Source organism: Puma concolor, chromosome A1 (genome assembly GCF_028749965.1).
Source record: "Puma concolor isolate L17-30 chromosome A1, mPumCon1.1.hap2, whole genome shotgun sequence".
Classification (NCBI taxonomy): Eukaryota; Metazoa; Chordata; class Mammalia; order Carnivora; family Felidae; genus Puma; species Puma concolor.
In genome coordinates, this window is record NC_141667.1 from 147,092,566 (window position 1) to 147,236,744 (window position 144,179).

At 41.3% G+C, this 144,179-nt stretch overlaps 2 protein-coding genes across 2 annotated transcripts; both read left to right on the plus strand.

The window, feature by feature from the left end:
• Positions 1-13,686: 13,686 nt before the first annotated feature.
• On the plus strand, positions 13,687-44,921 carry CCDC112 (coiled-coil domain containing 112). The gene is made up of 10 exons (XM_086705932.1): positions 13,687-13,982; positions 25,100-25,221; positions 29,748-29,869; positions 33,241-33,330; positions 35,741-35,816; positions 36,234-36,624; positions 41,134-41,547; positions 42,271-42,366; positions 43,846-43,964; positions 44,171-44,921. Exons 1-10 carry the CDS (start codon positions 13,866-13,868, stop codon positions 44,211-44,213), a joined length of 1,590 nt encoding a protein of 529 aa, XP_086562058.1. The 5' UTR covers positions 13,687-13,865; the 3' UTR covers positions 44,214-44,921.
• A 3,573-nt stretch (positions 44,922-48,494) lies between these two features.
• Positions 48,495-111,412, plus strand: PGGT1B (protein geranylgeranyltransferase type I subunit beta). Its single transcript, XM_025923676.2, has 9 exons — positions 48,495-48,657; positions 57,539-57,657; positions 75,283-75,350; positions 79,526-79,677; positions 81,488-81,620; positions 87,944-87,989; positions 96,958-97,142; positions 103,459-103,567; positions 109,971-111,412. Exons 1-9 carry the CDS (start codon positions 48,518-48,520, stop codon positions 110,150-110,152), a joined length of 1,134 nt encoding a protein of 377 aa, XP_025779461.1. The 5' UTR covers positions 48,495-48,517; the 3' UTR covers positions 110,153-111,412.
• The last annotated feature ends 32,767 nt before the right edge of the window (positions 111,413-144,179 follow it).

Consider the following 144,179-nt stretch of genomic DNA (forward strand, 5'->3'; position numbering starts at 1 on the left):
GTTCAAGGATCCATTTAACAACATTGATGCCTACAGTGGGCCTCTTCTAGGCATAGGGTTGCAAGAGTGGACAGAACAAAGATCATCCTCCATGAAGATTGCATTCTAATGGGAGATGTGCACAAACATTGTAACCTGTATTCAATAATTCTTTCAACAAATATTTATTAAGTGCTATTGAGTAAACTCTACTGTGGCCTAGATAAACTAAAAAAAACACACTTTACAAAAAAAAATTGAGGTGTCTCAGTGGCTCAGTCGGCCGAGCGTCCAACTCCTGGTTTCCTCTCAGGTCATGATCTGGAGGTTTGTGAGGTCAAGCCCTGAGTCGGACTCTGCACTGACAGCACAGGACCTACTTGGGATTTTCTCTCCCTCCCTCTTTCTCTCCCCTTCCCCCACTCAGGCTTGCACGCTCTCTCTCAAAATAAATAAACTAGAAAAAAAATTGAAACTCTACTGTGGCCTAGATGGCAGAGATACAAGGGTGCCCCATGGAGGTGGTTCTCATCTAGATCAAATCACCACACAAGTAGATAATAACAGATGGTGTCAACTATTATGAAGGAAAAGCAGATTGGAAGGAATCCAAATCTAGACAGCACTGACCGTGGCCAAGAAAGGCTTCCTTGGGAGCTGGCATTCAAACTATGTCCTGGAGGCTCATGACTCATAAGTTAAAAGAGGGTTGGAGGCTCATTCCAGACAGAACCCCTAACATATGCAAAGGGACACTGCCACATTCCTGGATTTGTAAGAAGCCCAGGAAAGCTGGGGAGAGCCAGGAAGGCAGGAGAGGGAAGCAGGAAAGGTGGTCGGTGCCAGATCATGCAGGGTTTTATAGGTCATTGAAGGAGTCTGGTCACACACATAAGAAAATAATAGATTACAGAAGAGGGAATGGGGTTGTTGATAAAAATTAGTTCATGAACTTCAAAGTTACTCATCTCTATTATTTTGGTTTACCTTCTGGTGTAAGTAAGTACGTTTTGGGTTTTTTTTTTTCATACCAATAGATATTAGAAATTGGTAGCATTAAAAACTATTCCAATGACTTCCGCTAAAAAGAGCTCTTAGTGTTAGTATAACATTTGGAAAACTGATATCGTCAGTTGACTCTATTTGAGAATCTAAATACACGTAAATATTTTTATTTATCTGCCACATTTCAACTAGTATGCACCTTCCTACCCCTCTTGCTGATATATCCTACCAAGAACATTCTAATTTTCATGCATAAAAGATAACGATATTTTTCTTCTGCGAAGATTCAAATATAGACTCTTGCTTACTGTTTCTCAGGTGACATCTGGTGGTTAAAAACTGAAATGCAGTTTTATGTAGTTGGAAAGGTGAGGTGGTCAAATTCTTTGAGTAGGAAATCATCGAAGAATTTGAGCTGAATTGGTTGAAGACTGATTTTGCTTAGATTTTTGGCATTGTGTGATCCACAGCAAGTAGGCGTTGTGGTAGGGGATGTGGTGGAGAGAACGGTAATGTTGTACTGGATGTGGCAGGCTTTCAGCCCTGCTCAACCCTCTGGCAATTAATAGCTAGAAGATTTGCTTTTGTGTTTGCTTTTCAAAAGAGCTTCCTGGAGTGCCTGGTTGGCTCAGTGGGTGGAGCAAATGACTCTTGATTTGGGGGTTGTGAGTTCCAGCCCCATGCTGGGTACAGAGATTACTTAAAAATAAAACCCTGGGTGGGGGGGGGGAACCCAAAACAACAGCAACAACAACAACACAAAACCACTTCCAAACTGAAGGAGCAGATCAGCTGCAGGCAGACAAGAATCAGATTAATATTGGGCTCCGCAGTGGCAGTACTGGATAGAAGAGACAACAGAATAGTTTCTTCAGCATTCTGAGGGAACTTTACTTTTATCTAGAGTTCTCAGCTAAGCCGACTCTCCTTCAGATGTGAGCAAAACAAAAGCATTTAAAATATCGTCTTTATCAGTTTGTTTTTAGGGATTTTATTTTTTGCTATTGTAATTTGGGTCTTTATTTCCACTGGGTCTTTATTTGGTCTTTATTTCCTTCCTTCCTTTCATTCTTTTTTTCTTCTTTCTTCACTGAGGTATAACTGATATGTATCCCTTATGTTTGCTAACTGGTTGTTACTGTTTGTATAGGTGAAATCAGTTGATTTTCATACATGAATTTTATATCCTTGCAGGTCATAAGTTTTCATATGGTTTATAATAGATTTATAATTGAGTTTCTTGAGTTTTCTAGGTATACAGTTATCTCTAAATAGTAATAAATGTATCTCTCTTCTAATGGTTATACCCCCTGTGCCTTTGTCTTGTCTGATTGTGTTGGTTAAATGTCCAGAACGATGCTGAATAATAATGGAGACTGTAGACATAATTGTCTTGCTGTTTTCTTTTTTTAACATTAAACATCTTTTCCACTTTATTTTGTTTTTCTAAGTAGGCTCCATGCCCCATGTGGGGCTTGAACTCACGACCCCAGGAACAAGAGTTACGTGCTCTACCAACTGAGCCAGCAAGATGCCCCTTGCTGTTGATTTTCACAGGAATGCTTCAGTGTTTCCTCATTAGACATATTGCTGGCTTTTAAAAAGATTCATCTTGGGGCGCCTGGGTGGCGCAGTCGGTTGAGCGTCCGACTTCAGCCAGGTCACGATCCCGCGGTCCGTGAGTTCGAGCCCCACGTCGAGCTCTGGGCTGATGGCTCAGAGCCTGGAGCCTGCTTCCCATTCTGTGTCTCCCTCTCTCTCTGCCCCTTCCCTGTTCATGCTCTGTCTCTCTCTGTCCCAAAAATAAATAAAAAACGTTGAAAAAAAAATTAAAAAAAAAAGATTCATTTTCATATTTTAAGAAGTTTTTTTTAAGTTTATTTAATTATTTTGAGAGAGAGAGAACGCGTGTGTGTGGGAGGGGAAGGGAGAGAGGGAGAGCAAGAGAATTCCAAGCAGGCTCCGCACTGCCAGCACAGAGCCCAATGTGGGCTTTGAACTCACAAACCGTGAGATCATGAACGGAACCAACATCAAGAGTTGTATGCTAACTGAGCCACCTGGGTGCCCGGGAAGATTTTTAAAAATCAAATGTGGATGTTGAAATCTATCAACTGCATCATCTTTGCAGAAAATCATGCAATTCTTTTTTCTCTTTTAATCTATTTTATCAGCCTGAGTTCAGTTGCGGGAAATAGAAAGGGATTTAATACAGGGAATCAAGTGCTCACAAATCGGGAGGGTGGGGGGAGCAGGTTCTAAGAATAATTCCCAAAGCCATGCCAAGAGATGGGCTCCCTCCACCATGGTCAGGAAGCCATGCTCCCATCCATTAGCTCCAGGAGCACACCGTCTTTTTTTTAATATAATTAAAAAAATTTTTATTTATTTATTTATTTATTTATTTATTTGAGAGACAGAGAGCACAAGTGGGGAGGGGCAGAGAGAGGAGACAGATTCCAAAGCAGGCTCCAGGCTCTGAGCTGTCAGCACAGAGCCCGACGCGGGGCTCGAACTCACAAACTGTGAGATCATGACCTGAGCTGAAGTTGGACACTTAACCAACTGAGCCATCCAGGCACCCCCAGGAGCACACTGTCTTAATGTAATCTGGGAATGAGGCGTTGCCGCCAGAATTATCTGTCGCCTCTGGATCTCAAAACTGATGAACTGATGCTGGACCGTTAGCTCCACTGTTTCACCACGTCTGCTACAATCAACTCCAGCAAAACGGGTGCCTAAGGCACCACCTCTTTCCTTGAGTTCTGAAATCGAGTTTCACACAAGTACCTCTGATGGGCGAACATAACATACATTGAGGACCCTAGCTGCAAGGGACTCTGGGAAATGAGGATTCCCGAGCTTACCAGCCTCTGCAGTATGGGATGGCATGCCAAAAAGAGACTAAAATAGATGTTGAGTGAGCCAACCAAATAAACCCAACTGCTTCCTAACATAGCGAGTGATCCTGAATTATTCTTGCAATCCCGGGGAGGAGGGGGGGAGCTGTTTTCCCTTTAATTCTTCTAAGGTGCCCCTGGATTCAGTTTCTGAAACTGCTGAACGTTTTTTGCGTTCAATGTTCATCATTGATTTTTGTCAGTAATTTTCTTTATGCTACCTGTCAGTTTTTGGTAAGCATATGTCACTTTGACTACCAGAATTGTGAAGCTTTTCTCTTTTGTCTCTGTTCTGGAATAATTTGAAAAGCATTAGAGCCTATTTAGTTCCTAAGATTTGGTTAAGATCAGCCTGTGAAGTCCTCTGGAATAAGGAGGACTCTCCTTAAGGATCCAGTCCTCTGGATCAGCCTGTGAGGTCCTCTGGGCCTGGTGTTCTTTGGGAGTCTACCATTGTAACAATTTTTATCCTTTTTCTTAGGTTTTTAATAGGTAATTTTTAGATTTTTATTTTACCAATTTTATTAAATTGTATTTTCTTAATTTTTTAAATGTTTATTTTTGAGAGAGAGAGACAGAGCGTGAGCGGGGGAGGGGCAGAGAGAGAGGGAGACACAGAATCCGAAGCAGGCTCCAGGTTCTGAGCTGTCAGCACAGAGCCTGATGTGGGGCTCGAACTCATCAACTGTGAGATCATGACCTGAGCTGAAGTCAGACGCTTAACCAACTAAGCCACCCAGGTGCCCCTATCAATTGTATTTTCTTAGAAAAATTATTCATTTCATCTGGATTTTCAAATTTATTTGCAGACAATTAAGCAAAATAGTCATCTATGATTTTTTTTTTTAATTTTCCTTTGCATTTTATAGTATGTATATTTGTGCTTTTTTAAATCAGGTTAGCTAGTAGTTTAGTTTACCCTTTTTTTTTAAAGTTCATTCATTCATTCATTCCTTCTTTCATTCTGCGTTGCCAGCACAGAGCCCAACTCGGGGCTTGATCTCACGAACCATCAAAAGTTGGACACTTAACTGACTGAGCCATCGGGTGCCCCTACCCTTCTTAATTGATAAATTTATTCACTGAGATCATTTCTCTGATTTTAATTTTATTGTTTTCTGCTTTCACATTTCTCAGTTCATTTTTCCTTCTTTCCTTTTGGTTGTTGATCTTGCCTCTGTCTTCCTGAGTCAGGTGGTTAATTAATTTACTTTTATTCTTTCTTATTTACTAATATAATGTTTAGCTCCACAAATTTGCTTCTGAGGATTGCTTTAGCTGTAATCCCTGGGTACTAATATGTAGCATTACCAGTGTTTTTTTGTAATTAAATGGCAAATTTAGTTTTGATATCTTTGTTGACTCTAGACTTTTCTGAGAGTTTTTTAAATTATTTTTAAATTTTTTTTTTTTAAGTAGGTTCCATGCCCAACATGGGGCTTGAGCTCATGACCCTGACTGAGCCAGCATGCTCTACGGACTGAGCCAGCCAGGCACCCCTGGACTTCTTTTAGAGTTTTAAAGTTTCAGGTCACAGGGTCTTTTTGTCTTCTCAGTTGATTTGCTTTCTGATCAGAGAATTATGTTTGTGTTATTTCTTTTTTTTTTTCAATGTTTATTTATTTATTTGAGAGAGAGAGCCTGCATGCAAGCAGGGGGAGGGGCAGGGAGAGGAAAAGGAGTTCTAAACAGGTTCTCCACTGTCAGGGCAGAGCCCAACGTGGGGCTTGAACCATGAGATCATGATCTGAGCTGAAATCAAGAGCTGGATGCTTAACCAACTGAGGCCACCCCGGCGCCCCAGGTCTGTGTTATTTCTGCTTTCTGGTATTTATTGAGGTTTTTGTGGCCTACATATATGGTCAATTTTTGTGAATGTTCCATGAGTGTTAAAAAAAGAAGTATTATTTCTTTTCAGTGAACAGAGTTCAATATGTGTCAGATCTAGCTTATAAAATAGATCATTTAGTCTACTCTGCACTGAAGGCTCCAGGCTCCAGGTTGTCTCCCCATGGCTTGGCAGCCTTAAATGAAAAGAGTGGTTTTGCTATAGGAGTCTGACAGCTATGATCCTAAGAGAGTGAACATCCCTGCCTCCCAAGCTAAAAACCAGTCCTTACAGAAATATTGATAGGCGGAGGAAACAGACCTACACAAGCAGTCATTCACTTATACTGACCAGCAGCCAGGTCAAGCACACGCTTGGACATACATATTTGTACAAAACCAAAACCTTTCTGTTTCCCTTATTTTATCCTTGATTCTACCAAGATTGCCACCAGGTACTTCGCGCATAGTGATCTATAACAGCCTGGGAGCAGTCTCTCGATACCACCTACTTTCATGCCCAGATTGGGGTGGGACATCCACTTCTGCGTATATCCCTGTCCTTGGCACCTTGGCTTGGTATCTACAGTCTTTCCTTCACCACAGCCCTAACGTTTATAGATCTTCCTTCCAGTGTGAGCAAGCCGTAAAATGTTTCTGTGCACGTCACTAGACATTTATTTTGTGTTATGTTTTACAGGCACCAGTAAATGTTAAACTGGCATTATCAGGATTATCTCTGCCTATGTGTAATAAAAATCCAAAAAAAGGAGTGGTTTTAAAAATAGACGATTATTTTTCTCACATAAAAAGAAGCGCAGGAGGGCACCTGTTGGGATAAGCACTGGGTGTTGTATGGAAACGAATTTGACAATAAATTCCATATTAAAAAGAAAGAAAGAAAGAAAGAAAGAAAGAAAGAGCACAGAGAGAGCCAGCATACCTGTTCAAATTAATACATGATAATTATTAAAAATTTCCAACATTATGGAAGTCCCAAACATTACTTGGTATTTTCTTTTTTATTTTCTTGATGTACAATTGTTTAACTTCCACACTTACGTCTAGGGCTATGCTTTTTGTTGAAAATTCTCAAGCAAGAGTAAATACTTATCGAAAAGTTATTTCATTCCTATGAGCTAGAAGTTTCTGAAAACTTTCCTAGAAACCCAAGGAAATACAGAGATGACATATGAGTTTAATTTTCTATCGACCTGCAAAAGAATGACCCTACAATAACTTTTTCTGAAATTCATTTTTTCAGAAATGATGGATTTATGCTCATCACATAGGTTGAAATTCGCAGGGAAAAGTGTTCTTTGGGGACTAAGTGGTGTAGTCATAAAACTACCAAATGGAGATTTTTCATTTCCCTGAGGTTGATGTGAGGGTTGCCAACCTAGGACTGCCTGCAAAAGAATAAAAAACACCCATTCAGGGGTGCCTGGGTGGTTCAGTTGGTTAAACATCTGGCTTCAGCTCAGAGCATGATCTCGCGGTTTGTGGGTTCAAGCCCCGCATCGGGCCCTACGCTGACAGCCCAGAGCCTGGAGCCTGCTTCGGATTCTGGGTCTCCCTCTCTCTCTCTCTCTGCCTCTCTCCCACTCACACTCTGTATCCCTCTCTCTCTCAAAAATACATAAGCATTAAAAATTAAAAAAAAAAACACCCATTCAAACACAATTGATTATCTTCTTTATTTTCCACTGGCCTTTAGAAAAAAATAGTCTGCAAAACAGACCTGGAGGTTATTGTGGTTTAGGAAAGTAAGTATTAATTATTAAGTCAGATCCAGGCTCTGTAGTTGGCTCTGTCATATTCAAGCCATATTATCTATAAAAGTTTGTTAGGGGCGCCTTGGGTGGCTCAGTCAGTTAAGCGTCTGATTTTTTGATTCCAGCTCAGGTCATGATCTCACAGTTCATGAGTTTGCACATGAGATTGCACTGTCAGTGCAATCCAAGCCTGCTTGGGATTCTCTCCCTGCCTCTCTCTCTGCCCCTCCCCACTTGTGCTCTCTCTCACTCTCAAAATAAAGAAATAAATGTATTTTTTTAAAGTTTATTCATTTATTATTTATGAGAGAGAGAGATAGACAGAGCACAAGCAGGGGAGAGGCAGAGAGAGAGGGAGACACAGAATCCAAAGCAGGCTCCAGTCTCTGAGCTGTCAGCACAGAGCCCTACACAGGGCTTGAACTCACAAACTGTGAGATCATGACTTGAGCTGAAGTCGGACGCTTGACTGAGCCACCCACTCCAACTTTATTTACACCAAGGGGTAGTTATGAGATTAATGAGAGTGTTTGGTACACAACAGGCAATCAAATGTAAGGATTATTATTTTCTAATACATGCTCACACTTTTTTCTTTTATCCAGACCTGCCCTCACTCTTCCTTAACAGCTATATCTTTTTTTTTTTTTAATGTTTATTATTTTTGAGAGAGAGAGACAGAGAGAGAGAGAGAGAGAACAGGGGAGGGGCAGAGAGAGAGGGAGACACAGAATCGGAAGCAGGCTCCAGGCTCTGAGCTATCAGCACAGAGCCCAATGTGGGGCTCGAACTCACAAGACAGCGAGATCATATCCTGAGCCAAAGTCAGACGCTCAACCGACTGAGCCATCCAGGTGCCCCTTAACAGGCATATCTTAATTGGATACCTCAGCTTCTCCATCCCTTGGTGGAGCTATTCTAAGGATTGTTCTGTGACCTTCGTTAGGAGATCTAGGTAGAGTTAGTCCAACTGTCCACAGCAATAACTAATAAAGCCTCTTTTTAGGGTTTTCTCCCTTCCTTCACTTGGCTTCCTGGGACCACAGCCCAAATAAGGTCCCTCCCTTTGCTCACGTCCTTGACTCATGATCTGATTTCAGGGAAACTCAAACTTGCAGTCCTCTTCCTTCTTTCTAGTTGGAATATAAATATGAGAATTGGAAGGGAAGCTCTGACATGATCTCTGTTTGCAGATAATATCGTAGCATAAATGGAAACCCTAAAAGAATCACTCTAAAAATAAGACCAAAATTAAGAGAATTGATTCAAGCAGCAATATAAAAATTTAACAAAAATCTATTATCTTCACATACTCAAATTCAAAGAATAACTAGTGAGATGATATGAAAGAAAGGAAAATCACACTTATAGTTGCAATAAAAAACACAGGAATAGGGGCTCCTGGGTGGCTCAGTAGGTTAAGCATTTGACTTCAGCTCAGGTCATGATCTCACAGATTGTGGGTTTGAGCCTCATGTCAGCTGAGCTGACAGCACAGAGCCCGGATACTGCTTTGGATTCTGTGTCTCCTTTTCTCTCTGCCCTTCCCCTGCTTGTGCTCTCTCTCTGTCTCTCAAAAATAAATAAATTTTTCTTTAAAAAGCTTCGGAATAAATTTAAAGGAAAATCTTCACTCTTCAAAGATGCAAACGTAGGGGCGCCTGGGTGGCTCAGTTGAGCATCTGACTCTTGGTTTCAGCTCAGGTCATGATCTCACAGTTCATGAGTTTGAGCCCCACATGGGGCTCTGTGCTGATAGGGTGGGGCTTGCTTGGGATTCTCTTTCTCTCCCTCCTTCTCTCACCCCTCCTGTTCTCTCTCTCTCTCTCTCTCTCTCTCAAAATAAACAAACTTAAAAAAAAAGAGGAAGATTTCTGTGAAGTGATACCAAGTGAGTTCCCAGAGATATTATTAGGTGAAAAACGTAACATGTAGAGGATTATATACAGTATGTGTTATGAGTTGAATTGTGTCTTCCCAAGAGATGCTGAAGTCCGAACGCCCAGTATCTGTGAACTTAGTTGGAGATGGGATCTTTGCAGCTGTAGTCAAGTTAAGATAAGGTTATACTGGATTAGGATGGACCCTAATCCAATGACTGGTGCCCTTATAAGAAGAGGAAAATTTGGACACAGAGAGCCATCATGCTGGGAGAGCCCATGGAAAGATGGGAGCAGACACTGGAGTAATGCTTCCACAAGCCAGGGAGCACCGCAGCTTGCCAGTGACCGTCAGAAGTTGGAGAGCACCATCGGACAGATATCTCCTCTGAGCCACAAGAAGGGGCTTCTAGCTTCTTGAACTGTGAGAGAATAAGTTTCTTTTTTTTTTTTTTATTTAAAAAAAAATTTTTTTTACATTTATTTATTTTTGAGACAGAGAGAGACAGAGCATGAACGGGGGAGGGGCAGAGAGAGAGGGAGACGCAGAATCGGAAGTAGGCTCCAGGCTCTGAGCCATCAGCCCAGAGCCGGACGCGGGGCTCGAACTCACGGACCGCGAGATTGTGGCCTGAGCCGAAGTCGGATGCTCAACCGACTGAGCCACCCAGGCGCCCCGAGAATAAGTTTCTATTGTTATAAACCACTGAGTTTGCAATACTTTGTCACAGCAGCTCTAAGACAATACAATATGCTACATGTTTTTGTAAGAGAAAGGAAATAAATATATATATATATATAAGATTATACATATGCCTACATAAGTAACACATATGTTATATATGACACACATATGACACATGTAAGATATATAGCACATAATATATATGTTATATATGTAGGCATAGGTATAAGTGTGTGTGTGTGTGTGTGTATACACTCATTTTTGCAGGAAGAAATGTGAAAGGCAAGCCAGAAATTAATAAAAATGTTTACATGTCGAGGATCATTTGAAATGGCACGGAGAGGATGTGTTAGCAAGACTTCTTTAAATAGACCTTGTCAGATCATTTTGACTTTACATATGTCACATATGTTTTACATCTCTTTAAAAAAGTAAACCAGAAAGAAAATAAAAAAGAGGAAGCACTGAAACTGAACACAAATATAATCGAAAGAACCCAGCTATAAACAAATTGATTCCATAACCATAGAGAGAAAAGACAGATTTCAGTAAACCGTCTCTGTGCGGACAGCTCAGAGCCTGGAGCCTGCTTCCAATTCTGTGTCTCTCTCTCTCTGCCCCTTCCCCACTTGTGCTCTGTCTCTCTGGTCTCTCGAAAATAAATAAACATTAAAAAAATAAATACTCTGATGGGATAGCCAGTGCAGGACATAGTCTAAGGACAAAAGAACCGCAAAAATTTCACTCGGTGGGTTGACTATTAGTGGAGATAGTGGAACTGTAATTTGAGAGTATGCAATTTTTGCGAGAAAAAGCAATTAAGTAATATGTTCGTGGCCTAAGGAACCAAGATTTTCGGTATGCGAGAAAGGCAAATCCAAAAGAGGTTAAGGAAAGACAAACCTCTGATGTTAAATTAGAATTAGTGCAAAATGCAAGACAATGACACCGTGTAATAACAATATATTTTGTAGCTCTGATCACTGAAAGGGGCCTGGAAGTGAGGACCCAGGCAGCTGCCTAATCTCACTGCAAAAGCCTGCTCTGGTTTTCTGTTTATGAGATTCTTAATCATTTCTTGGAATTCTCCGTCCTGATAAACCACTGAAAGCCTTCAACATAGCCGGCATCTTAATTGTTGCATGTATATTCCCTTAGAGTGTCCACCCATTCCTGTGTTGCCCCTTGCAGAGACCACTGAATTGAAATTGTTGATTGACTGTTTTTCCCCTGAGGCTGCCAGATTTTTCTAGACTAACAGCAACAGGAGCTCAGGCGGTGCTATAGCAACAGACCTCATTTGGGACAAAATGTAAGTATATAAATGACACATAATTTATATACTTAACAGGGAAAGGAGAGAAGATCCTCTGGTCTCCCCACATCTACCAACCACGTTGTGCTGAAACACTCCAGTCAGGAAGAGTCCACACCCCAGGGCACCTGGGTGGCTCAGTTGGTTAAGTGTGTGACTTTGGCCTAGGTCATGATCTCATGGTCCGTGGGTTCGAGCCCTGGGTCGGGCTCTGTGCTGACAGCTCAGGGCCTAGAGCCTGCTTCAGATTCTGTGTCTCCTTCTCTCTCTGCCCCTCCCCTGCTCACACTCTGTCTCTCTCTCAAAAATAAATAAACATTAAAAAAATGTTTTGTTTTGTTTTTAAATAAAAAAAGGTCAAACACCAGCCTTTTCACTTGTGCCCTGGGCTCCAGGGTACAAACACCCTCTATGAGTCCTCACCCTGGGAACACAACACAGCAAAGATCACACATCTTCTCTGGTCACACATTTTCCAGCTAGCACCTCATTTATCTGGTCACCTGCATCACACAATCTGTGAAATACCTGTCATTTCTATTCCTCGCCTTCGATATCTCCTCATCCCTCTCAGTGAGGCTTTGGTCCTCACCATCCCGCTGGTGGTGCTCTTGTCCAGTGGCCATGGCCTCCCCGTTGCCAAATCCAACCATTATTCCCTGTTTTCATCTCACTCACCTCCCGGGGAGCAAACCGCACAGTTGATCATTCTCTCCTTCTCAAAACATGTTTTTCTTCCAAAGACTTGTGGTTTTTCTCCCTTCTCTCCTTCTGAGTCTCCCTTCTCCTCCTGTCCATGGTCACCTATGTTGGAGGGCCCTAGGACTCAGTTGTCAGACTTCAACCTATACACTCCCTGTGTGAGCTCATTCAGAGTTATTTAAAATATTTTCTACATGCAGATGAAGGCCAAAGTCACATCTTTAGCTCCAGTCTGTCTCTTGGGGTCCAGAAGCATTTATCCACCTACCCGTGTAATTTCTCTATCAGGATCGTCTCTGGTCAGGATGCCTAGGTTTGTATCCTTATCTGTGAAATGGAGATGATAATACTTAACTGGGTTACTTAGAACAGTGCGGACACAAAGTAAGTACTCAAAAAATACCCTATTTGTTTACTTGTTTAAATTGCCGACTAAAAGTTAGAAGGAACCGTGTGTGTGTGTGTGTGTGTGTGTGTGTGTGTGTGTTTGTGTGTGTGTCTAAGTCTACACTGTCTAAGTCTACGATGAATTCCAAAGGCCTAGAACAGCCCTTGGCATCTAAAAGGAGCTGGATGTTGATTAAGTGAAGGGATGAATGAATGAATCCATTTCTTCAAACAGGCGGTGCATTCCGCTATGCTTTGACTGGAGGGATCATCTGTGGCCTTTTTCCACCCCCCTGATACAGTATCTTTGGAATCTCTTTTCTTATTGACCAAGTGTGGCATTTTTGCCTCTGGTATCCGACAGTGTGCAGAATGCCCTGTTTCGTTTCTTTTAAAGTGTGAAATAGAGTTTATTGTTCAAGCCCATAAATAAGTGCTTTTTCATTTTCACTCGGTTTTACCAGTGGTTTGTAGAAACCTAGAAGGAAGTTCTATTATGTAAAATATCTCTGTACATCTATAGGTGGAGCTGTATCTATATATGACACGAATAGATTTGACAGTAAAAGGGGTTCCGGAATCGGAGGTGAATAAGGGGATTAGCAAGATTTTGCTGAACGAGTGTAGACAAGTGCTGGGTCAAAGTTTACACAAACCCGCAGTAGCATAGTGAGGCTCTGGCCTGTAGCCCCGCCCCGCACTCAGGCCCCGCCCCTTTCCTCCACCCCGCCCCTTGCTCCGCCCACACCTGTAATCCGGCCGCGCCCTGAAGATACCCAGGTCCCTCCCTGCCTGCACTCTGGCCCAGCTCAGTCCGCATTCTGGCCCCGCCCCGCATCCCGCCCAGTCTCCACCTCCACCCTGCCCCACACGGCTGCTAGGGGCGCCTCGGTCCCGCGCTCTGGCCCTGCCCCACACCTTGACCCGGCCCCTGCCTGACCCACCCTGCGCACTGGCCCTACCCCATCTCTCAACCCCGTCTGCGCTCCCGCCAGGCCAGAGCTCCTACCCAACCCTGTGATCCAGCCCCGCCCAGCTCGGCCCTTCCTTGCATCCCGGCCCAGCCCAGTCCAGGCCCTGCCCCACATCTCGGCCCTGCCCAGCCCTTGGCCCCGCCCCATGCTCCCCTTCCCCACCCTGCTCCTCGGCACCGCCCGCACCCTGGCCCCGCCCCATGCCCCAGCCCCGCCCTGCCCTCGGTCCCGCCCTGCCCTCAGTACCCACCCCCTGCCTACCCCGTGCTCCGGCTCCGCCCCACATCTCGGCCCCTCCCTGCGTCCCGGCTAGGTCTTGCTCTGCTTCCAGAAGAGCTCCGTTGCACGGGGAACGGTCTGCAGGACCAGGAGCTCCCGTGGCCCGAACCCTCTGGCCCGGGTGGCCGCTGCGGCCCGAACAGCTTGGCGAGGAAAGATGGCCGCCCTGACGACGGTCGTGGTGGCCGCGGCGGCCACCGCGGTAGCCGGGGCTGTGGCGGGGGCGGGCGCGGCCACCGGGAGCGGCATGGGAGCAGCGGCGGTGCCGCAACAGGTAAATCGAGGAGGGCCGGAAGCCTCTCTGGCGGCGAGCGTGGGCCCGAGGGGATGTGGGTGCCGGGGGCGGGACGGGGACCCGGCCCTCGCCGAACAGGTGTCCTAGGCGGCACGGTCCCCGAGGCGGGAGGCGCGGTGTTAGCCTCCTTTTGCTCGCGGTCTGGCCCACGCCGGGCGTTGTGCGCTTTTGGCGTGTGCGTTTATCTGCTTTTACAGAGCTACCTCCATGTGGTTTCGGAGTCGAGGGAAGATCTGGGTGGAAGCCCTGGCTCTGCCTCTTCTTAGCCCTGTGAGGGGAACATATTCTCTCCGCGACTCAGTGCCTTCTCGAAAAACTGGATCTGGTCATTGCATCTTACCGAGCAGTGGTCCTTATGTGTGGGAAGGCCCTCGCACAGTGCTTGGTTTGAGAGAGATTCGGTGCCAAGTAATTGGTGGCTGCTTTGTTATTGTACCTGCGCCGGGAATACAAGGAGGAATAAATATGGGGTGGTCCGAGGCAGATGTGTTTCCAGAGATCTGCATATAGGACCCCTTTCTCTGCAGTGAGGACCAGAGGGTCCTCGGGAATTATTGGATCCAGTTGCTTAAGCCAAAGCCCTTAACTGCGCTCGTTCTCTCACAGCCCACACCCAAAAGCATGGGCAGTTCCTCCATGTTCTAGCTACGGAATAAATCCAGAATCCCACTCTTAACACCTCCAGTGCCACTGCCCTTGTCCCCACCATCATTTCTCCCTGGCTGAAATACTTTCCTAATTGGTTTGTGTTCTAACAGCCTTGCCTTCCTAAAGTATTTTCAACAGCCAGGGCGATTCAGGCCAATAATGACATTCTTCTGCTCAGAACCCTCATAGTAAAAGCCAAGGTCCTTATCATTATCTACAGGGCCCATGAGTTACCCCCACCATCTCCCTTCTTCTCTTCTTCTCTGGACTTCTTCTCCAGTCCCCTGCTGTGAGTTGGCTGCAGCCATCCTGGCCTCCTGGTTGTCCCTCAGACATTCCTAGCACTCTCCTACTTTATAACCTTTGTAATTGCTATTCCCTCTGTTTGGAATGCTGTTCCCGGTCTGTTCTATGGCTAACTGTGTTCCTTCCAGGTAACTCTGTTCAGATGCCATCAGCTCAGTGATTCTTTTCATAACCTCCCGAAACCGAATCTCTTTAGTTAGCATATGCCCTATTCCCTTTCCTGGTTTTATTTTGCTCCATAGCCCTTATTACTGTATGCTACCTTACATATTTTCATTTTTCTCCACACGTCCGCCCCCACCATGGGAACGTAAGCTGTATGAGGGCAGAAACTTTTGGAAGTTTTATTCACTATTGTGTTCCCAGGTCCACTATCGTGTGTAGTCCTGGAACATAGTAGGCACTCCCTAAATATTTGAGGATCGATCCAAAACTGAGGGAAGGCTGTTGTGAGCTGAGGACAGGTACCATCATTTTATTCCTCTAAGGAAATACAGCTATTATCTGTCTTTACTTGTATAAGCTCAGGAAATTCCAACTCAGGCAAATGTTTTCACACAGCAATTCTGTTTATTATTCTAACTCTGGCCCAGAGATCTCAGGGGTGGGGGGGGATGTAAAATTTATAAAAATACATAACACAGGAAATATTTATTGAACAATGTTTAAAAATTTGTTTCATGCGTGATCCTAGTAGTGTAGCCATCTTGCTGGCTTTTTCCATGAAATCTTTCTGGCTCATTCTAGTTCAAAGTGATTTGTTCTCTAAATTCTTATAACCATGTTTTGCCTCCTGATTTGCATTTCTCACAAGTTGCCTAATACTGTTAATTGATGAGCCTTTTTATCACGCTACCATGATGATCCCCAGAGATTTGCCTTTCCAGGGGTTGGATCAGAGTCACCTGTCGAGCTGTTTCAGGTGTTTTATCTGTTCCCGACATTTAGCGATGTCTTAAGACATTTTTGGTTGTCACACCGGGGTGGGTGCTGTGTGTACTACTAGTGGGCAGAGGCCAAAGGACAGCCCCCCCCCCGCCCAAACGAAAAATTATCTAGTCCAAAATGTCAGAGTGTTGAGGTTGAGACACCCTGCTTTATATGCTCTCATCACTTGGGGGAAGGGTAGAGCCTCACAGTTGATGATGACAGCACTGATAGAGTAGAATCCAAGGGTGTTTGGACTTTTAAAAAGGAATTACGGTCACTGCCGTACCAAATTGTGAGGTTTTGGAGGATTTTAATTATGTGTTACCCATCTTCGTACTTCCTTCAGTATACCACACACGTACGTATGCACGCAGATTCTCAGCCTAACACTGAACTTGAATATTTGTCATATGATTAAGTGAATATTTCTAGTGACTCTAATAGTAAAACCAACTAATGCTTTCTTGAAGAGACATAATTTTCCTAATGACAACCTCATCATGTAGGAGAGGTTCACTTAAATATCTAAAATTCCTCTCTGGGTCCGTTAGGGCTGCTGTGGCAAAATACCACAGACTGCGTGGTTTCAACAACAGAAATTACTTTCCTCACAATTCTGGAGGCCAGAAGTCCGAGATCAAGGTACCACCAGTATTGGTTTCTGGTGTGAGCTCTTTTCTTGGCTTGTAGACAGCTGCCTTCTCATGTGTCCTTACATGGCCTTTCCTCTGTGCACATGCAGTGACAGAGAGAGATCACCAATGTCTCTTCCTCTTTCTTTTTTTTTTTTTTAATATTTTTAAATGTTTATTTTTGAGACACAGAGCATGAGCGGGGGTAGGGGCAGAGAGAGAGAGAGAGTGAGAGAGACGGAATGTGAAGCAGGCTCCAGGCTGTGAACTGTCAGCACAGAGCCCGATGCAATGCTCGAACCCACGAACCACGAGATCATGACCTGAGCTGAAGTCAAACACTCAACCAACTAAGACACCCAGGCTCCCGGTCTCTTCCTCTTCTTATAAGGACACTAGTCCTTTTGGAATAGGACCCCACCCTTATGATCTCATTTGACTTTAATTACCTCCTCAAAGGCCTTATCTCCAAATACAGTCACAAAGGGGGTTAGGGCTCCACTATATGAATTTAGGAGGGACATAAGTCAGTCCATAATGGTTCCTTTACGTTATTTTGGAGAAATTCTCTTTGAAGTTTTAGAAACGGTTTGTATCGTACTTTATTCTACAACCTCCTTAGGGTGTGGAACCCTATAAATTTCTTACCCGTAACAAAAAGTAATAATGTCACCTGTCTATCCTTTCTAATATCTGTATATTATTTCTTGATAATCCTCACCGATGCCTTTCAGCACTGAATACCACAAATCCGTCTACCCTCCTCTCAAATGCCGTTTCCCTCTTAATCAGTTTAATAGACGAATGATGAGTTTTTAAAGGTATCTGTAACGGTATCACACTAGCGTATGTCTCTGCTTTTACCAGGAAAGGGCTGTGTCTTCTGTTTTGTTTTGTTTCTTCAGTGAACTTCCCTCTGATGGCCTAAACATTATGGCCTTTGGCTGCTTGGAGTAGTCCTTTGGTAAGAAGCACATTCCTTCTGTGACTTTTTTTTTTTTTTTTAATTTTTTTTTTTCAACGTTTATTTATTTTTGGGACAGAGAGAGACAGAGCATGAACGGGGGAGGGGCAGAGAGAGAGGGAGACACAGAATCGGAAACAGGCTCCAGGCTCCAAGCCATCAGCCCGGAGCCCGACGCGGGGCTCGAACTCACGGACCGCGAGATCGTGACCTGGCTGAAGTCGGACGCTTAACCGACTGCGCCACCCAGGCGCCCCCCTTCTGTGACTTTAAATGATTACTCAAAAGGGATTTCCTCTAGACAATCACACACATGCTGGGCACCCGGGTAGCTCAGTCTGTTGAGCTTCTGACTCTTGATCTCGGCTCAGGTCATGATCTCACTGTTCGTGCAATGAAGCCCACCACCAACCCCCCCCACCCCCCCCCACTCCATTGGGTTCTGTGCTGGCAGTGCCGAGCCTGCTTGAGATTCTCATTCTGTTTCTGCCCCTCCCCTGTTCGCATTTGCACACTCTGTTTCTCAAAATAAATAAATAAACTTTTTAAAAAAATTTTTTTAATGTTTATTTACTTTTGAGAGAGACAGAGACAGAGATGAGTCAGGGAGGGAGAGAGGGAGACACAGAATCCAAAGCAGGCTCCAGGCTCTGAGCTGTCAGCACAGAGCCCAACATGGGGCTCTAACTCACGGAACGCAAGATCATGACCTCAGCTGAAGTTGGATGCTTAACCGACTGAGCCACCCAGGCGCCCTAAATAAATAAACTTAAAAAAAAAAAAACAATAAAACCTTAAAAAGGAGCACCTGAGTGGCTCAGTTGGTTAAGTGTCTGACTTCAGCTGAGGTCATGATCTTGTGGTTTATGAGTTTGAGCCCCACATCGGGCTCTGTGCTGACAGCTCAGAGCCTGGAGCCTGCTTAGGATTCTGTGTCTCCCTCTCTCTTTACCCCTCCCTTTGCTCGCCCTCTTTTTCTCTTTCTCTCAAAAATAAATAAACGTTAAAAAAAATCTTAAGAAAAAAAAGAAGAGAAAATCACACACATGCATAGGGTAATGTCCGTGTTCAGGTGTGGTAGGCTGAATCTTGGCTCTCCAAGGACATTCACATTCTAATCTCCAGTACTTGTGACTACGTGACCTTACATGGTAAAAGGGACTTGGCAGATGTGATTGAATTACTGATTTTAAAATGGGGAGATTATCCTGGATTAAATGGTTGAGCCTAATGTGTTCACCAGGGTCCTCATAACAGGAATGTAGAAGGACCAGAGCCAGCAGTAGGAGATGTGACAGTGGAAGCAAGAGGAAGAAGTGACGTGAGAAAGTGGCATGAGCCAAGGCTGAAGGTAGCTTTTAAGAACCTATAGGAAGCATGGAAGTAGATTTTCCTCTGAAGCCTTCCAGGAGGAACACAAACTTGTCCACACCTTAATATACACTTGCCTCCAGAAATGGAGGAGAATAAATTTGTGTTAAGCCAGGGAGGTTGTGTGAAAGTGATTCGTGGTGAGCTGTTACAGTAGCAGTAGGAAACTAATACACCAGGGAAGGGCGTGAGAAGGCCCTACGCTTTCATGGTTGGCCAACCTTGAAGCTCCGTGCAGGTGATGAGTGAAGACTAAGGTTGACTTGTAAACTCTCCGTCTGAGGGGTGACAGTATGTCCTGCCACGCACACAGACCACGTCAGCAAAGGCTGGGAGGCAAACTGGTTCATGGCATCTAGGAAACATTCTGACCAGCCAACCGTCAGGTGACAGCTGAGCTAACTGCCTCACAGAGTACAGACTTCACAGGATTAGTTCAGGAAGGTGACTAAACAAAGGGCAACAACAACACATGTTGGGCATGGAAGAAAATCTCATATTCAGAGCTACCAAATAATACATTTTTTAAAAGTCAAGGGGTTTTGTGTTTTGTTTTGTTTTGTTTTACCAAAATGACATTTTTAGTGGAATGAAAAGAAATTGATAAGTATTTGGAATGAAAAGGAATTGACAGGGGCGCCTGGGTGGCGCAGTCGGTTAAGCGTCCGACTTCAGCCAGGTCACGATCTCGCGGTCCGTGAGTTCGAGCCCCGCGTCAGGCTTTGGGCTGATGGCTCAGAGCCTGGAGCCTGTTTCCGATTCTGTGTCTCCCTCTCTCTCTGCCCCTCCCCCGTTCATGCTGTGTCTCTCTCTGTCCCAAAAATAAATAAACATTAAAAAAAAAAAATTTAAAAAAAAAGAAAAGGAATTGACAAATATTTGGAATGAGAAGAAATTGACAAATATTTCATGAAGAAAACACGTTTAAAAATATTTAGGCTTCTCATTCATAAATATGGTAGCTTTTTTTTCATTTCCTAAAAAAAATCTACTTTTAATTTTAAGTATATTTTAACATCCTTTTATAGTTTTCTTCATATAGATTTTATATATTTTTATTAAGTTAATTCCCAATGTTTTGTTCTTGCTGTTAATAGGATATTTATATCCCATTCTCTCCAAAGTTACTCTTTTCTTTTTTTTCTTTTTCTTTCTTTCTTTCTTTCCTTCTTCCTTTCTTTCTTTCTTTCTTTCTTTCTTTCTTTCTTTCTTTCTTAAAAAAAATTACATCCAAGGTAGTTTTCATATGGTGCAACAATGATTTCAGGAGCAGATTCCTTAATGCCTCTTACCCATTTAGCCTATCCCTCTCCCACAACCCCTCCATTAACCCTCTGTTTGTCTCCATATTTAAGAGTCTCTTATGTTTTTGTCCCTCTCCCTGTTTTTATATATTTTTTGCTTCCCTTTCCCTGTGTTCATCTGTTCTGTGTCATAAAGTCCTCATCTGAGTGAAGTCATATGATATTTGTCTTTCTCTGACTAATTTCGCCTAGCATGATACCCTCTAGTTCCATCCACATAGTTGCAAATGGAAAGTGAAGGTTTTTTTTAATGTTTATTTATTTTGAGAGAGAGAGAATGTATGCAAGTGGGGGAGGGGCAATGAGAGAGGGAGAGAGAGAATCCCAAGCAGGATCCAGTTCAGTGAGGAGCCCATAGCAGGACTCGATCTCTTGACTGTGAGATCACCACCCGAGCCCATATCAAGAGTTGGGATGCTCAGCTGACTGAGCCACCCAGGTACCCCTAAATGTCAAGTTTTTAACAAAAAAAATTATGAGACATGCAAAGGAAAACTAGATAAAATAATAGACAAAGACTTTTAAATAAGCAGTTTCATTTATTTCTTTTTTATTTTTAAGTATAATTTATTGTCAAATTGGCTTCCATACAATACCTAGTGCTCATCCCAACAAGTGCCCTCCTCAATGCCCATCACCCACTTTCCCCTCTCCCCCACCCTCCCATCAACCCTCAGTTTTTTTCTCTGTATTTAAGAGTTTCTTATGGTTTGCCTCCCTCCCTCTCTGTTTGTAACTTTTTTCCCTCTTCCCTTTCCCCATGGTTTTCTGTTAATTAAATAAGCAGTTTTAAATTGTTCAAAAAACTAAAGGAAACCATGGCTATAGAACTAAAAGAAAGTATGAGGATGATATCTCACCAAATTAAAAATACCTGTAAAGAGATTTAAATTGTTTAAAAAAATTAAATAGAAATTCTGGAGTTAAAAAGTATAAGAGCTCAAATGAAAAGTTCACCGAAGGGGCTGAACATCATATTTGAACTGGCAGAAGAAAGAGGAAATGTGAAGATAGGTCAATTCAGATTATCCAGACTAAGGAACAGAAGGAAAAAAGAAGAAAAGTGAAAGAGCTTCAGAGCCCCATGAAACACCATGAAGGTTGGACTGAGAGTCTCAGAAGGAGAAGAGAGAAATGGGGAGGGGCAGAATATTTGAAGAAATAATGGCTGAAAACTCCCCAAATTTGATGAAAAATATTCTACATATTTTAGAGCTTGATGAACTCTGAGTACATAATGAAATAATCAAAGAGATCATACCTAGACACATCATAATCAAACTGTTGAAAAACACAGACAAAAAGAAAAAAATCTTGAAAGCACCAAAGGAGAAGCAACTGAACACATACAAGGAATCTTCAATAAGATTAACAGCTGACTTCTCATCAGAAACCTTGGATTCCAGAAGGCAGTAGCATGATGCAAAGTGCTGAAAGAAAAGGACTATTAGTCAAGAAATCTATGTCCACCAAAAGTATTCTCTAAAATGGAGAAATTGAGACATTCCCAGATAAACAAACTAACAGACTTCATTTCCAGCATATATGCCTTACAAGAAATATTAAAGGAAGTCTTTCAGACTGAAATAAAAAGACTACATAGAAATTCAAATCTACTTGAGGAAGATTATGAATAAAGAGTACTGGTGAAGTAAGTGGAGAGGTAAATATAGAAGTCAATATAAACATTTTTTTGTTTGTAACAAACTTTTTTCAGAAAATACAGGAGAGAGCATTTTTCAACTCATTGTGTGGGACCATTATGATTACCCTGATACACAATCAGGCAAAGACATTACAAGGAAGAAAATAACAGACTAGTATTTCTTAATACAGATGTGAATTCCCCAACAAAATATTATCGACCTAAATCTAACAACATACAAAAAGGATTATGCACCATGGTCAAATGAGATTTGTTCCAGACTTGCAAGGTTGGTTCAACATATAAAAATCAATCAGTGTGATAGAGTATATTAATAGAATAAAGGACAAGCCACATGATCATTTCAGTAGATTTAGAAAGAGCAACTGACAAGATCTGACACTTTTTCATGATAAAAAATATTCAACAAACTAGCAATAAAAGGGAACTCCTCAATCTGGTAAGGCATCTATAAAATGCCCACAGCTCACATAATACTTAATGACAAAGTATTAAAAGCTTCCCCCATAAGATCAGGAACAAGACAAGAATGTACATTCTCACCACTAATTCACTGGAGATTCTAGCAAGGGCAATTAGGCAAGAAAAACAAACTGGAAAGGAAGATGTGAAACTATTCGTATTTGCAGGTGACATGATTTTGTATATAAAAATTTTTAAAGAATTCATGTAAAGACTACTAGAGCAAATAAACAAATTCAGCAAGATTGAAGGATTAAAAAGCAGTCAACAAAAATCAGTTGTAATTCTATATGCTAGCAATGGACAGTTCAAAAATGCAAGTAAGAAAATAATTCCATTTACAGTAGTATCACAAGAAGAAAATACATAGGAATGAATTTAACAAAAGAAGTGCAAAACTTATACTCTGAAAACTGAAAAACATCGTTGAAAGAAAGTAAGGAAGACCTACATCCTTGGCCATTTCAGGTTCATGAATATGAAGACTCAATATTGTTAAAATGGCAATACTCCCCAGATTGATTTACACAGTCAGTGCAATTCCTATGAAAATCTCTGTTGCCTTTTTATGCATAAGTTGATAAACTGATCCTAAAATTCATATGGGAAATGCAAGGGATGCAAAATAGCCAAGACAGTCTTGAAGAACAAATTTGGAGGACTCCCTACTTTTGATTTCAAAACTTATTATGAAGCTTCAGTAATCAACAGAAAGAGAAGTCATACAGATCAAAAAGAGTTAAGAGGTAAACTCTATGTTCATGGGCAATTGATTTTCAACAAGGGTGTCAAGATAATTCAATAAGGAAAGAAGATGTTTTTCAGCAAGTGGTGTTGGGACAACTGGATATCCACATACACCATATGCAAAAATTAACTCAAAATAGATGGAGACTGAAATGTTAAGAGATAAAACTATACAACTCTTTAAAAAGGTGTAGGTGTGAGTCTTCATGACCTTTGATTGTTTCTTCTATATGATATTGAATACACAAGCAAATACATTATCAAAATTGACAGCATTTGTGCTTTGAAGGATGTTATCAAGAAAATGGGGGGAAAATGTGCAAGTCTTTTATCTGATAAGGATATATCCAGAATATATAAAGAATGTTTCCAACTCAACAATGAAAAGACAATCCAATTTTTAAAATGAGAAAGTAAAACATAGAGTTACCATATGATCCAAAAATTCCCTTGCAAGGTGTATGCCCAGGAGAGTTGAAACATATTCATACTAAAACTTGTATACAAATGTTCATAGTAGCATTATTCATGTTGGCCAAATAGTGGAAGTAGCCCGTTACCCATCAACTGATGAGTAGATAAACAAAATATGGTAGATCCATATAATAGAATATTATTCAGCCATAAAAAGGAATACAGTACAGATATATGGTACAGTGTGGGTAAATATTGAAAAGATGCTGTGTGAAAGAAGCCAGACACGAGAGGTTGCACATTGTATGATCCCATTTATATTAATTGTCCAGAACAGACAAATCCATGGAGTCAAAAATAGATTGAATGGTGGCCAGGGGCTTGTGGGGAAGGCAGGTGGGCAGTGACTCCTAACGGGTATGGGGTTTCTTTTTGGTATGATGGAAATTTTCTGCACTTAGATAGTAGTGATGTTTGCACACATTTGTGAATATACTAAAAACCCTGAATTGTACACTTTAGATCGGTACACTGTATGGTAATTTGAACTGTATCTCCACGAAAAAAATATTTCCTAAATTCTTTACTTTTGTTTTGTCTGCTGCTAGAAATGTAAAGGCTTGTTTCCTTTCTCTCTCATCTCCTACATCAATCTGTCAGCAATTCCTCTTGTTTATAGACCCAAAATGTATTTAGTTTTCTTCCTTTTATATCCGCCACCGCAGTGGTCCTAGACACCGCGGTTCCTCATCTGTATTGCTGCACCAGCTACCACCTCGATCCTTCTGCTTCCAGTCTTGCTTTACCTCCACCCCCACCTCCCACCAGTTTATTCTCCAAAAATGGCCAGAAAGAGTTTCTTAAAAAATTAAATGTATCATGGTATTCTCCTGCTCAAAACCCTCCAGTAAACTCCAGAATCCCCCCCCCACCCCCACCAAGTCACTTAAAATGCCAATGTGATATACCTGCCCGTCTACCTTCATCTTGTACCAAGCTCTCCATCTTTTCTGATATCATGTTGCCCTTTCTCTGCTGAAACCAGCCGAGGTCTTTTCTTGCCCTGGGGCTTTTTCACATTCTGGGCCTCGCCCTGGGACCTCTTTCCCTACTGGCTGATTCCAGTCTTCAATGTCATCCCCCCAAATAGAACTTCTGTGGCCATTCTAATTCTAACTGAAAAAACAACCTTTTGACCCATTATCTCTATCTCAGTACTTTTTATTTCCTTAGTAGCACTTATTGCAATTGGTGATTTTTTTTTTAATTATGGCTTGTTTACTCTTTTCTTTTTAAATTTGTTTCCCTCACTAGACTTTAAGGCTGGGGCCATATTCATGTGGGTCATCATTGTTTCCCTGGTGTCTCGTGCACCACAGGTCACATCGTTAAGTGTTCAATATATATTGCTAAATGGCTGAATGGAAGAATTAGATCTTTCTGTAGGAATCCCTGGAGACTTAACATTTGCTACTCAGTAATTCAGCATTTTAAGGTAAGATATTCCTTCTTCCACAAAATATATTTCTAAAAATTAAATAAGATCAGCCCCCAAGTTATCCCCTGAGAGAAACTTCATTATTGACGTTATGTCTCTGAAAGAAACTCTGCCTTCACCTCTTACCCTAAATTTGGTTTTGTTCTCCACGTAGAATGATAGCTGTCTTGGTACTTCAGGTGGGATTCGTCCTTTTCAGCTTCAAAACTGGAAGCAGAAAGTTAATCGGACAAAAAAAGCGGAGTTTATACGCACAGCAGAAAAACTAAAAAATCAGTAAGTATAAGAATGTTATCTTCAGTTAACATAACAAGCCATTTTATTGTGGACAGTCTAAAGTTAATTCTACTCCACCCAATCCCGTCCCACATTAAATTACAAAATTCGAGGCACCAGCTTTTTCAAAGATGAACAAGAAAAAGGCAGGATGTATGAAGTACACAAATTGTTACAGACTGTTTAATATAAAGTTTAAGTAGAGCTATTTCAATTTCATCTACTATTTTGAATATGTGTATTTCAAGGGAAACAAAACATTTATTTCTTTAGATTGCACATATCAGGGGCACCTGGGTGGCTCAGTCGGTGAAGCATCTGACTTCTGCTCAGGTCATGATCTCGCAGTTCATGAGTTCGAGCCCCGTGTCAGGCTCTGTGCTGACAGCTTGGAGCCTGGAGCCTGCTTCGGATTCTGTGTCTCCACCTCTCCCTACCCCTTGCCTGCTCACACTCTGTCTCTCTCTCTCTCAAAAATAAACATTAACAAAAATTTTAGATTGCATATATCAATGCATTTTCATTTACCAATGTAAGCACTTGTTAAATAACTTGGAGGGAATCAATAATTTTAATGAAGAGTCTATACCCTGGAGTTACTTTTCTGGAAATGGCCTTTTAATTGGTCTCCCTCCCTCAGTCTCCCCTTTCAGATCCGTCCTGCACATCATGAGTAGGGTCCTTGACAAGTTGCCATTTATTTTAATTTTTAGTGTATGTATAGTATTTCTTTAAATGGCCAGTGACATATGTTGAATGGTCAACATTGTCAGCAGCTCCACGATATGATAAATATTGCGAAGAATGATCAAAAGAATTAGAACTCATAATGCCCGGCTCTACCCTGCAGTTGAGAGCTTTATATAAACCCTGCTTTGAATTTGTATAGTATCGATTTGGTAAGGAATCAGGAGATACAGAGCCTGTTGTACAGAATGGTCTTTGGACCAGAATTAGTGGCAGTTCTCTGTTTAGAAATTCTGCCAGCAAAAAAGTATACTGTTTGAATTTTGAAACGTTATACCATATGTAGCTTTGGAAGTTTGAATTCACCCTGCGTTTATGTAGTACTTCTATTTTTAATACTCAGAATTTGAGAAAATACAATTTCATTTTATTTTTTATTTTATTTCTAAAATGCATGACTTTATTTTATTTTATTTTTTTACTTTATTTTGAGAAGGGGGTGGGGATCCCAAGCAGGCTCCAAGCTGACAGTGCAGAGCCCGATGTGGGTTCGATCTCAACGAACCGTAAGATCATGACCTGAGCTGAAACCAAGAGTTGGATGCTTAACAGACTGAACCACCCAGGTACCCCTAAAATGCATGAATTTAGATACAACCGGACTGTAGGATAGGAGTCTGGCTTATGTTTCCCTCTAGATACAGGATAAACCATCAAGTGGTTAAGGGCCCTATCTATAGCAAACCAGTGTAGATAAATGCCAGTGTAGATACCTCGTTTATGAGTATGTGTTGGTTTTACAGCTCCACTTCGGCTTTCTTCATTTTGTTGTAAGGTTTGGGAAAAAGTCACGGAAAGGGTATTAGAAAAATCCATTGGTAGAGTGTCTCTAGCCAACAATTTTCACTGAATACAAAAAAAACAAAGACAGTTTATCATAATACAGATCTGTTCTGTTTTTGGCACAGGTAATGCATTCACATGGTTCACAAATGAACGTATATCAAAGGGTACACAGTGGAAAGTCTCCGTTTCACCCTGGACCCCAGCCACCTACTTCTTCCTTCAGACAGCCACTAGTTTTAGTTTCTTGTGTATCCTTCCACAGAAAGTTTTATATGCTAGAAGGAAATAAAAATACATATTCAGATGTTTCCTTTTTTATGTAAATGGTAGCATAATGCACACACTAGTCTGCATCTTGTTTTGCTTTTTTTTTTTTAAGACTGCATCTAAGATACCTAGGAATTGTTGATTTTTATCAGACATGATAATGGCGTTATAGTGAAGTCTAATATTCACAATCTCCTGAGAGGCACGCTGAAGTATGCTGGGGTGAGATTACATAATGTAGTGGATTTACTTCAGAAGGCTTAAGTAAAAAAAAAGAGAGAGGAGCGGGGAGGGAGAGAGAGAGAGATTGCAAGGAAAAAGAGCCAGGTGAACCAAGAAAGGTAACATCGTCCAATCAGAGTGATGTGAGGGAATGCGAAGGGAGACATTCCAGCCTCTCTACTTTGGGACATGTCTAACATTTGGCTGTAAAAACCTTTGATGGAAGAAGAGTGGATCTTGGAGTTCTTTCCCTATCAGCATACAGAACACAGTACTGCTTCGTGGTATTCCTGGGCAAGGCTCCCCCCCGCCCCCCCATAATTGATTTAACTTGCCCCATAGCAGTGGACATTTAGGTTATATTCAGTCTTCCTTCGTCATAACCAATCACCGTAGCTGCATGGGTCCACGCTGTTTTGCATATGAGTGAGTGTATCTTTAGGAAAAAGTCCTAGAGGTAGAAATGCTGAGTCAAAGGCACATGGGTTTGCAGATGTAATAAATACTGCTAAATTGCCCTCCGTAGCAATTTGCAATTCCACCAATAATGTGTGAGAGGACCTATTTCCCCACAGTTTTAGCAACAGAGTATATTACTTACACCCGTGATTTTTTGCCAATCTGATAGGTGTACGCTGTTACTGTGTTATAGTTTTTTTTTTTTTAATGTTTATTTATTTTTGAGACAGAGAGAGACAGAGAGAGACAGAGCATGAATGGGGGAGGAGCAGAGAGAGAGGGAGACACAGAATCGGAAGCAGGCTCCAGGCTCTGAGCCATCAGCCCAGAGCCTGACACGGGGCTCGAACTCACGAACCGTGAGATCGTGACCTGAGCTGAAGTCGGACGCCCAACCAACTGAGCCACCCAGGCACCCCAACCGTGTTATAGTTTAAGTTTGTGTTTCTCCTACTGTGAGTGAGGTTGAGCATCTTTTCATGTGTCTAGCTATTTGTCTCCATTAGTACATTTTGAATGTCTTTGTAGGTGAATATTTTTAATCCAGGAATGGCAAAACATAACTTACTATCATAGCGTATCCTGTGTCCGTGCAGACATTTCTAGATGATCGTATAATTTCCCCCCCCTGCAACCAGAGCCGAGGTGGGCTTCTCAGCACAAGACTCCAGTAACCACCCTCAGTCCTTTAGAGTTCATGTGTAGACCGAGATCCATCTGACATCTCCCTTCTACCTGTTACTTCCTCTCCCATACCCACATACTACGGTGTGATCTTCTCAGCCGTGGGGGCAGCCGGGTAGGGCCCAGGTCAGTCTCATCTGTTTACCCCGCTGCACCTTATAAATATTTAACTTTTTTTTAATGGATGGCAAAATGGAGAATCTTGGGAAGCTCTCCCTTAAATAGTTGCCCCTCACGTTGTATGAAATTAAGTCAACGGCCAGAGACCTTCCACCATTCATTCGATACAGGATTACTGAAGAAGAGTTTGTGTTAATTTCTGGGAGAAAGAAAACAGGTGTTGAGAAAATAAATGTCTATCTAACCAGAAAATCTTCTTGCTAGTATTTGTTTTGTCTTACGCCGGAGTTCAAACTAATACTAGATTTGCTTACTTACTGGTAGATGGGCTAAATCCAAGGACCAAAGATGACACAGAAGAACCTTTGAAGTCAACGTAGACAATATCCCTAAATATACTAAAATTCCTATCTATGTAGATGGTTTGCCTCCTGAAATTTTATTTTTATTAATTATATTGTCTTCCATTTCCATGTTATATTTCTACTGCCTGCCCTCGTGTAATATAATCACAGCCCTATTTAGGTAGTAGAGAGCTGTCATGATTCACATTTTAGTGATAAGGAGGTTCACCTCAGGTGAGGTTAAAGGTATTGATTCAGTTTACAAAAGCTAACTGTATCTCCCTATTGAAAGCAGCCATCAGCAATGGTGGTCATTTTCAGGTTACAATGAGATTGAGTTGGAATCAAGAGCCAAATAGCTATTATATTTTTATATTTATTTATTAATTTAATTTATTTATTTACTTATTTTTTAAAATGTTTATTCATTTTTAAGAGAGCGAGTGGGGGAGGGAAAGAGAGAGAAAGAGGGACACAGAATCTGAGGTAGGCTCCAGGCTCTGATCTGTCAGCAAAGAGCCCAACATTTGGCTCGAGCTCACGAACCGTGAGATCATGACCTGAGCCACAGTGGGACGCTCAACCGACTGAGCCACCCAGGCGCCCTGCTACTTCGTTTTTATACTTGATCTTAGCCAAAAGGCCGAAAAGCGATGCCCTGCTATTGTATCTTTAAAACAAGTCCATGACTGCCTTTTCTTAAACTCACATTTTATAATTTAAATAACAATTCAGATTACTTATGGTTATGATTGAACTTGACTCTTTTCTAACTACTATTTTGACTCCTTAGACGAATTAATCTGTCTGTAAGTACTGATTATGAGTGTCTTCATATTTTAAACAATTTAAAAGATATTTCAATCATATTTATGCCATTTATTTCTTTTCTTAAAGAGTTATTAACATAGAAAAAGATAAACGCAGTCATTTCTACAACCAAAAATGTGACTTCAGAAGCGAGCAGAATATGCTGGAAGAATTGGAAAATAAACTGATCAACAGCAGGAAAACAGAAAGTAAGTTGAGCTCATGATGAACTACAACCTGTTGAGTAACATCAAGCTGTAGTTGTTTTACTTTGCCTTTGTGCATTGACTGTGTTACATTCTCTACGAAAGTACTTTCTAGTTGGTAATGTCTGTCTTTTAGGGATGTGTATTTATTTTCTCAGGTCACTATTTGGTCATTCGAACTAGATTGTTTTCTGTGTGCGTTTCTTTCTATGTAATAGGAAAAAGAGGGTTTTGGTTTTGGGTGGCCAAACCAGTTAAACACCATTAAAATATCTTAAAATGAAGGGAAATGGGTTCCTTGGCTCTGATCTTTGCTCATCGCTCTGATACTGTCAACTGAGTAAGTAAACAGCAGCAGCCGCAGAAGCTGTTTGTAGCAGCGGTGTGCAGTGGGCAAGTTACACAGTTGCTTAAACCTGAGTTTACTTGTCTGTGGCAGAAAACCTACCATTTTGGCCTCAGGGAGCTGCCTGTGCGTCCAATAAGACAATATATGAGAAAGTGCACGGTAAATATATTCTGCTGTTTGTTATGAATATTAATCATTGTTAACTGTGTACTAAGTGTCCCCCTTAAAAGATTTTACAGGGGCGTCTGGGTGCTTCAGTTGGTTAAGTGTGCGACTTCAGCTCAGGTCATGATCTCACGGTTTGTGAGTTTGAGCCCCACGTCGGGCTCTGCTGACAGCTCAGAGCCTAGAGCCTGCTTCGCATTCTGTGTCTCCCTCCTTCTCTGCCCCTCCCCTGCTCTTACTCTGTCTCTGTCTCTCCCAAAAATAAACATTAAAAAAAAAAAAAAAAGGAATTCTACAAAAATATCTTTTGTTGTAGACTTTATATGTTGCAAAATCCTTACGTTCTAATAAAAAAAAAACTGCTTAGCATTGCATAAAGGAAAAAATGGTTATCAACTAAGCTTTATAAAATATTAACACTTATATGAAGAGTAGACTGCTTATGGTATTCCTTTACAGTCAATTAGAAGAAATTCTTAATAAATTTTTTCTTGCAGAATATAAGATTGCAGTGTTGTAAAAAGTCATCTTCTATCAGGTAGTAGCAAAAATCATTCTTCCTCCTCTGTTGGAATGACGGCAGGACCTAAGATAATTACCAAATGTTCAGTTCTCCTCTTTGATTCGTGGAGAAATCTAAGCATCCCTAATTTAATATTTCTTACTTTCTCTCTCAGTTCTTTTATAGACTGAGAGACTGATATTTTTGTGTCTTTTTTTTTTCAATTTTTTTTAATGTTTATTTATTTTTGAGAGAGACAGAGACAGAATGCGAGTGGGTTAGGGGCAGAGGGAGAGGGAGACACAGAATCTGGAGCAGGCTCCAGGCTCTGTGCTGTCAGCACAGAGCCCGATGCGGGGCTCAAACTCACGAACTGGGAGATCATGACTTGAGCTGAAGTCGGACGCTCAACTGACTGAGCCACCCAGGCGCCCCTGATATTTCTGTCTCTTAATCATACCATTACTAGAGTGTCTCCATACTGTGCGTTTCCTTTTTTTTTTTTGGGGGGGGGGTAGGTTTCACATGTGGAGCCCAATGTGGGGCTTGAACTCACAGCCCTGAGATTAAGACCTGACCTGATATCAAGAGTCAGACGCTTAACTGACTAAGCCACCCAGGCACCCCTATGTGCATTCCGATTTTTAAGGCAACTTTATTTGTATATTTTCATTTCCCATTGTTATACCATTTTTCCCTTCTTTATTTGCACTTTGGGCTTATCTAAGAGAGGAAGGAATGCATTACTTCAGTATAAGCATGTAGAAGTTTCTTCTTCCAATATTACAACTTAAAATACCTTTTCCTTGCCTGAGATATCACACCACAATTTTGGCCTGCATTTATATACTATTGTAATTAATGGTTTGCCCATACATAGTGTCAATTCCATAGTGAATAATTAAAAGATCATTTGCCCTGTGACAGTGTCATTGTAGTTGATCCAACTATGGCAAAAACAAAACAACTGAATGCTTTCCTAGTACCTACACTTTGATGGAAAAGTTACCCGACCTAGAGCTGCAACCATAAATGAATGAGACCCTATAAAATACACTGGATAAGTTTCTGATTTTATGGAACTCTTGGATTTTAGCAAAAAGTAGAAGAAACCAAAGTCACATATACACATGGTTTGTTTTAAACATTAGCACTGGCTCTGGTCCTATGGGTAAACTTTTAAAAAACTAATTGGGGGGCACCTGGATGGCTCAGTCGGTTAAGCAGCCGCTTTCGGCTCAGGTCATGTCTCACGGTTTGTGAGTTCAAGCCCCGCGTTGGGCTTTGTGCTGACTGAGTGGAGCCTGCTTGTGATTCTCTCTCTCCCTCTCTCTCTGCCCCTCCCCAACTTGTGCTTTCTCTCAAAATAAATAAATAAAGTATAAGTAAATAAATACATAAAAACCTAATTGGTTCTGAGGACTTTTGGACAGAGCTGTTTGATGGTTCATGCTCATTTGTGGGAAAGTTGCAAGAAAGTAAAGGGGAAGCACATAAAATACCCAAAGATGATAAACAATAAATAATAATATCAATTATATGAACATATGTCTGTGAATATATATTAGCCTAATAATTTAAATAAACATTAAAGTAAGGTTATTACTTCAGAGCGAAAATACAAAAGATGAATCCAGTCTTTCTGCTGCTGCTACAGAACATCTAAAAATGTCTGTGAGACCTTCATCTGCTTCCCAGGCTTTTTTTGTGGGCCTAGTGAGTGACTCCAGGCTAGTCCTGTGGTTGAGGTGGGCAACAGTAGCGTAAGTACCACTCCTTGGCTACTGGGCATCTCCTCAAGGTCATGGCTGGTGTCACTGTTACATCACATGTCTTATCAGCCCCTGTCTTGGAGGATGTGATTAGATGAAATTAATTCCCATTAGGAAGTTTGTCAGTGTTCGTAGAATTAATACTGGTTAGGCAGTTTTAATATGCCAACGATAGAGTTGAGATCAAATTCTATTTCCGTAAATTATAACAAATTCAAAAAGAAAGAAAAAACTTTTTAAAAACAAAACATGACCACATCTAAGCTACTGTTCTCTGTGTTCATGTGTTCAGAGCAGTGTCCAATCACTCAATCCCCAAAGAGTTAAAAAAAGAGAGAGAAGGAACACTTCCTTTTATGGTAAGATTTAACCCATGGTGCTTTTAAATACTGGAGGAGATTGGGAGATGCTTTATTTATTTGTTTGTTTATTTATTTGTTTAGAGTACTTAAAATGTTCAGGCTGTTTTGACACAAATAACCTCTTTTTGTCCATTATGTAATTGCTCTTGGCTGTCTTTTACTAAGTGATGGTGATCAGTCTTACAACCACCTCTGTCGGTAAAGTACATACTTCTTCCTTATAGGAGCAAAAATCCAGCAACAATTGGCCAAAATACATAACAATGTAAAGAAACTTCAGCATCAGTTAAAAGATGTGAAGCCTACACCTGACTGTAAGTAAATTTAGATTTTATGTTCTGTCTTTTGTATTAGTATTGCCTGATGCTTGTTAGAATTGTTTATACTTTCCTAATAAGCAGGTTTTCTGTTTGGCCTTAATGGAACTCAGCCCTACTTTATTGGTTAGGGATTAATAAAGATATATTAGGTCATTACTTCTAATATCTGCTGCTGATGTAATTGCTTTAAAATGCTATCACACCCTGGGGCGCCTGGTTGGCTCACTTGGTTAAGCGCTGGACTCTTGATTTCGGCTCAGGTCATGATCTCATACTTGCGGGATCGAACCCCGCATCGGGCTCTGCGCTGACAGTGTGGAGCCTACTTGAAATTCTCTCTCCCTCTCTTTCTGCCCCCTCCTGCTTTCTGTCTGTGTGTCTCAAAATAAATAAATAAACATTTTAAAAATGCTATCATATCCTTAAAAATTATGAAGCAGATAGAACAGGTAATGTTGTCACCTACAGGATGAAACTTTTGGTTTGGAGGAGTTCAGACTCAGCTGACAAAGAGGAAAAAGACTAATTTCCTGATTTCTAAACCCAGTGCTTTTCCCATCATTTGCTTTTCGAAATAATTACCTTTCAAATAATTGCATTTAGAATACATAAGGAAGAGGTTAAGTAGTATTGGGGCAAATGTCAGCCATTTGGAAAAAATGAAACAGCGTCTTTACCTCCCTGCATACACCGACATTCATTCCTGAAGGATCAAATCCCTTATTCATTATGTGATTTTGGGCAGATTGCTTGATCTCTCTGAGCTTTCATTTCCTTGCTGTAAAGCGGAGATAGTCATAGGACCTGACTCAGGAGTCTTTGGGAGATAGACTGACAGTGCATGTAAAACATTTGTTCAGTGTTTATAATCTAGGAAGCACTAATAAAAAAAAAAAGTAACTGTGACTCTCCTAATTATTATTTATTAAATTCATACATGAAGCCATAAAAATCCTAGAAGAGAATATGAGTTAATATTTTTATCATTGTATTCTAGTTTATAAGAATGACAATGAGAAGCCATAAAGACAAGAGTGGACGTACCTGACTACTTTACAAAAAAGCCCCAAACCATAAAGTTGAAAAACAAATTAGGAAAGTATCAGCAATACATATGTAACTTATAAAAAAACTAATTTCTGTAACATATAAAGAGTGCCGACAGGGGCACCTTGGTGGCTCAATTGGTTAAGTATCCAACTCTTGATTTTGGCTCAGGTCATGATCTCACAGTTGTGATATCGAGCCTCGTGTCTGGCTTCACGTTGAGCATGGAGACTGCTGAAGGTTCTCTCTCCTTCTCCCTCTGCCCCTCTCCCCTCCTTGAGCTCTCTCTTGCAAAGAAAAAAAAAAGAGTGCCCACAAATTGGAGCAACAAAGGTAAATAACCAAATAGAGTAGGGGGTAAAGATTATCAGGTGCTCGTTTATAACAAGAGAAATACAAAACACATGTGAAAATACTGCTCAGGCTCATTAATAATCACAACAATGTCACTGAAATCAGTCACGATTGGTTTGGCCTCCCGTTTTGGAAACGGTTTGAGGTGCGCAGGAGGGGGCACTCAGGAACAGTAAGTCGGTAGAGCCTCCCAAGAGGACAGTGCGCCAGCGTCCTCCACACCATGAGGTGCGTATGCTGTTTTATTTGGCATTTCAGATTTCTCTGTTATCTGAAAACATCCAAGCATGCAAAATCAGTACACAAAAAAATATTTAGCATGGCATTGCATCTATCGAAAAGTTCATCGCTTGGAGAATTAATTAAATGAATTAGGGTAGATGTAGACAATGAAAGACTATGTAGCCATGAAAAGAATGAGGGGGACATATATATATACTGATATGGAAAGTTAGCCACATGTGTTTAAGCACATTTTGTTAAATAAAAACCGGTTGTCACAAGACAGCATGTGTAGTGTAAAACATTTCTATGGGAAAAATAATGATATTAAGGTTTAATAATATGTGTGTATAGGAATAAATTTATAGTCAGAAAAAAATTGCAGTCATAAACATTAGCTTCATAAAAGCGCAATTGTCTTATCCTTTAGGTTACAAAGCATTTTTAAGTTAAGGTGTGACATTCCCTTTTCTCCTAACATTTAATTCTTAGTCATATTAAAATATGACATAACAGGAGTGCCTGGGTGGCTCAGTCGGTTAAGCGTCCAACTTTGGCTCAGGTCATGTTCTCGCGGCTTGTGGGTTCGAGCCCCACATCAGGCTCTGTGCTGACAGCTCAGAGCCTGGAGCCTGTTTTGGATTCTGTGTCTCCGTGTCTCCATGCCCCTCCCCTGCTTGCGCTCTGTCTCTGTCTCCTTCAAAATAAATAAACATTAAAAAAATTTTTTTTTCAAAGATATGACATAACAGTTTTTTCATATTTTTTTGTTTTTTTACAGTTGTTGAAAAGCTCAGAGAAATGATGGAAGAAATTGAAAATGCAATTAATACTTTCAAGGAAGAGCAGAGATTGATGTATGTTTCAAATTCATTTTAATATAAAATGATTGACGTTTATGTTTCACTGCCTCTCAATAGGTTGTTCACAAATCATTTTATTGTTCTGTATTTAATATTGGTCTTACACAAAAGCAGTATAACACCTCTCTTCTTTTGTTTTAGGTTTCAGACTGCTTTTTATGTTTAAACTGAATTTTCATTTATGTTCGGACAAGATAATGTCCCAAATAAGAATTTGAATGATGTTTTTTTGTTTTGTTTTGTTTTGTTTTATTCTGAGGAAACTCTTTTGAGGCTTATAATGTTAATAATTCTAAGTGGAGACGATGACACGGAAAGAGTCAGGAATAATGAAATTTGAGGGCGGAAAAGGAAAGGTTCATATGGATTGGTTTGTATCTTATTATTGACAATTTACCTTTAAAATTGTAGGTATGAAGAGCTTATTAAAGAAGAGAAAACAACCAATAATGAGCTGAGTGCCATATCAAGAAAAATCGACACCTGGGCTTTGGGTCATTCAGGAACAGAACGTGCTTGCAGAGCAGCGTCAGGCAAGGTTCCTGTAGACAAAATGACGCCAGGCACCCTTCCGGAAGAAGTGGTAGATTTTGAAAACTTCCTTCAGCAGACAGGAGGGCGACAGGGGGGCTGGGACGACTATGACCACCAGAACTTTGTAAAGGTGAGAAACAAACATAAAGGGAAGCCGGCGTTTATGGGAGAGGTTCTCGAAAACCTTCCTGCAAGAACACAGGATGAAGTTCAGCAGCATGAGAAATGGTATCAAACCTTTCTGGCCCTGGAAGAAAGAAAAAAAGAGGTAAGAATCATTACAAGAGCTGTCATCTGTTGTATGTTTCTGTCTTCTAGGCACTGTGCTACGTAAACTCTTTGACACTGTCTAGTCGTTAATGTTACAGCCTTTCCGGGAAGTGTGTTTAGAGTCCCCTCCCCCCACTCTTTTCAAAGAGAAACGGAGGCCGCGAGAAGGTAAACATTTTACCCCTCCAGTGAAGTACAGTTGTATTTCCTCAAGGCCAGACACTTCTACCCCAAGAAATAAAACAGCGGTCCAGAAAACTTCTGACTGTGGGCAGAACCCTCTGTGTGCACCTGAAATGTGGGAAATCCAGAGCTCTTTTAGGCTTTTGGTAGAAGTCATCTTACCACCAAGGCCAGATTGTTGTCAATAGAAAATAAAGAGGCAGTAGGAAAAAAAAGTGTCTTTGATTCTTAAGTTTCTTTGAGTTTTGGAGCTTAAGCCTCATTGCCTATTTTATTTTACTTTACTTTACTTTACTTTACTTTACTTTACTTTACTTTACTTTACTTTACTTTACTTTACTTTATTTTACTGTTTTAGATAGAGAATATGAGCAGGGGAGAGGGGCAGAGAGAGGGAAAGAGAGAGAGAGAATCCTAAGCTGCCTTCCACACTCAGTGCAGGGCCCAACGTGGGGTCAGTCTCCTAAACCATGAAATCATGACCTGAGCTGAAATCAAGACTTGGACGAGCCACCCAGGCGTCCCCTCATTGCTTATTTTAAAAGACTCAAAAGTTTGGCTACCCAGAGGAAAGGGTAACTCTTAATGGTAGCAAATACCTGACAAGTTGCATTTTCACAATAATATTATTTTGGCTTTGGTTTAAATCAGGACTTCTCAATCTTGGCACTGTTACTATTTGGGCTGGAGAATTCGTTGTCCTGTGCGTTGTAGATTGTTGGCAGAATCCGTGGCCTCCACCCTCAAGGTGCCATTAACACTCCCTTAGTTGTGATCATCAAAAATGTCTCCAGACATTGCCAAATGCCCACTGGAGGGCAAAAATTGCCCCTGGTTGATGGTCGAGGTCTGAGTCACTTTTTTGTGGACTTCAGCTATAATAAACATCATCTAGGTTGGTTGGACAGCAAAGGTATGACTGTTCAACAGATGACATACCTAAGGAGCATTAAAGAAATGTTGATTCCATGTTTAAAGTTGTTTTTTTTTTTAATGTTTATTCTTGAGAGAAAGAGAGAGAGAGAGAGTGAGAGCAGGGGAGGGGCAGAGAGACAGAGGGAGACACAGAATCTGAAGCAGGTTCCAGGCTCCCAGCTGTCAGCACAGAGCCCGACGTGGGGCCTTTGGGGTCGAACCCAGGAACTGGGAGATCATGACCTGAGCCTAAGTCAGATGTGCTTAATGGACTTAGCCACCCAGGCGCCCCTACATGCTGTTAATTTAAAATCTTAAAAGGGGCTTGGGTGGTTCATTCGGTTAAGCATCTGACTTCGGCTCAGGTCATGATCTCAAGGTTTATGAGTTCGAGCCCTGCATTGAGCTCTCTGCTATCAGCATGGAGCTCTCTTCAGATCCTCTGTCCCCCTCTCTCTGCTCCTCCCGTTCTTCCTGTCTTTCTCTCTCTCTCTCAAAAATAGATAAACATAAAAAAAATAGCTTTTAAAAATAAAACCCTAGGGAAAATAACTGGGGTTCATTGTTGTGTTTTTTTCCTTCAAAATAAGTTGAATGTAGGAAAATTGATATTTGGGACTTTAAGAAAATTTTTTTGAAACCAGTCTTTTTTAAAAATTTGTTTTAAGAGAGAGAGCACATGTGCAAACATGGGAGAGGAGCAAAGAGGGAGAGAGAGAATCCCCAAGCAGGCTCTGTGCTGTCAGCACAGAGCCCAATGAAGGGCTCAATCTCACAAACTGAGATCCTGACCTAAACCGAGATCAGGAGACTCTTAACCGACTGAGACACCCAGGCGCCCCTGAAACAAGCCATTTTAAAAACCTCAAAATAACAAGCTATTAAAAATTATTTGGGCCTTTTTCCCAGGATACTGAAAACATGGGGTCCCTGGACCAGCAAAATGGTCCATGGACCAGCAAAGTCAGCGTTACCTGGGGACTTGTTAGAACTCATAGGGCCCCAACCCCAGACCTAATCTGAACTCGGGGTGTGGGACCAGCAGTCTGTGTTGTCACAAGGCCACTTGGCTGTGCTGTTACGAGCTAACGTTTGAGAGCCATCTCTCCAGGGAAGGGAGCAGACACAGTGCTTCTTGTCATAAAGGTAAACCACCTGGATTCTAGCTGGCTCTTCTTCCCAGCCGCTCTGTATCCTGGTGTTTGGTGACAGCCTGAATGTAGGAGTGAGGCGGGTGGAGTATGCAAGTTGAGGGGCCATTTACTGAAGTAGGACATGGTGGAGGAGAAGAGAGAAGCTTGGGGGAGAGCGTCAGGAATATAGTTTAAACTCTGCTGAGTTTAAGATGATCCATTTGTTTCTCCCACGTCCCTTCACATGTCCCGTGTTTTGCCCCAATGAAGATACTTACTTTCAGACGTGCCCTGAACCTTCTGGCCTGAGTACCCTTGTTTGTCCTATTCTCTCTTTCTAGACCCTCCCTTCTTTGTTTTCCCCTCCACCGCCAGCCTCTCAAAACCCGCCCAGATCAGGTGTTACTTCCCGCTTGCCCACTCACACACAGGAGGCCCCCTCAGGATCCACAGACACCTCGTGTATACCTCTTTTAGGATGTGCAAGGGCACGTTCTGTGTTCTGGTGTGTTTGCACCTACCTCATCTAGAGCAGTGCTTGATCCAGGGACTGGCTGCGTTTGTAAAGCGTTAACTGGTTTCCAGTAGGATAAAGCGATTGCACTAGAACCGTCTACTCAGTAAGCATACTGTTTGGTTCAGTTCCCTTTTTTTCCAAAGAAAACTTTCTTGTTGAAGAAAGCAATGCATTGATCTACATTCTGGCATGAATTCCCGATACGTTTGTGGGCCTGCACTTTGAGTAACTATGTACAAAGTGGCATTTGCTATTGTTTTAATCGTCCATGGCTCTGATCACTTTGCCTCGCGTATGGTACATATACCACAGGGATTTATTTAATGAATGAGTGATACACCATGAGAAAAGATGAAGAAATGGTTTCCTGACTTGAGGGCAAAAAATTCAGTAGATGTATCTTTTATGGCTGCCAGAAGGCCGCTAGAATTTTCAATAATATTTATGTACCCATATGTAATGCAGTGAAGCGATTTTACTTTTTTTCTTCACACCTCTGAATCATTATGTGCCAGGCACTGACTCACTTCATCTTCATGACAACCCTATTTACAACAGGAGCAACACGAGGACAGAGAAGTTTAGTGACTCATCCAAGTTCACACCTACTAAATGGCAGAACCAGGGTTTGGTCCCAAATAGCCTGGCTTCAGACCTCATGCTCTCAACCAGCCCATTTTTATTTTTATTTTTTTTATAAAGTTTATTAATTTATTACTTGTGAGAGACAGGGAGACACAGAATCCAAAGCAGGCTCCAGGCTCTGAGGTGTCAGCACAGAGCCTGATGCAGGTTCGAACCCATGAACCATGAGATCATGACCTGAGCCGAAGTCAGATGCTCAACCAACTGAGCCACCAGGTGCCCCTCAACCAGCCCTTTTTTAATTCCTCTTCTGATATTTGACCAGAGAAAGGTCACTCAGAAAGTATTCCAAGCCTAGAAAGAGGATTTGGAAACAGAGCAAGATAATTGGAGGAAACAGATGTTCCCCATGAACACACAAGCAAAGGAGGTAAAGGAGAGAAGGATACCTGATGAGGTACAGTCCATGTGAACCTGGGGATTCAGACAGGAGGAGGAAGGCCAAAAGGATAAACCACTATTCACTGTTCAAAAGATACATTCATTTTTTATAAAACATAAGTAGAAAATTGCATTTGCACAGGGGAAAAAAAAAAGCTTTAAAACCTAAGGAAACGGCATTCTGCAATCAATATTATTTCTAGAAAGATGGATTTGACGTTGCATTTTTTTTTAAGTTTATTTATTTATTTTGAGAGAGAGAGCCAGCATGAGCAGGGAAGGGGCAGAGAGAGAGGGAGAGAGAGAATGCCAAGCAGGCTCCGCTGTGTCAGCACAGAGCCCGATGTGGGGCTCAATCTCACAACCGTGAGATCATGACCTGAGTTCAAATCAAGAGTTGGACGCTTAACTGACTGAGCCACCCAGGCTCCCTGAGGTTGCATTTTAAAGTGCTCTTGGTTAGAGGTGCCTGGGTGGCTCAGTCGGTTAAGCATCCACCTTCGGCTCAGGTCATGATCTCGCAGTTGGTGAGCTTGAGACCCACATCAGGCTCTGTGCTGACAGCTCGAATCCTGGAGTCTACTCCAGAATCTGCCTGTCTCTCTCTCTCTCTCTCTTTCTCTCTCTCTTTGCTCCTGCTCTCTCAAAAATAAATGTTAAAAAAATTTTTTTTAAAGAGTGCTCTTGGTTATTAAAAAAGTTTTTCTCTTGCTATCTTTTTTAAATCACTTAGTCTATTCAGAACTGGAAAACCAAAAAGCAGCAAAAGAAGGAGGAAATTTTTAAGTTAAAGGAAAAGGCAGAGAACATATCTCTGCTCTTTCACAATAAAAAAGATAATCAAAAGCGAAAAGAGGAACAAAGAAAGAAGCAGAAATTGGCAGTCGAAGCTTGGAAAAAGCAGAAAAGTATAGAAATGTCAGTGAGACGTGCCTCCCAGGTGAAAGAAGAAGAGGAAGAGAAAGAGAAGAAGCGACAGAAAGAGCACCAGCGCCAGTTTAAACTAAAATTACTACTGGAAAGTTACACCCAGCAGAAGAAGGAACAGGAAGAATTTCTGAGACTGGAAAAGGAGATTAGGGAAAAGACGGAAAAGGCAGAAAAAAGGAAAATGGCTGCTGAGGAGATTTCCAGGTTTCAAGAGAGAGTAAGTAAATAGGGTTCCTGAATCCGGTTTCTTTTTTTTTTTTTTTTTTAAGTGTATTTATTTATTTTGAGGGGCAGAGGGAGAGGGAGAGAGAACACATGCGTGAGAGCAGGGGAGTGGCAGAGAGAGGAGGAGAGAGAATCCTAAGCAGGCTCCACGCCCCGCACGGAGCTCTACACAGGGCTCGATCCCACGAACCGTGGGATCACGACCTGAGCCGAAATCAAGAGTCGGACGATCAACCGACTGAGCCACCCAGGTGGCCCCCTGGATCTTTGATGCTGCACGTAGAGGTGTTACTTCCAGATTGAGGTCAGCGAATATTGAGTGCTTCTCGTGTGCCAGGCCCGTACCCAGCATTCACATAAGCCAAATGAGAAAGCCGTGCTCCCTAATTTGTAGCAATTATAGTCTCGTGGGAAAGGGAGACGTTCAAGTGGGAGGCTGCAGCGGAAGGGGGTTAATTCCAATACGTGGGGTTTATTAGGAGAGAGCAGAGTGCGGTGCTGGAGGTGTGGCCTGGGCACTTGAGGCGTTAGATAGGCAGCAAGGGAAGCATTCGTAGCTGTGTCAGACCAAAGGTGATGCTGCAGTGGAGTCTTGAAAGAGAAGAAAGGGGGGATCCTTCCTGGTAGAGGGAACAGCATCAATGCTGCTTTGAAACAAATTCCGATCAACTTTTGTTTTCTTAATGTTATCCTTTTGTTGGTGTGTATTTTTTAGGATTTACATAAACTTGAACTGAAAATTCTAGACAGACAGTCAAAGGAAGAGGAAAAGGCAGAAAAACAAAGAAGACTGGCAAAATTAAAAGAAAAGGTACTGCCTGCTGAGATTTCTTTATTTTTATTGTTACTGTCCTGATTGCTTGATTGGTAAGGATACAAGCATAAAATCTATTTCCTTTAAAAACAATTATTTATTTTGAGAGAAAAAGAGATAGAGTGTGAGTGGGGGAGGGGCAGGGGGAGAGAGAATCCCAAGCACGTTCTGCGCTGTCAGTGCAGAGCCTGACATGGGGCTCGATCCCACGAACTGTAACATTCTGACCTGAGCTGAATCGAGAGTCAGATGCTCAACCGACTGAGCCACCCAGTGACCCTAAAATCCATTTTCTTTATATTCAGTGCTCCATTTCTGTATCATTTCCTCTAAATTTCATACTTATGTATTTACATGTTACAAAGCACAGCTTAGCACAACTTAGGCAACTGTTTGAATTCTGCCATTTCACATTATAAGCACCTTCTTTTATTTTTTTTTAATTTTTAAAAAAAAATTTTATTTATGTTTTAGAGAGAGGGAGACAAAGTGTGAGCAGGGGAGGAGCAGAGAGAGAGGGCACAGAATCCAAAGCAGGCTCCAGGCTCTGAGCTGTCAGCACAGAGCCCGACACAGGGCTCGAACTCACGAACCATGAGATCATGACCTGAGCTAAAGTCGGACGCTTAACTGACTGAGCCACCCAGGCACCCCAGAAGCATGTTATTTTCTTTACCCTGAATTAGTTCTCTCTTCCTACTCTTCATTCTGTTTTTCTTATTTTCTGTATATGCCTCTATTTTAGACCAAGTGAGCTAGGCGCATGGCTTAATCTCCCTGGTAGGACTCAGAACCACACACAGATGTTGGTGACTCTCATGGGTAAAATCAAGAACTTCTGGTGGTTATTTGTCCTAAAGTTACTGTCTGCCTATCCCACTATCACACTTGGCTACCTTACATTTCCCTCAGGTTACAAACAGAAAAACTAGAACAACAATGGAAACAGAATAAAATCATTGAATTAGAAAAAAATAAACTAAATTAACAGTTTATTAATAGATTGATGTAGTCCAGATTTTGTGTTAGCTCTAGAAGCACAATGAGAAGTTTACTGAAAAGGGGGTGCCTGGGTGGCTCGGTTTGTTAAGCTTCCGACTCTTGATTTCGGCTCAGGGTCATGATCTCATGGTTTCATGAATTCAAGTCCCGCATTGGGCTTGTGCTGACAGCTCGGAGCCTGCTTATGATTCTCTTTCTCTCTCTTTCTCTCTCTCTGTCTCTCTCTCTCACTGTGCACCCCCCATCCTGTTTCTGTCTCACAAATAAATAAATAAGCTTTAAAAAAAATAAATAAAATTTTAAAAACAAGTTTATGGTGAAAAGGTTACTAACAGTTTTATTTCTGTTTGGCTAATATTGAGGATGCTTCTTAAAACTGCTTACTGTTACTAGGGATCTCATCCACTAGTCCAAACTAGTTTGTATAAATAGTTTATATAAATCAACTGGCATTCATTTTATTTCTGATTATAGGTTGAAAACAACGTTAGTAGAGATCCCTCTAGGCTTTACAGACCTACCAAAGGTTGGGAGGAAAGGACCAAAAAGACAGGACCCACAGGCTCTGGGCCGCTTCTGCAGATTCCACACAGGTAAAAAAGGAGTGAGAGTGGCTGTCCCCTTTATAATAATTTGATAACTACATGTTTATATTTTATGCAATTTCTGTATGCTACATTTTACAGCAAAAAGTTGATCAAGTAAATCCTTATACTTTTTTTAAGTTAGTATTTAATTAGTTAGGATTTTTTTTTTTTTTAATTTCCTTTGTGTTTATAATTGCCCTTCTTCTTTTTAGGGCCATCCCAACCTGGAGACAAGGAATTGAGAAAAGAATATGAGATAATGAAGTTGATACTCAGTTGATGAGAATGTCAACATACTCAGTCATACCAGGAGAGAGTCACTAACCATGTTCTTTCAATAGCCCTAAACCCAGTCAGAGTGATAATTGTGTTGTATGTGAACCGATAGGTATTGAGTTTCATGCGGCGTTGTCGTATTTCCTGTTTATACTAAGAGGGTATTTCATGGGTATGCTGGCCTGTTACTGATGTAAAAGTTTCCCCGAATAAGTTGATGTTACAAACATTGCTTCATTTTAATACTCGGAACATTTCAAAGATTCTTTGTTTTTGTCATGGCATAGCAAAATAAACTGGGACAATCATAGGGGAACATTTTTTTTTAAACAAAAATTTTGTAACATTTATAACTTGGAGATGAATCAGCTTAAGTAAGAAAAATGTAAAGGTTTTCCTTTTTTTTTTTTTTTTTTGGAAATAAGTTGGTACTTTTCTAAGTTTAACAAATTGGCCGTTTGTTCAGTTACTACATTTTTGTGTAATAAACATTTTGTATTTGTTTGAAGCATGCTTTGTTTTATAGAGAATATTTATTTAAAAAAAATATGCCTCCCCTCATATATAACCCGTTATTTGTATTCTCAATATCTTTTTGGTTTCCTTTAGCTATTCCAAATTTGCCTAAAGGGGAAAAAAGCCTTTCTGGACTTCACACATTTATAAAACCTTTGTGTCTTTCACATCTTCCTGGCTGGTGCAGTTTTTTTTACTGCTTCTGTTTGGCTCAAAATATTTGGTGAAAAGATTGAATTTTAACATTTCCAAATTTATGTGCATGAAAACACAACTTAGTTTGACTCAACTTTTCATATTATAAAATCTTAGTTCCTACTTTTAATCAGTTCCTATCATATAGGAATGGTACCATGTCCATGGTAAATGTAGGAAACTCATTGCTTTTAATTTTTCTCTTCGAATATCTTTTTTTTTTAAGTTTATTTATTTATTTTGAGGGAGACAGAGCGTGAGTAGGGGAGGGGCAGAGAGAGGGGGATAGAGAATCTCAAGTAGGCTCTGCGCTGTACTGTGCAGAGCCCAATGCTGGGCTCGAACACACGAAACCGAGAGATCATGACCTGAGCTGAAATCAAGAGTCAGCCACTCAACCGACTGAGCCACCCAGGCGCTCCTCTTAGAATATCTTTAATTGTAATTTGACATATCTAGGTCATTTGACCTAGAAATTTACTATTAATAGTGGCCAAAACCTTGTCTTATCTCACAGTTAATAGTCAAAGTAGATGACATCCAAATTTTGGAGACTGAATTCTGATTACACAATTATTGCTGCAAAATGAGAGAAATAACATAAAATATCCTTAATCAGGAATGCCTGTTTTATTTGTAGTCTTTGTTCTCTAGAACTCTTTTTATTAAATGATTGGAGGCAGTTTAGAAATAAAATATAGACGTGGACAACCGATTTTAAAAACAGAATGGAACTACTACAAGATACCCAAAAGGAAGGTTTCTTATGTATGGTTTTTGAACATGTTGCTTTTTGTTGCACACAAAGGCAGCTCTCCATTTCCTGCATCTAAGGGAAGCATACCAGGTCCTGTGATTCTTATGGCTTTTTGTCTGTTTTTTGGTTTGTTTCTTAATAAAAATATGGGATTTTCTTTGACAAAACCAGTGCTTCTGAGTCTAAAATAAGTGATGGATTTATTATATGGTTCCTTTATATAAAGGATGTAGAATAAACAATATCTCAGTTACAGGCTCATAGAAGGGCAAAATAAACATTTCTTATACTGGTTTAAAAAAGATAGGAATAAGAAATTTAGAAAAAACCCTAAAGGGAAAATATTAATAAAGCACCCATAATTCTACCACTCCAGGGTAACTTTTTCCAAAAATATACCTGCATATCTTAAAGTAGCTACAAAGAGGGGCACCTGGGTGGTTCAGTCAGTTAAGTGTCCGACTCTTGATTTGGGCTCAGGTCGTGATCTCACACTTTCTGAGCTTGAGCCCCGCATCAGGGTCTGCACTGGCAGCATGGAGCCTGCTTGGGATTCTCTCTCTCCCTCTCTCTCTGCCTTTCTGCTGTGTGCACTCTTTCTCTCTCCTCAAAATAAACTCTAAAGTAAAATAACTAGAGTACATTTTATTTACTATACTAAATTACTTAACATTATGTTACACATACTTTTCTGTTTCTATATATTTCCAACATTATTATTTAATGGCTGAACAATGTTCCATTATATAGATGTTGTATCATTCCTATACTTTGAAAACTTGAGCTAATTATACTTCTTACCTAATCATGTAAAGTGGCATTTTACATGGGGGTTAGATTCTGTCATGCATGTGTCAGCAACTTGTGTGGTCAAAATCACCCCTCAAAAGCCCTTTCCGTACCTAGTAGGCATATGATATTATTCTCAGTGAGTCCGCCCTCTCTGAATTGGATGAGATTGCTGGTTCTTGAGCTGAGAATCAAATGAAATATTTGGGTTCCCATTAAGGGCCCGGTTGAGTAGGATCATCTTTCAGAGCATTTATAGACTGCATTGTTTGTTCTAGTTAAATGTGTGTGATATGACTCCATTTTGAACATCTTCAGACATGTTTGTAAGTGTGAGAAAAAGATCTCAACTGTAATCACCAAATGAAAACTCCTCTCTGCTGGGCATACCTGGAAACCAAGCAACGTGGCCTATTTGTAAGGAGGCACCCAGAACAGCCCTCTGCCCATACCCAGCCCTTTGTTAATGCAGTTTGTCAGTGAATAAGTAATTACTAGGGCCTAAAATTAGGTGCTTTGGGTTATTGAGTAAGTAGAAGACAATTCCTGCCCACGCAGTACTTATTTTAAGTAGTAGATTTTCTAAGAAAGTGAACAATCAAAATTATATTCAAACTTCTCTTGCTTAGTTGACTGTAAAGAACCTGGGTTCAGGCCTGTCCTTTGGGTGGATTTTTTTTCCCCCAAAGACTGCCTCATGAACTTTTTTTTTTTATTATTTTTTTTTAATATTTATTTTTGAGACAGAGAGAGAGAGCATGAATGGGGGAGGGTCAGAGAGAAGGAGACACAGAATCTGAAGCAGGCTCCAGGCTCTGAGCTGTCAGCACAGAGCCTGAGACGGGGCTGGAACTCGCTGGAACTCACAGACCGCGAGACGCGGGTCTAGAATTCACAGAGCATGAGATCATGACCTGAGCCGAAGTCGGAAGCTCAACCGACTAAGCCACCCAGGCGCCCCTTGCCTCATGAACTTTTAAAGGGAATAATATATGATAGAAGCAAATTAAGATCCTCTTTAAAAAAAAAAAAAAATAGCATCTTATTTCATTTTGTAACATACGGGTAGTTGAACATTTTGTGCTATGGCAAATGGACGAAACATTGCTACTAGATGACACACTGACTCAAGCATGAAGAGTAAAATCTTTTTAAGACTTGCAAAAGAGAGGCATCTGGATGGCTCAGTCCGTTAAGCCTCAGACTTTGGTTCAAGTCATGATCTCACCGTTTGTGAGTTTGAGCCCTGCTTGGGGGCTCAGTGCTGACAGCTCAGAGCCTGGAGCCTGCTTCAGATTCTGTGTCTCCCTCTCTCTCTGCCCCTCCCTTCCTTGTGCTCTCCCTTTCTTTCTCAAAAATAAACATTTAAAAAAAAAAAAAGACTTGAAGCACACACTTAGGAATATGTATCTTCTGTGTATATTGCATTTGTGTGTGTGTGTGTGTGTGTGTGTGTGTGTGTGTGTGTGTGTGTATTTTAAAGTGATTCCTGGTATTCTAGAGAGGACTAGGAACGTCTCTGAACCTTTGAAGCGTCTATGTTTAAAACACATTTATCTCCACAGATGGATTTGAAGGTTTAGTTTACCTACGCATTCAGCTTAAAACTGACCTTCCAAAAAGGTGTGTTGGCAAATTTATTCTGATCCATCCGTTTTCATATATACCACCCTTTAGGGCCGTGATTTTCTCAAAGCAAACTAGGAGCTTTGGATCTTGCACTTCCTCCCAATTATCGAGGATACAAGTTCTGGAAGGATTTGTGGGCTGAATTTTACAAGGCTTAAGAGGGGTCCCCAATCCTGTAGGGCTCGGAAGAGAAAAGGTCGAGTCTAGAGAGAAATCAGGGATTAAAGTGCTGCGAAAGACCGTCAACAGCGAGGAAGTTCAACCACAGACCGAGTCAGCTCCCCGCCCCCGGCGCTCGCCCCATCCCCACGCTCCAGCCGCGAGTCGCCCCTCGGGTTTCCTTCACGGCGCTCGCCAACTGCTTCCGGGTCGCGGCGGACGTCGCTTCCGCAGCAGCATGGCGGCCACGGAGGACGAGCGTCCGGCGGGGAGCGGTGAGGGAGAGCGGCTGGATTTCCTGCGAGACCGGCACGTGCGGTTCTTCCAGCGCTGCCTCCAGGTCTTGCCTGAGCGTTATTCTTCGCTCGAGACCAGCAGGTGATTGGTGGCCGTGGTCATCGGCGTGGGGACGGAGCCCGGCCGCAGCGGAAAGGCGCCGCGGAGCCTGCGCCGCCGCCCACCCGGCACTGCCCGGTGCCTCTCCTCTCGGGCGGGTGTGCCGTGGCTCTCCTCCCGCGAGCTACGGCGGGGGGACTGGGGGAGCTGTAAGGCCAGGCCTTGTGGGATCTCCATTTTCCGCCTTTTTTCACTTCCCAACCATTTTTCCGGTCAACTCTGAGCTTCCTTTTTTACTTCCTCTCGTAGGCTGTGAATCGCTTGGCCTCATTACTTCCGAGTGTAAAAGGGAAAAGACAAACCATTTTGTCTCCGTATTTTAGATAGCCTGTCCTGTGCTCCCCTTTCCTGCAAAACGTTATTAACTCTGCACTGAACATCTGTATGGTGTTTGAGGTGTAGGAGCGGCGCAAAGCCTGTAAAGGTTTGAGGAGAAATGAACTTTCCAGGAATTGTAAATAGAAAGATAGGAGAAGGTTGGCGGAAGAGGTGCAGGTTCCGTAAAGCAGGCTGTGAAAAGTGTATCTGCTGTAGCCTTGTGAGTTGGAGTTGGCTGAGGAGTGTGATTTGGCTGCGGCTAAGAAGCTGTGAATTAGTCATTCAGAGTAAAAGTCTGGGGACGAGGAGAAGGAGGCGGTTTTGCTCTGCACTGCTGGGTTTTGAAGCGAGCCTCCAAAGCTGCCTGGGACGGGCTAAGACGAGAGCAGATTGGTTCTGCTCTCATCTCTCCATATGTTCTGAATTCTGATTCCCTGGTGTATTTTGAACTCTGCATGACTGGGTCAGTTTTGGAAGGTTTACAGATTCCTTCTGCCTACGTGGTCTACAAATTTATTATGATAGGTACTGGAGTACAGCTGAGCAAGACATACAGTTTCGTATAAGAGGCACTGAGTAAGTATCTGTTGAGTTGTGCGAGATGAGCCCTGAAGGACGAACACATTCTTGCTAAAGAAAGAGTGAAGCCTTACGTATATTCCTTTATTCATACATAGGTGTTGATTGGCTAGCAGAGCACATCCCTGGACCTAAATTAAGGTTTTCAGAACGGACTCCATTGACTGAATGATATGGGATGAAACAAATGATATTAATAAATCACATTTTAGGGGGATTAATTTGACGTGAAATTGGGGGTCGCCTGCCTGGCTCAGTCCGTTAAGTGTCCGCTTTCGGTTCAGGTCATAATCTCATGATTCATGGGTTCAAACACCACGTTGGGCTCTACGCTGACAGTCGAGAGCCTGGAGCCTGCTTCTGATTCTGTGTCTCCTCTCTCTGCCCCTCCCCCAGTACCGCTCTGTCTCTCAAAAATAAACAAACATTTAAAAAGTAAAAAAAAAAAAAAAAATATGTGAATTTGAAGCATTTGGATAAAAAAACCTCTATTGTGACTGTTAAAGTTGTAGCTATCATTTTAGGTCTGTGGTTGCATTTTCTTTAATTTTTTTTTTTCAACGTTTATTTATTTTTGGGACAGAGAGAGACAGAGCATGAACGGGGGAGGGGCAGAGAGAGAGGGAGACACAGAATCGGAAACAGGCTCCAGGCTCTGAGCCATCAGCCCAGAGCCTGACGCGGGGCTCCAACTCACGGACCGCGAGATCGTGACCTGGCTGAAGTCGGACGCTTAACCGACTGTGCCACCCAGGCGCCCCTGTGGTTGCATTTTCTAAATGCCAGTGTTTGCTCTATTTAAAATTCCACCATGGACAAAACCATATATATATACTAGTGCATGTTGGTAAACTGTGTAATGGTGCTCATAGAATAAGTAAAGCTGCAAAAACTGATTAAACTGATTTAACAACTTTAATACAATCTTAAAATCTATGCCAGGCATCATATATTAGATAATCATGTATAACGTCCTGGCGCATTAGTTAATATATCTAATGTTTATCATTTGAGTAGAGTATCATTTCTTGTTTTGTTACAGCACACTTAGTAGCCACATTGAAGATCATCTGTACGTAGAAGTTTTTGTATTAATTTTTTAACAGTTTTTCAGTTTTTCTCTTTGCTGATTCACACTCCTGGTTTAGCATTAAGTTCTTCTGTGGTAGGTGTGTGTGATTCATGATTGACTTGAAGATGCTTGTGAAGGGTCTCTGACCTCTTAAGCAAAGGTGACTGGTCACAAAATTTCTACTGATACCAGAGTTTTCAGGTAAAACAATGTGTTGGCTAGGTCACAGTTCTTACTCAGTATTGCTATTGTACAATTATTGAGTGCCTGCTGTGTGTCTGGGTACAGGCATACAGTCCGAAACCAGTGCTTGTGGTGGTCCTGTGTTCCTTCTTACTGATAGGTATGAAACGGGACTCTTTGGAAGGCTCCGAACAGGCTAGACATTTAGACACTTATTTTCTGACCCACCATTTTGGCAAAATTCCTTCATTTCCCTGTTTCTTTTAGTCTTAGAAATAGGACTACGTTTTAATTTTTCTAATAGCTGTGCCTTTATGAAAATAAAGTACTTGTAGTTTTACCTGTGGCTTTTTTTCATACGAATTTCTGAAAGGTGGTAGTTATTAGTTAACTCAGCTGAATATTTAACCTTGGATGGTGAGCTTTGTGCATTAACAGGTTTCTTTTTTGTAAGTGGTTTAGAAAGTTGTTTGGTTGGGAGTTGCTGTTGCCAATTGTATTTGGCTAACGGAAGTTAGGGTAGGGTAGGTTTGTTTTGTTTTGTTTTTTTTAATCAAAGGACTAAATACTGACCATTTTTTGTGTATGTTGTTTTTATGGACCCAGCTGCTCTCCAGGAAGGGTTTAGTCATTTGGTTTTTATTTTAGGAGACCCCACAATCAACCTAGTCTTTCCGTTCACGGGTCCTTCCATATTCCCCTACGTAGCCTGTGATGTAGCTGACTACCATGTAGCAACCACTCTGCCTTCTCCTTCCCTCCCTTATCTGAAATAAATCACAGTCCAGCAGCCTATCTCTCAGTGTGATGACCGTGGCAGAAGGCTCTGCATTAGTGACATCATAAAATGCTTATAGGGGCGCCTGGGTGGCTCAGTCGGTTAAGCGTCCGACTATGGCTCAGGTCATGATCTCACAGTCTGTGGGTTCGAGCCCCGCATCGGGCTCTGTGCTGACAGCTCAGAGCCTGGAGCCTGCTTCCGATTCTGTGTCTCCCTCCCTCTCTGCCCCTCCCTGCTCATGCTCTGTCTCTGTCGCAAAAATAAATAAAAACATTATAAAAAAAAATTTTTTTTTAATAAAAATAAAAAAAAATAAAATAAAATGCTTATAAAAATACACATACCTGGGCCCCTCCCCAGTTCTGCATGGAACTCTGTGTGGGCCCGAGAGTGTGCATTACGACAAGCATCCCTGCACGCTAAAGTTGGAGACTGTTCACTTGATAGGAGAAACAGATCTACAAACGGATTCTTGTAACAGTGCCTCCCAACCCTTTTGTGCATATAGATCACCTGGGGATCTTGTTAAAATGCAGATTCTGATTGCGGAGGTGTGGGAAGGGTCTAAGTTACTGTGTTCTGACAAGATCCCAGATGATGCTGATCTTGCTGATCGCCTCACCACACTTGAGTTTGGTTGCCAGTGATTGTGGTATTTGCAGGGTGTTACGGAAGCCCCTTAGCCCAACCTGAAGAGACACACATCTCAGAGATGGCTTCTTGGAAGAAGTAACCCTGGAGCTAAATAAATATTCAGTTTGGGGGAAGTCTGGGATCCGTTATAGGCAAGTGGACAAAAAAGGCGGATAAGTGAGTGTTGAGCGGAGAAACTTCAATCATTTGTCTAATAGTGTAAGGCAGGTGTGGTAGGAATTTAGCCTGGGGGATAGACAGGGGCCAGATCACAGAGGGCTTTGTGTGCCAGGTCAGGAAAGCTGAATTTGATGTCACATAAGTGATGTGAAGTCGCAAGCAGTGCATCTTCCTGATTAGATAATGCGTTTTAGAGTGGTTGTTGAATTTGAAATTGGTTGTTGTAGTCAGTGGGACAAGATCACAGCCAGAAAGACCAGTTAGCTGTCGCAGTAGTCCGGAGGCCAGATGCTGGGGCAGTGGAAGGAGGGATAGCAAGGAGGAGTGGAGGAAAAAGGAGTTCCAGGATTCTGGGACTGGAACTGCCATCTGGTCTCGGGAGCATGAGGCCAAAGGAGCAGGTTTAGAGAGGAAGAAGATGATTTCTGTGACAGCACTTTTCCTATAGGTACTGAGTTGTTTCCCCTCATAATTTAACCTGGTTCAGGTTAGGAGGCTTGTTTTATTTGTTTTTGTCATGAAATCCAGCATGTAGTAGATGTTTAGTAAACATTTCTTCTTGAAAAATTATTTTGCATGTAAAATAATTCCAGAGATGAGCGGTTATACTTAAAAATATTTACCAGTCGGGCCAGCTATTTAAGAATATTACAGATCAAGAGTAAGGCTTAAAATTGTGGCATTTCTGCAGTGTTGCAGTAGGTCATTCCAGAGTATTTATTGGGACCTCTGTGTGCTGTGTATTTAACTTTATGATTAATTTTCACGTGTTCTCTAAGGCTCTCATTTCCACTGTTAGCAATTTTATCAAGCAACTGTGTTCCTATTTCTAAATATAGCTGCTTGTTTATAATTTTAGAACTCTTTGCAGTATGATTTAGTTATAGCCCCACCTGAGATCTAGGCAGGAATGCAGTCACTTGTTAAAGACACTTGGAGATGCCAGGAAAGAGACTGTATTAGAAAGGGGGCAGAGTAGGTGATCCAAAGTTTAGGAATCTAGTCAGTGCCCATGAACCAATGTTTCCAGTATATTCCCAAATGGTCACCTAATCTGCTCCAGCCTAACAGTACACTCCTCATTCTCATTTAGTGGCACAAGAAAATCGTACTACTGTGGTTGTTTTTTTTTTCCCCCACACTCAGATTGTTTTTATTTATTTTTTCCTGTTTAATCCATGGGGCGTTTTTTGGGCTGTTTTTTTAAGACCTGAAAATTTTGTTGTTAAGCCTGAAAAATTTGGCATCTTTTGGAGATCTCATTCAGTTGATGCCTCCCATTTGTGAATCAATCCCCTGGTGCAGCAGCTTGATTTAGAGGGGACAAATGTTACTTCTTCATCCATGCAAGATACCCTTTGCACAAGTATTGTTCAGAGGGAACAAAGGGCAGGAAGGTGCAGCTGGCCTACTTTGCTTTTTCAGCATATAGTTTCAGAGTTCAATTCTAGGGAAAGAAGAAAGAACACAAATGCTGTCCCAAGTAACAACGTTCTAATACCTACACTGGCCTGATTTTAGGCACATGTCTTGGCATGATTCCCCCCCGCCCCAGCCACGTGCCCAAGGTAGGTTGCCCAACAGTCCATACATACCCCAAGTAGGACTCACTGGGGCACCTTAAGACGCCCCCCCCCCCTTAGTTCTCTCAGAGGCCCACATCCCCAAATCGTTTTTTATTATGGCTGCTTATTCTCTCCGTCTCACAGTTGTAGGACTGCTTGAGAACTCAGGTGTGGTCAGAAAGGACTATCTTCCTAGCCTGTCTCAGAGGGAGGCCAGACATTGCTCCCAGTGGACTTCTTGGTTCTGCCAGCCGCTGCTGGGTGCCTCTCTTTATCAACATAAGCTTTTCACTGTGGCTGTGTTAATCCTATAAACCTTAGTCTCAACTGCTGGGAGTTGCAAATACTGGACTCTCTGAAGTAAAGTAGTTTACCAGCAGCTGACTAATTTTCAGTGTTCGCATCCATCTTCAGAAGCAAGTAAAATGAAAAGCAGATCAGATAACACAGGAACAGTGTGACTTTGGAGCAGGGTTACTTAACCTCAGCACTGTTGACATTTTGTTGAATGGCACTGTCCTGCGCGTCGTAGAAGGGATGTTTAGCGGCATTCCTGGCGTTTACCAGCTAGATGCCAGTGGTACCCTCCTCCCATGACAACCCAAAATATCTTTACAGTGTCCCCTGGGGGCATTATTGCCCCAGTGGGGATTACTGCTCTAGAGCTGGGCTCCTGATCCTGGCTGCATATTACACTCACCTGGGAAGTTCCCCACACCTGTGCCCCTGGCCCCCAAATTCAAGTTACCCAGACCCCACTTTCCACCCGGAATTTCGGTTTCATTGTCGTGGAATAAGGCCTAGACCTCTCTGTGTTATATCAGTGTTTTAGTTTTTTGTTTTGTTTTTAAGTTTATTTATCTTGAGGGAGATAGTGTGAATAGGGGAGGGGCAGATAGAGAATATCCTAAGCAGGCTCCACACTGCCAGCGCAGAGCCCTATGCAGGGTCAAACCCACAAAGCCATGGATCATGACCTGAGCTGAAACCTAGAGCCAGATGCTTAACTGAGCCACCCAGGTGCCCCTAGTTTTGTTTTTTAAGCTGATTTGAATGTGCAGGCAGGTTTGAGAAACACCCCTGAAGAGAATACCACCGTGTGACTCAGTGTCCCTAAATAGTTTAATTGGTTATCTAGCAGTGAAATCTGAAGCAAATTACTTGACTTCTTTGGACTTCATGATCTTGAGCTAAAAAATTTAAGAGAGTACTTAACTTAGAAAAGAATACCAGTTTATTTTTATAGACTTTTAGTTTTTTTCTTCTTTTATTTTTTTTTTTAAGCAACCTTCATGCCTAGTGTGGAGCCCATCTTGGGACTTGAACTCATGACCCTGAGATCAAGACCTGAGTCAAGATCAAGAATTGGACGCTTAACCGATTGAGCCACGCAGGCGCCCCTAGATGTTTTCTTATTACATACTTTTCATTAACAGGAATATTTTTGATTTATCCAGCCTTAGTAGGCTGTGTTATCAACAATCTCATGTTGTCCCCCATTTCCACCTCTGTCCTCCTTTTTTTTTTCTATAATACCTTAATAAACTAGATTATTAGATAATTTCATTGTATCTGACTGATCATTTACACCAACACTGAAAACCCCTGGGAGAGTGCTCCAGGTTGGTTAGATGAAATATTACAGGTCTTTCATTTGTTAGTTAATTCAATAAGTGAGTACATATCCTGCACAAGGCAGACCTTATCTCATGAGACATAATTATCATGAACAGTGATTCTCAAACTTGGCTGCTGTTAGCTTGAGGTCTTTCCCATATCTAAAGTATCATTTTGTTTTGGGGAAGGGCAGGGCTCTCTGTGGGGAGGAAGGTTGCCAACCAGGGACCTGGAGATAAGGCCTATAGTATAACAGTGTGATTAGATTCTGAGGTCACTAACTCATGTCAAATCAGGGAAAATACCAGTAATGATAGCCTCCTTGGGTGAGTGCTTGCGTGTGGGCAGGTAGTGAATACCTGTGTGAGGTGTGATGAGGATTTATAGATAAGCAGACTTAGAAAAGGCAGAAAAGATCCTGCCCAGGTTATGAATGGCTGTAAATCAGCCAACATATGATTTGAACCTAGCTCATTTGACAGCAGAATCTGAACTCTGAACTGTAGGCTCCCACATAAAGGGGTTCCACCGTCCTTAATTTAATCCTGATCTTGCTCAGATAAATCACCTGCGTAATTCTGGTGGCTCTCGGTGGTTTGTTAGAATTAAATTGAGATACAGCATATGAGAAATTTTCTAGCTCCCTGTCTAATACACAGTAATAGTCTCTCAATAATGTAACTTTCCCAAAATCTTTGTTCTTAAGTGTAAAAATATCTTATCAGTTTTAGGTTTTGCCCTTAAGCTTTGGTTGGAATTACTCTTTGGTGTGTTTCCTCCTGTTATCTAATGTATGCTAGCCTTTTTCAACCAGGGGTCAGAGAGAGAATTACATGGTTAAAAAAAAATTTAAAGAAAGAGTGACTGTTTTCTCATTTTTCTTAAGTTGGTAATATTTTTTTAGATGCATGAGAAAGAAGTTAATTTATTGTACACAATGAGGGCATTAGGACTTATTTCTCTTGGAATCTTTTTTGAAAAGGTTGCAGAATGTGTCAAGTGGCTTTGCTGTAAGATTTTGGACCAGATGATTTAAAGTATTAATTGTTTAGTATTAGTCATAGGAACTGTTAGAATATAGAAATGTGATAACCATGTTCAGGGGTGCCTGGCTGGCTCAGTCAATATAGAGCATGCAACTCTTGATCCCAGGGCTGTGAGTTCAAGCCCCATGTGGGGTGTAGAGATTACTTAAATTAAAAAAAAAGATAACCATGTTCAGAAAACACTATAGAATGTATCTCAGCCTGAAAAGAATTATATATAACAAACTCTTTATGTAAAAAGTAATCACTTAAGTTCTAGTTTTAAATGAAAACACAGAGTTTACATTTCTCATTTAGTATGCAATCTTGGAAGGGAATGTGTTGCCTTACAGTTTTTCATTCCATTGAAGAATCCTCTCTGGGAAAATGAAGTTGAAATGCATATGTATTTTTTAAAGTGTTCCTTATTTCCCAAAATTCAGTTTAAGTTTTGTCCAGTTACATTATTTGTCAACAAATTTGAATACAGATGGGTTTATTCTAACCTTCCTTAAGAATTAAGCACCCACTATAAGTGTAGCTGTTCTTGGCAAGTAAGTGGAAATTGGTATTCTCTATGTTTTCCAGCCTTTGGGACTTACTTGTACTAATTGGGTGCAGGGAATTCCTTTTTTAACCTACATTAGCCTTCAGGTTGCTGATGAGTTTCAAATGTGTATGACTGGTTTTTTTACCCCCAAACGCTCCTTTTTACAAATGAAACAAAGATTTGATTGATATTTTTAAATTATAAGAATAAATATGACTTTTTGGCTTTTGCAGAATGAGAGTACTGTTTGAATTAATTTTAAAATTAGAAAGACTTTATTTTTCTGAACAAGAAAAACTTCAGTGTTTAGACAGTTATGATGTAATTTTACGTTTGTTTCTTTGTTTTTTTTTCTTTTAGGTTGACAATTGCATTTTTTGCTCTCTCCGGGCTGGATATGTTGGACTCCTTAGATGTGGTGAACAAAGATGATATAATAGAGTGGATTTACTCCCTGCAGGTCCTTCCCACAGAAGACAGTGAGTGAGTTTTTAGCATTTTATTTTTAGTATGACTAGCTAGTTGTACTCGGCATAACATGTGTTGGACTAGCAAATCGCAGTATTTATTCGTAAACTCTTACCACGTTTTGTTCAGCCATGTTTTTGCTTGCAATGCTGCCCTCCTATTCTGTTCCAGCACAGAACTTGAGAGGTCTAGTCATGGGGGCACCTGGCTGGCAGTAGGTGGATCGTGCGACTCTGGATCCTTGGGTCATGAGTTTGAGCCCCATGGTGGGGGTAGAGATTACTTAAAAAAATGAAATAAAAAGTAGCCTGATCATTAATCTCTCGAGAGAACAGTTGGCGGTTGTCTGGGATTAGAGATTGGCAGTTATAGCCGCATATTGTGTTCTGCGCCTCCACGTTGATGACTGCCTGTGGATTCTTTGTATGTGGTGTTTATGTTTGGTTAGTTTGGTAGCGTTTGCTCTATTTTTCATTCCCAGCCATTTCTTTTTTTCTTCTTAGTGAACTCTCTTCCGTCACAAAGTTTCATTTCAGTCTTCCTGTGGTTTTCCCTCTTAACGTTCCATGTTTCATGAGCCTTTCCTTAACGGTTTCTTAGACCTCTTACTAGCACTCCAGTCCTTTTTATGATGCTTCTTAAGCTTGATCAATTCTGGCCAGTTACATTAATTTTCAAAATTTATATATTACCCGATCAACTAAATGCACACAAGTTTTATATACCCTATTGTTTACTCTGTTCATACCTAACATTGATATAAGTTATAAATGGTAGAGATTTGAACCTTGAAAAGAGAAGCAGATAAGCTCCCAGGAAATGACACAGTTTTTTTTTTTTTTTTTAGCACGGTCATCACTCAGTTGGCTCTTAAGAGTCAACATTTATAAATTAACCATGTGTTTCATTGGTTGGAGTAAATGTGTACGAAGGTCCCAACCTAGATAAACTCTAAGGAAATAATAAACTGAAAGTTTGTTTAGAAAGAGGTTTGCTCTGTTAGCAGATGCTCTTAGGCATAGTTTATGTCTTTCTACTTTATTGTTCTTGAATTTTGTAGTGCTTGTGTTTATACAATTACTAAAATCTGTGCCTGTTTACAGATTGTTGTTTAAAAATGATTAAGCGTTTTGAACTAGGTTTGTCTTATGGAAACACCCAATCACTTTTCACCAGCTGCGAAGCAGCATATATGCTATACTGGTCAGTGGTTACACATTCAAGCATGTTGGTGAATTGAGTAGGATTTATTGAATGTCCTGCTGAGCCTGTGGACAGAGGCTGTGATAAATTACAGGATGTGCTGCTCACCCTCTAGGAGCTTGGGGACTGATGTGAGGTCACGGTGCTAGACACCTGAAAAATTGAAGTAATTTGTTTTGGTTTTTTTACTAGTTTGAGTCTGGGATTTTTTAAAAAAACCTTTAAAGTTAAGTATTAGGGACGTCTGGGTGGCTCAGTTCAGCATCTGACTCGATTTCGGCTTGGGTCATGATCTCCTGGTTTGTGGGATTGAGCTCCATTTCAGACTCCACACTGACAGCACGGAGCCTGCTTGGGATTCTCTCTCACCTCTCTCTCTCTCTACCTCACCCCTGCTCATGTTCAGTCTTTCTCAAAGTAAATAAACTTAAAAAAATTGTTTTAATAAAAATAAATAAGTATTAGATGTAGTATTATTATAGATTCTGATGTTTTATTGTTTACTGAAAATACCTGTCCTGATTAAATTTTATGCTGTAGTTTCTTAAGGGGATGTATCTCACATAGTGCACATGTGAAATTGTACAGAGTGAGTCACAGAAAAGCTGTTCTGTACATTTTTGCTGAACATTTTATATTATTTTTATAAAACATTTACTGATATTCATTTTCCTGAAATAGCCATTGCTTCTATACTATAGAAAAGTATGGATCTTAAGATTTTAGTGAGAGAACTCTTTTGTACAGGTTTTAGTCACCAGAACGTTTATTCACCTTGTCTTCTACTTTCTGTCTTGTCTTCATATTTCTCCCCACTCTTGAGCACTCTTTGCTGGCTCCGTGATGGTCTTCTCTTAAAATACGTGTACTGTCTTCTACCATTTTGTTGTAAGTTTTTTTACAACAGCCTAATACCCATTAATACCCATATTCTTTTCTTTTTTTAATGCACTTTATAGAGTGGTTAAAATAACTGGTTAATTCGTCTCCCAGTGGAAGAGCAGTGGCCATAGAATAATTGACTGCTGCTTTTATGTTCTTTTTTTTTTTTTTTTTAAACATTTGTTTATTTTGAGAAAGATCATGAGCCAAGGAGGGGTAGAGAAGGGAGGCAGACACAGAATCCGAAGCAGGCTCGGCACAGAGCCCGACATGGGGCTTGAATTCACAAACTGCAAGATCATGAACTCAGCCGAAGTCGGACACTTAACCGACTGAGCCACCCAGGTGCCCCACTTTTACACTCTTAAACGTGGACTTTACATGTATCATTTTGTTATCCCTTGGGTATGTGACTGAGCAAGTCAGTGTACTCTTTTTTTGTGTGCAGTTAGTTTAATTAAAACCTGCATTCTTTCTAAAGTCTGCTCTGTTGTGAGGGATTTGCTATTATCTGAACTCTCATATCATTCGTAATAATTGCATTTGCTGCAGATTCACTAGAATGGCTAACGTGGAAGAGGCGGTGAATAGCAGTTGTCGGGAAAGTGCAGCGCACCTGGAGCTCCCACACAGTGCTGGAGGGGTTGTGCCCATCCTTTGGAAACTGTTGGGTGGTTCTTAATAGCGCTGCACATCTGTGTGGTCCCTGACACAGGGCTTGTGTTCCCTAGTACACAGCCCACAGAAGTGAAAACGTGTTCACCACAGGATGCACATGAGAATGTTCATAGCAGTGTTTCACAAGAGTCCAGATGTAGGCACCACAGAAACTACCCATCACTGGTATAATCGATAAGTGGTGTATTAAAATATTCACACAATGGAATACCTTATGGTAACGGAAAAGAACAGTCTCTAACTATATGCAAAACTTTTGATGAATGTCACAGACAGGTTTTTTTGGGGGAAAAAAAGTACCTAGTGTCTTATTCTCTTTACACAAAGTACAAAATTAGACAAAACCAGTCTGACCTTTTGGGGAGTGAAGGAAGGAAGTGCGAAAGGAAAGTAGGAGCGAAGTAGGAGGGGCTTCTAGGGTGCCATCGCGGACTTATGAGTGCTGGTTATGTGGATGACTTTACTTGCCACAGTTGATTGAGTTGTTTGATTATGATAGTGCACTTATGTTTATTTTAGTTTGGTAAATGTTTAAAAATTTTTTTTTGAATCCTGATTGGTACTCACCATCTGAGACCCATCAGAATTCTTATTTCCCTTCGTATTGTCAACTACACGGATTTCATTGGTTTGCTAATTTTTTTTTTCATTTGTAGTTGCTCAACCACTGCTTAAAAGGTTTTTGCTTGTGTCCAAATTGTAAACTTCTGGAGGGCAGAGAATGTGTCTGTCTTACATTTCTTCTCTTTCAGTGCCTAAGGCATTGTTGTGCATCAGGAGTTGTTGGACTATTAATGAAATCACCCATACCTCCTCCAACTTTGCTGTTCCTCTTCTCCGTATTTTCACGTTGGGTCTACAGCATTGTGATATTGTGATTTATGAGACGTGTATGTTTTGTCTTCATCCACAGCCCCCCTCTCACGCTTCCAAAACCCTTAGCATTTCTTAAGCCTTTGGAGGGGGATAAAGTTGTCTTTTGTTATGTTAATGAGGTTCTGGGAAGCACCTAAGGATGGGGGCTGCTGGCCTCTAAGCAGTGATTAGAGGGTTGGCACTTTTAGTCCCACCCCTGACCTCCAGGGAGGTTGAAGCAATTGCCAGCTTCAATTTAATAGTTCTTGTCCAAAAAACGTAGCCTACATAAAAACTCAAAAGGACGGGGTTCAGAGAGCTTCCTGGTTGTTGAACACGTGGAGATGCTGGGAGGGTGGCGCTCCTAGAGAGGGCAGAGGCAGGGAAACTCTGCGGCCCATCCCCATACCTTGCCCTCTGCACCTCATCCATTTGGCTGTTTGTGAGTTACATCCTTTTACTGTTAATAACGTGTTTCGTTTGAGTTCTGTGAGCTGGCACAATAATTGTACCTAAGGAGAGGGGCTCGTGGGAACCTCCAGTGCATAGCCAGTGGGTCAGAAGCACAGCCAACTGGGCTGACGGTGTCCGAAGTTGGGGGTGGGTTCGGGGCGGTTTGCAGTCCAGTAGGACTGAGCCCTCAGCCTGTGGAATCTGATGCTGTGTCTGAGTAGTGTCAGAGTTGATTATATTGAGCTATATTCAGTTGCGTTGAATGAATGGCTGGCGTTCTGAGAATTGCTTGTTGGAAATTGCGTCTTAGAACACCTAATTTAAGCCTCCTCTGGCTCCTCAAATATTTTCTCATTCATAAGGCATTTATTTGCAGACAGAGTAGAATGTGCTGTCCGTTACTCATCTGTCTGTATTTGTCCTGCTTAAAAATCTAAAAATGTTAAAAGCCCAGGACCGTAAAAGAATAACTTGGTAAATTTGATTAAATAAATACTTTTAAATGTTATGCAGTAAAAGATGAGGTTGAATAAGTGACAGGCTTGGAAATTGTGGCAACATATATTATAAAATATTAATATCCAGGCTGTGAAGAATTCTTAAAAGATTGAGAAGAAAATGACACATCAGCGCGTAGAAAATGACAAAATTTAAGAATAGGAGGTTCTCAAAAGAAGACAGTAAATACAGGATTAACCTTACTAGAAAAGTCAGGGAGATGCAGTAGAAACAGTATTGCATTATTTTTTTTATCTAACACATAGATTTAGCCCGAAGTTTTAAAAGTTGGCAAGAATCAGGGGAAAGAGCACTTTAGTATCATTTTGGTGGAAATGAAAATCATTGTAACCTTTTGAGAGGTATTTTAGCAGTATAATTTTTTATACAACTGACATATTCTCGTGTGTGTGGTCCTGGGTTGATTAATGGCCCCAAAAGTTATGTCCGATCAGAACCTCAGAATATGACCTTAGTTGGAATAGGGGCCTTCACAGGTGTAATTAAGATAAAGATCTCCAGATTGGTGAGTGGTGTCCTTATAGGAGAAGGGAAGAGGGAGATTGAAGACGCAGGGAGAAGGTGGCGCCAGGGCGGAGGCGGAGATTAGAGTGCTGGTTAGTACGCGGGACTGCTGGGATTGCCCAGAGCTGCCAGAAGCTAAGAGAGAAGCCAGAATGGACTTTCCCTCAGAGCCTCCAGAAGGAACCAGCCCTACCAACACCTTGATTTTGGACTTCTGGGTTCCAGAGCTGTGAGAGAATACTTTTTGTTCTTGAAAGCCTCTAGATTGGTGGCAATTTGTTGTTACTAACCTCAGAAAACTAATATGTGTGCGCAGAAACCTCTGTGGAATATTTTTCGGCATTGTTCATCTCACTGACAAATTAGAAGGGGAATCAGTGTTAACAAAAGTGAATCAGTTAAGGGGTGCCTGGGTGGCTTAGTTGGGTAAGTGTTCGACTTTGGCTCAGGTCACTGATGGTGGCAGTTCAGGAGTTCAGGAGCTTGAGCCCTGTGTCGGGCTCTGTGCTGACAGCTCAGACCCTGAAGCCTGCTTAGCATTCTGTTGTCTCCCTTTCTCTCTGCCCTTCCCCCACTCATGCTCGATCTTCAAACTAAATACAAAAACATTAAAAAAAAAAAAGTGGAACAGTTAAAACAACTATGGTCTACCAAGAATAGTACACAGTAGCCAAGTGATTGAGGTAGATCTAGGTATATACATACTGATTTGAAAATGTTCTTCTGTGGTTAAATTATATATGCCAACATGTACTCAGATGTTTTAATAAAAGTCTTTGATTAAAAATGTATAGGAAGAACTCTGTAAGGGTATATAGAAAATCTTTGTAGAGGGGGAGGTAGATGGAAACAGACGTGGGAGGATGGCAGGATTAGGTAGTACTTTCATTTTATTCTATATATCTGCACTGTTTAAGTGTTTATCATGTTTCTATATTTAAAAATTCAAGTTAGGAAAAGCTTTAACCTCTTCAAAACACAACAAAAATAAAAAACTAAACTTAAGGTTGTATGGTTATGTACGGATATTGATATTTTGCTATTGCAGAAATAATGCTATATGTTAATTAAAATTTTATAATGGAAAATGAGAAGCAGAGTGATGAGGAGACCTGCCCGAGGCCACACAGAGATATTAAGTGATAGAGTCAGACTGAAATCCCAGGCTTCTGACTCCCAAGTCCCCATGCTGCTCTGCTAGTGAAGTATGTAGGTCCCTAGTGGAGACCATCATGTGTGGCCCTTAAGTGCATTGTGAATATTTAATCAGAATTAACCCTGGCTTTCCACTTAACTCTGGGGTTGTAAAGACCCTAATGGTATGTCAGTCTACGTGTGTGGTCACACCATTGGAGATTTGGAGCCCTTCTCATCAACCTCCAGAAGTGTTTAAGAAACACAAGGGAGGGGTGTCTCACTGGCTCAGTCAGTTAAGCATCCAACTTGGGCTCAGGTCATGATCTTACAGTTTGTAAGTTCAAACCCTGGGTCGGGCTCTGTGCTTACAGCTCAGAGCGTGTAGCCTGCTTTGGATTCTATTTCTCTCTCTCTCTCTCTCTCTCTTTCTCTCATTCTCTCTCTAAAATAAATAAACAATAAAAAAAAAAAATTAAAGGGGCACCTGGGTAGCTCAGTTGCTTGAGCATCTGACTTCAGCTCAGGTCATGATCTCATGGTTTGTGAGTTTGAGCCCCACATTGGGCACACTGGTGTCAGCCTGTCAACGCAGAGCTTACTTTGGATCCTCTGTCCCCCTCTGTCTGCCCCTCCCCAGCTTGCGCTCTCCCCAAAATAAGTAAATTATTTTTTTAATTTAAAAAAGGATTAGTCTGGCTGTTGTGTATTCCCTTTTCTCATTAAGGGCACAGCTAGAACAAAGTAAAGAATATTATAGTCTGTCATTTTACAAATGAGGATGTTAAGATCCAAAGGCATTAATAATTTGTCCACAATAATGTATAACTAGTTAATGCTAGAGGAAGATTTAGAGCACAGTTTTCTGTTTTGCAGTCCTTTGATATTCCCATTACTGTATATTTCCAGTACTGATTCCGTACAGTAGATGCTCTGTGTATTGTGTGTGTGTTTTTCTGTTGAGAATTTTGTTCAGATTTTTCAATCCATTGCTGCCTTTGTTTGATAACATGCTCACAAGTGTAAGTATAGTTCTCATGTGGCTCAACTGAGCATATTGTACATTGAAAAAATTATATAGAATGTCTGTTTTGGAAGCATTGTAGGTCAAGAATTTTTTGCAAAGATTGGGACACCTGGGTGGCTCAATAAGTTAAGTGTCTACCTGGTTTTAACTCATCTCATGATCTCATGGTTTGCGAGTTGGAGCCCTGCATTGGGCTCCACGCTACCAGTGCAGAGCCTGCTTCGGATTATCTGTGTCCTTCTCTCTCTGCCACTTCCCTGCTGGTGTTCTGTCTCTGTCTGTCTCTGTCTCTGTTTATCTCTCTGTATCAAAATACATAAACCTTAAAAAAAGTATATTTTTGCAAAGATAGCCCTGCAGTGGTGATGTGCCCAAATGTCCAGTGTTCCTCACTGTGTGTCTGGTAGGCCACACCACACATCTGTTCACAATCCAGCTGCAAGTCTGAATTCTCCATTTACTGTTTGGTTGGATGAAACATCCATTTGTTGGATGCCTTTTCTGTAGTTGGCCTACGTCTGACTCTGAAACTTACCTGTGAAATTTAGAGAATAGATCTACAAACCCATTTGGTAGGCTCTAGAATGTTTTGTTCACCTTGCACATGTTTCTTGAGACCTCTGAGGAATTATTTCTGTGCTAATAAAATGTACACATCCATTTGTACATAAAAAAATTGCTACGTTCCTCACTTGAGTTGTTAGCTTAGTGCAAAAACCTAGTGGTTAAAATGGGAATTAGAGGGGTTCCTGGGTGGCTCGGTTAAGCATCTACCCTTGGCCCAGATCATGATCTCATGGTTCCTGAGTTCGAGCCCAACATCAGGCTCTTTGCTGAGGGTGCAGAGCCTGCATGGGTTTCTCTGTCTCCCTCTCTCTGTCCCTCCCCCGCTCACTCTGTCTCTAAAAATAAATGAATAAACTTTAAAAATATATTTAAAAAAAATGGGGACGAGAAAATTGAGAACATGACCAAATCAGGTTTTAAATTATATTTAACTAGCATGGCCACTATTAATAGCATGGCGATATTGTAACCCAAGAGCTGTTCTTTATTAGAAGTACCTAAATATAATTTTTAATGTATTTTTATGTCACAATAAAATTTTCTCTTAGAAGAGTGGGTAATATGCTGCTTTCTTATGAAAAGCAGCTTCAGTGACTAAAATCTTTTTAAACTGCCATTGAGGTTTTACATTTTATAGGTTTATAACTGTTTTGTTTAAAGAATACCCAAACATATTGCCTTTATAATGTTTGACATATAGTTGGTGTTTATTATGAGCTTAATAGTAAAACCCTAAGATTTAAAGAATTTATTTTTGGGGGCGCCTGGGTGGCTTAGTTGGTTAAGCTTCTGATTTCAGCTCAGATCATGACCTCAAGGCTTGTGGGTTCTGTGCTGACAGCCCAGAGCCTGGGGCCTGCTTCAGATTCTGCGTCTCCCTCTCTCTCTCTATCCCCCCCCAAATAAACATTAAAAAAGTAATTAAAATATTGGGGGGGGGGGGGCGCCTGGGTAGCTCAGTTGGTTAAGCTTTCAATGTCGGCTCAGGTCATGATCTCACCGTTCGTGAGTTTGAGTCCCACATTGGGCTCTGTGCTGACAGCTCAGAGCCTGGAGCCTGCTTCAGATCTGTCTCTTCTCTCTCTGCCCCTCCCCTCCTTGCACTTTATCTCTCTCAAAAATAAACAAACATGAAAAAAGTTTTTTTATTTTCTTTTAAGAGAGAGTGCGTGCCAGTGGAGGAGGGACAGAGGGAGAGAATCTTAAGACCTTAAGCAGGCTCTATGTGAGATCATGACCTGGGCTGAAATCAGGAGTCGGACATTTAACCACCTGAGCTACCCAGGCACCCCTAAAACCCTAAGTTTAAAAAAAAAAAATTTTTTTTTTCAACGTTTATTTATTTTTGGGACAGAGGGAGACAGAGCATGAACAGGGGAGGGGCAGAGAGAGAGGGAGACACAGAATCGGAAACAGGCTCCAGGCTCTGAGCCATCAGCCCAGAGCCCGACGCGGGGCTCGAACTCACGGACCGCGAGATCGTGACCTGGCTGAAGTCGGACGCTTAACCGACTGCACCACCCAGGCGCCCCAAAAACCCTAAGTTTTAAACTGAGAGATGCTCCAATCATCAAGAAGTCAGCTTTGTAGCTTAATGATTGTCTTTCACGTGCAGACACAAAAAATAAAGACAAAAGGATTGTTTTCCCTTGCCATAGACAGCTAAACACATTCTCTAATAAGCACATCCCTCTACATGCTCCCAAATAAACACACATGCATATTATATCCCTGTACATACTCCCATTTTTGCTGATTCTCTTTTTCTTCCCATGTACCCAATTTCATTTTTCTGCAGTAACCTGGATTTTTATGATGTATTGCTGTCTAAACCAGCTTCCACGTAACAAAGTAAACTAGTTTGACTTTGTGGCTCTGTGATAGTGGAGGATACATTCACCACATCAGTGGTTCTCAATTCTAATTGTATATCAAACAGGGATTGTTTTTCTTTTAATATACATGAGTGTCCATGCCCCACTCAGATGGTTCTGATGTGGACCTCAGTTAGGACCAAGAGGCATGTACTGTGTTTTTTCAAATTATGCATTTGATTCTTCTGGGACCTGAACCACACTTCCAGTTTATTCTGCTACTACTGAATAGGAGCACTAGATGGCGCTGTCTAATAACCTCCAAGGAAGCTTAACCTATCCTAAATATGCATCCAGTTGTAAATTTGGAATTAATTGCGTGTTTATACTTAATAATTATCATGAATAGATAAGCTTACTAGAATTATAAATGAAAGCACAATAGCAAGCACATCTTGACAAGAACCAGAAAGGATTAGGATTGCCCAATGCCTTCTTTTCAGTGTGCACTCTTTTGAAAATGGAGGGGAGGCAGGTGTTTTTATTTTAAAGAAAATCAGTTTCAGAGGAAATCTTCTGTTACTTTCCTCTTCACTTTTGTTTAAGTCTAATGAATTGACTTGAAGTGGTTACTGTTTCTCGTGCCTTGGTCACTGTGGTACGCATAATCAGAACGTGTCCTTTAACCCTGGTAAGAACCCTGCAAAATACTGCTTGCAGTACATTACTGTTCCTCTCTCAGAAATAGAACTAGCTCAGAGAGATTGTTACTTGCCTATGGAACACAGGACTAGTCAGAATAGGATCTTGAGTTTGATTCCACGTGTCCATGCCATCATCTCCTAACCTTAGGTGATATTTTTGAACATCAGTATTTTTGCTGCCTTTTCAGAAAAGTTATTGATGTAAATAAGCTAACAACATAGAAATGAGGAAATAAAAATGCCATTTAGTTATTTACCAGTAAAGAAATAATATTTCATTCAGAAACATTTTTTTAAACCCTAACAGGCGTTCCTCATTTTATTGCACTTCAGTTTACTGTGTTTTGCAGATACTGCATTTTTTACGGATTGAAAGTTTGTGGCATCCCTGTGTCATTCAAGTCGATTGGTTCTATTTTTCCAATAGCATTTGCTTATTTTGTGTCTCTGTTCCACATTTGGGTAATTTTCGCGGTGTTTCAGACTTTTTTGTTACATGTATTATGGTGATGCGTGATCAGTGATCTTTGACATTACTATTCAGATTGTTTTGGGGTGCGACAAACTGTGCCCATATAAGGTGGCGCACTTAACTGCTAAATGTGTGTGTTGTGACTGCTCCACTGACCGGCCGTTCCTCCTCATCCCTCTCCTCAGGCCTCCTGAGTCCCTGAGACACAACAACATTGAAAGTAGGCCAGTCAGGAACCCTACAATGGCCTCTCAGCCTTCAAATGAAAGGAAAGAGCTTGCACATCTGTCACTTTAAATCATAAGCTAGAAATGATTAAGCTTGGTGAGGAAGGCATGTCAAAAGCCTAGCGGGCCAAAAGCTAGATCTCTTGTGCCAGTCAGTCAAGTTGTGAGTGCAGAGGAAGAGTTCTTGAAGGAAATTAAAAGTGCTACTCCGGGGGTACCTGGCTGGCTCAGTCGGAAGAGCATGCCACTCTTGGTATCAGGGTCATGAGTTTGAGCTTCATGTTGGGTCTAGAGATTAACTGAGTAAAAATAAAACTTAAAAAGTGCTACTCCACTGAACACATAAATGGAGAGCACAACGACCTTATTGCTGGTGGTGAAAGTTCTCAGCCACAACATTTCCTTAAGTCAAAACCTAATCCAGAGCAAGACTCTCTTCATTTCTATGAAGTCTGGGAGGTGAGGAAGCTGCAGAAGAGAAGTTTGAAGCCAGCAGACGTTGGTTCGTGAGGTTTAAGGAAAGAAGCCATTTTTGTAACATAAAAGTACCAGGTGCAGCAGCAGGTGCTGATACAGATACTGCAGCAAGTTATCCAGAAGATCTCACTAAGATAATTCATGAAGGTGGCTACACTAAAAAAATGTTCAGTGTAGACAAAACAGCCTTCTTCTAGAAGAAAATACCACCTATGACTCTCCCAGCTAGAGAAAAGTCAGTGCCTAGCTTTCTAGGAGCTAAGGCAGTTGGTGACTTTCAGTAGAAGCCAGTGCTCATTTACCATTTCTCTCTCTCTTTTTTAAGTGTTTATTTATGTTTGAGAGAGAGAGGGAGACCGAGAATCCGGAGCAGAATCTCTGCTGTCAACTCAAAGCCCAGTGTGAAGCTTGACCTCACTAACTGTGAGATCATGACTTGAGCCAAAAGCATGAGTCGGACACTTAGCCCCCCTGAGCCATCCAGGTGCCCCTCATTTACCATTTCTGAAAATCCTAGGGCCCTCAGTTCTGCTAACTCTACTCTGCCTGTGCTCTATAAATGGAACAACAAAGACTGGATGACAGCACATCTGTTTACAACATGGCTTACTGAATATGTTAGGCCTGCTGTTGAGACCTGCTCGGAAAAGATTTCCTTCAAAATATTATTGCTCATTGACAGTGTACTTGGTCACCCAAGAGCTCAGATGAAGATGTACAATGAGATGAATGTTGTTTTCATGCCTGCTAACACAGCGTCCATTCTGCAGCTCAGGGGTCAAGGAGTCATTTTGATTTCAGGTCTCATTGAAATGCATTGTAAGGCTGTAGCTGCCATAAGTAGGGATTCCCCTGATGGATGTAGGTACAATAAAATAAAAACCTTCTGGAAATGATTCCCCAGTCTAGATGCCACGAAGAACATCTGTGTTTCATGGGAAGAGGTCAAAATACATTCACAGGAGTTTGGAAGAAGTTAATTCCAACTCTCATGGATGACCTGGAGGGGTCCTAGACTTCAGTGGAGGAAGTCCCTGCAGATGTGGTGGAAACATCAGGAGAGCTAGAAGTGGAGCCTGAAGATGTGACCGAATTCCTGCAATCTCATGGTAAAACTTGAACGGATGAGGAATTGCTCCTTATGGATGAGCAAAAATAGTGGTTTCTTGAGATGGAACCTACCCCTGGTGAAAGTGCTATGAAGATTGTTGAAATGGCAGCACAAGATCTATTACTATTTTTTAAAGATTTTATTTTTAAGTAGTCTCTACACCCAACATGGGGCTTGAACTCACAACCCCAAGATCAAGAGTCACATGCTCTACTGACTGAGCCAGCCAGGCACCTCAAAAACACAGGATTTAGAATATTACATGAACCTAGGTGATAAAGTGGTGGCAGGAATTGAGAGGATTGAATTTTTGTTTTTTGGGTTTTTTTTGTTTTGTTTTGTTTGGTTTGGTTTTTGATTATGACTTCACTGCAGAACTTTTAACAAGTTTGAATGTAGGAGCACCTGGTTGCCTCAGTTGATTAAGCCTCTGACTTGGGCTCAGGTCATGGATGATGTCACGGTTGGTGAGTTCAAGCCCCACATCGGGCTCGCTGCTATCAGCGTCCACGCTGCTTTGGATCCTCTGTCCCCTCTCTCTCCGCCCTTTCCCATGCGTGTGTGCTCTTTCTCTCTCTCTCAAAAATAAATAAACATTTAAAAAAAATTTTTGTTAAGTTTGAATGTAAACCTTTGCCTTATAATTCAGAGTACCTGAAGATTTATATATAATTGATTTTTAGTCTCTTAGAGAAGATTGAATTTTGAAAGCAGTTCTACCATGGGTAAAATGCTGCAGAGCCTGATAGGAAGAGTCAGGCATTCAGGAGACATTGTTTTAAGAAATTGACACAGCCACCCCAGCCTGCATTCAGCAGCATTCGGCAGCCATCAACATTGAGGCAGGACCCTTTTAGAAGGGGGCTCAAGGTAGGCTTCCTAAGTGAAGTATATACTCAGACCTGAAACAGGGATGCACAACTTTTTCCCCCAACCCCCGTTTTTTTTTAAGGCTTATTTTTTGTGAGATTGAGCCCCGCATCCAGCTCTGCACTGACTCTGCTGAGCCTGCTTGAGATTCTCTCCCTCTCTCTCTGCCCCACCCCCAATAAATAAACATTTAAAAACATTTTTTAAGTTTTTATTTTGAGAGAGAGAGTGCGCATGCACGGGCACAAGCGGGGGAGGGGCAGGGACAGAGGAAGAGGAGAAGAGAGACAGAGAAAATCCCAAGCAGGCTCTGCACTGACAGCATGGACCCCCATGTGGGGCTCAAACTCAGGAACCATGCAATCGTAACCTGAGCCGAAACAGATGTTTGACTGAGCCACCCAGGCGCCCCAATAAATAAACATTTAAAAAAAAAAAAAGGATAATCCTTAAAAGGGCATTCCTAAGGGGAAATAAGAGAGAAAAAAAAACATTAAAAAATATGTCAGTAAGCGTCCCACTTCGGCTCAGGTCATGATCTCACCGTCTGTGAGTTTGAGCCCCGCGTCGGGCTCTGTGCTGACAGCTCAGAGGCTGGAGCCTGTTTCAGATTGTGTGTCTCCCTCTCTCTCTGCCCCTCCCCTGTTCATGCTCTGTCTCTCTCTGTCTCAAAACTAAATAAATGTTAAAAAAAAAAAATTAAAAAAATATGTCAGGAATTAAGGAAGATAATTTCAGCATCCAATGAAATATTAAGCCTAGGGAAAATACACCTTTGACATGCCGTTCCCCCAATTAGGAGGGATTAAAACAAGTGGTGATAAAGGGATAAAGACATCTGTGACTTGGTGAAGACAATTTATTTTTAGAAAAGTATAATATTACACCCAGTTTGGAGTTTGGAAGCTGTGTTAGAATTAAGATGTTCCCCCTCGCCCTCTCTCTCCCCTAAGTTCCTGTACCGTACTTATTCAAACACTAAGCACCATGGACTTTGAAGATGAAGTTAAGGTTACTGGTCAGCTGACCTCAAAATAGGGAGATGATCTGTAGGTGTTCCATGTACAGGGGAGGCCCTAGGACAGGAGAAAGATTTCAGCCCCGTTGCAGACGCTTGGGTCCAGGGGCCCAGGTGTGAGCAGTGGCAAGGGCCCCAGCTGGCGGTGATCAAAGATGTGGAGACTCAGTCCCACACACTGGACAAGTGGAAGGAACTTGGGGCCAACTGTCCCCCAGAGCCTCCAGTAGGGAGCGCAGCCCCTGGTGGCTCTCCATTCCAGCCTGGTGAGGCTGATCTTGGACTTTGGAACTTACAGAACTGCCGGATAACAAATGGGTGTGGTTTCAAGTTAATAAGTTCTGTGGTAATTTGTTATGGCAACACTGACTGATACAAAGAACAGAATTCACTCTCCTGTCATTCCACACAATATTATTTTGTTTATTCCTTTCTGGGCTTTGTTGATAAGCATCCTTTGGTTAATTGTAAATATAATCACATAAATGTTCGCATCCTACCTTTTCTCTTAACTTGATCATTTCTCCATGTTGCTACATAGTTTTCCCTAATTATTAGCAGTATCATGTTCCTTTGATGAGATATAGTATTATATTTAACCTCTTGGACTTCTGTGTTGCTTCTAAATTTTCACCAGTGTAATACTGGCCTGGGTGTTTCTGTGCATACGACCTTTCTCATATGGGAAGTTCCTGGAGTCAATTCTCAGATGTAGCATTATCCATTCAGAGTCTGAGCCTTTTTATGACTCTTATTATATAATGGCGAGTCTTAAGTGGCTTAGTCATTTAAAAGTCTTTAGCAGAGATAAGAGAACTATGTTCATTAATATCATCACCATTAGGTAATACCCTTTTTCAGATTTTTTTTGTTAAAAAAAAATGTAAGTGTAAGGTGGTCAGTGGAGAATTTTAAATTTAGTGGATAAAGTTCCCTAAATTGTATAAGAAATTAATGTTTAAGTTACTGTTGTAAGTTTATGAGAGATAGAAAGCTGAATAGAGTACCTGTGTTGAAAAAATAGAGTGAAAAACAGTTACTATGATTTAGTCATGTTCCAGTCCTAAGAGATAATGAAACTGGTTTCTCACGTCAGAACGTATTTATAAATCTACGTTTTTTTTTTTTTATTAATGATACAGTACAGTCTGCTGATACTACATTTCTATCTTCTGTGTCTATCATGCTGATTTTCTAATGGCAATCAAACCCATAACCATTTTCTTGTTGTGGGTATAACTAATTATTCATTTATAGTTTTTTTTTTTTTTTGCAGCTTCATAAAGGTATTGTTGACATATAACACGTGTAAGTGTAAAGTATACAACATGATGTTCGATACATGAATATATTGCAGAATGATTACCACAGTCCCCTTACATAATTACCCTGTGTGAGTGTGTGGTGACAACATTTAAGATCTCTCCTAATAACTTTCAAGTGTATAACACAGTCCTATTAATTATAGTCATCATCCTGTGCATTAGCTCCCCAGAACTTACTCATCTTATAGGTAGACGTTTGTACTTTTGACTAACATCTCACCATTTCTCCCAGCTCCTGTCAACTACCATTCTGCTCTGTTTCCATGGTTCAGCCTTTTTAAATTCCACATGTAAGTGAGAACATACAATATTTGTTTCTCTCTGACTTATTGCATGTGGCATCCATAATGTCACAAAAGGCAGAATTTGCTCTTTCATGGCTGATTAACATTCTGGATATGCGTGTGTGTGTGTGTGTGTGTGTGTGTGTGTGTGTGTGTGTGTGAAATTTTCTTTATCCACTCATCCAGTGGGTGTGTGTGTGTATGTGTGTGTGTGAGAGAGAGATTTTTTCACTCCTCTGTTGATAGACACTTAGGTTGTTTCCATGTCTTGGCTGTTACAAATTATGTTGCAGCATTCATGGGGGTGCACATAGCTCTTTGAAATGGTGATTTTGTTTCCTTTGGCTATCTACCCAGTGGTGGCATTGCTGAATCATATAGTGGTTCTGTGTATAATTTTTTGAAGAACCTCCATACTGTATTCCATAATGGCTGTACCAATTTATATTCCCACCACCAATGCACAAGGCTCCCTTTTCATGGATGTGACTTCGTTTCCAGCTTATTTTCTTTCTCAGGTTCCTAGTACTTCAAAGCAGAGTGGATGGGGTGCCTTGGTGGTTCAGTTGACCCGATTTCAGCTCAGGTCATAATCCCAGGGATCAAGCCCCACGTTGGGCTCTGAGCTGAGCATGGAGCCTGCTTCACATTCTCTCTCCCTACCCCCCACCCCGCCCTTTACCTGCTTGCATGTGTGCGCACTCTCTCTCTGAAATAAAAAATAAAAACAAAGTAGAGTGGATCATTGGACTCAGAACAAAGGTTTGTCCGTACTAAAATACAAAGTATGGGGCGGGGGGTGCCTGGGTGGCTCATTCGGTTAAGCACCCGACTCTTGGTTTCTGCGCAGGTCATGATCTCGTGGTTTGTGAGTTTGAATCCTACATCAGGCTCCGTGATGACGGTGTGGAGCCTGCTTGGGATTTTCTCTCTCCCTTTCTCTCTGCCCCTCCCCTGCTCGCTCTCTCTGTCTCTCTCAAAAATTAATAAAAAAAAAAGTTTTTTAAATTTAAAATACATTTTTTTGTGACTAGGGCATCTTAGGTGTTTAGTTTGCTCACATATAAAGAAGCAGTAAGTTAAAATAAAAAGGCAGTGGAAGGGAAGTTAGGATTCCAGATCCAGATGTGTAATTAACTGATTGTTACTTTGAACATGTCACTTAACCTCTGGGCTTCTGTTTTCTGCTCTTTAACACGGGGTTGATTATGTTGATCACATGAAAAATAATCGTATAGAAAAGGTTTGAAAGCATTTCACCTGCAGTGAGGTAGGCTATAAACTAAAGGTATGTGGTAGGAAATCATTATTTTGTCTCTGACTGGTTGGAAAATTAAGTGAGATTCCCATAAAATGAGAACACACCTGGCACATGCTAGAATGAAAATGGAGACAGTGACAAAGCTTTGGTACTAAAATACTCAGTTTCTGAAAGAATATATAATTGATCTGCTTTAGAGTCTGTTCAAAAATAAAATATACTTTAAATAAGTACATGGTTTTATTTTCTAGGATCCAATCTAAATCGCTGTGGTTTCCGAGGCTCTTCATACCTGGGTATTCCATTCAACCCATCAAAGGTGAGTTCTTTCTGGGTGGGGAGGAGGGAGGAGGGAGATGGATGGATTTTAGTGGGAAAGAAAACTAAGAAATGACACAGAAGCCAGGCTTCTGTGTTTCATTATAGCTAAATATTGTCTGCTAATGTGTATTATGACCTTTACTTAAAGGAAAGTGATACCCACCCTACTTCCTGGAACTATGCACAGTATGTGTGCACGCAGAATTTGCTACCGTCACAAGTATTATGTCTCTCCTCCTATTGTTTGTGTGTCAAAATTACTGGTGATTTCCTGGAGAATTGGAAATACAGCTCTCCTGTGCTTGGTGCTTGCTCTCGAGGAAGCCAGTGAACTTCTGTGTTAGTGAAGGACTTTACATTTGGCTCATGTTTCTAAAGAATGAAACAAAAATCTCTTGCCAAGGCAGTGATTGAAGACACATGAAGAGCAACGAATTTGAGGCAATAGGCAGGTTGTCTTTTGCCTGTTTTTTCATACTCTCTTCCTAATTTTAGAATAAATAGCAGTAATTTGGGAGAAGGCAGCATGTTTTCATAGAGGCACTGGTTCAACTTTCTTCCTCTGCCTTAGGCTGTAGATCACCTTGCCTGTGTCAAGGTCATGTGAATTTGCCAAGATGTGTCTAATCACGTGTGCCCGCTGCTTTTAGCAAGGAATCTAAAAACAAAGAATTCACAAAATCTGTTCCCTTTTTGCTGTGCATGTAATATTTTCCCGCTGATGCTGGTCCTCAGGAAGATGGCTGTCCCGTTACTCGTATTGGACAGGCTCTCTGGGTGCCGTGCCATGTGGTCATGACAACTGCTTTATAGTGCCGTACCTTATTCAGACGCTTACCTGCCCTCGTTGAAATAAAGCTGGACTTTGATAACATTACTTGTAAAAGACAATCCCCTTCTGTACCCCCTTCTGAAGACAATTTTATTTATTTATTTTTAAATGCTTATTTATTTTTGAGAGAGAAAGAGAAAGCAAGTGGGGGAGGGGCAGAGGGGGAAGGGAGGAGGATCCGAGGTGGGCTCTGCGCTGACAGCAGAGAGCCCAGTGCAGGGCTAGAACTCACAGACTGCGAGATCGTGACCTGAGGTGAAGTCCGATGCTCAACCAACTAAGCCACCCAGGCGCCACCCCTAACACGTTTTTTTAAATAACAAGAATAAAATTTAAAAACACAAAAACATTTTTGCTTTGGTTTACAGTCTCCCGAAACCTCTTTTTGGCTCTAATTCACCTAGACCCCTGGCATCTTCTGGGGGAGGTTGGGTCCCACTCCATGCCACGTTGTGTTCGTCTGAATTTGAGTGGTGGAAGGAGCAGGAGACTCCAGTCGACTCACGTAGGCCCCCCAGGAGCAGTTGGCTCAGAGTCGGCGAGAATCTGAAGAGGCACATGGGATTTCCCGACACAGTACATAAATACAGTAGTGTCAGCAATTTTTCTTCCGAATTCACCAAACCACCCTGTCTGGTAAATGCCCCAGGACCTTCCAGGGCCATAGAGAACTTTTCGGGAAACACTGATGGAGCCTCTCCGCCTACTCTTCTCACTGTTTTCCTTCACAAATTCTGTATTGTCTCTTACATTATGTGTCGTCCCCAGTACATGCTAAATACCCAGAATTTTCTTTCTCTGCATTGCTTTTACTTTTTCTTCTACCTATGAAGCCGCCTCTCCTTTCCTCTCCTCACCTCACCTCTCCTCGCCTCGCCTCTCCTCTCCACCCTCCAAGTTCCTCTTCTGGCACAGACAAGAATCCTTTATTTAAAGCTTTGTGTTACTTTGTCTCCCTCATGACGCTTTTATGTCCTACTTCGTATTGTAATTACTTGATCTGCCCTTAAGGTTAAGCTCCACATTTGATTTGTGTTTGGATTCCCCCTGGTACTTTTTAACCTAGTAGGTGTTTACTTTAAGTACCAAGAAATGAAACGGGCTGTGGGAGTTGTAAGAAGGCTGTTACAAATGTGGAATAGAATAGCTGGGAGTACCAGAGTTTCAGTTGAAGGGAGGAACTCAGAATGAATTCTAAGTGTTAGCAAGATGAAAATTTGTTTGGCCTGTTTGTGAGACCATATAAGGAATTGTAGACGTAAGGCCGGATGGGTAGGGTGGTGTCAGATTATAGAAGGTCTTGAACACTGTGCAAACTTGTTCTGTGAGGAACCACAGAAGGTCAGTGAGCAGAAAAATAATGTGATTTCCTGCCTGGTGGTTCTGGGACCCTAGTTCATGACTCCCAAGAAGTACTGGCCCTTTGGGTATCTGCCTTGTGCTTGCATCGTCACCAAGATAACCAGCATCTTTATCACAGTAACTTTATTTAACCCTCACAATAACCCCATGAGGGAGGTACTAATATCCACATTCTAGTAGGAGGAATGAAGCAGGCCAGTGAGTAGTATAGCCAAGATTTGGTGCATTTCACCGGTTGTAGAAGTTAACATTTATTATAATTTTTTAAAATTTTGTTTTTAATGTTTTTATTTCTGAGAGAGAGAGAGAGAGAGAGAGAGAGAGAGAGCGCATCAGTGGGGGAGGGACAGAGAGAGAGGTAGACACAGAATCTGAAGCAGGCTCCGGGCTCCGAGCTGTCAGCACAGAGCCCGACTCAAGGCTTGAACTCATGAACCACGAGATCATGACCTGAGCAAAGTCAGAGGTTTAACTGTCTGAGCCACCCAGGTGCCCCGAAGTTAACGTTTATTATAGTAGGTGAGGAGTCTGCTTGAACCAGAACCTTGGTACAAGCTTCACTTTCGCTTTCCAGTATGCTGAGCAGTTACTCTAGAATTTGGAGCAATTATTGATGAACCTAAACTGAGATAGAAGGGAAACCAGTGAGAGAGATGAATTTTAAAATACACTCTTATTCTTTCAAAATTAAAATGTTCTTCGTTGTGTGTCAACTACACTTCAATTAAAAAAAAAAAAGCACTTAAGACATTCTTAAACTTACATAAATTAGTACATTGTGAAATCTTACATTTTTCAGGTGAAATATTTTTTTTTTTTAGTGACTGATTCATAGGATCAGCTGATTATTTGAAATTAATTGTAAAACTCTGAATGCTTTTTTTTGTTTTTTTTAAGTTTATTTATTTTGACAGAGAGCACAAGCTGGAGGGAGGCAGAGAGAGGGAGAGACAGAATCCCAAGCAGCTTCTGCACCATCAGTGCAGAGCCCGACTTGGGGCTCAAACTCACAAACTGTGAGATTGTGACCTGAGCCGAGCTCAAGAGTTGGACACTTAATCATGTGTGCCACCCAGGTCCCCCTAAAACTCTGAATGCTTTGTATATTGTGGGACATCAAGTTACTTGGCATAGTAAACACTTTTTTTAAATCCAGATTTTATCAATGCCAGTGCCAGTGCCTAGGGTCTTTACAGGATTTCCTATATGAGTCACATATTTTGTAGCTTAAGAGTTCTTTGATAACTGTGGTTATCTTTTGTTGAAACAGAGTGGTAAAACAAATCCGACACAACGTGGTAATGCTTCCTGGTAAGACTTCTCTGCTCCGCCTCAGCAATTTGCTGGTCTGATAGTCTTCCAGAACACTTTTTGCCAGCAGGATGCGTTGGGCTCTAAATTTTAAAAGTTACACTGTTTTATTTCTAGAGATTTTTTTCAGTTTTGGTAACAGAGCTCTTTGCTTTTTGTTATTCTAAGTGCTAATATGTTTTAAAGACTCATTAAATTGTATATGGGAGCAGAATGAGGTTTTTCAACTGTGTTGTTTTGTAATATTTTTATATGGTGGTCACTATGGTTTTTAATTTGGATTTGTACAGTAAAAGGATTTTTATTTCTTTCATAAATTGTTTCTGTTTGAAAAGCTCTGTGCTTTTCTAACTTCTTGAGACTTAAGTTATCAGTGATATGGTTGATGACATTTGAAGTTCAAATAATTTGGTTTATTTGTGTAAAAGCACTACTTCCCTGAAGCTTTAGATTTGCAGGATAAGTTTAAGAATTGTGTAGCCTGCAAAGTATGTGATTATACTTACATTGAGTCATGTAAAATGGAGGTTTGCTTTTTCAATCAGGTGTCAGTACAAATCAGTATAAACATTGCATTTTCCTAGTTCCTGAAACCTTGCATTAGATTGCTTAATGAAGTAAGTTTTCAGTTTACTAGTTCATTAACATTATGTTTATTTTGAATTTAGAATCCTGGAACAGCTCATCCTTATGATAGTGGCCACATAGCAATGACCTACACTGGCCTTTCATGCTTAGTTATTCTTGGAGATGACCTAAGCCGAGTAAATAAGGAAGCTTGCTTAGCAGGCTTGAGAGCTCTTCAGCTGGAAGATGGGAGGTATGGGTCACTCTTTGATTTTTTTTTTTCCCTTTTCTTTCTGTCTTTCTTGGAAAAATTTTATACAAGTAAAAAACGGGTACAGTACTGTACTAGAACTTTAGGGTTTATCATAAACCCTTATTAGAACCACCTGAAGTTCACTGTACATACATAAAGTTAAATGCCTAATCAAAAAAAGAAAAAAAAGATCCAAGATTTTTTATGTGAGTAAAGAGAAATCACACTAGCAGAACTCCTTTCTTCCTCTCTGTTTTTAAGTGACACAGTAAATAGATTCATAAATAAGTGGTTGAATGGTTTCATTTGTAAGATGGATTTTAATTTACCTTCTCGGTGAAAAAAATGGATATTTTGAAGTAAGCATACATTTAATCTGAACTTTTATTAAGACATAGTGATTGGGGGGAGAAAGGGATGAACGCTGAATATTAGATGCTAGTGTAAGTGGTTTCAATGACATTTATAAAAGATAGAAAAAGAACTTAGTGTATTTATTAATATTTGGTGGTTTGTATGGTATATCTGGAGTTTTAAGGGGAAAATTGTTTTCAAATCTAGGAAATGACAAAGCAGTAGTGATCCTGTTTAGTGAAGAGATTTTGTAAACAAATTCTGCTATATTGTTAAGTCAGTGCTCCATCTATTAATAGCTCTATTTAACTGTCAAGGTTTAAAAACACTGCTCTCGGGGAGCACCTGGGTGGCTCAGTCAGTTAAGCGTCTGACTCTTAGTTTCAGCTCAGGTCGTGATCTCACGTTCGTGAGGCTGAGCCCCACATCAGGCTCTGCACTGGCAGCACGGAGGAGCTTGCTAGGGATTCTCTCTCTCCCTCTTTCTGCCCTTCCCCTGCTCGTGCACGCTTTCTCTCTCTCTCTCTCTCTGTCTCTTTCTCTCTCTCTCTCTAGACTTAAAAAAAAAAACAAAAAACCTTCCCTCAGGCATGTGGCTGGCTCAGTCAGTGGAGCATGTGACTCTTGACCTCCCAGTTGTGAGTTCAGGCCCCACATTTGGTGTAGAGTTTACTTAAAATCTTGAAACACTGGTGTCATTAACTGAAAGATAAAGGTTATTGTCAAAGCAAATGATGATAACTACAATTAAAGAAAAAAAAACCACCCCTCTCGGTGAGGGGAAGACTAATGTAGACACATAAGATATTTTATCATTAATTGGAAATACTGCAAAACTGAATCTTGACCTCAGCCAGCATATGTGACTGATACCTCCAAGTTTCGGTGTAGTCTTTGATTATTGCCACTGTATCCCTTTTATAAATAAAGAAATAGATACCAGGCACAGACTGTTACTTCTCTTGAAACTAATAGAATAGGTAAAAATTGAATTACAGCACAATATGATCAGTTAGTGGTTATCTACATATACATTTGGAAGAAATTTCACACATCAAAACTTGGGTTTGGGAATTTCTTACTATTCAATAGGTCCTGTGTTTTACCTGCTCCATTCCCCCCATTCTCACGCTAGCGTGCCACAACTGTGGTAGGGAGCAAATAAACTTACTCTGAGTGGTAGCATCTGGTAAGGAGTAACTGGTAGTGTGGAAAGCTACCCAGAAATCAGAACTTGGAAGCAGAGGGTAATTTAGAGATCATTTTATATTTTTCGAGTACTAGTTCTATTTGTTGACTTAATACAAGTAATATATGGTTTTTAAATCTGTATTTAATAATAGGTTTTTCTGTGACAAAAGACATGAAGCCCGTGTTTCTCACCCACCCTGCAAGAAAATAAAAAAAATAAATTCTGCTGCCATGTAATCGTGTGTCATACTGTTATTACTTCCAGTTTCTGCGCAGTCCCTGAAGGCAGTGAAAATGACATGCGATTTGTATACTGTGCTTCCTGCATTTGCTATATGCTCAACAACTGGTCTGGCATGGATATGAAAAAAGCCATCAATTACATTAGAAGAAGTATGGTGAGTTACGTTGATAAATCGACTATTTTAGATCATTATTGCTGCTATATGGGAGCTGCAGTAAAATGCACGTCTCCTCTTTCTTCCACCAAGAATCTGGAAATCAGGTTAGTAGCATTGCTTTTTAGATACTTTGTATAATCAGAACAGCCATATAGAAATAATTGTGAAGGGCAGATTGATTCATTGGCCCTTAAAATTTAAATGTAATTTATGTCTGAAGAAACAAATGTCTTTACTAGAAAGAAATTGGTCAGCCCTAGAAGAAAAAAGAAGCAAAATCTCAAAGGCACATGTTTGATAAACTGTCCTCGCAGGGGTCAGTGGAGAGCCCTGGCCAAGCATAGTAGAGATTTATGGTGTCTTTGAGGAGACTGTTTCTATATTTGGTGTGAGGTGGGAGTTCCATAAGTCATTTGACTAGCAGAGACCAAATATAACAAGATTGACTGGGCTAGCAATAGATTTTTGGATCATTTTTGTTAATACTTTGACGTGTGCTTTTTTTTTTTTCAATCTAAGGTTTATTTTTAAGGAGAATATCAAATGCAAATGTTATTCTTTCACAGTACAATTTAATCTTCTCATTGGCAGTAGTAAGGAAAGCTCAGTCTCAGCCAGAATTATCTTTTGCTTTACTTTTTCGTCTCTTATATGAAACTGGAGACGTAGAAGTGTTGCTTCCCAAGTTTATTACTTCCCGAATACTGAGTTTTTAGTTTTAAAGATTAGACTATTTTCGGCTGTTAATTCAACTTTCACTTAGTGTTTCAAAATGAAAATTAATTTCTTAGAGGAATGAAATTGTTTTTAATTGAATGTGTGAATGTGGATCAGATTTTATAGAATGTGGATCAGGCATTTTTAAAAGCCTGTGGAGTCCAAAAGAACAGAGCCTGAAAGGAGTTTTAAAAGAAACAGAGATTTATGTGCTGTAGAAGGATAGGTGATGATGTGGTTTGGCATGAACACTAAGAAAGTGACCCTGTGTCACTCCTCAGTGTGTTGTCTTTGGGAGTGTAGCATACTGACTTGCCCTGTTACCAGTGATAGTAACTTTTGATCACTCGATTAAGGTGGTGTATGCCGTATTTTTCTCTGTAGAGTTAGAATTTTTCCACCTAGAAGGATTCAGTATCTTGTGGCGAGATGTTTTGGAGACTGTCAAATAATCTGTCCTTCATCAGACTTTATCCAACTATAATAAGATTGTCTGGGCTAACAGGTTCTTTGTCTGCTAGTGTTGGTATGCAATTGATTTTCCAGCTGTGTCATTTCTTCTGTAATTTTCAGTTGAAATTCTGCTTTTAGAAAAAGCTTTCTCTTTCTCTGTCTATCCATATCACCTTGAACTCCAGATTCTTATTTGATCCAGTGGGCTATTACCTGTTACTATCATTATATATTTTAATGGTCAGATTGTCCCAGATTCAGCCAGTGAGAACCCCTTCAAGCAGATGCTTGTGCCTTTTTTTGTCTCTCCCCCTGTATGCTTTGAGCAGCCCTTTGCTTTCTGCCACAAGATATTCCAGGTTCATCTTTTACTTTCCTAGCCATAGCCCAGGAATCGATCATTTTTTCAAGGAGCCCTGGTTCTTATCGGAGGATGGTGTGTAGAAATGAGGATTTGGGCCCTGGCTATGATCATGGTCCTGGGTAGCATTGCTTCTAGCCCCTCTCTCAGCAAGCCAAGCTAGGAAATGTGTACATGCATGCATCTATACACAAACACACCCTCCCTTACACATACCTCTCTGTTACTTTACATATGTACTAAAAACCGTGAGTCCTGTTGATGCCTCGGATTTTAGTCCAACACCACAGGGTTCCTTTCTGTTTAATATTTATTTATTTTTGAGAGGGTGGGGAGGAAAGGAGGGGCAGAGAGAGGGAGAGAGAGAATCCCAAGCAGGCTCTGTGCTGTCAGTTAGAGCTCAATGCGGGGCTCGATGTCCTGAACCATGAGATCATGACCTGAGCCAAAACCAAGAGTTGGATACTTAGCCTACTGAGCCACCCAGGCGCCCTCCACAGAGTTCCTTTTTAATCATCCTCCTTTTTTTGTTTTTTTGTTTTTTTGTAACTCCCTTCTCTGATGGTGACCAACCTGGTTACCGTTATCCAGAATACATTGTCTCTTTGTTTTGAACCTGAGGGTATGTAAATCAAAATACCATATTTAAGAAATACTTGAGTTACTTCTTTTATTCCCCCCTTTGCTATGGTTATGTTATTTTTTTTAAATATAGTTGAGTTTGTTTCTGTTTGGGTTCCATTTTAGAGTTTGCCCCAATTTTGTTGATTTTTTTAAAAACTTACTTAATATTTGGGGGCACCTGGGTGGCTCAGTCAGTTAAGTATCCGACTTTGGCTCGGGTCATGATCTCATGGTTCGTGGGTTCAAGCCCCATGTCGGGCTCTCTGCTGACTGCTCAGAGCCTGCAGCATGCTTCAGATTCTGTCTCTGGCTCTCTCTGCCCCTCCCTTGCTTGTGCTCTGTCTCTAAAATAAATATTAAAAAAATTTTTTTTAAACTTACTTAATATTTGAAATACTGACTTGGTTCTGAAAGTGAGAGCTGTACAAGAAGAGATATTCCAAGATGTGTAATTCCCTGTCTCCTGTCCCTTTTGTCTTTGGTCCCTTCCTAACTCCCCCTTTCCTAACATTTGTTTTTACCACCACTCTGTAGGGAACCAATCTCATTAGTGTTTGGTTTGGCCTTCCTGTATTTCTTCTTGATGAGCAGATATGTACATTTTTTTAAAAGTTTATTTATTTATTTTGAGAACGAGGGAGAGCATGGGGGTGAGGGGGAGAGAAAGAGAGGAGAGAGAGAATCCCAAGCAGGCTCCATACTGTCAGCACAGAGTCCAGTATGGGGCTCGAACTCAGGGACCGTGAGAGCACGACCTGAGCCAAAATCAAGAGTCGAATGCTTAACTGACTAAGCCACGCAGGCACCCCCAGATGTGTACGTTTTTATTGTTCATTCTTGTCAAAAAAACTAAGATACTTAGTTTTGTACTATTCCATTCCATAAATGACTTTTTTGAATTCTTCCATAGGTGGAGTACATATTTTCCGAATGTAAACAGTGTTGAAACTAATAACCATCTTCATATGCATTTATGTGTTGGAGACAGATTTTCAGAATGAATTCCTAATAGTGCGGTTTTTTTGATCTAAAGGAAAATACATATTTAGTTTTATCAGATGTTGCCATTTTCTCTCCATAAAAGGGGTGGACCAGTTTATATTCCCAGCACTGTAGGAGAGTGCCTTTTCCACACTGCCTCTCAGTGGAATGAGTTGTCGTCCTCTTTAATTTTTATCCGTCTTGTGTGGGTGAGAAATGCTCTCTCGGTGTATTTTTAATTTGCATTTCGAGTGAGCTTGACCATTTTCTGTACTCCCAGGACTCTACAGAACCAGGCCACAGGCCACATTTAGCCTGTAGCCCATAGTTAGCTAACCCCAAGTTCCAGTCCGTTTTTTGCTTTGTTCTCTAGGTACTCCAATTTTGTGTATGTTCTTTCTTCTTTGCTTGTCTTTCATTTCAGTCATTTTCTCTCTGACCTTTTTGACTTCTGTATCCCAGTTTTAGTCTCTTGGCTGTTTTCTGCCTTTTCTTCAGTGTCCCTTATTGTCTTTTCTTTTGAGACTACTATTCCTTGGTCTTATTATTCCTTATTTTCTTCTGTTTCTTCCCTGCAGTCATTGAACTTCATTTCTTCCTACTGTTTGTCCTTTCTGTTCTTAATTTTCAGTTTCATTTTCATACCCCCAGCTGCTTGCCTGATAGTAAGCACCTGAGTTTGGGGTGCTGTATTACAATTTTCTTCTGTTTTATGGCCATTTTGGGGAAATGGGGGCAGATTTGCATACACCGAGATGTTTTCATTCATTTCCTGTGTTTTCTTTCCAGAGTTACTTCATAAAGATTTGTCTGTTTAGTCATTTCATGGATATTCTTTTTTCTTACACAAGCCCCTATTTGAGTGTACTCTTGGGGTGCCTGAGTGGTTCAGTTGGTAAAGTTTCCAACTCGGTTTGGGCTCAGGTCATGAACTCACAGTTGGGTGAGATTGAGCCCCACACCGGGCTCTGTGCTGACAGTGCCGAGCCTGCTTGGAATTTCTTTCTCCCTCTCTCTCTGCCCCTTGCTGGCTCGCTCTCTCTCTCTCTCTCTCTCTCTCTCTCACAAAATAAATATTTTTTAAAAACCCAGAGTGCACTCTTTTCAATCAACCAAGTGTGACTTCTTTCATGAGTTTTTGTGGAGTTTGATTTTGTGGTTGTTTTGTGTTTGTGTTTTTCATGCTGGGGAAAGTGTTGTGTGTTCATGATTTTCGGGTAGGAGAGAGGTTGTTTTTCTTGTTTCTCAGGGTCTCTTAATGTTGCTCCTTTGAGCATCCTTTATTACCTGATCTGCAGAGGGCCTGTCTCCCTTCCTTGTTAACTTGATTTACCAAAGTCATGCCCTGTGAGTGCTGTAGACTCTGAGGTCCTTTCCAGCAGTCAGGGCTCTGTTCTGTCAGAACTTAGGCCGTCCAGGCAGCGCTCGCTTTGCATGGTGGAGCCAGACTGTGACAGAGACTGTGACAGAGACTGTCACTGTCACTTCAGCTGAAGTGAGGACAGTGATCTGAGTCATGGGGGGCAGGAAGAAATCAGCACTGCTCTGTGACCCGTACCAACTTGTTGCCACAATGTCAAACTCTCTAGCAGTTACAGATGTACAGAGAATTTTTTTAAGTGGTGAAACCAGTTTTAGTACATTGTAATTTAAAACATTAGAAATAGTGAGAGTTAAAGTGTTTGGGGGAAAAAAAGTATATGTATAGAGGGAGAGAAGAGGGAGAGGGAGTAGTTTGAACGGTGTTTGCCTTGGTTTGTTGTGTAACTTACGATATGGGGTAAACATCTTTTCTGTCATGGTAAATGATTGGACTCCTTCCTAGGTTTGTAGCAGCATCCAACCTTTTATCCTTTGTGGTGTCATTGTTGTGAAATAACTTGAAGGATTCCTTTCCTGTGAAGTTTTTTGCCAGCATCCCTTCTCTAGAATGTCTCCATCCTTGTCATCATGGCCATTGTCCCCACTTAGATGCTCTGCCTTCACTTACTCTTCTGACGTCGTATCTGGTCTCAGACAGTGGTGCTGTCCATATTCTTATGATCAGCTATTTCTAAGCTCCGTGTTTGATCTCATTTTCACTTCTAGTGGTACTGCTTTTCGTTTCTTTACTGCACTTTTATCTTTGGTGGCCAGTCTATTCTGGTTCTGTTTTTGGAAAACGTCATGTGGGTTTATTACTAAGACAAAGAGACAACGCACCCCTACGCTTTGCTGTCCGTGCATGAACTGAATAATAAGCGCAGTGACCCGTGACTAACAGACTTTGAAAAAGAGGACTGGATTGGTTACTGATTGTGATGCACATCTGTTATTCACGTAGCGATTTGTGAGCTGAGGTGCTAGCATCAAGTTTGTACTCCGCGCAGTTGCCCACAGTTAATATACCGTGGGGACTGACATTTGAATCCGTATCGTGTTGTTTAAGTTATGGTACCCAGACTTCGTAATATCAGATCTGCACAAAGCAAAGACTGCCTGTCCTTCGCCAGCCTAAGGTGGACCTTCTCCTTTTGGCAGTAATTTTAGATGAGTCTCAGGCCTCCCATTGGCTCCCTGCCACTCCCTTCCTCACGATTTTCCGTACACTTCCCTCACTCTCTGCAGAAAGGTGGCGGGATGTGAGAGGCAGCTTGCTGGGATTTGACGTTTCTTTTTCTACAGGCAGGTAATGTATAGCTTCGTGTGTCTTCCAGCTTCTCTAAGGTTTCAGTTTTATATAGTTGCATTGTTGTTCTGTTTTGATTTTGCAGGATGTGTGGGGAGATCCAAAGGTAGGCAGGCACTGTGATCCTTGGCTGCCCAAAAGTCTCAAAATAGACTTGTTTCATGTTTATAATATTTTATGAGTATAGAGTCTCCATTTTCCTTCAACTTGTATATTCTTGCAATAGGAAAAGAGTAAGGCTTGGGTCTTTTTATTGGTAGAAATCAAATCTATAGATGCTATCTGAACAATCTATCTCAGAATGTGCAAACTGTATGCGTTTAGTGATTTCACTTGGTGGATAAGATAAGATCAGGTACTTGAAAATGCTCGAACTACCCCTTTGTAGGAAAGAGTGAGTATTTTAGAAGATATAAGGGAGAAATAAAAGTGGATCAAGAAACAAAAAATTAGCATGAGGACTTACTTATTTTTTATCCTTTCCCTATTAAACTGAATGATGTTTTTCTTTTTCAGTCCTATGACAATGGGCTGGCACAGGGAGCTGGACTTGAATCTCATGGTAAGACATCTTAACATAAATGAACGTGTAGTTTCTTTTGTCCCTTTAAATAACATCATGGTGTCTTCGACATGGAGGCCCCCAGAAGTTTGTGTCAGCCTGTGGCACGGCCTGGCTGTCTTCTTTCCTACTGCTTTCTTTTGACAACTTGTGCCAGTTTGAACCGCTCCTTGGTCAGTAATCAGAGATTATTCAGACGGGATATTCATACTTTTCTAGTAATGTTTTCTATTTACCTATTTGAGTGTTAGCTGCATGAAAATATCCTGGGGTGATTTCTCAACCTAGCACTAGAAAACACCAAGTTTTCTTGTTTGGCATAACGCTAAAGGGCTCGATGCAGAATTGTTAGGCATGAATTTGTGAAGAAAGGAACATTTTTAATCTAATAGTCTTTAGTCATAGTCAGAAAACGTTTTGCTGCATAGAGTATGTGCATTGATACAATTTCTCTTTTCCCCATTTTCCCCACTTTGGGTGGAACCAGAATACAGGGAGATAATGCACTTCATTTGTCAGCACATCAGTAGCCTGATGTCTTTCAAATTGACTATTCGCATGTAGGAGTAAATAAACTGCCATGCTCTTTAAATTTCTTTTTTTTAAAAGATTTATTTTTGGGTAATCTCTACCCCCAAGTGTGGGGCTCGAACTCACAACCCCGAGATCAAAGTCGCACACTCCACTATGGGAGCAGCCAGGCGCCCCAGCCATGCTTTTTTTTTTTTAAAAAGAGAGAGCCGAGGGGCGCCTGGGTGGCTCAGTTGGTTGAGCATCTGACTTCGACTCAGGTCATGATCTCGCACTTCATGGGTTCGGGCCCCGCGTCAGGTTCTGTGCTGACAACTCAGAGCCTGGAGCCTGCCTCGGATTTTGTGCCTCCCTCTCTCTCTGCCCCAACCCACTCGCATTCTGTCTCTGTCTCTCTCAAAAATAAATAAACATGGAAAAAAAAAAAAAGAGAGAGAGAGAGCCTAGATCAAGGAGGCTCTCTGAGTGAACTCCTTAGGTTTCCTCTTTATTACAGCAACCTGTCTGTGCCTGCAGCATGGCAGAGCAGTGAGAATGGGTCTCAGCCCTGGTACCCACAATGGGACCTGGCTCCTCAGTCTCTCTGACAGACTGGAAATAATTGGATCTTTCTTTAAGATTGTTGTTAGGATTCCGAGAGATAAGGGGGAAAGTGGTTTGTAAACTATAAAACACGTTTTATAAAAGGACACTTTTTACATACACTCTCTGGCCCCGTATCTTTGGATTTCCCCGGGGACCTTGTCCTCTCAGGTCTCTCCTCCCTGTCACGCATCTTCACTCCCTCCTTCGATGTAGGTATTTGTAAAGTGTGTATCGCTAAGGGGTATGTAGCAGACTGTGTCAGCGTTTCCTCTGAAGCCATCCTGTAGTTGGGACGCCATGATTCCATGTGTGCCTGAGTCTGTGTGAGATCGGGGCTGTGGCAAGCCACCGTAGTCTTTCTGTCACTGGTCACCACCACTTGGTGAGGAGGGATGTGTACTCGTACTTGTGCAAAGGGGAAGTCTGGTGTCTGCGAATTTCCCAGAAGAGAGGGTCTCGTGCTCGCTGTTGTAGAGGGTGTTAACGGGCACTCTGGCTGAGGGGAGATGTTACCAGTAGGGGAGACTGTGGAACAGACGCTGTTGTTCCCCGGGCAATTGGGATTGCATTCGCCGGGACAGGAAACTGAGGGCCGCTCAGACATGATACTCTTTGACAGATCCTGTCAGGAAAAAATCTTGCCGAGTCACGCTAGGCGTGATTTTAAGTCTGTGTGACTTGAATAGGATTACACCCATCAAGATCATCAGTCATGGACCATGGTTCCAGCCAGAAAGCTTACATCTTTCTTTTCTCTCTAAAGTTTTGGGTTGGAGACCCAAAGCCCTGGAGGAGGGCGTCCCACTCAGACAGCCACAGTGTGTTGGTGTCCTGTGAGTGGGCTCCAGGTATGCCGGGATGCTGCTCCCTCCACCTTTGGGACAGCTGAGCCGAGCTGTGTGTCTGGAATCTCCAGCAAGATGGCCTTTGGCCAGGAGCCCCTCTTAGGGCACCACAGTGAGCCTACAACAGTGTGTCTACATAGTGCAGCTACACAGTGTGTCTACGCAGTGAGCCTACCACATTGTGTCTACACTGTGTGTCTACGCGGTGCGCCTACACCATGTGTCTATACAGTGTGCCCACACGGTCTACCACAGTGAGTTTACACAGTGCATCTACACAGTGTGTCTAAACAGTGAGACTACACCGTGTCTATGCAGTGCACCTGCAGTCTACCATAATGCATCTGCAATGTGTCTGCACAGTGTGTCTATGCAGTGAACCTACACAGTGTGCCTACATAGTCTACCACCGTGCATCTACACAGTGTGTCTACCACAGTGATCCTATACAATGAGCCTGTATAGTGAGCCTACACAGCGCGCCTACACAGGTCAGGTATTACTGTGTTCTTGGTGTGCTGTGAGGTTAGATGGTGGCTGTGGCTTTCCTTCCCTGCTTTCTGTTCCTTCTCTGCGCTGCAAAAACTCTTCCTCAGAAGTCAGCCTACAGTTTGGCCGCCCTTCTCGTCTTTATCTTCTCCCTTCTTCTTTCTGTTAATCTTTTTAGACTAGCAGTCCAAATACACTATTCACCTTTCTACACGAGTGGCTTGTTCTTCAACCTTCTGTGTAAGCCTTCAGCAACTTTGGAAGTTTCTCATTTAAAGTCTTGAGTGGTTGAGATTTCAAACCGTTGTCGCCTTCTCACTCCTCACCTTGTTTGTTGAAGCCCCGGGAGCTGTCAGCCTCTCCCCTCCTTTCTGGAAGCATACGCTCCAAGTGCCTGGCTTCCTCACAGGCTGTCTCTGGCTCCTTCACTGTGTTTGTGTCTTCCTCTCTCACCCGTACCTCGACCCACCTTTCTTCTTCCCTTTGAGCCATTCATCTTTCTGAATCTCCAGGTTGTTCTTTCTTGTACTTGCTGTTCTGTGTTCTCCACCCTCACCTCGAGCTTACATTTGGCTTTGTTTCATATCCCTCAAGTCTTGGCTCAGATGATTTGCTTTTAATGATCATTTTTGAGATTGCAAATCACCCACATCACATACACATGCTCTGCTCCCTATCCCCTTGTCTGTTTTTCCGTGAATTATATTTTATCGGTTTGTTCATTGTCTCTCTGTCCCCACCTGAGAACAGAGATCTTTGCCTCTTTTAGTCACTCCTTATCCCCCACACGTATAAGTGTGGCACACACTTGGATGAACTAATGGTTGGTTCTTTATTAATCATCCCTGTGCTATGGCTCCCAGCACTCTCTCTCCAGATCTGTACTGTTGCTTTGGACGTACAAGCTCCCTTCCACCTGCCTGCCAGGCACCTCTCCCTTCAGAGCACTTCATCTCAAGTTGCACACTTTTAAAACATCGTTTTCTTCTTTCACCCAAGCGTGTATTTGCTATTCAGGAATGCAGAACAGCTACTACCAGATCTGCTGGTTTTTCTGTCCGTATGAGCCAGATATCCAGAATTTGGGGCATATGATCTCATGTTCTATTTTATTTTGCTGTTCTGTTTTTTTATTTGCATTTATACCAGTTTTCCCCCATAGTTTATAATCCTTGATCTACAGAGTGGAAGGACAGGAAGTTATTATTGAGCAGCTGCTCTGTGCCAGCTACCATTTAGTCTCTTTAATCCTCACACCAGCCGTCTGAGAGTGGGAATCTTTGTATGAGATCAGAGAAGCAAAACCACCATGAGTAGTAGAGAATAGGGATTTATTGTAGGAATAAGGTTACACACAGTTTTGGAAGAGGATGGAGAAGTAAGGCCTGAAAGCGGAAGTTGATTTGTCAGAGAAAAGTCACTGACAAGCCCTCGTGAAGCCCTGGCCCAGGTGGACCATGAGACCTGGCTGGAGAATCTGGAAAGCCACATGGAGCTGCCCGAACAGGACTGTGTTAGTGGACTCCGGTGGGGGCTGCTGCTCCGGCATCTGGCTATGGGCCTCGGGTCCCCAGGGCAGGGAGTAAAGCGGACTCACATTCTGAATATTTGGGGGATGGGGGGGCAGGGGCGGGGGGCCGAGTTGAAACCTTCCAGCACCTCTGCCTTTGTCCCCCGCCTCCCTGAACCCCCAGCCAGGATAGTGGCTGCTGCTTCTCTTCCTTCTCACACATCTTACCCAGATTTCTCAGACTCCAGACCGGATAGGGAAGGGGATTCTGGGAAGCAGAATCCTGGCTTAGCCAAGTTGACATGATACCAAACCACCGCAGTAGCCATTGTCATTTTACTGAGTGTGACTTAACCTAGTAGGCTCGTGTATCTGGTACGTGTCAGCCCAGATGAAACCCTGTGCTTGCTCAGCAGTGTCTGTCTTTCTTTTTCTCTCTCTCTCTCTTTCTTTCTTTCTTTCTTTCTTTCTTTCTTTCTTTCTTTCTTTCTTTCTTTTTTGTTTTCTCTTTTCTTTTCCTTTCCTTTCCTTTCCTTTCCTTTCCTTTCCTTTCCTTTCCTTTCCTTTCCTTTCCTTTCTTTTCTTTCTTTCTTTCATTATTCTTTCTTTCTTTCTTTTCTAATGTTTTTTAATTTATTTTGATAGAGCACAAACGGGAGGGTCAGAGAGTCAGGGAGAGAGAGAATCTCAAGCAGGCTCCACACTGTCCGCGCAGAGCCTGACGTGGGGCTTGATCCCATCAATCTGGAGACCATGAGCTGAGCCGAAATCAAGAGTCCGAAGAGTTCGCTGCCCAACCGACTGAGTCACCCAGGTGCTTCTCAGCAGTGACTTTGTGCCCTCATTTTAGTTCTCCATGCCCCTTTCCAGCCTAGCTTTGTAGACCGCTCGTGAGTGACCCCTGCCGTGCATTCCAGGCTGCAGAGAACACATATTCCCCAAATGTCCTCACATGCCCTTTCACCTCCAGGCTTGGCAAATACTGTCCGTCGTTTGCCTGAAGTGTTTTCCTCCACCTGCTGCTCCTCTTTTCCCTTCCCCTGAAACCTCCAGAGTTTTGCCTGTCTTCCTGTGCCTTGTTCCATTCCCTGTGTAAGGCTGTCCGTGGTATCTCATCGCCCAGCCCCGAGCAGCTGGTCCCTTTTCTGTGTTCCTTGTAACACCTGGCTCATACCATTTTCTCATGTGCCTTGTCTTCTGTGCCAGATGTCTCATTCGTGTCTGACTCCGCTTGCCCTTGTACATTGTGGTTGTCCAGTAAGTATTTGAATTGGTTGTGCTCCGTCCCTCTCTGCGTCCTGAAGCTGGGGAGGCTGAGTCTGGGCTGCGTACCTGTGCCATGGTTCATCTGCTTTTCTCCCGCTGCTGCCGAGAGCCCGTTCGTCCTGCAGACAACACAGGCACATGATATCCTTCTAGGCTGTGACCATCAGATATGATGATCCCTTCTTATCCTAGTGAGTGAGTGGCTTACGCGCTAGTACAGTTGTAGGGTAAAATGCTCTTGTGTCTGGAAGAATTGGGTTTTCCTGCTTTGCTAGGATTAAAGCTGTTTTTTTCTCCCAGGATCATAATATAAAAGTAATAGGTCAGATAAGTTAATGTGATTCCATGAGTCTTCCAGAACATCTCTACTCCTTAATCCAAAAGAGAAATACTCAACTTTTGGGCCTAATTTCACCTAAGCATTCAGTTCCCTTGAGTTTTCCTCACTTTACCTTTTCCAGGTGTTTAAATATAAAATGGTTTAGTTACTGTTATTTATGTACCTTTTATTTTATTCCTAGCTGTGTGATTGTTAACCATCTTAAATTATGTATTTCAGAGTACGTGGATTCCTTCAGATAATTTGGTACATGCAAATAAATACTAAGAGAATGCTTAAAGTTGGGTTTTAACGCCTTATGGGAGCATTTAGTTAACTTACACCTGTTATACTGTTAAACTGTAGGTAAGTCCTAGCATCCAGGACTAGAGTCAGGAATACCTCCTTCACCCTGCCCCTGGGAGAGCTGAGGTAGATTGTTAGAGACCCGACCTCGGTGGTCCCTTCCATCTGTGATGTCTTGTGACTGCGGCATTCTGCACATGGTAACTATCCATGTGGCTGAAGTGTCACGCTTCAGGTGGCAAACTCGGCGGTTTTGATCTTTCTCTTTGTGTGTGTGTTAATATCTCTTGCCATAATAACCTTTGGTAAAGAAGGGTATTTTACCAAGGCATAATGAACACAACTTAACCTTTTCTTGAATTCAGATAATTATTATGAGAAGCAATTTTGTGTTATACTTTAACGATGTAATATTCTTGAAATTTTTTGAAGCTTGTAGGGTCATTGACATAACCTTATTTAGCTCTTTAGGGGCTAAATAAATAATAATTATTATATAAACAAATATATGAATATATAGGATATATAAATAAATAAGTAATTTAGGAAATTATGTCAAAGAGTTGACTGTTTCTCTTCTGGATTAAGGAGTAGAAATATTTTGGAAGACTCATGGAATCATATTATCTTTTCTGGCCTATTACTTTTATATCATGAATCCTGAGAGAAGAAAGAGTTTCTGGGGCATCTGGGTAGCTCATTTGGTTAAGTGTCTGACTCTTGGTTTCCGCTCAGGTCATGATCTCACGATTTATGGGTTCGAGCCCTGTGTCAGGCTCTGTGCTGTTAGCACAGAGCCTGCGTGGGATTCTGTCTCTCTGTCTCCCTCCCTCCTTCTTTCTCTCGTTCCCCCCAAAATAAATAAATAAACTTAAAAAAAAATAGGAGTTCCTGTGCCTACTTTTTTATGGTGTTTCTTAATTGACTTACTGAGATGTTATCTGGCTTTTCTTGCTGTGTTTATATCTGCCTCTAATACTCTTCTAACATAATACTTTTAATCCAGGTTTTAGAAATACTTTTTTAGAATTTTGTGTAAAACAAGAACCTCTCAGGTAAATGTTGGTAAATGAATTTTAGCTTAAAGCATAGACTTTGCAGTAAGTGTTTTTGGCTACTCAGAGCTCAGACTTACTTAAGAAACTATCATTGTGCAAAACTGGTGATTGGGCAAAAAGTAAAGAGTATTTTTACTTTGAATTGTGCCAGTTTGCTTTTAAAGAATCCTAACAAGTAATTTGGAGAGTAACAGTTAAGTGCCTCTTTTTACTTTTGGTAGTTTTTTGTTTTGTTTTCTTTTGGCTTTGTTTTTAAAATTTTATTTAAGTAATCTCTCCACCCACCGTGGGGCTTGAACTCAGGACCCTGAGATGAAGAGTCACATGCTATTCTGACTGAGCCAGCCAGGCCCCCTTATTTTTTTGTAGTTAATGAATATTTGTTACCTTTTGGAGACTTTATTTTTAATGATGTAATGACACCTGAAGTCGTGGCCAGGTTGTCATGAAAGAGAAATTGAAATTGGTGGGTTACTAAAGAGGCAGTAAAATTAGTTGCTTAATAGGAATTATTCTAAAAGGTTATTATAAATTTGTTTTATTTTTCTAATTCATTCATGACTAACATAGATCTCTCAAGTCACTGGAAAAATTTCTGAAGATTAAATAGTATTATTGTTTTATTTTATTGAGAGAGAGGGCACAGGTGAGCGAGGGGCCGAGGTGGAGGGGGTGGTGTTGAGAGAGAAAGAGTGAGAGAGAGAGAGAGAAATGGGCTTCACCTGAAGCGGGGCTCGAGTTCACCCAAAGCGGGGCTCGATCTCACAAACCGTGAGATCATGACCTGAGCTGAAGTCAGATGCTTAACGACTGAGCCACCCAGGCACCCTGACAGTGACTTTTTTTAATGTGATGGCTGCCCTGAGTTTTCTAGACGGAGTGCACACTTTCCTTTGCCAGAGAATGCATGCAAGCATTGTAACAGCAAAAGGAAAGTTGAAGGAGGAAAGGAAAGGAAAGGATGAAGCATATTAGAAACCATCCATCTATATTGCTGAAATTCATCACTAGCTGAAGTCGTGATAAATTGGAAATATAAGTATTTTCATATTGTTTGGACTTGACAGCAGATAGTGCCGGTGCAAAGTTGTTTCTTTTACTTTGTGGAAAAAGACTGACTTTTCAATTCCAAAGGAAAGCAATCACCTTTCCAAGTGTATTGGTTTCCTGTTGCTGCTGTAACATTTTTGCCTCAAACTTAGGGGTATAAAACAACACAAATGTATTCTCTTGCAGTTCTGGAAGACAAGTCTGAACCTCCTCTGTAGTTTAATCTCCCTCTGCCCCACTTCATAAGGACACTGTGGTTGCATTTAGGGCCCTCCTAGATAGTCCAAGACAATCCCTCCAATGAGAGATCTGTGATCACATTTGCAAAGTCCTTCTTGCCATAGGAGGTAACATTGACGTGGTCCAGGCATTAGGGCCTGGACGTGTCTCTCTTTGGGGTGCGTCCTTCAGTCTACCACAGTGAATGGGAGTCACTGTGCATGTCTTTCCTGATAGGCTTTTCTCCTCGCCCCGCCCCCAGCACCCTCGCTCAGACTTTCCTTCCTTAAATTTTTTAAGCTGAGTAGGTCTTTCTGCATATCCGCTTCTAGCTTGTCTGTGCTACATGTCATAATTAGCCCGTAGTCTCAGGCAAGTGGCACCATGGTTCATGAGCATTGGGCCATCTTCAGAGGAATTAAATCAGACTTGGGTGACAGAGACCTGGACAGGGAGGAGTTGTCCTAGGTTTAAGTTTCAGCCCTTCCATTAAACTGTGTAATTTTGAACATGTTCCTTACCCTCCCAAGTCTTTTGTTTTTCATAAGTAGAGTATTTCTTACAGCTACATATTATTTTCAGTCAGTTTCTGTTTCTTCAAATTAATATTGAAGACTTCAGTGCTTTGTGGTTATTTTAAAGGTGTAATTAATTGTCTTCTAAATTTACTCGTATCTGACTGTCTTCTAGAATTCTGTAACCACTATTTTTTTTTTCCTCCGGCCATTTTATACTGTTTTCCTGGGTATCTAGTTTGAAGTTTGAAGTATTGTGTGGTTTCAATTAACAGGAGGATCGACTTTTTGTGGCATTGCATCACTGTGTCTGATGGGTAAACTAGAAGAAGTCTTTTCAGAAAAAGAATTGAACCGGATAAAGAGGTGGTGTATAATGAGGCAACAAAATGGTTATCATGGAAGACCTAATAAGCCCGTAGACACCTGTTACTCTTTTTGGGTAGGAGCAACTCTAAAGGTAAGAGAAAAAAAGTCAAATTGAGAAACCTGTGCTATGTGTTGATGTAAACTGTGCTCTAGAAGGTTTGGTCTTTGTCATGTTCATTAAATACTGCTACATTCTGGGACACCTGGGTGGCTCAGTCGGTTAAGTTTCCGACTTTGACTCAGGTCATGATCTCGCGGTCCGTGAGTTCGAGAGTCGTGTCAGGCTCTGTGCTGACAGCTCAGAGCCTGGAGCCTGTTCCAGATTCTGTGTCTCCCTCTCTCTGTGACCCTCCCCCGTTCATGCTCTGTCTCTCTCTGTCTCAAAAATAAATAAATGTTAAAAAAAAAAAAAAATTTTTAAATACTGCTACATTCAGGCCGCTTCATTTTTTTCTGCTGCTCAGGCAAAGCTACTCTATGTATGGTTTTTTCCATAGAGTTCATTACCTGTTGTGCTTCTTGAAAATTTCCATTCTTATAAAACTTAAGTGGCCTAGAACGTAGTAAAAAAGCGTAAGGTACAAGGTATAAGGTCGTAAGAAACTGGTTACCATAAATGGCCAGTGGTCTCTCTAGAGTAGGGCTCTGTCTGAACGTGATCCCAAAAAAGGCTTTATGGGAAGTTATTAATCTGAAAAGATAAACCATGGGTCATTTCTTTAAAAACTATTTGTGATTTTTAGTTTTTTTATCAGTTTATTTGCCTAACCCCAACAGATTGACATTTTTCTCCATCTCTTACCTTTTGTCATACCTAATGCCATAAGGTTATGAGCCACTAAGTACCCACAAGTTTTCTCTAGAAGTTGCCTTTTCGCTTTTAAAATATATAGTTTAATTCTGATACTCTGAAATCTAACAAAAGTCCATTCATCTTTTATGTAATATCCTATTTTCTAAAATTCTGAAATTCTGAAAACAGAATGATATAAAACTAAGTATATCTCCCTCTCCTCACTTCTATTGCCATTCCTCAAGTGTACCCCTTTGATTTTAATTAGGGAAAATTTCAAACGTACTCAAAAGTAGAACAGTGTAATGAACCCCTGTGTGTCCACAGCTAGACTCATCAGCTTTTGTCACAAAGCCAGCCAGTCTTATCCATATTCCAGCTCCCTTCCCTCCCCATCACTGTATTATTTTAGGGCAGATTCCAGATACCATTTTTCATATTATCTGGAAAATTTTCAGTGTAATTCCTGACTAGAAATAACTTTCTAAGAAACAGAACTATGGTATCATTATCACATCTGAAAAATCACAATTCCATGAAATCATTAACTATCTAGTCAGTGATTATGTATATTTCCTATTGCATCCCGTCAAGAGGCACATAATTTCTGTTTATCTCCCTGTGATCAAAGTGCTCCAGAATCGTCAAACCTGATTTATCTACCGTAAAGTTCCCCATCAGCGTTTTTTTTTTCTTTTATGGTGGCGTACTATACATAATATAATATTTATCAGTTTAACTATTTGTAAGAATACAATCTGGTGGTATTAGGTATACATTCACAGTGTTATGGAACCCTCACCACTGTCTATACCCAAAACTTTGGTTATCCTCAGTATAAACTCTGTACTAGCTCCTTCCCCTAGCCCCTGGTGACCTCTGTTCTACTTTCTATGAATTTGCCTATTCTTGGGACATTGTATAAGTGGCATCACACAATATGTGCCCTTCTGTGTCTGGCTTATTTCACTTAGCATAATGCTCTCAGGATCCATCCATGTTGTAGAATATATCAAAATTTAATTCTTTTTACGGCTGATTAATATGCTGTTGTATGTTTATACCACAGTTTATTCATCTGTTGATGGACATGGTTTATTTCCACATTTTAGCTCTTGTGAATAAGGCAGCTCTGGACATTGGTGTACAAATAACTGACTTTCTTCTTTCATTTCTTTTGGATATTAGGAGTGGAATTGCTGGATCTTATGATAGTTCTATGTTTAACTTTTTGAGAAACTGCCATACTGTTTCCCACAGTGAGGGTGTGCACCATGTTACATTCCTGCTAGCGGTATATGAGGGTTCCAGTTTCTCTGTATGATCAATAACGCTTGATTTTTCTGTTTGGTTTTGGTTTTTATAATGGCCACGCCAGTGGGTGTGAAGTGGCATCTCATTGTGGGTTTGATTTGCATTTCCCTAATGATTAGTGATACTGAGCCTCTTTTGATGTGTTTATGGGCCATTTGTGTGTCTTTGGCAAAATTTTTATTCAGGGACTTTGTCCATTTTTTAATCATGTTGTTAGGTTTTTTGTTGATGGGTTGTAGGGGTTCTTCAGGCATTCTGGATATTAATGCCTTATCAAGTTCTGTGATATACACCTATTTTTTTCCCATTCTGTGGTTGCTTATAACTTTGTTGATGTTCTTTGATGTATAAAAGTTTCTAATTTTGATGAAGTCCAGTTTATCTGTTTTTTTCTTGTGTTGCCTGTGGTTTTGGTTGTCCTATCTATGAAGTCACTGCCAAAGCCAATGTCATAAAGATTTTCCCCAGTATTTTCTTCCAAGAGTTTTATAGTTTTAGCCTTGAGTTTTAGGTCTGATGCATTTTGAGTTAATTTTTGTATATGGTATAAAAATGAGAGCTCAACTTCATTATTTTACAGGTGGATATCCAGCTTTTCCAGGACTATTTGTTGAAAAGACTGTTCTTTGTCCCATTAAATGGCCTTAGGACCCTTGTTGAAAATAAGCTGAGCATATGCATGTGGTTTTTTTGGTTTCGCTTTGTTTTTGGTTTTTTTGTGGGTTCTCTGTTCCTTTGGTCTGTGTGTCCCTACTCCAGTCTCCTCCTGTTTTAATTATTGCAGCTTTGTAGTAAAATTCAGAGCCAGAAAGTATGAGTCCTTCAACTTTATTCTTTTTCAGTATTGTTTGGGCCCTGAATACAGGGCACCTTGCAATCTCGTAATGAATTTGAGAACTGGCTTTTCCGTTTCTTACCAAAAAGGCTATTGACATTTTGATAAATATTGCATTGAATCTGAAGATCATTTTTGGTAGTATTGACTTTTAACAGTGTTAAATCCTCCTTTAGTGAGCATCCATTTACTTAGATCTTTCATTTCTTTCAGCAGTATTTTGTAGTCCTTGATCAGTTTATTCCCAAATATTGAATTATTTTATATGTCATTGTAAATAGAATTGATTTCATAATTTCTTTTTGGATTGTTTGTTGCTGGTGTATAAAAAAACCTCACCATTTTTTTTTTAATTTTCTTTTTTTAATGTTTATTTATTTTTGAGAGACAGAGACAGCATGAGCAGGGGAGGGGCAGAGAGAGAGGGAGACATAGAACATGAAGCGGGCTCCAGGCTCCAAGCTGTCAGCACAGATCCCGATGTAGGGCTCGAACCCACGAGCCGTGAGGTCACGACTGAACTGAAGTTGGACACTTAACCGACTGAGCCACCCAGGCGCCCCTAGTTTTCTTTTTTTTTACAGAATCATTTTAACAGCCATTGGGGTTAACATATTTTATGTTGTTAATGTTTAACAAGAGCACAAGTGGGGGAGAGGGGCAAAGAGAGGGAGGGAGGGGGAGAGAGAGGAAAAGATGGAGGGGGAGAGAGAGAGAGAGAGAGAGAGAGAGAGAGAGAGAGAGAGAGAATATGAATCCCAAGTAGGCTCAACGCTCAGCACAATTCCTGATGTGGTGCTCGATCCCACAACCCTGGGATGATGACCTGAGCCGAAATCAAGAGTAGGATGCTCAACCAACTGAGCCACCCACGCCCCCCAACATATTTTATGTTTTAATCTAATACATTGTTCTTTTTGATGCTCAGATTGTACCATTTTTAGCCAGTTGAAGCTCCTTCATGTTGGCTCTTGAGTCTTTTGCATATGACCTTGGTACAGTCTATGACAACTTTCTGAAAGCAACCATTTTTAAGCATCTTTAAATTTTTTAATTCTTACAGATATCACCATAGCTTTAACTGATTTTTAAAAAAAATTTTTTTTTATTGTTTATTTTTGAGACAGAGACAGAACATGAATAGGGGAGGGTCAGAGAGAGGGAGACACAGAATCTGAAGCAGGCTCCAGGCTCCAAGCTGTCAGCACAGAGCCCGACGTGGGGCTTGAACCCCCAAACTGAGAGATCATGACCTGAGCCGAAGTCGGACACTTAACCGACTGAGCCACCCAGGTGCCCCAGCTTTAACTGATTTCTTGACTTGTCTTTAGACATTATCTTTGATTCCTCACATGAAAAATGAAGAGGTAGCCTTCCTTTTTTAAAACAAATTGTTACTGGTTATTTATTTTTTAGTTCTGAACCTTTTCCTCTTTGCACCTTTTAATTCTGTCATAGTACCTTTATTTTTATAATGTCAAGTAACATATTTTATTCAGCAACAATAATCACATATTTTATGTTTTGCCTGTAGGTTGATTACAAAATTTGAAAACTAAAGGGATGGCCCAGTCTGTTCAGTGTCCCCAACTTTTGATTTCAGCTCAGTTCATGATCTCATGGTTCATGGGTTCAAGGCCCCATGTGGGGCTCTTGCACTTGACAGCATGGAGCCTGCTTGGGATTCTCTCTCTCTGACCGACCCTCTCTCTCTCTCTCTCTCTCCCTCTCTCTCTCTCTCTCAAAATAAATAAATAAAATAAAATTAGAAAACCAAGAATCAGCACTTACTGTGACCATGTAAATATTGTTTATTGCTGAACCAAGTACAATGTTAAGATTATATAGTTTCTTCTTTTTATGTAATGACCTATATGCCACTTGATGGAAAATGTTTCTAGCTGGTGGATTTCTTTTTTAATGTTTACTTTTGAGAGAGAGCATGTGCATGAGCGCATACAAGCGCAAGTGGGGAAAGCGTGGCGGGGGGGAGGACAGAGGATCCAAAGTGGCTCTGTGCTGACAGCAGTGAGCCCAGCCCAACGTGGAGCTTGAACTCAAGAACCATGAGATCATAAGCTGAATTGAAGTGTTGACACTCAGCCAGCTGAACCACCCAGCCCTAGTTGGTGGATTGTATAGAGTCTCTTTCCTTACATTGTATTAACTAAGTTAAAAGAGTGAATAAGTATGTTTCTTATTTGTATCATAATTGTTCTAGGCTTTGTTTTTCTTTTTTTGAGAAATGCTTCTTTAATCACTAATATCTTGTATGGCTCTCTGATTTATTAACATACTTTCAGCTGCTTTGTGTCTTACAGAAGTTTTTTGAACTCCCTTGCTACTACTCCACCCCCACCCCTATTCATGGTTTGATTTATTCTTTTTTTTCTATTTAATGGGATCTTGAGAGAGATCACAAATACATGTCCTAAAACTTAAAGCTACATAGTTTTTGTTTTTTGTTTTTTTTTTAACGTTTACTTATTTTTGAGAGAGAGACAGACAGATGGTGTGAGGAAGCGAGGGGCAGAGAGAGACGGAGACACAGAATCTGAAGCAGGCTCCAGGCTCTGAGCTGTCAGCAGAGCCCGACATGGGACTCGAACCTGCGAACCGCGAGATCATGACCCGAGCCGAAGTCGGACACTTAACCGACTGAGCCACCCAGGTGCCCCAAGCTACATAGTTTTTTTTGATGCTAAAATTACACTTCCTGATTACAGAGCTTTAATTTTTTACTACTCTCAAAATTGTCCATAGCACCTGGTTAATAATTTCTGTTGCTCTTTTTTGAAATATTTTTGGTTTAAGTTACTACCAGTATATAACAAAGAGCCTACCATAAGAATTGTAAAAGCCTATCATAAGAATTAAAATATAGGTACATAAAATTGCACTTTTAAGATGACTGATTAAGGGGCGCCTGGGTGGCTCAGTCAGTTGAGCATCTACCTTTGGTGGGGATCCTAATCTCGTGGTTCATAGGTTCAAGCTCCGCATCTAGCTTGCTGCTCTCAGCCTGGAGCCTGCTTGGGATCCTCTACCCTCACCCCACCCCCATCCCCACTCCCGCCCTGCCGGTCTCTCTGCCCCTTCCTCTCTCTCCCTTTCCCTCCCTCCGTCTCTCAAAAATAAACATGAAAAAAATATTTTTTTATGACTGATTAAGTTGAGCAGATTGGGAAAGTTGTGATTTGAACCTAGCTGAATGTGATGCAAAGAGATTAGTTGGGTGTGATTCAGAAAATGTAAATCGTGAGTAGGTCAAGAAAAGGAGAGTAGTGATCAGATGATAAAAATGATAATGTGGTTAACTGATTCTAAGTGCTCAAGTCTCCAGAGGCCTGCTTTAAGAGCCTTAGCTAAACAAAAGTGTATTTAATTGATGTGTATCTGAAAATTGAGCCAAAGGTCAATATGGAAGTTGCATGCAGTAAATGTATGTTTTTCCTGTCATTTCAGCTTCTGAAAATTTTTCAGTACACTAACTTTGAGAAAAATAGAAATTACATCTTGTCAACTCAAGATCGGCTCGTGGGAGGATTTGCCAAGTGGCCAGATAGTCATCCAGGTAATTGTGTATAGGGCTCTAGAACAATTTTACTTTTGTTTGTTTCTTGAGTAGATAGATCTTCAGGCATCTTTGTCAGAAAGGGCATAAGATAGAAAATTTAGCCACAGTTGTAAACTTAAATAATAGTTTTTAAAAAGGTAAATTGTTTAAGTTTGGGTGAAAATGTATCATGTTGAGGGGCATAAAGGAAAGTTTGGGTTATCAAGATGTGTTGGTATCGTTTGTCTTTTTTTCCATTTCATTTACCGAACTTTTCTTTCGTTTGAGGCAGTAAGGCAGATGGTCTGAATTGGCCCTGTCCGTAATGGAGGATCATTTGGTCCGTCCAGAATCTAGCTGTCACTAGAGCTAAGTAGAATAAATGCCTAAATCCATAAGGGAACCGGTTCTTATTTCTGTTCAGAAGGCACTAAATCAAAAATCTCTAATCCTGAAGTTAGGTGTCCCTCACTGTCCAAACTATTTTCTGAATTTTAGCAGATTCAGGTTATTGTTTTTAGAAGAATATTTTGCTATTCAAACTCTTACCATTCATTGTCTAAAACTCAAGAGCCACATAGATTCAGACAATGTGATATTTATCGTTTTCCAAACTCAGGAATGACGAAGTAACGAACAAAAAGATTCTTGTATTTAGTAAGTACAGTTGATCCTTGAACCACACAGGTTTGAACTGCACCTGTGCACTTATAAATGGAATTTTTCAATAAATATTGCACAGTATTGTAAACGTATTTTCTTTTTTTTTTTTACTCTTGTTTATTTTGAGAGAGTGTGCATGTGCGAGAGCAAGCAGGGGAGGCGGGGGAGACAGAGAGAAAGAGGGAGGGAGGGAGGGAATCTCAAGTGGGTTCCACTCAGTGAGAAGCCCAAGTCGGGGCTCGATCGCACGACCGCAAGATCCTGACCTGAGCTGGACGCTTAACCAACTGAGCCACCTAGGTGCTCCCCTTTTTGTTATTTTCTTAATAACATTTCCTTTTCTTGAGCTTCCTTGATTAGAAGAATATAACACATAATATGTAGGACATACAGAGTATGTGTTACTGACTGTGTTACCTATGAGGCTTTCCTGTCAACAGTAGGCTGCCAGTAGCTAACTTTTATGAGAGTCCAACTTCTATGTAGAGTTTTGACCGCACTTCTATGGTCAGTGGCCACAACTGCTACATTGTTCAAGGGTCTATTGTACTTTCAAATGGGTTCTTTAGAAATAACGGATAATCTTTATTAATAATGACATTTTTTAAAAAATGTAGATAATTCTGCCATTTCCCAAACCTAGACAGATTTCATTCTAAGCTGCATACTCTGATATAAAACAGCCTGCTCAGTTACTCCTCAGATGCCACCTACAGGCCCCTCAGACCCAGCCTGCCAACTGAGCCTGGTCTCTGTGCCCCACCCCACCTCAAAGCTTGAGTGGCCCCAGGCCAGGTTCAGGCCTACAGTTCTGCAACAGTCTTAGTATCATAGTCTTCCTGCTTCTGGTCTAGTCCTCCTCACGTTGACACTGTGCATGCGTGTGTGCGTGTGCACATGCTTAAATGACAGGGGAAAGGCCACAGCTTTCCTCAGACTCTCAAAGGATCTCTCATGCAAAAAAGGTTAAGAACAGGGTGCCTGGTGGCTCAGTGGCTCAGTCAGTTAAGCGTCCAACTTCCGGCTCAGGTCATGATCTCACCCCGCACCAGACTCTGCTGACAGCTTGGATCCTGTGTCTCTCTCCCTCTCTCTCTCTTTCTCTCTTTCTCTCTTTCTCTCTCTCCCTCCCTCCCTCCCTCCCTCTCTCTCTCTCTTTCTCTCTCTTTCTCTCTCTCACTCTCTCTCTCTCTGCCCCTCCCCCACCCATGCTCTGTCTCTCTCTCTCAAAAATAAACATTAAAAAAAATGTAGACATCAGTATATATATTTTTTTAAAAAAGGTTGAGAACGTCTAATCTGAACTCTTAAATCCATTAAAATCATCCAGAGACTCTTAGCTCCCTGAGTGGGTTCTTCTGCATGGCCCACAAGGGCCCTCCTGAGATCTGGCTCCTCTCCCACCTCTAGTGTTATTCTCCGGGCCTGCCTGCCCCTCCCCATTATGTTTTCACCTGTAGCAAAATTACTCTATTGACAGCCTTCCCAAAAGTCAGTTTGAAAGTTTGTTATAAATAATTCAGAGCATTATGGATGAGCAAGTTAATAAAATATTAGCTATAAATATATGAAACTAGATACAAGGAATGATTGTTTTTATAGCATTGCAGTAGAACCATGGTTTTTATTATTAGTTTAGAATCTCTTCAGCTCATCTCCATTAATAAAACTGCTATAGTCGGAATATGTACTTGAATGAAAATGATAAATATGGGGCTCATGAAATCAGACTTTTGTACCTGAAGCAAGCAGAGATATTTCCTCACATTCTCACTTACCTGTATTTTCATGCAAAATATGTTTTTTTTTTAAGTTTGTTTTTGAGAGAGTGAGAGCTGGGGAGGGGCAGAGAGAGAAAGAAATCCTAAGCAGAGCCCACTGATGCAGGACCCAAACTCATGAACTCTGCGATCATGACCTGAGCCATAATCAAGAGTCAGACATTCAACTGACTGAGCCACCCAGGCATCCCCAAAATATGCTTTCTTTTTTAAAAATGTACAGTGCTTTTAATTTCTAAAGCAAAAGAATATTTTTTCCAGTTTTATTGAGAAATAATTGACATGCATCACTTTGTGAGTTTAAGGCATACAGCATTATGGTTTGATTTACATTTATGTGAAATGATTACCAGAATAGGTTCGGCCAGCACCCAGCTTCTCATGTAGATGCCAGAAAAAAAGAAGAAAATAATAAAGGGCAAACAGTTTATTTTGTGATGAGAACTGTTAGGATTGACTACCCTAACACATTTCCTGTACATCGTACAGCAACCTTGGCTGTAGTCCTCATGTTGTACGTTACATCCCCAGTACTTACTTATTACTGGATGTTTGTGCCTTTTGACCACCTTCCTCCAATGCCCCGCCCCAGCCCCCACCTCTGGTAAGCACGGGTCTGATGTCTTTTTTTTCTAGGAGTTTGGTGTCTATTTTTTTTTTTTTTCCTTAGAGTCCACATAGAAGTGAGGTCATACAGTATTTGTCTTTTTCTGACTTATTTCACTTAGCATTACACCTTCAGGGTCCACTGATGTTGTCGCAAGTAGTAGGATTCCCCCTGGTTCTTTATGGCTGAATCAGGTTTCATTGTGTATATACTGCAAGTTCTTTGTCCATCTGTCAATGGAGTGTTAGGCTGTTTCCATACCTTGGCTCCTATAAATAATTCAGCCGTGTACATTGGGGTGTCAACATTAAGTTATTGTTTTCATTTCCTTTGTGTACACCCTCATGAGTGGACTTACTGGGTGGTGTGGTAGTTCTGTTTTTAATCCTTTGAGCATCCTCCATACTGTTTCGTGGCTGCACTGATTTACACTCCCACCAGCAGCGCAGGAGGGCTCCCCTTTCTCCACATGCACACCAGCATTTGTTATCTTTTCTCTCTTTGATGATGGCTGTTCTAACGGGAGTCACATGGCACTGTGGTTTTAATTTGTATTTCCCTTACGGTCACTGTGTCCACTGATGTCGAGCATTGGTTGGCCTTTTGTGTTTCTTCTTTGGAGAAATAACTATTCAAATCCTTTGCCCATTTTTCAGTTGAGTTGCTTGGTTTTTTATCTGCTGGGTTGTATGAGTTCTTTATTTGTTTTTATAAAGGGAAATATTTTTTTTTTTTAAATTTCTTTATGCTCTCAGATTTCTACCTAATTTTTTAATTTTTTTTTTCAACGTTTATTTATTTTTGGGACAGAGAGAGACAGAGCATGAACGGGGGAGGGGCAGAGAGAGAGAGGGAGACACAGAATTGGAAACAGGCTCCAGGCTCTGAGCCATCAGCCCAGAGCCTGACGTGGGGCTCGAACTCCCGGACCGCGAGATCGTGACCTGGCTGAAGTCGGACGCTTAACCAACTGCGCCACCCAGGCGCCCCGGGAAATAATATTTTTAAATTTGGTATCTGTAGGGGCACCTGTGTGGCTCAGTTGGTTAAGTGTCCAACTCTTGATATTGGCTCAGGTCAAGATCTCATGGTTGTGGGCTCTGCACTGAGTGGATCCTTCTTGGGATTCTCTCTCTCCCTCTCTCTCTGCCCCTCCCCTGCTTGTTTGTGCATGCTCACTCTCTCAAAATAAACAAGCTTTAAATAATTTAGTATCTAACCATAGCTATAAATATGTTACAGTATTACCTTAAGACAGAATTGATGCCATTATTTTTCATCAGGACTTGAACTATTTTGACAAATAATGTACTATTTTAACAAGTAGGAATAGGGAAATGACAGTATCTTAGAAAGCATTTCTTTTTTTTTTTTTTCCTATTAAATGTTTGTTTATTTTGAGAGAGCACGCGCATGCAGGAGAGAGGCAGAGAGCGAGGGAGAGAGAATCCCAAGCAGACTCTGCACTGTCAGCGCAGAGCCCAGTGCGGGACCCCATCCCACAAACCTTGAGATCATGACCTGAGTTGAAATCAAGAGTCAGATGCTTAGCTGACTGAGCCACCCAGGTGCCCCTGGAAAGCATTTCACACATAAACCTATTTGAAATACATTTTGAGTATTTACAATAAGTTTTTAAAAGAAAATTCTTGAAGCTTTTTTCTAGCAATCAGTTGCTAACTTTAACATTTGTGTAAATACTTAAATTTAATACTTTGTACAGATGTGGTAAAATGTCTCCAGAACTTGTACACTGCAAAGCATAGAAAGTCTTTGTATAATAAATTGAATTTATCTGGAAGACCTATTCACAGAGCCTTTAGGAAAATCCTTTCTAACAAGTCTTTAAAATTAGCTTATTCTTGGTTCTAGTAGATTTAGTAGGAGATTTGACACGAAACAATTTTATATACATTTACAGAAGAAAAGGATGAACTTTTATTATGAAGAAACTATATACTTCAGCATCTGACATGCTTTAATACACATACAGATCAGGAAGTTTAAAAAAATTTTTCTCTTTGAGGTTTGAAACAATTAAGGGCTGATTCATTGGCTTTTACAAAAATCTTTTTGAGAAAAAAATGTTTTATTTTTATGTTATGTGGAAAGTAGAAGATCCTATTTTATGTTACTCTGGATGGATTTTGTTTCTCTTTCAGTTGCATTTTTCCCTAGAAAAGTTCCCTCATTTTTAGACCATAAAAGTTTCCTCCTTTCTAGACAATTTTTAGAGTAACTATAAGGAAAATTAAATAGAACAGGGGAAATCAGATTTATTTTTTTGTGGTCTGAAAATTAGAGAAAAGCGAGCCAGAAGAAACCTAAGCAGTCTGTGAAAAGACATTAAAGAGGATTGATGTGGGCCTCTGTTAGTAGAATAACTTTTTCACTGATAACTTTGAGTGAGCACAGCTGTCATTCCTGTTTTGAAAAGTAAATGATATGTTAGTAAAACATTCTCTTTAATTCTTTCGACAAAAGTTTGAGTCGGGAAGGTGTTTTTGAACATCCGTAGCTCTTGAGGCCATAAATGATGGCTTGACAGCTACAAAGTCTGTTTTTTGTAGTATTCGCATAATTGCAGAGCTCTGAGCTCTTCAGGGTCCATATAAGGCTGTCCAGCAGGCAATAGCCATGTGATTTCAGTGGCCACGTGAATGGAAGAGGGCCAGTGCCCCCTGAAAGATGGGCACCAGTAGTGAGGCCAGTATAAAAGAAAGGTTATGGTATTTATAACCACATAGAATGTGAGTTTGTTTTTACTGTCAGGTCAGACATTTTTTGAATGACTGACATTCCCCTAAATAGGAAAACTAAATATGGTACAGCATTCCAGAACGGATTATTTTGTTTAGGCTTCTTTCACTGAACACAGTATTGGGATAGTACTTACTGGTTTAGGAAATGTCAGAGGTACAATGTAGTAGGGAGGAGTATTGCTACTTACAGTCACAGGGTTATTTTCATTTTTAAGGAAATTTTTTCCTTTTATGATACACAGTTAAAGCCCCTTGTTTCTGTTTTCTGTAGTAAGTGAAAGGGAAAACCCACTAAGTGAGAAGTCTTGTAGCACGGCTCCTCTCCTTGGTGTTTTCATCACAGAGGATGTTGGGAGTGTCACCTCCTCATTTGAGAACTCTTTACCTTTGTTAGTGGTATTTTCTTGAATAAAATATCTGATTTTAGTCATCTTTTTTTTAATTGGTGTTTTCAGAGATTGAGAAAGCAAATGTTTCAAGAACTACATTTAACATTTTTCTAAATTTAATTGTTATGGGCTCATAGATATGTCGATGTAATACTTTGCAACATATACAAATAAGAATGCCTGTTGTAATTAAAATTAAAAAAAATGCTTTGTTTTCAGATGCTTTACATGCATACTTTGGGATCTGTGGCCTGTCACTAATGGAGGAAAGTGGAATTTGCAAAGTTCATCCTGCCCTGAATGTAAGCACACGGACTTCTGAACGCCTTCGAGATCTCCATCAGAGCTGGAAAACCAAGGACTCTAAACAGTGTTCCGAGAATGTGCAGATCTCCACGTGACTGACTTCCTTTGGGGGGTGGGGGGGAGGCAGGGAGTTTGTAGCATAACTGTAGCTCAAGGTTCAAAGCCATGTATAACCAAGTGTGCTCTTTTCTTAAGAGGTAGAGTCTCACAGTCAGATTGCGTGCTGATGTCACTTTGGAATATGGTCTTGAGCCAGTAACCTTTGGACCGGGTTTCAAGAAAATCTTTGTTGAAGTTTGGACCACAGCGGACTCTGTTGTGGTTCTTAAATGTTTATACTGTATTTCTAAGAAGTTCTTTGGGCAAATTAACTGTATGTATGTAGGTTATCTTTTTAAAAAAACTCTTCAGTGCGAATTGTATCATACTGTAAAATGGACACAAATCTTCAGAACAAGTTTATAGTTCACAGAGCGTTGATAATCTGCGGGTGAACACTTAGTGATCATTTGAAAAGCTTGCCAGCTGATGGTAAAAAATTGCTTTAATGAATGAAGTATTTAGGATTCTTCTTTGAAAACAGATGATTCCATAATTTTTAAAAAGAATGACTTATTTTGTCTTATTAAGTAAAGTGTGCCAGTAAACGTACGTGGCCTATATAAATGAAATTAACTTCATAGCAAGGATGAATAGGCTTAACTAATATAGTAATTTTCTAAGTGGACATTGATTTAAGAAGACTATTATGTAACTAAGGAAAAAATAATTTAACTGTATGTGATTGTGAATGAGAAGGTTTTGTGCTATGTGGGTCACTTATTTAGATGTTGCTGGAGTGAATAACAGGTTTGATTTTAAGTTCATTATTAGTTGCTTTTCCTTTCTGGGGAGAAAACAGTCATCTAGAAGGAAAGACATCTAGTGGTTTTGTTTATGTTTCTGAAATATGTGATATTGTAAATTATACTTGTACTTTTATAACAGAGTTATTTTTAGCCATTTAGATTTTTTTTTTTTAGTTTGTTGCCTCTAGTGTGTTAGTGGTTCTGATTTCACACTGACAATTTTCTAATTTTTTCAAAGCAAATAAGTAAAAATCTCAGTAAAAAAACAGAACCACTAAAGTAGATTTAATGGTGCAGCTCCATACATGGTCATTTATATTTTTATATTTTCAGGTAAGTGGAAGGGAAACGTTCTCTTTAGGGGTTAAGGACTGGGATTTCGCTTTTGTTCTTTCAGTTTTGTTTTCTTAATTCTTTGAACTACCTAATTGTAAAGGAAATGGCATAATAACTCATCTTCATTCGTGACCAGTTTATCAATAAATCACTTCCATCACTGTTGTTGAATGACGTTCAAAGATGTGAGTCGAGTACCGAAATGGAGAAGATCTCTTCACTAAAGAAGCTGGGTTTAAGTTAAAGTCGTGGGGATTATAAACGTTGAATTATTCTGCAACTATCAGTACAAAAACTAAATTACTAGCATTACTGTTTAGGAATTAAAATATTTAAATTTTAATTTATTTCCTAAATTGGAGGGAGAAATACTCTTAAATAATGGTCCTTCCAAAGGGAAATCTGGTATATGCTTGGAGAAATGATTCATTTGTAGTTGGCATGTTTAGTCTTAAACCTCACCTTGCCAAAGTCAACTTTATTATGTTTTTAATTAGAAATAAAATCCATTTTCTGATTGTGGGGAAAATATAAGCTTAACAAGAGATGTTATCTCTCGATGAGTTATTTCAGTTGCTACTATTTAAATCCTGGCAAATTAAAACATCCCCATCTCAAACTAAGTCACTTCCTAAACATTAGAAGTTAAAATAGCATATATGATACGGCTTTAGATCTGTTACAAAAAGCCCTGATTGCTTTTTCTGAATTGCCATCAGTGGTTAGAAGGTAAGAAAGTTAGTAATAATGGTAACTGTATTTGTAAATGCGAGGGAAGTCCAAGTTTAAAAGTATTTCATAAAACTATTAAGAAGTATCTCCTAGCTCCTTGTATAATTTAATAGCATGAGATTATAAATTACATTATGATTCTGAATGGGGCCTTTTTCAACGTTTTTTTTTTTTTTTTTTTTTTTTTTTATTTTTGGGACAGAGAGAGACAGAGCATGAACAGGGGAGGGGCAGAGAGAGAGGGAGACACAGAATCGGAAACAGGCTCCAGGCTCCGAGCCATCCGCCCAGAGCCTGACGCGGGGCTCGAACTCACGGACCGCGAGATTGTGACCTGGCTGAAGTCGGACGCTTAACCGACTGCGCCACCCAGGCGCCCCCTGAATGGGGCCTTTTTATGAAACCTTGTGGCCCGGTAGGTGTTTACCTTCCATAGCAGCGTGCTGACCGAAACAACCCAGTGAACCTACAGAGAAACTACTCCTGTTTCTAAATAGTTATTTACAAGAAGAGTATAAACTAAGCGATAAGTAATATTTCACATATATGCTTTGTTCTTTAGCAGTGCTATTACAATGAGCAGGGAAAGAGGAAGTCCACAAGAACTCTGTTCCCTGTGTTCTGCCCCTACCCTGAGTATGGTATTTTTCAGATGTTGGTAGAAGCTTTGTTTAGAGCATCTGCAGGAGAACAAGATTCATTAGGTCACACAACACAGTTCAACCTATTCATCATCTGCAGTGTCTTTAGATTTGACCTATACTCTGTGTGTGTGTGTGTGTGTGTGTGTGTGTGTGTGTGTGTGTCAGATCTTGAAATAGCTATTCTTTAATTTCAGTTCACATAGAGGTTTTGATTACAGTGGTAGATAGTTTGGAAATGGTCACACCTGATAATATTTGAGAGTCAGTTTAGTAAGGAGGTGCTCTGGAGTGTGATGAGTTGGGTTTAAATCCCAGATCTGCCAGTTCAGCAGTATGATCTTGGACCCGGGAGTGGGGGGACTAACTCCTGAGGTTATTCAAGGATTAAATGAGATAATGCATATAAAGCATTTGGCATAGCACCTGAAATCCAGTAAATTTCTAAGTATAATTTCTGTCACAACCATCATAAAATGATTGTTACTGAAATCTCTTCTGTAATAGAGCTTTCACAGGGGTTAAGCTCCAGGAAGATGACAGCAATAGTGTACTTTCTGAACCTTAGCATAAGAATACAGGGTAACCAGGATAGCCCCAGACCCCGTTCTACAAAACTAGATGACAGTTGTCCCCATGACCCTCAAGAGTGAGGCAAGCAAGGAAGGACAGACCACTGACAGATAGTTTCGGCGTCTGCCTGTGGGGAAGGGGAAAGCAGGCAGCTATTCGCTGACAGCACGGTTTCTTGGCAGCCTGGCAGGGGGCCTGTCACCAGAAGCAGAGACTGGCCAGGCTCCTACAGGTTCCCTCCGCCGGTGGGTGTGCCAGCAACGTAGTGAGCTGGGCCCCAGGGCTGTATATGTCTCAGAACTGATGACACAAAGCCTGGCACAGGGAGAAACTGCTGAAAGTAGGATTTCAGCTGGACAGGACAGGTATGAGAGGACAAGGAAAAGAGAAAGTCCAGATCAACGTTGAGAAGGAATGTCACTGGTGATGTCCTGTCGATTACTTTCTCAGAATGAACAAGAAGCTTTAGGACAGGAGCTAAGAAAAATCCTAGAGCATGCCTCTCTCCTAAAAAGTATAGGAAAACTTCAAACAACAAAAACTGTGAGAAGGATTACAATCGAATCTCCTCCAAAGACGAAATAAGAATAAAACAGGGCAAGCACACCAGAAAGACATGACCACAGGGCTGATGAACACTTCAATATATTACTTTTAAAAAGCAGTTAGGACAGGAAATTTATACTAGTTAGAACTGTAGCATTAAAAATGGAAGAAGCTGAAAATTAAATCTTAAAAACTTGGAGCAGAAAAGCAAACCAAAAGAAAACAGAAGAAAGGAATTTGTAAAAGAGAGAGAGGAAGATTACCACCACCTAACCTATTCAAGAACAAAAGGTTGAAATGACATGGGAGAAATAACCATAAAACAGGAGAAATTTCAAAATTCTAAGACTACTTTAAATAATTTTATACAATCAGAAGACTAACTTTTCTTAGAAAAATGCAAATTGAAATTGCCAGGGTTTACCTTGTAGATACAGAAATTTAAATCAATTATCATAGAAGAAACTAATAGAGGACTCCTTACCAAAAAAAGTGTTGGGTCTTGATTATTTCAAGGGATTTCTACCAAACCTTAAGATGAAATAATCCTGGCGTTTATACAATTCCAGAAGCTAGAAAAAGAATCTTGAGCCTCAAAGTGCCAAAAAAAAAAAAAATTTTTAAAGACTTGTAAATTCATTTTGTAAAGCAAATATAATAGCATTGTTTCCAAAACTTGACAAAGACCATACCAAAGAGAAAATTATAGACCGCTCACAAATATCAATGCAAAAACTTTAACAGTGTATTAGCCAACAACCCCAAAGCACTTTCAAGAAATAATACATCATAACAAAGTTGGGTTTATTACAGGCATGCAAGGGTAATTCAATAGTAGACTGTTACTATTCATTGTATTAAAAGAGTTAAGAAGAAAATCATTTTTTCTCCATTTTTCAGGAAAGGCATTTGATAGAATTGAGCATTCAATTCATGCTGAATGTACCAAATAAACAGAAATCGATGAGTAATTCATTAACATTGTACCTCTGCCCAAAAGACAGCACCTTAACCTCAAAACAAAAGAAGCTTTCCACTTAAAGTCGAGAACAAGACATGCCCCTATCTCTCTCTGCCACTTAGCATTGTGTTGATTTTAGCCAGTGCAGTTTGACAAAAGCCATGTGAATTTCATGGGGAAGAATTGCAGATACACATTTATATCTGGAAAACTGAAAGAAGTTTGTTGAAATGCTCTAAGAGAACTTAGTAAAGTAGCAATTACGTACAAATATACATTCAAAACTCATGCATATATATAAGTGCTCACCAGACTCAAAAGAGTATCTAACTCTGGATCCATTTAAATGAAGTTCAAAACAGGCAAAACTTACGGGTGTCAAAAATCAGCACCCCCTTTCAGTCACCACCTCCCCCTCCAAAGGTAAGCACTATCATGACTTAAATCACCATCAATTAGTTTTGTCTGTTTTTAAGCTTTATGGAAGTGGAATCGTATACATTATTTTTCACCTGGCTTCTTCAGCTCAACGAGGCCTAGAAGAGTATGAGGCCGCCTCTATGGTGCTGGTAACGTTCTGTTTCGTTCAGGTGCTGGTTACATAAGTGCATTTGCTTTATGATACGTACACTTACAGTTTGTGCACTTTTCTGTATGTATAATTACAGTTCAATAAAAATGTTTACTAAAAAGGATAAAAGATTTCATATATATACAAACCTGAACTAGTTAGGAGGTATACTTGAAGATCCCTTTTGTAATTACAGAAAGAAAAACGTGTAAACTTTATTATTTTTTTTTTTTTTGGACTCTCTAAGCCCAACACGGGGCTCAAACTCACGACCCTGAGATCACATGCTCTCCCGACCAAGCCAACCAGGTGCCGCATTAAGGAAAACTTAAAAAATAAACTCTTGATAGAAAATTAGACTTTAACAGTTGAAAAGATGTATCCTATCCTTAGATAGGAAGACTCAACATGAAAACATGCTTTTCTCCCAAGGAAAATTATGTTTGCTTCTATTTGAGAGAGCATACAAGAAAAGCCATGGAAACTACAAAGAAGAACGAGAGGGAACTAGCCCTACCAGACATTAAAACACACTTTGAAATCCTCCCTTATTAAAAGTTTGGTATCAGCCCAGGAATTGGAGGTCCAGTGGGACAGAAGAGAAATTCCAAGAATAGACCCAATGGTAGCAATACAATAAAAGCAGTATCTGAAATCCGTGAGAAGATGAACTTTAATTTTTTTTATTTTTATTTTTTAAAGATTTTATTTTTTTTTTTAATTTTTTTTTCAACGTTTATTTATTTTTGGGTCAGAGAGAGACAGAGCATGAACGGGCGAGGGGCAGAGAGAGAGGGAGACACACAGAATCGGAAACAGGCTCCAGGCTCTGAGCCATCAGCCCAGAGCCCGACGCGGGGCTCGAACTCATGGACCGTGAGACCGTGACCTGGCTGAAGTCGGACGCCCAACCGACTGCGCCACCCAGGCGCCCCTAAAGATTTTATTTTTAATCTTTACACCTAATGTGGGGCTTGAGCTCACAACCCCAGGGTCAAGAGGTTGCACCCTCTACAGACTGAGCCAGACAGGCCCCCCAGAGAAGATTAATTTTAATTGTTGAATTTTTTTTAATGTTTATTTTTGAGAGAGAGAGTGCGAGTGGGAGAGGGGCCAGGAGAGAGGGCGACGTGGAATCCAAAGCAGGCTCTAGGCTCAGAGCCCGACATGGGGCTCAAACCCATGGACCACAAGATCATCACCTGAGCCAAAATCCAGAGTGGAACCCTTAACTGACTGACCACCCAGGTGTCCTCTCCTGGGGTGACTCTTTAAGCTTAAAGATGTGGAATGGCTGGGGCAAAGACTATGCACATTTTAAATTCTGATGGCTTTTGCAAAAAAGACATTGTTTTCGAAGACCATATTGGTGCACACTTGTACCTTGAAGCTGAGATTTTAAGTATCAGAAAATTATCTTCTGACAATAAAATAACCATCTTGTAACTCAGAATTGCGGCATTGGAAAAGATCATAGAGGCTTAGTCCCTCACCCTCATTTTACAAATTATAAATTTGAAGCCCAAAGACAGAGGAACTCACGCAAGGTCATGTATGTACCGTATTCTTTTTTTGTTTTGTTTTGTTTTGTTTTATTTTGAGAGTGCAGAGGAGGGGCAGAGAGTAAGAGAGAGAATCCCAGGCAGGCTCCGTGGTATCCGCGCGGAGCCAGATAACGAGGCTCGAACTCACAATCCGTGAGATTGTGACTTAAGCCAAAACCAAGAGTCAGATGCCCAACCGACTGAGCCACCCAGTGCCCCCCCCCCGTACTATATTCTTAGATAAGAACATATCTCAAGAACACATCGTGCATTATATATTAATAGATACGCAAGACAGAGATAGATGTAATGTGTTTTCTAATATAAAAGTCTGTGGTCGTTCTGTATCCAGAATACAGTGCACACTTTCTGTCCCCAGGATAGGGCTTTTCTTTGATCATAGCACTCCTTTAACGTATTCATCTTTTTGCCGCTTTTCACTTTTTTCTAGATCTTCAGTTCTGTTTTTTTTTTCTTGCATTTTTTTTTTAACATTTATTTTATTTTTGAGAGCGAGGGAGACAGAGAGTGAGCCAGAGAGGGGCAGAGAGAGAGAGAGAGGGAGACACAATCTGAAGCAGGCTCCAGGCTCCAAGCTGTTAGCACAGAGCCCGACACGGGGCTCGAACCCACAAACCATGAGATCATGATCTGAGCTGAAGTTGGACACTTAACCAGTTGAGCCACCCAAGCGCCCCCCTGGATCTTCAGTTCTAATAATTTTTCACTGAGGCTCTGAAGGCTTTGACTAAATTAAGGGTCGCCACTAAAAGTGTATGTGGGATTTCTTGAGTTAACCGATAATGCCCCACAGGTCTATGTCATTGACATAGACCGTGCATTATGGGTGCACAGGGCTTCATCATACTTAGCCCACAACCTATTAGGAGTCTCTAAACATTTCAAAAAGTTTTTACAAAGTGTCTGTGGGAACATGAAAGACATGTAAAATTCACTGGAGGAAGTCCAAGCCACTTTTCCTCTGATGTAATCCTAGATGAGGAAGTCAGGGAGTTGGGTAGAGCTTTGTGAAGTCCCTGAGGACTGGAAGAAAATAATCGCTGAAAGAATCAATTTGATAAAGCACAGAAGTAGCTTACTCAAATGCTAATGGGTTTTCATCTTCGTTTGGATTTCAGCAACTGACTTCCACACTAGAATATCCACAAGCGATATTCTGCTACAGAGTACCTTCTTTTCTGCTACAGAACGTGATGTAGAAAAACATTCAGTGGTTAAATTCTAGAAACGGGCAGAGAAGAAGAATCGTTCAGGTAATACCTTTTGCTTTTATGACTCTTGGTACTGATTTTACTATTTCTCATTAAGGGACATTTGGTTACTTCCAACTTACAAGCACTTCTTTGTACATCATATGTATGTCTGTGGGGTTCCTAGCAGGATATTTCTGGATTAAAGGATGTATACTTAAAAAGTATTGGTATCACAACCAAAAAAAAAAAAGGAAAAAGTATTGGTAGTTACTATTAAATTGCCATCCAGAAACAGGGTAGCCATTCATAAACTTGCTAACAGAGTATTGGAGCACCTCTTTCTCTTCTGCAGCACTGGATATTTTCAACCTTTAAGTTTTTCCATTCTGCATACAAAAAAATTTTGGTGTTCCCTTGTTGATAAACAACACGTGTAGAAAACAAGATTTGCTAGGTTTGGGGGTGGGGTGGGGCTGTTGATTGGTGCTGTATGAGTCAATGCTAATCAGTTCATGTCTGAAAGGGTGAAATCAGAATAATGTCTCTCCATTAACGTAGGCTTACTAGGCTTACGACAGTCGTTTTCAAAATGTGTGGTCTGCAGACTGGAGCATTGACATCATCTGGGAACTTTTAGAAATGCAAATTCTCTGGCCCCACTTGAGACCTACCTACTGAGTCAGAAATGGAGGTGAGGGTGTGGGGAGGACCAGCCACCTGTGTTTCAACAAGCCCTCTCAGTGGCTGTGATGCAAGGTCAAATTTGAGAGCCAGTCACGGATGTAGAAAAAGCAGCTTGGGCAGGAGATGCAAATGAGAACCCCACAAGTATTTGCAGATTTAAATATTAAAAACGTAGGGGTTTTAGTCCATAATAAGTGCAGTCTGTTTCAACAATGTGATCTTCCTGCCCACCCCAAAAAAAGGTAATACTGTCTCTGTCTCCGGTAACAGGGTTGCCAATGTTAATGCTCAGATATGCAAAGAAAACCTTCAGTTTCTCAAATGGACCCACTCTTCATTTGCCAATCGCTTTGGGTAGGGCAGGCCCCGGGGTGGGGCCATTTAAATTTGGCAACAACTAGTTTCAGTCTTTGCTCAGGTCGGTGGTTGTTCTCTCTGGCTCCTGGCTCCTTGTCATCTTGGATATATGTGCCTCCTGGTGGTTGATGGGGCCTTTTTTGCAGGTTGCTGCTCTGATCGGGTCCCTCTGCTGGTGTCTCCTGAGGTGCCTGCCGGTCTAGTGTGGCCTTTCTGATGGCAGAGTCCCACCACGAGGCCTCTTGGCTGTCAGGCTGGTCCTAGATCTTTATGCCCAAATCTCTGCCTCCATTTTGTATTATCTAACTCCCTCCCCTCCCATTTTGGTGCCAGATGTGGAGGTAAACTAGGTGTGTTACTCCTAGGACTACAGCCTCTTAGTCTAGGCTGTGCCCAAAGAAGCAGGGCACAAGGCCACCCCATTACCACGTCTAAATATTAAAGAGTTACAAATCAAACTAGAGAAATATGATCTTCCTGGTTGACACACATATATAATGCCAGATTTGGAAAAATAGCAGGTCATACCAAGTAACTGTGAATAACACACATCAATAGTTAACTTCATTTTCCACCCCTGGGCCATGATTGGGCAGTGGCAGTGCTGGTCTTGAGAACAGAAATCCAAAGCTTTCTCCCTGGTGTGCTGGTTGGCCAGCCGTGGCTTCCTACAATCATTGGGAATGATTGTGGATCATTGATTCACAGAATAAGCATCGCTTTCTCCTTATTTATCCATCCCTCCGTTCATTCATTTTAAGTGGGTTTTATGACTAACATGAGGCTTGAACTCAGTCTCAAGTTCAAGAGTCGCATCTCTACAGACTAAGCCAGCCAGGTGTCCCAGCTTTCTCCTCTTCTAACAGGGAGTGTGGGGACGGCTCTCTGCCCACCTGTACCCTCTCCGTCTGATATGGCACACGGTCCGAGTCAGGCATTCTTTGCTCACAACGTGCCCCCAGCCTCCTACCTCACCCCCCTCACCCTCTCACCTGCCTCGGTGGAACATGAGCCTGGCCTTCCAGGCTCAGATTCAGAAATCTTGGCCTCCTCCGGGTTCCCGGGCCATGACCAGCCCTCATCTCCCCCTTCTAGGGCCCTTCCCACACCTTGAGAAGCTTCCTTCCATCACATCTTGGACCTGGGGGGTTCACACCCGAACAGCACAGTCCAAAAAGGACCCAGGGAAGAAGCCCACGCAGGGCCTGGATCTCTGGTACCAGGAGCATTGTCTAGAAGGGGGCCCCACCAATTCCTCATTTTATGGGGTGTCTTGGACTGGGGTCCCCTAAAGTGCAGGGGTTTGATCTAAGGGCAATACTGGCAGGTGGTCAGCCCGTGTTCATGCCTGTCTGGACCGTGCTACTGGGCGTCCACACACCTCCCTTCCTCTGCCTGTGCCTTTCATCCTTTCCATACTCCCCCAGGGCTGGGGGCCACAGAATTACCCCCCCCCCCTTCATTGGTGGCAGGTCCTTTCCTTTCTTCACTTCCAAGTTCTCTCCACCAGTGACCTGACATTTCCATTGCACTTTTAAGAAATCTGTAAAACTCTGTCCCACGTGACAAAAGCTGACTTTCTGCTTCTCGTTTTGCTGCACACTCAAAAGCTTCCTCTTTTTTTTCCCTTTCTCCGTGCTGAAACAGTCTAAACCTTCCAGGCAAATGAGTGCCCCCGGAGGAGCAGGAAATGCCAAGGCCAACGCATTAAAATTTTCCAAAGTCGGTTTCCCGCTGCTGAGGGCCGGGTCGCTAGATCGAGGGGGAGGTGGTGACCCGAGTGTGATCTGTACTGTCAGGACACCAGAGTGCATTCAAGGTGCCACACGTGCAGAAGGTCAGAGGTGGGAAGGGCGGGAAAGGAGGCAAGGGAAAAATGGCTAGTTGTCATGTTCGGATCTATAAAGGGCTGTTCTGTGGAAAGAGGTGAGTAGACTGAGTGGCGACTCCAGAATTTCTCCTGGGGGATGGGGGGCATCAGTAAGCAGGTGAGGCCTGGAGGACTTGCCTGGAAGGTGCTTTGTGAATCGCTTGCACTTTTTGTGTTTGCCGAGCCTTTGTGTCAGGTAGCTGTAGAGGGAGCAGGTGAAGATTTAGGTCCGGCTTAACCGCATACCCCTCCTTAGCCGCACTGTGGCTCCACCAGTAACTGGCTGCTGTAAGCTTGAAGCACGCACGCACGCACGACAAATAATGCTGGTTGAGTGATGGCACTAATACACGAATCGCTGTGAGAGACACCTGGAGAACTTTGGGACATCAGGGCTGTGTGAAGCTGGACCAGGTAGCCCAGGTCACTTCCCCGGTGCCGGAGAAGGGGAGGCTCAGCTGGAAAGCAGGAGCGGAGCACAGACAGGCCTGCAGGCCGCCCGCGCACAGCCAGACCCGCTCGCAGATGGCATTCGGTTTGGCCAGGGCAGTGTTGAACGCGGAAACAAACACGCTGCTTGATTTAACCTGTTTCTCTTAAAAAGTAAGCATTTTGATCAGCTGCTCTGAACAAACTGCATTTTCACAGTAAACCGACCATCCTGCTTGGTGAGGTTAAGTTCCCTTTTGCAGAAAAATGCTCAGCGCGTAAATGTAGGAAGAGTGAGGGGCGCCTGGGTGGCTCTGTTGGTTAAGCATCCGACTCTTGATTTTGGCTTAGGTCATGATCTCACGGTTCATGAGTTCAAGCCCCGGGTCAGGCTCTGTGCTGGTGGTGCAGATCCTGTTTGGGTTTAAGATTCTCTCTCTCCCTATCTCAGCCTGCTCCCCCGCCCCCTACTCTCCCTCTCTCTCTGCTCCTCCCCTGCTTGTGCTCTCTCTGCCTGTCTCAAAATAAATAAACATTTTAAAAATTAAAAAAAAAATGTAGGAAGAATGATGGAGATAAAAACTATTTTGCAAACACTAATGAATTCTAGGCAGCGATCATCAGTGGATAGCGAAACCATTAGGAAAAAAAAGTTGGTGGAGAACTTGACAGTGGAAGGCCAGGTGCCATCCCCTGAATCCACTAATCAATTCCACCATCTCAACAGAACAAGCAGACATCACGTGCCTCCCGATAAAATGCTCTGTGAGATACAGAGTATTATCTCTAAAGTACCACTGCCCAAAATAGCTGAGGTTGAATCTAATCAGTGTGCTAGATCTAACTTGTAAAACTAACAAATGATGGTTAGGGAAATTTGGTTGTGAACTAGATGTTAGAGGATATTAAAAGAATTATTTAAAAAAAAATTTTTTTTAACATTTATTCATTTTTGAGTGACAGAGCATTAGCAGGGAAGAACCAGAGAGAGAGGGCGACACAGAATCTAAAGCAGGCTCCAGGCTCTGAGCTGTCAGCACAGAGCCCGATGTGGGGCTCGAACTCATGAACCATGAGATTATGACCTAAGCCAAAGTCGGATGCCCAAGCGACTGAGCCACCCATGTGCCCCTAAAAGAATTATTTTTAATTTCATTAGCTATGACAATGGCTTGTGTTTTATAATCTCTCTCATTTTAGAGATATATATTGAATTTGGATTGACAAATTCAGAACTTTAAAAAGCTTTAAAAAGACCACAGTTGGGGGGCACCTGGTTGGCTCAATTGAGCCTGCCACTCTCAGTCTCTGGGTTGTGTGAGTTTAAGCCCCCCCAGTGGGTAAGGAAATTACTTAAAAATAAAATAATTTAAAAAAATTAAAAGGCTATATATAGTGGGACTCACTTCCAAAGCTTTTTACTCAGTTCAGAAGACTATGGTAAAGACAAGAATTTTTTATTTTTTTTAAAGCTGTGTGGGCCATTTTGATTAGAAGCCAGGTTTAGGAATCACTGTATTAAATAATTCAAAAGGTCCCTTCTAACAGGGAGAATATATTATCTTAAGGTAACTTCAAGCTGATAAATGCATCGTCTCTTGCATAGTGTTTGGGAACAGTGGCTTTAGGAAGCTGTTAAGTTTTTCTTTCTTTCTTTCTTTCTTTCTTTCTTTCTTTCTTTCTTTCTTTCTTTCTTTCTTCTTTCGTTTATTTACTTGAGAGGGACAGAGACAGAATGAGTAGGGGAGGGGCAGAGAGAGAGAGAAAAGGAGAGAGAGAATCCCAAGCAGGCTCCACACTGCCAGTGCAGAGCCTGATACAGGGCTTGAATTCATGAACCGTGAGATCATGACCTGAGCTGAAACCAAGTCAGATGATCAACCCACTGAGCCGCCCAAGCGCCCATAGGAGGCTGTTAAGTTTCTAGCAAAAGTATCCCTTTCCTGGAAGTGGCCTCGGTAGTAAAAAGGTTAAAGATTAAAAAAAAAAAAAGTCAGAAGCCCAGCAGCTTTCGATTTTCTGCTTCAGGCCTTGCTGGTCTAGGTTATGTCCAACCCTGGGAAAGGAAGATGCTTTTATTGAACACATTTCAACATGGGTGTTGGCTCGATGTTACTTGTGGACAGAAAACATGTGTATTCTATTTCTACATACCTCATTGATGAAACATGCAAAACTAGGAAAAACGTCCAAATGTAAAGTCTATTTGCTATGTAAATAGACACAGGAATTTCAGGAAGCACTGCTCGTAAGTGTTTTCAATTTTTTTTTTAATGATTATTTCTGAGAGAGAGAGACAGAGTGGGAGTGGGGGAGAGGCAGAGAGAGAAAGGGAGACACAAAGTCTGAAGCAGGCTCCAGGCTCTAAGCTGTCAGTGCAGAGCCCGGTGTGGGGCTCAAACTAATGAATGCGAGATCATGACCCGAGCTGAAGTCGGATGCTCAACTGAGCCACTCAGGCGACCCATAATTTTTTAATGTTTATTTTTCAGAGAGAGAGAGAGAATGTGTGCACAGATGAGTGGAGTAGGGGCAGAGAGAGGAGGACAGAGAATCCAAAGCAGGCTCTGTGCTGATAACAGAGAGCCCAACACGGGGCTCGAACTCACAAACCAAGAGATCATGACCTGAGCCGGAGTCAGACGCTTAACCGACTGAGACACCCAGGCGCCCCTGAATATGTTTATATTCATACACTTTCATACAACAGTGACCCAAAGACCAACGGCCTCAGAGGAAATTCACATCGGTGTTCATTGCTGTAGGCTGGCGTTTTCCTATGCTGGATGTTTATCACTGGCAGGAGAAATGGCCAGCTTAATCACCTTGGTTCAGTTTTGAAGGATGGACTAAGAAATGACTTAAAATAACTAAAAAAAAAAACCCACAAAAATAATAATGAAACACAAAGAACAAACAACTCGTTCTGTGTTTTCAGTCCACCATTCCTTTCCTGCCACCACATAACAGAGTCTTGTCATTTTGAGACCCAGAGCAGGGCTGCGACAGAAGCCACCACGGGCTGGGATGAACTCAGTCCCCCCCGCAGAGGCGAACTGGTGTTGAGATTTCAATCTCCGAAGGCTGAATGCTTGAGGAGAGAAGGCTGAGATCATGACCTGAGCAGAAATCAAGAGTCGGACGCTCAACCCACTGAGCTACCCAGATGCCCAGACCCCTTGAGTGTCATTTTAAGCGAGCTCCCCAAGGGTGTCTTGTGGATATTGAAGTTTGAGAAGTGTTGGTCTACAGGGTAATGTCGAATGTCTGCCTGCCTTGCGTGCTATTTAAGGCCCTGGGAGAGCTAGGCCCTACCGGCCTTCCCGGCTTCATCTTTGGTCCTTCCTCCTCCCCAACCCAGCCACAGCTAAGTGTCCATAACTCCTGAATGCACTCTGTGCTCTCTAATGTTTACTATATATTTTGTCGAGCAGACTGTGAGCTCTTGGTGTCAGCAGCTCGGATTCACTCGTCTTTGAATCCCTAAGTGGCAATGCAGCACATGGTAGGTATGAAAGTCATGCTTATTAGATACATCAATCAGAGAATCTTGTGGGCCATTTCTTCCACAAACCTATTTCCTCTAAAAGCAATAGTGTGTATGATATGTACAAATCATTTAAAAATAATTCTGTGTGTATTCCTCTGATTTGTAGCCAGTTTATCATAAGGTGCAAAATAACATGTCAACTCATTTCTTACCCCTCAAGCTGGATGTAAAATTATGGTCTATCTTTGCAAGATGTAATACATTTTGACTGTAATTAAATTATTGACGAGAGAAATCACATGTAAATAAATTATAGGAGAAAAACATCTTTGGACATGACCGTTGTCTAAATCACTGTTCAGGGCTTATTTTTTAAAAATGTAAGCCTAAATATTGATCACTGTTTCTCCTTTCTTCAAGGTACTAAGACATCCTTATTCTAGCTGATCTGTATCCATTTTACAAGTCACATTCTCAAAAAAAAAAAAAAAATCATGTACTCATAGTATGTCCTTTTTCTTCCTCAATAATTATAAACTTACCTCCACACCCATACTCAGCTGACCTTCTCCACACAGTAGTTTTTAAATTTTCATATGGGGGTGCCTGAGTGGCTCAGTCGGTTAAGCATCTGATTTCAGCTCAGGTCATGATCTCGCGGTTCATGGGTTCAAGCTCCATGTCAAGTTCTGTCCTGACAGCTCAGAGCCTAGAGCCTGCTTCGAATTCTGTGTCTCCTTGTCTCTCTGTGTCCCTCCCCCACTCTCTCTCTCTCTCTCAAAGATAAACAAACATTAAAAAATAAATAAATCTTGCCCTGCATATGAGGGACATTTCCTTTGTTGTTCGGAAGATCCATAAAAGGAAGATGTTACAAAAGACCAAATTCCCCCTAATGGGTGGACAATTATTGGTGTAATTTACCAAAGAATTACAGCCTGTGAGACCACAGTGTGTGCTGAAGAAAGCCAAGCAGATAGAGTTTCTTTCCTCTTCTGAGTTTGGGAAAGTGGGTAGGAAGGGAAGGATGTTACCTCTCTCAGGAGATGATGTGGGCATCCATCTTTGAGAGGGAGAATGTCAGGACACAGAAGGGGACATGGTGGTGACAGTGAAGACTCCAGGCAGAGAGAAGACCCAACAGGTGGCTGCCCCCCAACCCTCAGAAAACATGGAAGTGGAGGAAATAATTTCAAAACATATAGAATAAAACTTAGCACAGATGACTGATTTAGAACCCCCAGTTTAGGAAATTGCTTCTGTAATGCAGAGACTTACTATTAAAAAGGAAAAAAATCGGGGCGCCTGGGTGGCGCAGTCGGTTGAGCGTCCGACTTCAGCTCAGGTCACGATCTCGTGGTCCGTGAGTTTGAGCCCCGCATCAGGCTCTGGGCTGATGGCTCGGAGCCTGGAGCCTGTTTCCGATTCTGTGTCTCCCTCTCTCTCTGCCCCTCCCCCATTCATGCTCTGTCTCTCTCTGTCCCAAAAATAAATAAATGTTGAAAAAAAATTTAAAAAAAAAAAAGGAAAAAAATCTCTCATGTTTTGCAAGATGGGCTTGAACAGAGCTTTGACCTGAGGCCCAGAGGCCCAGCGAGCAAACATGGCTCCTTCCGGGAGGCAGGGGACCCAGGGAGTGTCTCCCAGATCCAGTTCACAGCCTGAAGGAGACGTGGCTGTGTGTTAACTATCACAGGGTCTGAGAAAACAGTGTTCATCTCCCTTGTCCCGACTAGCCAATCAGTGACTAAAAAGCATGAACAGAAAATCCAAGCCTGCCCCTCTCTCCCAGAGTGCCACCATATTTTACAGTCCAGAAACTTCTGTGAAAATCTAACCTTCTTTCAGACCTCAGAGACACAGGAGTAGGCCAAGTTACGTGTGCTGCGATTTTGCTCTTCCTGTATACTAAAGCCCTTTCCCGTTCTCACAAGAACCGGGCCACTGAACGTAAGGTTTATGCCCCATCAGAACATGCCCTCCTGTCACCAAAGTAAAACTCTGTAAGAGATCAGATGCGGGAGAGTCCCTCCTCTCAATAAACCCATAAACAAACCACCAATAAACCCATTTTTCTCTAACGGGGATTCACCTGCCCTCTGGCTGAAGTGTTTCCCTGGGCCTTCCTGTCTGATACCATGGTTTCCTCCCCCACTGTCCCACATGGCCCTTGAGCAGGGAACTGAATCTGAACTCGGTTTCAGATTTCCAGTGCTTCCAATGCAGAGTAAGTGCTGGTTATCTTTTGTTGAACGGAATAGAAATGAGTTCATCCAAGCCAGTTTCCCTGCACAGCCTTTGGCCCCTGGTACTGGGAAAGGTAAACAAACGGGGCTCTCCCCACCCAGCAGTGCCCTCATACTGGTAACTTTTAGCACGCCCTGCCCTAGGTCAGATCTCATTACTGGATAACACAGGAATCATAAAAGGTACCACCTGCTTATACAGGAGCAATAAACCCGGTGTGCCCTTGTCTGTAGAGTGCCGGGAGCTCTTGACAGCTGAGTCAGTGTTGGGCTCAGGGATTTTATGATAAGAGGACAGCACATTAGCCAGTAAAATCCCAGATAGGACCAAACTTTACGATTGCCCACATTTGTTTTGTTTTCTCAATAAACTTTTTATTTTAGAAGTTTTAGACTTATAGAAAAATTGCAAAGATAGTATTGAGTTCCCAAACAGTCTCCATCCAATTTCCCCTATTGTTTTTAAAGATTTTTATTTTTTAAGTAATCTCTACACCAACGTGGGGCTTGAACTTAAACCTCCGAGATCAAGAGTCACAGGCCTGTGACTGAGCGAGCCGGGCACCCCAGTTTTTCCTATTATTAACATGTGACATTTGTTATGGTACCTTTGTTGTGGTACATGCTTGTTTATTTATTTTTTGAGAGAGAGAGCAAGCCAGGGAGGGGCAGAGAGACAGGGAGGAGAAATCCCAATGGGATCCGCGCTTTCAGCGCAGGGCCTCATTCCGGGCTCAAACTCACGAACTGTGAAATCACGACCTGAGCTGAAACCAAGAGTCTAATGCTTAACTGACTGAGCTACCCAGGAGCCCCTTAATTAGCCAATATTAATGCATTATTATTAACTATATTTGATTTCCTTAAGTTTTACCTGGCGTCCTTTTTTCTGTTCCAGGATCCCACCCAGGATATCATATTACGCTTCGTGGTGATGGCTCCTTTTGTCTGTGACAATTTCTCAGACTTTCCTTGTTCTTTTTTTAAAATTAATTAATTAATTTATTTATTTTAACGTTTATTTTTGAGACAGAGAGAGACAGAGCGTGAACAGGGGAGGGGCAGAGAGAGAGGGAGACACAGAATCTGAAACAGTCTCCAGGCTCTGAGCTGTCAGCAGAGAGCCCGACGCGGGGCTCGAACTCATGGACCGTGAGATCATGACCTGAGCCGAAGTCGGACGCTTAACAGACCAAGCCACCCAGGCGCCCCAGACTTTCCTTGTTCTTGAAGACTTTGACAGTTTAGAGGATCACTGATTAGGTATCTTGTAGAATGTCCCTCAACTGGCATGTGTCTAATGTTTTTCTCCATATTACATGGATTATGGGTTTGGGGGAGGAAGGTCACAGAAATAAAGTACAGGCATTTTTATACCATTTTCCTTCTTATTTTATTAAAAAAAATTTTTTAATAGCTATTTTTGAGAGAGGCAGAGTGTGAGTAGGGGAGGGGCAGAGAGACACAGAATCCCAAGCAGGCTCCAGACTCGGAGCTGTCAGCACAGAGCCCAACACGGGGCTCGAACTCATGGACTGTGAGATCATGACCTGAGCTAAAGTCGGATGCTTAACTGACTGAGCCACCCAGGTGCCCCTGTCCTTTTCCTTTTTAAAAATCCCCCACCCCGCCCCTGCCATCTTTTCTCCCACCTGCCCTGCCCCCCACACAAAAAAGCTATTATTAGATGGATAGTGCCTGTCAGGAGCAAGGAAATGAGGCTTTATCCCAGCGTGTATTAGAGGAAGTCCTTCTTATCCTGTTGGATATCACCAGCAGGAATGGCTCCTTAGCAACAAAGTTTGGGGAGAAGTGTGGTCGCAGAGCCACAGACCAGAGGCCCTCATGGGCTTTTGACAGTGAGCTTAGCTGAAGGACCAAAAAGGCAACACCCCTCTGGCGTGGAAAACAGACCTGGTGCTTGACCCGCCTGGCAGAGGACACTGCCTCAGGGATTTTATAAGCCTCTGTGAGCAATGAAAGACCGGAATGCAGAACCAGTGATACGAATATGGCTACGGTTGGAGGCGCCTTGTCCAAGAAACATGCCCACTCCTGGGGAGTGCCGGAGGCTCGAAGTGGAGGCTTTATGACTGTGACAGATCCCCAGTGGTGACTAAGAGCCTGGGCTCTCTCCTGGCTCTGCTGCTGTCTCTCTCAGTGCCTTTGAGCCAAGTCATTCCACTGTGAGTGACTCAAGATGACTGTCTCTGAAAGGTGGGTCTAATAGTACCCCCCCCCCCCCCCCCCCGCCTTATAGAATCTCTTGGAGACCAAATGGGACGGTGTAATTGATGTGATATGGAGGCTGGGAGCAAATGGTCAAGGAATGAGTTCTTGAGACGTTTTCAGTGCAAAAAGGGGTTTTTGTTAAAGCCCGGGGATAGGACTTATGGGTAGAAAGAGCTGCACTGGGTCCCCTGGGGGGCTCAGTCAGTTAAGTGTCCGACTCTTGGTTTTAGCTCAGGTCGTGATCTCAAGGTTCTTGAAATCAAGCCCTGTGTCTGGTTCTGTGCTGAGAGTCAGGAGCCTACGTGGGATTCTCTCTCTCCCTCTCTTTCTCTCTCTCTCTCTGGCGATTGCTGAGCTAAGGCTGCTTTTTTCCTCCTAGCAAAGCATTAACAGTAAGGCAGTTGGAAACTCCTCGAGGAATGTCACTCTGCCTGTCTCCAGGACTTGTTCCTGGGCTGCAAGTTGTAAAGGAAATTTCATTTTAGCTACATTTCTTCCGTCAGTAATTCCTTACAACAGTGCCTGACCCATAGTGAGCGCTCAAAACATACTATGATCATTCTTATTCAATTAAGATTGGCGTGGAAATAATCTGACAACCATCCTAAAGTCAAAACCCAGAAGGCTTCTGAATGAACGAGCTGGAAAAAAAATTTTTTTTTCAGATTTCTGGATAAAAATTCAGGACGTTACTTTCTAAAAAAAAAAAAAAAGCTCTTATTACAACCCATCTCCCTGCCCTTGCTGGCAGGTGGAGAAGGCAGAGGGTTACGGTTTCTCCAGAGCATGGCTAAGTTCTACTTCCTCATGTCCTTTCCCACTTGATTTAAACTTGGAATTATGTTCAGAGAGCAGTTCACCAGGGCTGCGTCTGCCGCGCCGTCTAGGGCCGTGAAATGGAACCAAGCCAGCTGGCCCTCATCAGAACAGTGAACTTGGATATCAGTCACTGAGCCGGCAAGCTGATGACCAGCCAGTACAAACAAGCTGCAGCCTTCTCTTTGCCTCAGAGCCCTGGGAAGGACTAGAGGAACTCAGGTATCCCAAAGCGCTACGTGTAATCTGTAAAGAGCGTTGTAGTTATTCATTCATTCATTTGTTTGTTTGTTCATTTATCCATTCATGTATTTATTTATGGTATATAATTTTCTAGTTTTTTTTTAACTCCAATGTACTTGACATTATTAGTTAGTTAACATGATTAATTCACAGTGTTCTACAATTTCAGGCGTATGATGCAGTGTGATTCAACAATTCTATATGTTACTCAGAGCTCATGGCGAGAGAAGTGTGCTCATAATCTCCTTCACCAATTTCACCCACCGCACCCCCGCCCCCCCGCCGCCCCATCCACCTCCCCTTCTGGCAACCACCAGTTTGTTCTCTACATTTACGGCTCTGCTTTTTGTCTCTTTTTTGCTTTGTTCGTTTGTTTTGTTTCTTAAATCCCACATGTGAGTGAAGTCATATGGTGTCTTTCTCTGACTTATTTCACTTAGCATTATACGCCCTAGATCTATCCATGTTGCGGCAGACGGCAAGATTTCATTCTGTTTATGGATGAGCGATATTCCATTGTAGGTATAAACCACATCTTGATCCATTCTTCTGTTGACGGACGCTTGAGTTGCTTCCATATTTTGGTTATTGTAAATAGTGCCGCAATCCACATAGGGCTGCATATATCCTTTAGAATTGGTGTTTTCATATTCTTTGGGTAGATACCCAGTAGTGGAATTACTGGATCATGTGATAAGTCTACTGTCAACTTTTTGAGGAACCTCCACACTGGTTTTCAGAGCGGCCGCACCAGTTTACATTCCCACCGACAGCACAGGAGGGTTCCCCTTTCTCTGCATCCCTGCCGACACTTGTTTCATGTGTTTTTTGTTTTAGCCACGCTGACAGGTGTGAGGTGGTATCTCACTGTGGTTTTGATTTGTATTTCCCTGATGATGAGCGATGTTGATTCTTTTCATGAGTCTGTTGGGCATCTGGGTGTCTTCTTTGGAGAAATGTCTGTTCATGTCTTCTGCCCACTTTTTAATTGGATTTTTTTGTGGGTTGTTTTTTTGTTTGTTTGTTTGTTTGTTTTTTGGTGTTGAGTTGTATAAGTGCTTTGGATATCATTTGCAAATATCTTCTCCCATTCAGTAGGTTGTCTTTGTTTTGTTGATTTTTTTTTTTTTTTTGCTGTGCCAAAGCCTTTTATTTTGATGTACTTGCAATAGTTTACCTATGGTTTTTAATTAATTAATTAGTTAACTTATTTATTTATTTATTTGAGAGAGAGAGTGAGAGCAGGGAAGGGACAGAGAAAGAGGGAGAGAGAGACAGAGAGAGAGAGAGAGAGAGAGAGAGAGAGAATCCCAAGCAGGCTTCATGATGCCAGCACAGAGCCCGATGCAGGGCTCAAACTCACAAACGGTGAGATCATGACCTGAGAGGAAATCAAGAGTCGGACACTTGAACCAACTAAGCCATCCAGGTGCCCCAAAAGATTTTATTTTTAAGTAATCCCTACACCCAGCGTGGGGCTCGAAACTGCAACCCTGAGATCAAGAGCCACACACTCCACTGACTGAGCCAGTGAGGGCCCCAGAAGTAGTTTTTAGGTAAAACAATTTCCTTCCATATTTTTATTCTCAAATTGTAATTTGAAGGCTTTTGTTTGTTTCCAAGACATTACTCTCAGAGTTCCCTTCCTAACAGTAAATGTCCAATACCAAAGCTTTCATTTGCCTTTTAATGAAAGAAAGGAAAAGAATATTTGAATTAGCTGTTTAGAGAATTTCTTAACTGGGTTATATATTATACTTGATAATGGCCCAAACCTTTCATCTGACCTCAGTTTCTCCAGTTGTAAAGTAGATATATTTATTCGTTCCTTCAATAAATACTTCAGTGGGCTTAATAGGTGTTGGATGCTCTATATGTGATAGTCATTTTCATCTAGTTGTTAACAAAATAATGGGCTCATGTGTAACTGATTATTTAAAGTTTGTTACTCAATGAATACTTTTACGGTTAAATAAAAAGTATGCCTTTTCATACAGATAAACCAAATTTCTACATTGCAAAAAGAAACTTAAAACTCTTCTTTGGAATCATGAAGTGCAAATATTTCGACAAAGTACACATTACACACAACAAAACACATTAGGCATTTTTGTATGTAAGGATGCTGAAAGATAAATATTAATAATTTTCCCTTTTAAGCGTAAACAACACGCAGTGAAGTGCCTCTGTGAAATACAGTGCTTTCCCCCTAGCAAGCTGATGTAACTCTAAAATGCATGTATTTGCAGAAAATAATTCTTCTTATTTGTGTTAATGTGGCCATCCATATTGCTTTTCTAAGGAAATATTTATAAATATTACTACTGTGTTCCAGAAACGTAGGAAGCAAATCAGAGGAGAAGACTCCTCTACAATGGAAGATTTATAAAAATGTTCCCCCTGATAGAATTCAAAATTGTGCATGTCACAGTGAATTAAGAGACATGAATTCAGAGGCAGAGCCTATGGCTATGGCTGGGGTGTGTGGTTTGTCTTCAGTTCCTTACTAATTCTCACTATCTCCCAACACTAGACAAGCCATTCGAACCATTAAATTCTTCACCTTCTGTTGGCCAACACGCAGCCCATGGCCAGGAACCTCAGAGCACCTAGAAGCTTTGGTACACCAGCGAGAGACTGTCTAATACATGTGTGAGCCCTGGGGGAAGGCACCACAAAAGAGGTTTGAGGCCTTGAAATGGAGTATAATTACTTCAAATTACAATAAACACAGACCCCCTCCACTCAACTGTGGATCCAGATAAGAAGCAGATGAAGTAAATTAGAGTCAATGAGAAAGGAGGCAGCTAGAATAGCAAGACTCTGGAGGAGAATGTTCTGTAGAAAGCGAACAAATATGGCAGATACAAAAAGGCAGAGAATAATTTAATAAATACAGTTCTCAACATGCTTTCCGTATTGTGCCCTCAGTCTTATTCATAAAAAGGTGATCTATTATTTTAAATATATAGCATAGCTCCTCTCCTTGCCTTGGCTTGTAGTCTCGGACAGGTGAAAATGCCTACCTCCTGGCCAAGAGATTGTCCTTCCTGCTTTTCAAAGTCAATGTTATTTTTATAGTAGAATGCTTACAGAATCCCTTTCTTGGCATTTGTTTCTACTCTGCAAATTTCTTCCTGGGTGTTTCCCTCCCCTATAAGAGAAAAACGAGCTCAAGCCTTAGCAAGTACTTTCATCAATAAATAAATCAGTATCCTATATTGGTGTTATTAATATTCTTAACTTCAAATTAATGGAGATATGAACTTTGTTGAGGAACCCCAGCACAAGGAGATTTTTAAGATATGCCTTGGTGGCAAAATAGAACATGAGACACAGTTTATCATTTTTGCCAGAGCCAGCCAGCTTCTTGTTTAGATAATTAGCAGCCAATCCTATACTAATGGATTCCTCTTAATATACCCTATCTCCTCATTCACCGCCACCAAAAAACAATACTAGATCTGAATCTGAGATCCTGTAAATTGTCCCCCCATCTTCCTCCCCCTATCTCCCTTCTTCCAACACTCACAAAAAAAACTTCTAAAATAAATAAGGTGGGGCGCCTGGGTGGCTCAGTCGGTTGAGCATCCGACTTCGGCTCAGGTCATGATCTCACGGTCCGTGAGTTTGAGCCCCGCGTCAGGCTCTGTGCTGACAGCTCAGAGCCTGGAGCCTGCTTCTGATTCTGTGTCTCCCTCTCTCTCTGACCCTCCCCCGTTCATGCTCTGTCTCTCTCTGTCTCAAAAATAAATAAACATTAAAAAAAATAAAATAAAATAAATAAGGAATAGAAGACGGCTCTTGGAGCCACTCCATTTAGCTTATTACCAGTACTAGTAAGTGACTTCCTTTATCTCTGGCTTGTGACATCTCAAAGGCAGCAATGCGTTTGAGATCCTTCAGGATGCTTAGTGATGAGGCAGATGGATGGAAACAAAGCGGACCTTTGCCCCCCGGAAGAGGACTGAGGTGCCGGGAGCATTTCTTCAGCTTCACAAAGAGTAAACTTTCGTGGCAGTAACACCACATGATGAGAGAAGCAGATCAAAGAACTAAAAATGGAGGATGTGCTTAAATTATTTATGATGATGCCGCAGCTGTATTGATCAGAGGCAGTTTTCTCTCTTAACCTTACCTTCCCTCTACCTACAGAAGCTGCCACCTGCACCCCTTACCCACGCCCCCTCCCCACCTGCCCCCCTCTTCCCCACTACCGAAGGAATTATGCCATTATGTGCCTAGTGTGGTGGTGAGGGGTGGGTTACTGGTCAGGACCTTGGTTAAGAGAAGGCTGGTCATCCAATATGGTTCCGCCATATCTAATGACAAACAAACCCATGATCTGTTTGCATATCTCATTTCCTAGGAAAGAAATGGTATATTGTTTCACAGTGTACCCTGCAGGAAAAAAAGGTTCTGCCCTCTCTGTCAGGATCGCATTACCTCAGTATCCAAAAGCCTAATACAAAATTGAAGCTGTTGAAAGACATTATGGTATTAAGAGGACATTTATATTTTAAGAACCTTGTTTATCTTGTTCGATGCTGAATCTGCATGGCCACAACACCTCCAGGCACACAGTAGGTGGTCAGTCATAGTTAGCGAGTGGATGTTGTTGGTATATTGGGATTTGGGCAATGAAGGCTGTGTGTGCAGCAGCATGTCTTAAGGAGTCGCTGGCTCCCCAGCTAGCCTGGGTTGAACATTCTAGGCTTCCTCTTGGGCAAGGTCTTATTTACTGTCATCTCACATTGAGGCTGAATTGAGGACATGTGCACACAGTTCCAAGCTTTGTCATTTGGGCAACTCTAAGGCAAGGCTCAATGCTTTGTCCTTAAACGATCCCAAGGCAATATGCCTCCCCTCTTTGGGCCAAAGATGAGGTGTGGCAAACTTCTGAAAAAGAAAGAAAGAAAGAAAGAAAAAGAAAGAAAGAAAGAAAGAAAGAAAGAAAGAAAGAAAGAAAGAAAATATTAGAAGGTATAATCTAAGAATTTGTCCCAAGTGGATATTAAAAGCCATGTAAGAAAGGCAGATTGTGACATATCTCCATTACAGGTAACTTTGGTCAAGGTACTTACCACCTTTCTTCCTGACAGTCAAGATTTTATGGGATTAAATCAAAAAGCACATTATTAAAAGAGAAGAAAATGTTAAGTAGGTGTGCCTAGTTTTCTGGTGATATTTAAATCAACCAGAGAGTACTAGAAATAATCAGGTTCCAACAAGAACCTACAAATGGCATCAATCTTAGATTTGGGAGAAGATGGAAAGTACAGCCTATTCAAAGGCTGCTGTCCCTCCCATCCCAAATTCCTGGAAATGGCAGATTTTTTTTTTTTTTAATTCATTATAGTACTAGAAAACAGAAACAGGTGCACTGGGTAGGCCAGAAATTATTAGAAGGAATCCCTAAAATATGCAAAACAGATGCAATCTTATTAACAGAAAAAATCCGCTTCCTGAAAATGAGATGACTTCAGATGCGCTACTGGCTCAGAAAGGTCAGAGACAGGGAACAGGCAGAGCCCTAGGCCACCAGAGAGTGATCAGATGGGACGGATGGGAACATTAGAGCAAAATGCTGAAGAACACGTTAACATATCAGATTCAGTAATGTGTTAATAGGATTATATATGATAACCAAGCAGAATCTACACCAGGAGAGGTTCAATATTGAAAAACTATACTAATGCAATGAACTCTACTGCTAGATTAAAAATGGAAACCCTTTAATCATGTAAGTAGATGTCCCAGAAAACGTTTGATAAAATTCAACATACAGAAGACTTTTTTTGGCATAGTAGGAAAAGAAAAAACCCTCCTAACCAGATATAGCATATTAAACCAAAGTCCTTAAGCCAACAAATCTTCAGCTACAGAAGACTGTCTCCATTAAAGTCAGAAATAAGACAAGAATGGCTGTTATCACTTGTGTTACACTCATCACGACATCATCACCTATTATACCCATCTCCCCACCCACCTGCCCTCTGGTAACCATCAGTTTGTTCTTTATGACTAAGAATTTGTTTCTTGAGGCTCCTGGATGGCTCAGTTGGTTAGGCGTCTGACTTTGGCTCAGGTCATGATCTTGTCGTTCTTGGGTTCGGGCCCCACATCAGGCTCTGTGCTGACAGCTCAGAGCCTGGAACCAGCTTCGGATTCTATGTCTCACTCTCTCTCTCTGCTCCTCCCCCACTTGCATGCATTCTTTCTCTCTCAAAAATAAATAAACATTAGAAAAAAACTTCTTAAAAAAAAAAAGTTTATTTCTTGGTTTGTCTCTCTTTCATTCTCTCTTTCCCCATCCCCCGCTTTGCTCCTGTATTTTGTTTATTAAATTCCACATATGAGTGAAATCATATGGAAATCTGTCTTTCTCTGACTTAGTTCATTTAGCTCCATCCATGTCGTTGCAAGTGACAAGATTTTGTTCTTTTATACGGCTGAATTATATTCCATTGTGTAAATACATACCACATCTTCTTTATCCATTCATCAGTTGATGGGCACTTGGGCTGCTTCCATTATTTTATACTTTATATATATAAAATTTGTATGCTATACAGAATCTGGAGATTGGGTATAGCATAAATTATCCAAACACTCCTTCATGAGTGAAAAGTAAATTTCTTCCAGTGATTTACCATTATAGACAATGTTGCAACGAACATATTTATACATGCCTCCTTGCTAGATGCTTCTCTGAAGAGATACTGAAAAGTAGAATTTCTGGTTCATTTAACACTGTGATCACTGTTGCCAAATTGCCCTCCAAAATGGCTGTTTCAATACCCAATGCCGAAAGTTCTTAAAGGTACATCTTTCCTTACACTCGTACAAAAATTTGTATTTTCAATTCCTTTTAATTTCTGATAATCTAATGAATGAATGGTGACGTGTCATTGTTTTTATTTCTGTTTCCCTGATGGCTTTTGTGGCTCTGCATCTTTTTATGTTTACCAGTCATTTGTTTTCCCTCATTTATGGATAATCTGTCCATATCCCTTACCCATTTTTCTTCTGGGCTACTTGTTTTTTGCTTATTGATTTATAGGACATTATTTAAGTTTTCTTAAATGTGCCCTTTTATCTGTTGTGTATATTGCAAATATTTTCTTCCAGTCTGTCTCATGTCTTTTATCTTTGGTATCTTTTGTTGTACAGACACATAGTCTTTTGTTAGATTGTGTAAAGTGATAATCATAACACTGTATTGCTGGGTTTATAACATGTATAGATGGGATATGTAATAGACAATAAAGGAAGGAGGATTGGAACTGTATTGTAAAGTTGCCATGTTTTACCAGAATTTAAGTCAGTATTAACCTATTATAGATTGTGACCAGTTAATATTTACATTATAATTCCTGCAATAACTCCTACGAAATAACAGTTTTGTTAAAAATCAATGGAAGAAGGGGGCAGGTATACTAAAAAATATTTAACACAAAAGAAGACAGAAAAAGAGAGGGGTGCCTGGGTGGCTCAGTCGGTTGAGCATCCAACTCTTGCTTTTGGCTCAGGTCATGATCTCACAGTTCATGAGTTCAAGCCCTGCATCAGGCTCTGCACTGACCAGTGTACAACCTGCTTGAAATTCCCTGTCTCTGTCTCTGTCTCTCTCTCAAAAATAAAATAAATAGAAGAATAAAATAAATAAAAAGAAGAAGAAGGAAGAGGAGGAGCAGCAGTAGAACAAAGACATAAGGAACCAGCCTTACCTAACTGATTTGTAGAACACTCTACCAGCAGCAGAACACACGCTCTTTTGAAGCACACATGGAATATTGCCTCACATAGATGATAGTCTAGACTGGGGTCAATAAGCTACAGCCCAAGGGCCAGCCACCTAAATTTTTTAAACCATTAAAGAAAAACATTTTTAATTCATTTTTGAGAGAGAGAGAGAGACAGAGACAGAGTGTGAGTGGGGAGGGGCAGAGAGAGAGGGAAACACAGAATCCGAAGCAGGCTCCAGGCTCCAAGCTGTTAGCACAGAGCCTGATGTGGGGCTCAAACCCATGAACCATGAGATCATGACCTGAGCCAAAGTCAGACGCTTAACTGACTGAGCCACCCAGGTGCCCCTTAAACCATTTTTAAGTGTGCAATTCAGCGGCATTAATTACATTCATGATGTGCACCCATCACCATTAACTACATCCAAAACCTTTTCATCCTCCCCGACATAAACTCTGTATCCGTTAAAGAGTTAACTCCCCATTCCTTACCCTGCCCCCAGCCCCTCTCATCTACGTTCTATCCCTATGAATTGGCTTATTCTAGATATCTCATATATGTGAAATCATATAATATTTGACCTTCTATATCTGGCTTATTTCACTTAGCATGTTTTCAAGGTCCATTGTAGCATTGGACATATTGTAGCATATATCAGAAGTTCATTCCACTTTATCGCCAAGTAATAATCCATTATATGTATATACCACACTTTGTTTGCCTTTCATCTATGGATCAACACTTGGCTTGTTTCTATCTATCTATCTTTTTTTTTTTTTTAAGTTTATTTATTTATTTTGAGAGAGAGAGAGAGAAAGTGTCAGCAGGGGAGGGGCAGAGAGAGAGGGAGAGAGAGAGAATAGAAAGCAGGCTCCATGCTGTCAGCGCAGAGCCTGACATGGGGCTCGAACTCATGAACAGTGAGGTCATGACCTGAGCAGAAACCAAGAGTCTGATACTCAACTCACTGAGCCACCGGGCGACCCTCTATCTTTTGATTATTGTACAGAGTGTGGCAGTGAACATTGGTGAATAAGTATCTGTTTATGTCTCTGTTTTCAGTACTTTGGGGTCTATCACTAGAATTGGAATTGCTGGGTTCTTTGGTAATTTTTTGTTTAACTTTTGGCAGGATCATCAAACTGTTTCTCAAATGACTCCACCATTTTACATTTGCAGCAGCCATGGGTTCCAATTTCTCCATATTGTCACTGGCACTTATTTTCCAGTTTTGTTTGTTTGTTTGTTTTAATTATAGCTCTCCTAAGAGGTATGTGAAGTAGAATCAATTGTGGTTTTGATTTGTATTTCTCTAATGACTGGTGATGTTCAACATCTTATTTTTAAGTTTATTTATTTTGGGTGGGGGGAGAGAAATGAGTGGGGGAGGGGGAGAGAGAGAGGGGGAGAGAGAGAATCCCAAGCAGGCTTCATGCTGTCAACTTGGAGCCCGACGTGAGGCTTGATCCCACAAACCCCAAGATCATGACCTGAGCCAAAATCAAGAGAAGACCCACTTAACCAACTGAGCCACCCAGGTGCCCCACTGATGAACATCTTTTCATGTGGTTATTCCACTGCCTATTTTTTTAAATAAATATTTATTAGAACATAACATTACCCACTTGTTTAATATTGTTGATGGTGGCTCGTATCCTGTAACTGCAGTATTCACAAAGACTGTATGGCTACAAGTATAAAATGTTGAATTATATCTCACCCATTAAGAAAAAAATTGCTAACTCCCATGTTAGACCACAAAAAGGCTTCAATATATTCAAAAAGTCTTTTTAAGTTTATTTATTTATTTTGAGAGAGACAGAGACAGTGTGAGTGGGGGAAGGGCAGAGAGAGAGAGGGAGAGAGAGAATCCTAAGCAGGCTCCCAGCTGCCAGCGCAGACCCTGATGTGGGCTTGAATTCACAAAACCATGAGATCACGACCTGAGCTGAAACCAAGAGTTGGATGCTTAACCGACTGACCCACCCAGGCACCCCAAGCCTCAATATATTTTAAAAACAGAAATCATTTAAAGGATGGTTTTTGTTCAAAACAGCGTTAGATTGGAAGTCAGTATAGAAACATGAGAAATCTAAAATATTTAGGAGTTTGGAATTTGTGAAGAAACCACATGGGTAATTTAGAAAATATTTCTCACTGAAGGAAAACAAAAACACAACATATGAAAATGTGTGAAATATAGGTAAATCAGTACTTGATGGTTAAAGACAGAATGCTTCTCTCCTGTGATTGGGAATAAGGCAAGGGTGTCCACTGTTGTCATGTTGACTTAATATTGTGCTGAAGGTGCTATTCAGAGTAATAAGGCGAGAAAAATAAACTAAAGGTATAAAGTTTGGAAAGGGAAAAGTAAAACTTGTTTAATTATACATAGTATGAGAAGGAATCTACAAATAAAACCTATTAGAATTAATAAATGAGTTTGGTAACATTGCAAAATACAAGTTCATTATGCAATTATTAGTTGTATTTCTATATGCAAGCAATGAGCAACCCAAAAATGAAATTAAGAAATCATGTACCAAAAGGAGTACAGTGCTTCCAACGCCCAAAGCTATTAAGCATAGCTAAGAGACGTTAAAGACAATCTCAATAAATGGAGAGATATTCCAGTGTTTTAAAACTGGATTGTGGGGGGGTGCCTGGATGGCTCAGTCAGTTAAGCATCCGACTTTTGATTTTGGCTCAGGTCTTGATCTCATGGTTCATGGGATCAAGCGCTTCATCTCTCTCTCTCTCTCAAAATAAATGAATAAATAAATGTCAAAAAAACCCAACAACCTGGATTATGGGATGCTTGCATAATTCTATAATTTAATTTAAAAAACTGTCCACTGGGGCGCCTGGGTGGCGCAGTCGGTTAAGCGTCCGACTTCAGCCAGGTCACGATCTCGCAGTCCGGGAGTTCGAGCCCCGAGTCAGGCTCTGGGCTGATGGCTCAGAGCCCGGAGCCTGTTTCCGATTCTGTGTCTCCCTCTCTCTCTGCCCCTCCCCCGTTCATGCTCTGTCTCTCTCTGTCCCAAAAATAAATAAATGTTGAAAAAAAAAATTAAAAAAAAATAAATAAAATAAAAAATAAAAAACTGTCCACTTACAGTGGACACTTACATTGGTGGATTTTACAGAATGTAAATCATACTTCAACAAAGCTGTTTAAAAAAAACAATTTCAGGGCACCCAGGTGGCTCAGTCAGTTAAGCATCCAACTTCAGCTTGGGTCATGATCTCACGTCTTGTGAGTTGAATCCCCACATCAGGCTCTGTGCTGACAGCTCAGAGCCTGGAGCCTGCTTCGGATTCTGTGTCTCCCTTGCTCTCTGCCCCTCTCTTGCTCACTCTCTGTCTCTCTTGCTCTCTCAAAAAGAAACAAAACATTAAAAAATTAAAAAAAAAAAAAAGATTTGGGTTTTTAAAATGACCTTTCTGGCTACAGGTGCTAGGATGCATTTTTGTCAGAAAGCCACATTTTTCTGCTTGTAGTTTTGAAATAAAAACCAAGGGTTTACCAAAACCGAGATCTTTTTAGATGTCTTATTCCAGCCTCTAACTCTTAAACTGCTACGTATTCATCATCATAGATTTCAACCTTCTAAACCTCCACACCTATTTGTGTCCACAGTTTAAGAAAAACCTGAAATATGTTTTCTGTCAGTATTTGTTAAAACTCTTAATGTATCATGTTGTTTACCCTCAGATGGAGAAAGTAGGGTGTTAGGGGTGAAAATGAAGTCAAGACTGCGTATGCGTTATGCTTACTTCAGTAATTGGCACGGTATTGGAGCAGTTGCATTGAAGTCCTTCTCTGTTAGATGGAGGTTGGCAATTAGAGGGTTTCCCACAGCAAGTGACCCATTTAACATCGCTAGTCCTCTCTGTGTGAAAAATTCACACATTACATAATCCCACTGTTAAATACCTTTCTCTTAGGTAGGAAAGCTCCCTGTGAAGCGGCATCTGTCATCTTAATTTCGTGATATTTAAGAAATGTGAATTCACTTTTTTAAAAATTAATTTATTTATTTTGCGAGCGAAAGTGCAGTGTGTGGGTGCACAAGTGAGGGAGGGGCAGAGAGAAGGAGAGACAGAATCCCAAGCGGGCTCTGAGCCAACAGCCAGCGTAGAACTGGATGTGGGGCTTGAACTCGTGAACCCTGAGGTCATGACCTGAGATCAAGAGTCGTTCACTTTAATAGGCTGAGCCACCCAAGCGCCCCAGTTAATCTTCTTCTTAATTTTGGTTCCTTTGGGGAATGAAGTTTAATTGATATCAGTGTTTATCATATTAATCTTCATTTGTTCTTAGAAAAGCAATGATAAACCACACTTTGGTACCTGTTGACTGTCTGTCCCTGTGTCTTTGAGGTTCATACTTAGAATCTCAGGAGAGATTTTTGTGGTCTTTATTTTGTATGCCTGTCATCTTTGAAAGGTCTTCGCTCCACACCCAACGTGGGGCTCAAACTCACGACACTGAGATTAAGAGTCACATGCTCTACCAACCGAGCTAGCCAGGCGTCCCACTTTGAAAGGTTTTGAATGCTCCATAGTGCCTCACACACTGCCAACCATAAAGAGTGGTAAATACCACCAGGCGTCTGCGTAAACTCCAGGATCTAACCCAGGTTGTAATTTCTGAACACTGATCTGGACTCTCACGGGCACTTCTTCTCCTTGTCGCTGAGCAACTGATTCTAAGACCCTTGCCTCCACCACTATCTTGGTCTTGGGTAGGAATCCAGGCAACTGAGAACGATATTTTGCCTGGGGTGTTTCTGCGGTCAGGTGGACAGACCTTTGCTAACAGCAACTTTTTTTTTTCAGGGAAAAGTGCTGGTGCTGCCAGATGGCAAAGGGATCCTTAGATCAGAGATCTTAGCGTTAAGATCAGGGAGGGTTAGAGACAGTTTAGTTCCAAACTGGTCATTTTACAGAAGGGAAAGCTGAAACTCAGAAAATTGAATGGACTTACCCAAGGGATAACAGAAACTAACAATTTCCTCTCCAATATCTGTTTCTTCTTCTTCCTTACTAGCAAGTCCTTGATTTTGTTTACAGTGGCAATGCTCCCAGAGTAAAATAATCACCTTCCCAGCCTTCCTCGAAGCTAGGGGTGGACGTATGACCCAGTTCTCACAAGGGATATGTAAGTGGAAGTCATTGGATGGGGTTTGGGGGAAAGCTTTTTAAGAGGAAACATTTGGCTTGTATGCCCCTTTGTCTCAACTTTCCTCCCTCTTGCTTTTCATGCAGACGGAAGACTAGTTCAGTTCTAACACTGTGGTTTTTATTATGTGCCAGATTCCATTCTGGGGCATGAAAAACTCACTTTTAGAGCAGTGCCTCTTTCTGGTAATCTGTTGGCTATTGCTAATGTTAGGGAAGAATCTGTTCATAAATGCTATGGATGTATTAGAATTCTGCTAGTATTTTGGGGCACCTGGGTGGCTCAGTCCATTAAGCATCCAACTTTGGCTCAGGTCATGATCTCACGGTTCATGGGTTCGAGACCTGCATTAGGCTCTGTGCTGACAGCTCAGAGCCTGGAGCCTGCTTTGGATCCTGTGTCTCCCTCTGTCTCTGCCTTTCCCCGTTTGTGCTCTCTCTCTCTCTCTCTCAAAAATAAAAATAAACATTAAAAAAATTTTTTTAAAGAATCCTGCTAGTTTTATTATAGAAGCAAAGAGAACACAGGAGGTTTTCCAGAACTTGAGGACAAGAAGCTTCCAAGCAAGAAGTATTATGATTGTGTCTGACCTCCTACTCAGCCCCAAACACCTAGTGCCTTATCTTTTGCTGCTTTGCTCCAATCAAGTATCAGCATCAGCTCATAGAGGAATGTAACACATTGAAGAAGTAGGAAAGTTATGATTAGAACAGTTAAGGAGCAACATTATTGAAGCTTTAAGGAGAGGTGTGTAGGGACCGGGGTGGGGGTGGGTGGAGGAAGAAACAGAGCTCTCTGGGCCAGAGGAGAGAAGTCAGAACATGACCAACAACAGAAGAACCCAAGAGGAAACCG

Coding starts and splice junctions, on each gene's coding strand:
- PGGT1B (XM_025923676.2), top strand. CDS start 48,518: ATGGCGGCCACGGAGGACGAGCGTCCGGCGGGGAGCGGTGAGGGAGAG. Junction 48,658..57,538: donor TCTTCGCTCGAGACCAGCAG/GTGATTGGTGGC, acceptor TTTTTCTTTTAG/GTTGACAATTGCATTTTTTG. Junction 79,678..81,487: donor CTTCAGCTGGAAGATGGGAG/GTATGGGTCACT, acceptor TATTACTTCCAG/TTTCTGCGCAGTCCCTGAAG.
- CCDC112 (XM_086705932.1), top strand. CDS start 13,866: ATGGCCGCCCTGACGACGGTCGTGGTGGCCGCGGCGGCCACCGCGGTA. Junction 33,331..35,740: donor TGTGAAGCCTACACCTGACT/GTAAGTAAATTT, acceptor GTTTTTTTACAG/TTGTTGAAAAGCTCAGAGAA. Junction 36,625..41,133: donor TGGAAGAAAGAAAAAAAGAG/GTAAGAATCATT, acceptor TAAATCACTTAG/TCTATTCAGAACTGGAAAAC.